The sequence below is a fragment of the Eretmochelys imbricata genome, chromosome 7 (assembly GCF_965152235.1).
Source record: "Eretmochelys imbricata isolate rEreImb1 chromosome 7, rEreImb1.hap1, whole genome shotgun sequence".
NCBI classification, from domain to species: domain Eukaryota; kingdom Metazoa; phylum Chordata; order Testudines; family Cheloniidae; genus Eretmochelys; species Eretmochelys imbricata.
In genome coordinates this window covers 84,403,599-84,525,494 of record NC_135578.1, presented here as the reverse complement: position 1 = coordinate 84,525,494, position 121,896 = coordinate 84,403,599, and the positions used below count along the sequence as shown (strand labels likewise).

The 121,896-nt window shown below is 42.9% G+C and overlaps 1 protein-coding gene across 1 annotated transcript; it reads left to right on the top strand.

Moving 5' to 3' along the window:
* The first annotated feature begins 19,030 nt into the window (after positions 1–19,030).
* ADAMTS14 (ADAM metallopeptidase with thrombospondin type 1 motif 14) lies at positions 19,031–117,964 on the top strand. Its single transcript, XM_077822848.1, has 22 exons — positions 19,031–19,361; positions 20,712–21,133; positions 39,731–39,887; positions 45,074–45,270; positions 76,339–76,422; positions 79,529–79,676; positions 89,682–89,787; positions 91,726–91,869; positions 93,331–93,463; positions 94,157–94,270; positions 98,128–98,276; positions 99,372–99,547; positions 100,952–101,085; positions 101,954–102,077; positions 104,284–104,367; positions 106,895–107,058; positions 108,110–108,275; positions 111,006–111,138; positions 111,834–112,041; positions 113,062–113,191; positions 114,093–114,203; positions 117,336–117,964. The coding sequence occupies exons 1-22, from the start codon at positions 19,031–19,033 to the stop codon at positions 117,962–117,964; spliced, it is 4,044 nt and encodes a 1,347-aa protein (XP_077678974.1).
* The last annotated feature ends 3,932 nt before the right edge of the window (positions 117,965–121,896 follow it).

The window sequence follows — 121,896 nt, the reverse complement described above, 5'->3', positions numbered from 1 at the left end:
GTGTGACTTCCTAGTGGTTGGTTGCTTTTTCTAAAGCAGAGAAGAACTTTTCGTTGACATGTGTCATGGTAAACGTTTATCTGTGAAACTCTGCTTTCTTCTGAAACTATTAGTTATTCCTGCTTCAGATAAATGGTTCGGGATCCATTTTAACTCTATCCTTTTTCACTAGCTCCCTCGTTAGCCAGTTACAGAGGAGGTTGGAAAGCATCCAAGCTTGTCAGTATAAATCCTAATGACCCTGTTTCATCAGCTCTGACCTTGCAATCAAGTTTCTGAGATTAGCTGGGGTTGCACTTGTTTCCATACCATGATTTAAGTCTCTGGCACATTTTACCTGTTTTTCAGCTCTACAGTTTCATTTACCAGCTTTCCTATTTATCATTGTCTCTCCCCATCCCCACCCAAATCTGGGAGGTTTTAGGCCAGGAAGTTGGCCAAAAGTTGCATGTCAGCCCATGCCCTCAAACTGTTGAGGGCATGGGCTGACATGCAATAGTTTGAGGGTATGGGCCAACATGCAACTTTTGGCCTACTTCCTGGCCTAAAACCTCCCAGGTTTGATCACGCAATATCACCAAAGAAAATATCTTCCAGGAACTCTGAGGCACAAAGGTAGTTGGAGCTTTGCAAAGAAAGACTTTTGTTAATTAATCTAAAAAAAGATAACAATATTGGTGAAAGGCAGGCTGTTTAAGTGCTGCTTTGGCTCCTGGTTCCTTTCTGCAGGACTCAGGTGAAGTTTAATGGAATGATGCTAGATCACAAAGCCCAAGCACTCAAGGAGCTAAGAGCCGTATTCAACAAGTGTGTCTTAAACAAAATAAAAAAAGACACTGTAATGAAGCTTAAGCTCAGACTTTGTCTTCTCCTTTGTATTACATTAGCACTTTTTTGCCCAGAAATTAAAGAGTAGGGAAAATCAAATGACCAGTGGCCAAAATCATCCCCCCGTCTCTCTATACTAAAATCTTGGGGGAAGCCACAGATGGAGAATTGCTGACTCTGACATACTTTCCACCAGAACCTCCAGCTGACCTTTCATGAGGTCCCAAATCTCTGGCTAGCAAGAGGGCAGACCAAGGTCAGGAGGGGGCAGAGACAGGGACCCATCCACTATTAATGCATCACCATTCTCATCTCAACAGTGCGGTGATTGAGCTAGAATGTTAATAAAGATGGAGCCAGTATTAATTCATTTGCACGCATGCTCTGTGCTGTTGAGCAGCACCACGAATCAGGTGTGGTCTGGGGCCAGATGGGGAGTGAGAGCTGAGTTGCCATTGAGCCAGAGGTCGAGGGAAGGAGAGTAGAGGCAAAGGGCCTCTGCTTGTCCTGGCCCTTCCTGCTCCCCCAAGATTTATGTAGATCTTTGGAGTGCAGAGGCTGAACCCTCTGATCATTCCACAAGGGTGTCAGGACAAGCACTATTCTGGAGACAATCCAGAATGAACTCTGTGAGGGAGCTCACTGATTTTTCCAGTGTCTGCACAGGGAACTGTATGGGCCACTGTATTTATAGGGCTCACATAAACCCAATGTATCACGCTTCCTTTGCAGAAACATACAATTAGTAACTTCTGTGATGGCTTGGACACAGAAACCCCCTTGGGAGCTGCCAACTGATGTGGCGAGACTACTTCTGCCCCTGCTTTCCTGCCCTGGCAGCTTGGGACTTCAGTGCCCTGCCTGGTTTGAGCCAGATGCACTAGCCTGCTGCAAACCCAGACCCAGGCCTGAACCACGTCCCCTAACAGCTGTAGGCTTAAGTGAAAGCAGGTTAAGAAGTGTTCCTGTCTTTAACACTCAGATGCTCAACTCCCAATGGGGTCCAAACCCCAAATAAATCTGTTTTACCCTGTATAAAACATATACAGGGTAAACTCATAAATTGTTTGCCCTCTATAACAATGATAGAGAGATTTGCACAGCTGTTTGACCCCCCAGGTATTAATACATACTCTGGGTTAATTAATAAATAAAAAGTGATTTTATTAAATACAGAAAGTAGGATTTAAGTGGTTCCAAGTAGTAACAGACAGAACAAAGTGAATTACCAAGTGAAATAAAATAAAACCCGCAAATCTATGCCTAATACAGTAAGAAAACTGAATACAGAAAAAACTTCACCCTCAGAGGAGGTCCAGTAAGCTTCCTTTTATGGACTAGTCTCCTTCTAGTCTGGGTCCAGCAATCACTCACACCCCCTGTAGTTATTGTCCTTTGTTCCAGTTTCTTTCAGGTATCCTTGGGATGGAGAGGCTATCTCTTGAGCCAGCTGAAGACAAAATGGAGGGGTCTCCCACAGGCTTAAATAGATTTTCTCTTGTGGGTGGAGACCTCTTCCTCTCTCCTATGCAAAGTCCAGCTCCAAGGTGGACTTTTGGAGTCACGTGGGCAAGTCACATGTCCATGCATGACTCAGAACTTACAGGTAATAGCCATGGTTCACATGCTACCTTGAATGTCCTCATGTAGACTTCTTATGTGGATTGGAGTCTTCCAAGATCCATTGTCCATTAAGTGGTTCTTGATTGGGCACTTAATTTGCACATTCCTTTCTCAAGAAGCTGACCAAATGCTTTACTAAGGCTACTTAAAAATCAAGCAAGTACAACCAGTATTCATAACTTTGAATAGAAAAATGATACATGCATACAAATAGGATGAATAGATTCAATAGATCATAACCTTTTCAGAGATATGTTGCATGGCATATGTAGCATAAAACATATTCCAGTTATGTCATATATACATTCATAAGCATATTTCCATAAAGCCTTATGGGGTGCACCGTCACAACTTCTTTTACCAGAGGGGCATTGACATCACTGATGATTTGACAAAGGACAAAATCCATTGAGAAATAAATTGCATTTTGAGCTTCTAATCAAGTTACTGTAAGATCTGCAAATGGCTCCTTTCAGCTCAACACCACGGCACCAAGTCAGCTAAAAAAGGAGCAGATGCTGTGCTGAGCCTCCCAGACAGAAGACAGGTTTTAAAATCATAGAAACATGGGTTGGGTGAAGGTCACAAAGGGAAATAACAGGGGTAAATGAGTGCTAGAACAACAATCCCAAGGACCAATCTGGAGCACCTGCAGTTCAGAGTTATAAGAAAGAGAGAACTCTTCCCTAGGAAAGAGCAGCACTGATTTCTATCAACCAGCACAAGAAGGAAATTTACCTCTGTAGGGTAACATGCATTCCATTCCATGGCAAGCCATTTGGTCCCCGTGCCATATAAATGTCTGGAAAGAAGGATACTGGATTGGAGAAATGCCACTCAGATGACAGACTATGGTTTTAGACTGCTGCTGTTGGGAGGCCAAAACTCCAAAAGAAAGGAAAAAGAAGAAAATATCTTCAGTATATTTTCACAGCCCATTTGAGTCTTTGCTCCTGCAGGTTAGTGTGGAGATGCTGGCAGTTCAGTGTGTGGCCTCAGGCCTGAAGGAGCAAGGTTACTGCAGGCGAACCAGGTGCTAAATCATGGTAAAACGGGAAACTCAGGACTCCAGCAAGCATTTGGAGATCACCTCAGGGGGAGGAGCGGATGAAAATCTTTCAGTAATTGTAGTTCAGCAGAAAAGTCTCGTAATCATGGATCCAGTTATAGAAACCCATGTGGTTAATAAATGATGGACATCCTCATAACCCCATTTAGTGGAAGATTTACTATTATCAGGAAGGAGTTTCCCTTCATTTGCATATATTTCCTCAAGATCTCCCTGTAATAACTTGATTTCAGAGTTTTTGGTTTATTGTTTCTAGTAAGCACCATAGAATCTTTTACCAAAGTGAAATGGCTTAATATAACGATGGCTAAGAGCATCTCTATGACTTCATGGAAACCTAGAGGGCAGTCTCCCTTGCAAAAGCAAGCCATAAAATGTGTTTGTGTTTTACTAGTGTTCTTGGAAGGGAAGAGGTTAGGGCTCTGTTCTTATATGACATAACTGTAGTTTCCATATCTGGATGGCCTTGACTTCCCAGGGGAAATGAAGATTTTCACTTAGGCGTTTTGTGAAATGTATCAAAGTGACTTAGTCCCACTGAAAAGCAATAGGACGTAAAAGTGGAATTTCACATGAGTGGTCACTAGTTAAGTGCAGAGTCTTCATTAATAATTCACATAGTATATACTGTATTAATTATCTTTCAATTTCTAACCGTGTCTTGAATAAAAGATGCAGCAACGCAGAGGCATTTAAGATGCTTTTGAAAAAATTTGCAAGACGTTTGAAACTCTCATTAATGTTCCCAGTAGCCCACAATAGTTTTGGAGCCTCAAAATAGGAACTTGGCCAGATTTTCAGAAGTGCATACATATTTTTACAAGTGTCCTTATTCACATGCTTGCAAAATTGTCAGTGTTGGCACGCAGCTCCTGATTTGTGCACACAGATTGATATGTACCTCTATACGTTAGGAACACACTGGAATTTGTGAGTAAACAAGTCAGGCATGTGCATTTTTGAAGAAAAAAGCCTTTAAATCTTTACTACCATTTTTTTTGCCAGGGATCCGTACAACCCTCTTGAAATTTGCTCAGTGTATCCCCACATTCTGCCTCTAAAACCCATATACCACTTGAAAATGCTCATTTCTTTCATCTTAGTAAGTGTTGCCCTTTTCAAAATCTTGGAGATCTGTTGGAAGCAACTTTTTAATATGACTCTTAGAATCCTTCTTCACAGAACTCGAATGCTGGCCATGGCATGTATGGTGACCATGATGTCTTTGCAGTGAGCCTCAGGTAAGCCTGCCCCTCATCTCACTATTTTTCATCTCCACCCTAAGTTGTGTAATGGCAATTTGCAGGATTGTCTTTGCCCTGCAGTGCTGAGGCCTAAATGTCATTATATTGCACGGTGATGAGACAAGACAGGATGACAGAGCTTCACAACATTTTAGTTATTTGTCCTATGGGGCTCCAGAAAAGGTGATCAGCCCACTGTGCAGGTGTGCTCTTCCCCAGAAAGGCATTTATTTTACTTGCCCTCTCTCCTTATTTTGGTACCACTTCTGCAAAAGTCTAGCTGTGTACCTGTCATTTACCTAAACCTTCAAACCGTTTCAGTGACTCCCACTTTTTTGCTGCAACCCCCAGATGCTTTTGATGTTAGACTCAACTCCGTATCCTGGCAGACAGCAAGCCTTTTTAATGGGCTTGGGAGGGGTAGGTATGAAGACTACAAATGACAGGGGAGGGAAGAGTGGGATCTGGATTTTACCAGTATTTTAAGACAACTTGACAAGAATGTAATGTGCATTATAGAGATTAAAATTGCTTCGTCCAGGATGTGGCTCTGGAATTCTCTGGGGAGCTGTTTTCCTGGCTTGCTCTGTCCCTGTAAGGACTTTTCCATGACACAGATGGGTTTCTCTGCTCATAGTTAACATGCTTTTTGTACTTGCTGTGGGGTGGGGTGGGGGGGTCTGATGTTTTTTCTTGCATCAGGGATGCTTCCCTCTCAGCACTCATGGTGCAGCAGTAAATATTTTCCATTTTAATCTAATCACAGCTCTGCACGTCTGAGGGATGAGGTCATGCTCATTCATGGAGAGACTGTCAGCCGCTTCTCTTCAGTCCTTTGAGGGGGAGGCTGTCACTATCTCTGTAAAGTCAGTAGGACCATGGACACCACACTACGCTCAGTAGCGTATACGGGTGTTGAATGTTGTCGTAACAACTTGTGCAACAATGCAGAGCTTAGGAACAAACTAAAATCATGTGGACTCCACCTTAATCAACCACATCAAACTTCCTCTCATATTCATTCTCTCTCTCTCTCTCTCTCTCTGTATATATGTAATGTCACATATGGTGGCAATCCACCGAGCAGCTTCAGTCATGTTCAAGAGAACATAAAACAAAACAACCTGCCGGAGACATGTCCTCTTTTTCCATTCCCAAATTTAAAATTTTCTGCCCAAATCCCCCTGCACTGAGGTGCAGGATGGTCAATATTAAGCCTTGGAGCCGCTGACCGGTTGAATGTCCAATATCTTTTACCACATCAGGTCTGTAAAGTGGGATCTTTATATCCCTGGAAAGAGAAAACGTGCAGCTTTCCAGTGGGAAATTAAGCTCTCATTTCTAGCCCTGGTAGGTCCCAAGATATTGGATTTTAAAATCATGATATTATGGGTAGACAAGCTATTTTAGGTAATGTGTAGAGATTTCTCACATTTTATTAGTTATAACTCTCCTCTCCCTATGAGGCCTGCACAGTTGGACTCATGGTAACTAAGGCACATGGAGGCAAAAAATAACCCCAATTAATTTTCTTTTGAACTCCCTCCAGTGTGACTAAAATAGATCTTCTGTAACATGTGGCATGTACAGAATGCATTATAGTATGGTATAAAAGTTATACTGGCCCTTGTTTCAGATTAGCTGTCTTCACCACTTCTTAGTAATTCAGACGTTCCAAACACAGGCCAAGTAAACCCTTAGAGCGCACCACACGATCACATGCAGCATGTAAGTCTGTGAGTGCATGTGCATATGATATGATTTTATAGTTATATGTTTATTCATGGTTTTGACTAGAAAGGTGTTCATTACAAAGAACAAATGTAATCCTGGGAACAAGAGCAGTGCTCAAAATGAGCGGGAACCAAGCGTTGATGCTTTTTTTGCCAACGGAAGCAGACGAAAAGAGAGCTGCATAGTTTTTCACTTGGACAAATGAAAATAATGTAAATATTGAAAGGACCAAATAAACAGCTACGGCAAATAAAATGAAAATGAGAGGGGAGAGAAATTGAATCTATTCTCCAATACTTAGTTCTGCTTTTCCTTGCCCACGCAGCACTGCAGAATTACAGGAGTTCTCCACTTCTTTTTCCCCAAGCACTGAAACTCCACACTCCAGATTCTTCCTGCCACAATCCTTGTATGTTACTGTGGGTATTTACAGGGGCTGTAAAGGCCTCTTAGCTGGATGAAGGACAATTCCCACCTGATGTAGGACCTGCAGAGGCCAGTCATAGGTGGTTTCACACAGGCCCCTTGCAAATCCCAGGGTAGGAGGGGTGCTATGCTGCAGAGTAGCCCATAGCCAGCCTGGAGGAGGGTTTGTGGCTGTGTCCCATAATTAGAGCAACTCCTGGTAGCTCCAAATTACACCATAGGCTGCACTGGTCCCTGGAGCAGCACTGAATAGGGAGGAGGTCTTAAAGCCAGCTTTGTTCCCCTTCCCCAAAGGCTGTACCTCTGGTGGTGGAGGGCAGACGCAGGCGTCAGCAAGCTAGAGGAAAGACTTCTGGTGCAGATTTGTTGAAACTGGGGACATATCACTGCCGCAGCATGTTGACTAGAGAATACCTCTTAGCACCTGAATTATGAGAAGTCCTTGGGGAGGCTAGGCTCTCTATAATTATAATTAGTGTGGCCTCTTAATTTTGTACAAGAAAGGAGCAATATGCAGGAGCCCGGGCCCAGGCTGGTGCTGGTACTAAGTCTCCCAGAAAAATATCAATCTCCAAGAGCTATAGAGATGTCATTGACATATCTGATGCAGAAGGGGAAGGCCTGTTCTGTCAAGAAATGTGAGTTCTGACATAGCCCTGCTGTTAGAGGAAGTGGAAACCAAGGAAAAGAGAGAGAAAAAATAAAAAAATCAAAGGAGAGGGGGTGGCTGGGGGAAAAGACCAGAAAAAGGCCCACTCTTAAAGTCAAAGACAAAAAAAAAAAAAAAAAAAATTAAGCCTAAAAGTCAAAGAGAAGGTCAAACCAGAAAAGGAGGAGGGAAAAGGCCAAGCATAAAGCCAAAGAGATAAATAGAAAGGCCAAGCCAAAAAGAAGGCCAAGCTTCAAGTCAAGAAGGAGGAAAAGAGCAAGCAAAAAGTGAAAGGAGGAAGCATAGAAAGCCAAGAGAGCCAGTGGAATAAGACGCATACACCCAGCAAGTCCAGAAGTTCAGGTAGTATACCTCAGGGGTTCTCAAACTTCATTGCACCACAACCCCCTTCTGACAACAAAAATTACTACACCACCCCAGGATGGGGGACTGAAACCTGAACCTGAACCTGCCCAAGCCCAGTTACCTGGGACAGGAGGCCAGAGCTTAAGGGCTTCAGCACTGGGTGGAAGACTCAGATTACAGGTCCCCCAACTAGGGCTGAAGCCCTCGGGCTTTGGCTTTGGCCCTGGGTGGTGGGGCTCAGGCTTTGACTTTGGTCTCTGGCCCCAGCAAGTTTGATACCAGCCTGGCAACCCCACTAAAATGGGGATGCAACCCACTTTGGAGTCCCAACCCACAGTTTGAGAACTGCTGGTCTACCTTGTCCTCCTGCTACAGTTTCTAGTTAGGCCTTGTTGGACTTTCCAATATTAATAAGTGTTTCTGAAGCTAAAAAGAGGGGAGATGTTCTGTAAGGCACTGAAGAAGCTGAGTGAAGGGGCCACAGCACCTGGATGTAATGCTGATTGCTGACTATCTTTATCACTTCCAGGTTATTGGCAATCAACACTTGTTTCTGTTGGAAGCACAGGTGCTTCTCTGTGCCCCTGGCTCCTGCCTGCACTACAGCATTGCATATTCAATTAAGGTATCTCACTTTTTTAGCAACTTTCTGCAAGGAAAGTATTATGACACTGTACTAGTTATGGAAGAAAATTGTTAAATTCTCCCACTCCACTGCTACAGATCTTTCTCCATATAACAAACAAAGGCAGATATAGGCAATCCTGTACAGGTGATGTGAAAACATGTTTTCAGAGCAAATTGCAATAATGCTGCAAGAAAGTAAAGAGGCATTGAGGAAAAAGTGAATAAGCAAAGGGTAGAATTATTCACCACCCCATTGCTTTCTTTCCAATCCTTATAAAACGTTAAAAGCAATTTTAAAAGAAAACAATTTGTTTTGTATTTTTAATGTTAATGATGTATATTTCTATGTAGAAGTATATCTTATCTTCCAATTAAATGTTTCCTTGCTGGATTATTTGGTTGTATCTGTAGAATGACTGTGTGACAATGTTATCTTACTGTATTCTTCATTTCAAGAAGAATTCTATTGTCGTTGTTTTTGGATCACAAACCTGTACACTAGACCCTTCCTACCTCAGGCTGGAGGTTTTAGAACATTTCTAGTCTAGTGTTTTGTCCTTCTTTTTGAGAGGGTTAGCTGAGAGAGGAGATATAAGGCTCCATAAAATACCTATGATCTTATCTTTGATTGTAACTGAATGAAAAGCCCTACAGAATTTAATAGGGAATGATAACTCTTTCATAGATTTTTTTTTTAACCATACTCTAGAATTTAATAAAGAATTATATTCCTGCTCTATAATTCTCCGGGGTGGTTTTAAAAAAAAAACCCAGAGAAAGGATATTGTACTCCATTAAAATATATAGGTTTTTAGAGTAATTTTTTAGACTCATTTCCAGTTTATATAGATCTCTATTTGCTTAATACTACAGCTGGTCAAAACATTTTCCCTTTTGCTGACAAATGGCTTTTCTACAAAAATGAAGATTCTTATAGAAAAGTTTTGTTTTTGACAACATTTTTCATTTTATGAAGAAAATTTCTAAACGAAAATGTTCAAATTTAAAAAAAAATTAATTTTGTTGTGGTAGGAAAAATCTGACTCCTTTCTCACTTTTCTCCCCCATTTTTAAAGGGGGAAGGAAGCTAAATATGAGTGTTTTTTCTCTCCAAAAGAAGGGGGTTTCCTTCTATTTTTTGGCTGTTGTCACTAGTAGGATTGATTGGTCCTTTCCCTTGTAAAGATATCATCATATACTTTAGGGAACAGCAACGTCCATTTTTAATATTAGTACTTTTAATATTTAAGGTGGAGTGGGATTGCTACCTGAGTACTTGAGTAATATTATTGGTGGGGTGGGATTGCTACCTGAGTATCTGTGGGTGGAGGGGATTCTGTGCACAGATCTTCAACATGAGTTCCATGTAAGTGCAGCAATCTGCCCATGCCATCAGATTGGGCCAAATTGCATGTATTTCCTGAGTTATCTCTGTAACTCGGGTGTGCAGACAAAAATTATTAATATGAGACTTGAATTTAAATGTGTAGCCATTACTGCTTCAGCCACATTTAGATTAATTGTTGACCAGTAATGCTGTTATTTGGTTATGGTGAAGCCAGCACTTTTGAGAGGAGGGTAGTTGGATGGTTCTCTTGGTAAAAAACAAATTATAGTGAACTCTGCAAAACACAAATCAAACAAATACTTTATTTAGAAAAAAAACCATTGTTTTCTCAATTTATTGAATTTAAATAAATTGGTCTGTCTCTTTTCTGAAGGTGGTTCGTTGCTTTTCCTTTTGCTTCATTTTTGCTTTAATTTTCGTAACTGCAAGAAAGAAAAGTCAAAGCCTCTCCCACCAAATGTGACATAGCTCTTCCTTTTCATCTAATACTCCACAGTGACACTTCAGCAACATCTCTTCTGCATACTGTGATTCATGAGCACTGAAGTGCAGCTGCCATAAGAACTTAAGCAGAAAAAATGGCTGTATCACAGACATCTCTGGTGTCGGGGGAGGTCCCTGGTACATGTGAATCCTCCCTCACCCCATCAGCCCTGGACAGAGTGGAACCTTCACACTGTTAGAGGCCAGTGTCAGAGGGGCTTCCTTAACACAGCTTTTTTGTGCGTGTGAATGGTCCCTTCCCACTTCACAGTTTCCTTTGCACACAGCACAGCATATCTTGCGTGGAAACTGGAAAAGCCGTACTGTTCTCCAGGAGGCTGAGAGAGTCAGTTGTTCGGTGTTTGTAGTTTCCACCTCCTGAAATGTTTTTGAGGTCCTAGTTTACACCAGCTTGAGTGTATCTGAGGTCTAATCTCACCGTGTCTTCACCTCATTCCTCTTGGTCTCTATGGTCCCCTCCTCCCGTGCTTCTTCTCCCACCCTCTATGCCTTTCCCCTCCCCTACATGCAGTCTTTCCCTTCCTTGGTCTCTCTGGTTTGCTAATCTCCCCCCAACAAAACTCCACCACTCAGATATAATTTAAAAGAAAGGAAATAAAAAAGTTGAACTACATGAAGTTTGCAGACCATCACGTTATTCACTCTGTTTGCATGATTTCACCCTTTCCACCACACTCTGCCTCATTTCTTTGAAGTTCTTTGAAGTGGGGACTGTCTCTTATTCTGTGTTTGTGCAGTGCTCAGCACAATGGGGCCCTGATTTACACTGGGGGCCCCAAGTACTATCATACTACAAATAATAATAATAATAATTATTATTAATAATAATAATAATAATAGCTGCTTCCAGAAAACATAAATTGTTCTGAAAGGCATAAGCTCAGAAACATGCTAACATGTTCTTATTCCTTTTTTTAATGTTAGGATTTCTACCCCAACTTAAAAAAAAAGCATAGTAATAGGACCAAAAAAAGTGCCACCATAGCTAAACAGGAAAGTAAAAGAAGCAGAGGCAAAAAAAGTTAAATCCTACCAAGGAAAATAGAAAGGAGCATAAACTCTGGCAAGTCATGTGTAAAAGTATAATTAGACAGGTCAAAAAAAGAATTTGAAGACCACCTAGCAAAAAGACTCTGAAACTAACAGCAATTTTTGTTAAAATACATCAGAAGCAGGACGCCTGCCAAACAATCAGTGAGGCCACTGGGATGATTGAGGTGCTAAAGCAGCACTCAAGGAAGATAAGAGAGAAGCTAAATGAATTGCGGGGAAGCTAAAGGAATTCTTTGCATTGGTCTTCACTGCAGATGATGTGAGGGAGATTCCCACACTTGAGACATTCTTCTGACAAATCTGAGGAACTGTCCCAGACTGAGTGTCAATAGAGGAGATTTTGGAACAAATTCATAAATTAATCAGTTATAAGTCACCAGGGCCATATGGAATTCACCCAAGAGTTCTGAAAGACCTCAGATAGGAAATTGCAGAACTACTAACTGCGATATGTAACCTATCACTTAAATCAGCTCCTGTACCAGATGACTGGAGGATAGCTAATGTAACCCCCATTTTTAAAAAAGGCTTGAGAAGTGATCTTGGCAATTAGTCTGCTAAGCCTAACTTCAGTACCAGGCAAATTGATTGAAACTATAGTAAAGAACAGAATTATCAGACACATAGATGAACACGATTTGTTAGGGAAGAATCAATATGGCTTTTGTAAAGGGAAATCATGCCTCACTAATCTATCAGAATTCTTTGAGGGGGTCAACAAATGTGGAAAGGGTGATCCAGTGGATATAGTATACTTGGACTTTCAGAAGGCCTTTGACAAGGTCCCTCACCAAAGTTCTCTTAAGCAAAGTAAGCAGTCATGGGATGAGAGGAAAGATCCTCTGATGGATCAGTAACTGGTTAAAAGACAGGAAATAAGGGTAGGAATAAATGGTCAGTTTTTAGAATGGAGAGAGGTAAACATTGGTGTCCCACAGGTATCTGTGCTGGGCCCAGTGCTGTTCAACATGTTCATAAATGATCTGGGAAAAAGGGTAAACAGTGACTTGGAAATAGGGTGACCAGAGAGCAAGTGTGAAAAATCAGGACAGGGAGTGGGGGGTAATAGGAGCCTATTTAAGAAAAAAACCCAAATATTGGGACTGTCCCTATAAAATCGGGACATCTGGTCACCCTACTTGGAAAAGTTTGCAGATGATACAAAATTACCCAAGATAGTTAAGTCCAAAACAGACTGTGAAGCGTAACAAAGGGATCTCACAAAACTGGATGACTGGTCAAGAAAATTGCAGATGAAATTCAGTGTTGATAAATGCAAGGTAATGCACAGTTGAAAACATAATTCTAACTTTACATACAAAATGATGGGACCTAAATTAGCTGTTACTACTCAAGAAAGAGATTTGGAGTCGTGGATAATTCTTTGAAAACATATGCTCAATGTGCAGCGGCAGCTAAAAAAGCGAACAGAATGGCAGGAACAATTAGGAAAGGTGTATATAGTAAGACCGTATATAAATCCCTGGTATGCCCACACTTAAAGACTGGGACTTTTCATCTTGGAAAAGAGATGAATAAGGGGCGATATGACAGAGGTCTATACAATCATAAATGGTGTGGAGAAAGTGAATAAGGAAGTATTATTTACTCCTTCACATAACACAAGAACCAGGGTCACCCAATGAAATTAATAGCCAGCAGGTTTAAACCAAACAAAGGAAGTACTTCTTCACACAACACACAGTCAACCTGTGGAACTCATTGGCAGGGAAATGCTGTGAAGGCCAAAAGTATAACTAGGTTCAAAAACAAATTAGAGAAGTTCCTGGAGGAGAGGTCCATCAATGGCTATTAGCCAAGCTGGTCAGGGATGCAACCCCATGCTCTGGGTGTCCTAAGCCTCTAACTGCCAGAAGCTCAGAGTGGCCGACAGGGAATGAATAACTTGATAATTGCCTGTTTGTTCATTCCCTCTGAAGTATCTGGCATTGGATACTGCTGGAAGACAGGATGCTGGGCTAGATGGACCATTATTCTGACCCAGCATGGCCATTCTTACATTCTTACATTTTTTCACCTAGGGCGTTGCGCAAGATCACGGCACTATTTGTTGTACTCCTGTATTTTGTAAGATCTAAAGTTTTCGGATGTTGTAAATATTAGGGCTGTCAAGCAATTAAAAATATTATTTGCGATAAATCGTGCAATTAAAAAAATAGTTGTGATTAATTGCATGATTAAAAAACTAATCATGATTAATCATGCTGTTAATAATAGAATACCATTTATATAAATATTTTTGATGTTTTCCACATTTTCAAATATATTGATTTCAGTTACAACACAGAATACAAAGTGTACAGTGCTCACTTTATGTTTACTTTTATTATAAATATTTGCATTGTAAAAATGATAAAAGAAATAGTATTTTTCAATTAACTTAATAGAAGTACTGTAGTGCAATCTCTTTATCATGAAAGTTGCATTTACAAATGTGGACTTATGTACAAAAAATAACTGTATTCAAAAATAAAACAATGTAAAACTTTAGATCCTACAAGTCCACTCAGTCCTACTTCTTGTTCAGCCAATGTTTGCTCAGCCAAACAAGTTTGTTTACGTTTGCAGGAGATAATGTTGTTCGCTTCTTGTTTACAATGTCACCTGAAAGTGAGAACAGGTGTTCACATGGCACTGTCGTAGCTGGCGTCGCAAGATATTTACTTGCCAGATATGCTAAAGATTCATATGTCCCTTCATGCTTCAACCACCATTCCAGAGGACATGTGTCCATGCTGATGACGGGTTCTGCTCAATAACAATCCAAAGCAGTGTGGACCAATGCATGTTCATTTTCATCATCTGAGTCGGATGTCATCAGCAGAAGGTTGATTTTCTTTTTTGGTGGTTTGGGATCTGTAGTTTCCGCATCTCAGTGTTGCTCTTTTAAGACTTCTGAAACCATGCTCCACACCCCATCCCTCTCAGATTTTGGACGGCACATGAATATTTAGCATATCTGGCACATAAGTACCTTGCAATGCTGGCTACAAAAGTGCCATGTGAACACCTGTTCTAACTTTCAGGTGACATTGTAAATAAGTGGGCAGCATTATCTCCTGTAAATGTAAACAAACTTGTTTCTCTTTGCGATTGGCTGAACAAGAAGTAGGACTGAGTTGACTTGTAGGCTCTAAAGTTTTACATGGTTTTGTTTTTGAGTGCAGTTATGTAACAAAAAAAAATCAACATTTGTAAGTTGCGCTTTCACAATAAAGAGATTGCACTCCGTTAGTTGTATGAGGTGAATTGAAAAATACAATTTCTTTTATCATTTTTATAGTGCAAAAATTAGTAATAAAAATAATATAAAGTGAGCACTGTACACTTTGCATTCTGTGTTGTAATTGAAATCAATATATTTGAAAATGTAGAAAAACATACAAAATATTTAAAACATTTCAATTGGTATTCTATTGTTTAACAGTGCGATTAAAACTGCGATTAATCATGATTAATTTTTTTGAGTTAATTGCATGAGTTAACTGTGACTAATCGACAGTCCTAGTAAATATTCATGACAACCCTTATGAATAGGATTATAATATCTTTTGTATTTATTTATTTGTTGTAGGTCTCTAATACATGGAACAACAATTGAGGTTCACTAGCAGGACTGTAAGTCATTAGTGGGCCTGTGTTCTAGATGGATCTAGACATCACCTGTGCTGTAATCATATGGTGCCAGTTTCCTGATGGGGATCTTTACAGTGAACATACATGCTGAGTATTGTATTAGAATTTGTTGAAATGCTGTTTAACGTTAAGGAGAATATTTGTTCTGGGTTAGTCTGAAAAGATTCAGTGGAAGTAATGCACTTACTACTTCTCTAGGATCTCTGTTACGCTACTTCTTTCCCCTTTTTTTCCTACTTTCTCTTCTTGCCCAGAAGAGTGTGTGAATAAGCCCTGAGAAAGGCTAGGTCTGATTGTCTGATAGTTTCTGCTAGTTCATGATGTTTATATTTCTAAGCTCTTTGTCATTCTCGTTCTTGTTTGGCAAGGAATATTGGAACTTTTTTTCCCTGTTTCTACCCACACTAGACTGATAAGAATGACAACTTATCTTAAAGTTCTAATCACAACTTAAAGTTTATAAAGCAAAAGAAAGCAAAAAGCTATCTCCATAACTCTTATTCTTAAAGAGCTACTGATGCCTCTTGGGCAATTTACTGATGTACAGATGTAGTTAAAAAGCCATTCTGCTAGTGTTGTTTGTATTTCTCTTCACTCATTTTTATCACTAGTGATAAGGTTAGGTATATGGGAACTGAAGTCCTTAGGATAACTTCCATTCCTGCTGCATACCTCTCACCTGCAGACAGAATTCTCCATTCAATGGATGTGGAAATAATGAGATGAAAGAAGTCTTATGGCTTCAGGTGAGGAATATGCAGCAGGACATGTAATTTTAAGAAACAAGATCCTAGTCTTATTCAAATGTCCCTAATAATAAAAAAGAGGGAATTATGAAAAGTAAACACCACTGTTCCTAAACAAAATCTTTTTCAAAGTTTCTCTTGAGGCATAAGATGCTCTTTAAGGGATTAAAATAATTTGGTTTGTCCTAGCCCATCGGGCTTATTTGATCAGGATCCACCTTTGGTATGACACAATTTTGCCAGAATGGATTAATGTGCACAGACCAGTATTGAAATGAAATTAAAATTGTAAATGATTTTAAAAGGCAGTTGTGAAGAATCACAATGATGGGGCTTTGATTTCTGTGTCTTTGTTTAGAGTGTTATGCATTCTTTTAGTTTGCGGCATTCTCTCTCTGCACCATATATAGGTATATCAATAATATTTGCATTTCTGAACCTCCTTTCATACAGGCTGAATCAAAAGCACTTCACAAAGTAAAGAGTTAGATGCTGGCAAACCACCGGCTGAATAGGGAAACAGATCAGTCCTTATGCACTTCACCTACACACTTTTCTGTTGTTATCCAAATGGTGCCAATGCTCACAAAGCTTCTGTGATTTTTTTTTCTGTAAAAGATCCATTGAACTCAATGGGGCTGCTCACATGCTTAAAGTTAAGCATGTGCTTAAGTGCATTGCTGTATTGGGACCTTAATTTTTTCTTTGCATTTTTCTAATGCTTTTATCAATTTTGCTATTTTTCTTTGGGTTCTCATTCAATTTTCAAGCATAATGTAATGACTAGTGCAAAAGGCAGCTGCACCAATAGATGGTGCTATATCTTAGCGTTAAATTGTGTTATGTTGTTGTATTTGATTCGGGGGGGCTGGGATGGGGCTGGGGGTTAGCAGGAAGTTCCATCCTCTCTGTGTGTGCTTGAGATGGTACTTGCAGTGTTTCAACAAATCGCTTTGATTGTATAAGCAAGTGTTACACTATCACATCAGCAAAACTTCTTTTTGGCTAAAACTTTGGACTGGCAACCATAGGAAAGAAAAAATACTTTTGTCCCAGGTGGGAGGTCTGTTTTGTGTTAAAGTGAGTGCGGGAGTGATTTGCAAAGCGGACGTCCAATTAGTGGCTATTTAATGAAATGTGGCTTCCAGAACTCAGTGCATCAGATGAGGGATTTTCCTTGCTGGCCTCAGTGCATCCCTCTACAGAGCCTCCTGGTGGAGAAGAAAAAGGGAAACAGTTGTCATTGCCTAGCTTCAGTATAGATGAAGACCCAAAGTCAGGGTGGAAAACCAGAAGTAGCTCACTAGATCCACTCCTCGAGCTTCCAGATGGAAACCCCTTTTTCTCAATCCCTCACAGAATTATAGAAATGTAGGGTTGGAAGGGACCTCGAGAAGTCACTGAGTCTAACCTCCTTTGCTGAGGTGGGACCAAGTAAACCTATACCATCCCTGACAGATGTTTGTCCAACTGGTTCTTAAAATCCTCCAATGATGAGGATTCCGCAACCTCTCTTGGAAGCCTATTCCAGAGTTTAACTATCCCTATAGTCAGAAAGTTTTTACTAATATTTAACCTCAGTCTCCCTTGCTGCAGATTAAACCCATGGCTTGTTGTCCTATCCTCAGTGGACATGGAAAACAATTGATCACCCTCCTCTTTGTAACAGCCCTTAACAGATTTGAAGATTGTTATGAGGCTCCCCCTCAGTCGTCTTTTCTCAAGACTAAACATGTCGAGTTTTCTAAAGTTTTTATCACTGTTGCTCTCCTCTGGATTGTCTCCAGTTTGTCCACATCTTTCTGAAAGTGCGGTGCCCAGAACTGTACACAGCACTCCAGCGGAGGCCTCCCCAGTTCTCAATAGAGTGGGACAATAACCTCCCGTATCTTACCTATGACACTGGTCTTAATACATCCTAAAATGACATTAGCCCTTTTCTGCAACTGCATCACATTGTTGACTCACCACCTAGCCAATTATTCCCCATTTTCTAGTTGTGCGTTTGGTTTTGCTTTGCTAAGTGTAGCACTTTGCACTTGTCTTTATCGAATTTTATTTGGTTGATTTCTGTCCAATTCTCCAATTTGTCAAGGTCATGTTAAATTCTAATCCAGTCTTCCAAAATGCTTGCAGCCCTTCCCTGCTTGGTATCATTTGCAAATTTTATAAGCATGCTCTTCACTCCGATCATCCAAGTACGTAATAAAAACAGTTTATAGTACCAGATCCAGGTCTGTGGAACCCACTAAAAATGCCCTCCCAGTTTCACAGGGAACCACTGATAATTACTTCTAAATTGAGTATGATCTTTCTTTCAGGCAGTTGCGTAGGCTTCTTCTAGCAATTTAATCTAGACCACATTTTCCCTACTTTGCTTATGAGAATACGATGTGGGACTGCGTCCAAAGCATTACTAAAATCAAGATATATCATGTCTACTGCCTTCGCCTAGCCCAGTAACCCGGTCATGGGCTGGAGGTGCCTGTAGATGCATAATACTGGTTGGCTAGCGGGATCTGAACGTCCCTGCCTATACCTCCGGTGCTTATAACGGGCCCCAAGATTTACTGGGTTGTTTGTGCCGGTATCATGGACTTTCCTTAGACTGTAACAAAGCTGTGGGACTAGCACCGCATTTACAGGTACACTGAGAAAGCCAGGGACCAGCCTCCCAGCCGCTGGTGTTCGCTGAAGACCTTGCACCTTTGGCCGCCCCGGTAACAGGCCCCACTAACCAGGCCGCTGGGTTTCAGGGCTGCAAAATGCGGTCCCGATCCATGCCGTGGAGCAGAGGGGCAGGTCTTGGCTCGCAAGAGAAGGAGAGCAGCCGCCTGCTAGCAGCCCTAACGTGGGGCTCCCCAGGGTCTGCATCTGCACTCCGCTTGCTAATGGCAGCTGTAGCAATGCTGAAAGCGCCACGTGCAAGGGGCCTCCCCTCCGCGCCTGTCTGGGCCTCCCCCAGGAGAGGCCCTCGCTGCCCCCCACCTCCCCAGGACTCTGCAGCCGGCCTGACACTCACACGCCGGCGTCACTGCGCGGACCCCCCAGCTGGCACCAGCCTCGCATCGAGCAGCGGCGGCGGCGGCAGGAGCCTCCCGGGCTCCCTCCCAGCCAGCGCCTCCTCCCTCCTCCCCACTTTGCATTGCCAGCTGCATGGGGGCTTGTCCAACTTGTGCACCGTGCGGCGGGGACCAGCAGCACCGGCTCCTGCTCTGCGTGCGCCTCTGCCTCTGCCAGTCTGCAGCGCTCCAAGAGGAGGGCGCCTTGCTGAGCTCACCAGAGCCCGTTTCGCCGCCCGGCTTCCCGGAGGAGCAGCAGGAAGCCGAGGGGAAGAAACTCCACTCCATCTGCCTCTGGAGAGCTGCTCCCTGGAGCCGCCAGAAAACGCTTCGCCAGCGCCAAATGGATTATCTCTGTGTGATGCTGTCTTGCTTGTTTCCTCTCAGCTACTGGTTTGCTACAGCGAAGGCAGCAAAACCCGAAGGTAGGAGAGTTCCCTTCGCTCACGGATGGAGCTGGTTTTTCTTTTTAACCTAAAGCAGTCAGACATCACTTAAATCCGTGAGATCAGAACGAGAAAGGGAGATTCACGGGAGCAATGCCAACAGGGCTGCAGTGGGCGCTCACAGAAGGGAGTTGGACAGAGGGGAAAACGAATGTAATGTTAAGAGTTTAATTTCCTTTCCTTTTCTCCTGGCTCCAGTGTGAATCTCTCTATCTGTGTGTTCATCCGTCCATCCATCCATCTTCCCTTCCTTTGAACTGTTTTTAGGCTTTCAGTTATTTAAACTGGTGGGAATTTAGCTTTTTTCCATATTGCCAGTAAGTGCAGAAAAATACTTTCTTTGCATAACCCCCACTCCTTACCTAAGTCTTATTTACACTCTCAAGATGGGATGGGGGCAGGGAGTGGCAATCAAAGGCTCAAACTGAAATCACCACGCTTGCTATTACAAGTGCCGGGCCTTCTGTCAGATTTGCAAAGCAATTTTAGTTGGCGTTTAAGTGTGCACGGGAAAATACAATTGCCTAAAAAGTTAGAGTGCAGGATGGAATTCAGTCATCAGTCTCATTGAAAGCACAGGTTACCTTTCTGTGTCCCATGTTATTTTTGTCATACTAAATTTACTTAGTGTGGGTGTGTGGTGTATCAAATCTGTGCAATAACATGCCAATTAAAAAGATACATTTCTATATTTGACTTGAAAATGTTAGACTCCTATGCTTGTAATTCCTATTTGTCTGCATGTCCCACGGGTTATTTTTTGCCTTCTCTGATTTAGGCAATAGGGGTGTTTTAGGCTGTTTTGACAGGTGTATTTTTATGTAACTGGCTGGAACTGTGCTATGCTGATTGTGATAGGAAATTGCAATAAGGAGGTATGTATCCTACTGGGGGTCCATAGCAAACACTTCTAAATTGATGCTGATATAGTTTTATTTTAATGGGAGTCCTTGTTTTTGAGAAGTAATGTTAGATGGAAGCTGAACAATAAATAGTTTGGATGCTTGGTGTTAGTTAGGTATGCAAGAGGCATAAGTGTATGTCAGGATGACTTTATTCTGCTACATTTGATATGCCTGCTAATTTAAAAATACAAAGTAGACACGGAATAAACTGGAGTTTATAGGAGTGGGAGAAAGTTTATTGGCTTAAACATGTTTATCTAATTTAACAAGAAAATCCAGTGTTGAAATGGCTATGAAATTCCTGATGCATATGGAAATTAACATACAGTACCATGGAGGAAACACTTTTCATAACACATTTACAAAGGATTGCTCTTTGCTTTGAATGTATTGAAGTCTTTCTATCTGTATTTATTTCCACTAGAGCACCTCCTGTCTGGAAAGCTAAGTGAGTATGGTGTGATTGTGCCCTTCAGTACAGATTGCCAGGGACGATTCCTCTCGCACATGGTATCTGGCTTAGTGGCAGCAGGCAGTCCTGAAGCCAGCCATCCTTCCACCCCACCCTCTGCTCGGCACAGGGTGGCCCGCAGCACCCTGGATGAGCCACTGCACCAAGGCAGAGCTGGAAATCGCTTGTTATACTTCAATGTCACGGTCTTTGGGAAAGAACTGCATCTCCGCCTGAAGCCCAACCGTCGACTTGTGCGACCTGGAGCCTCTGCTGAATGGCAGGAAGATTTTCAAGAGCTATTCCGAGAGCCCCTCCAGCAGGAGTGTCTCTTCACTGGGGACGTCTCAGGCATGCCGGGTGCCACTGTCGTTATCAGCAACTGTGATGGACTGGTAAGCAGAAGGCAGATCACCCTTTTTCAGGACAAATGTTCCCCCTTTCTCTTCTGCCTCATTATTTAACCTTTGCTGTCTTTCTATGATTGGTTATTTAATTTTGGCTTTGTATCGAAGCAACTAGCATCAGAGCTTCTAGTACCTCTTTGCTGGTGATCCAAGGAATGAGCAAAGAGGCCTATGACAAGTTTGACGATATTGGTTTGTTGCTAAAATTAAACTTTCCATCTAAAAGTATAACAGGAAGATGCTGGTTGCTTATTTGCAATGCCCTTCTCCTGCCCTGGAGATCCTGTCTGCTCTCAACGTGCCCTCAGTGCTCCTCCTGCTGCCAAAAATACATGACCAGCTCTATAATGTGAGGTTATTTCTAGTACAGAAGGAAACGTACAAGCCAAGAAGACATTTTTCCATGTATGTTAACCCCGCTGGTTCTTCTCTTCCAGCACACAGCAGTGCCAGGCTTTCCTAGAAACTTGCTCTCCACTTGAAAATGTTGAGGGCAGGAACCTTCTGGCCAACTCTGTGTGTCTCATTAGATTTTGAATTGTAGTGCCCTGTGTGTGGTACTTTTGAGAGATGAACTACAGATCCAATTAACTATGTTATCTGGTAGTAGGCTGACCACGGCATCATGCAGCAGGTTGTCATTCATTGGCTCATTGCCATGGATTAGCTTTCCCTTAGTTGGCCTACAGTATATTGTCTATTATTTCCCTCAAAAGGGTTCTGCCCTGAAGATATCTGTTTCCTCTGCCTTTCATGTCCATCTCTCACTGCCTATAGGTCCTCTTATTTTTGCTTTCCTGCATCAATCTTCTGGGTAAGGAGCATAGGATTGGAGCCTCTTTAGAAACAATCAGCTTTGTTTAATTGACTGAGAGGTCAATGTTGGTGGTGCAACATGTCTCTTCTCCTATATTATGCCCTGAAGCATGAGGTTTGTCAGACAGCCTTTGTCATTGTTGTCCTAGTCAGTGTAACTGCAGGCACCATTTTTGTTCATATAACTTTAGACCCTTACAAAGTTAATGTAATAATTATGTCTTACATTGAGGTAATGTAAGTGTAAGCCCCCATAGTGGTTTACAAAATATATATGTATATCTGTGTATTTAAACAATGTAAAATCATCTCACCTACTACTAGTTTACAACTAAGTCAGGAATGGAGGAGTTTTGCTGTCTCGTATCAGGGAGTTTCACAGCTTGATGGTAAATTGCATATTAAACATGTTCTTTGAGTTTTGTTTTCTTCTGTTAACTTTTAATTTTATTGACTGACCCCTTTCCTTTAATAATAGGAATTGGGCAAAAAACACCACTTACAAAACATTCTCCACTACCTGTTATTTTCTATACCTCTATGATATTTCCTCATACTATTCTTTTCCCAAATGAAGTACTGCTAAATGTTTAGATAATTTCTTACTCTGAATCATCCATATGTCTTTAATAGTTTTAGTTGCTCTTCTCTTTGGATGAGCATTAGCTTTGTCTAGGAAATCCACTCCAAATCCAGTGGATGTCCCAGGGGTGTTTGCCTTGTCGGATTGCTGCTCCCCAGCTCTGCTGCAGTTATGGTTGACAGCATTGCTGGATTAGTATAAGGAGATGTCTTCTGCACGTTGTTAGTAAGAAGAGACTTCTGTGAGCTTGGGGGCAGGAGAGCATGTTGTGTTGCCCCAGTCTGCTTCCAGGCCCAAGCTGTGGTCCCTTCTCATTATGATGTGCAATGGAGGGGGAGCAATCTTCTCTCAAAATGGTCTCTAATCTTGAGTAACCTTAATTGTGTTCATTCTGTTTATAGCAAACTCTGCCACCTGAACATTCACCCCCTTTTCCAGATTTCTAATAAATGGTGTATATCGAACCATGCCAGTCTTGATTCTTATCCCGAGGGCAGCCTAGGAGTAATTACTTTCCACATTCAGAACGGGCCATTAATTTTACTCTAGTTTTTAATCCATAAGAGGACTTTTCACTTTCTTCCTGTGGTGATGGTGATGATCACTACAAATGCTTTTTGTATTGCACCAACAGTATATGTTAGGCACTTTAGAGACAGGTATAAAGACAAAGTCCCTGAGCTTTTAATAAGTAAAAGTAATACAGTAATAAGGCCTCAGGTCTGTAGTGAGCTCTGTGCAGGCTCATGAGACCACCCACATGGAGCCCATTGTGGGATCAAGGCTTAGGTGGAGACTTCCCAGTCGAAGGGCTGAGCACATGCTGGAGCATTTGTAATTCCCACTGAGCCCTAAATGGCTACCAAGTTGCCTCAATAAGCTTTTGTGAGGAGCTTCATTTATAAAAATGTGAAAAGTGTAAATGCTTTGTATTAACTGGTTCCATTTTAGACACTATTTTGTTAACTCCTTTGAAAAGGTCTAATGGGTTATAGCGGTGTGACTTGTTCTTTCAAGAGCTGTGCTGGTTCATATCAAATTATACTCATTTGGCTTTATGATTTTATTTCCAAGGAATTTCTCTGCTATGTTTCCTGATACTGAAGTAAGGTTCAGTGATCTACAGAATTCCTGAGATCACACTAAGCACCTTTTGAAATATAGGTATTCTATTGCTGCCCTCCTTTTCTCTAGCAAACTATAGTAACTTTTTTCACTGATAACTTACATGTTTTTGTTAATAGCTCAGTCTTAATATTTCAAGACTTTAATTTCTTTAGAACTGATGGGTGAACTACATCTAGTATTGCTAATTTATTGCTACAGTATTTAAGTTTTTGAGTTATTGCATCACTTCTTTGTACAACTGATATTCCCACAGGCTTCTTTTGATACACTTGGGAAATTCCTTATTATTTATTACATCTTTGGATATTTGCCCTTCATATTCTGTCTGACTCCATTTATTCCTTATTCCACATGCCAATATTCGTTATTTTGTCACAGTATCACTTGAGCTATATTCAGGAACATCCCTTCTGAGCAAATGGATTTTAATTTTTTAACCTGACATCAAGTGCAACGATCCAATCAGATCCCATGACAATGTCAAACAGTTATGTTATGGGTTACTGCTTTTGGTGGCTCAGCCACACTCACTGCCACTCCTTAATCAACTCTTGTGTTTTACTCAGGCCCAAATCAAGAGTAACGTCTGCTCCAAATGAGCTGCTCCAAGAAACAGTTGTTTATGGCACTAGGTCTTGATGGGATGTTCAGTCAGTTTCTCTTTGGGTACCTGAAGGCACTATTTATAGTTATTCTAGTGATGCTACCACACTGCTTCCTTGAGCTGCCTGATTTCACCATCACTGTGCTATCCCTTAGACTAGCTGAGCTCTGCCTGGGTCACAAGAATGCAAGTCGAAGATTCTCCAATTTTCTGCAAGATTTCCTGTGTGCAGAATGATGGATTCCACTAGAAATGGTAGACACTTTCAAAACACTCACACATTTTTCTTCAGAAGTGCACATTTTTAAGGTTGCCCTTTGTGCTGTTTGATATCTGTATTCTCTTAGCCTGGGATTTGTATCCACCTGCAATCTGGGATGCAGATCCTCTTTTCTTTACATTTTAATGAATCTAGTTCTTAAGGATGCCCGGCTGACAGCTCTGGAGACTGAAATCCTCTGCTCCAAAGAAAGGAAAAGCCTGGGTAGGTGGAGTTGAAACCAATATACCTCACCTCTGACCTGGAGAGTTCACTGCAGGAGGTCAGAGGTGTTCCCTCTCTCGCCCCATTCAGTCCTCAGGCTCCCTGCTCAGTCTAATGACAATAGCCTCAATTGTGGAGGTAGCATGTGATGTGGATGCTCCTATACTTCGGGCTTGTCTACCCACAAAAATTGTACTGTTTGAACTACACTGGTATAGTTAAAGTAGTACAATCCCCCCTTGTCTGGATGTAGTTATACTGATATAAAGATGCTTTATACTGGGATAACTGTTCCTGTATGGGAAAGGTAATAAGTTAAACTAGTATAAGTTACCTGTATCATTCTGTATCTGCATCCAAACTAGGGCTTCTACTGGTATAACTATATTGGTAAAAAAAACCACACCCGAACCAAATTAGTTAAATCAGTACAAAATCTGTGTATAGGCCAAGCATAAGAAATGGACGAAAATGGACGAAAATTCATTTCACATTGGCAGGGATTTGTGTATTGTGCTGGAATTTGCAACAAATTCAAAATTTCGGAGCAGCATGGAGAAACCATTTTTGAACGGAAGTCTTTGTATTGAATTAAATATTAAAATAAATTTCAGAAAAGGTCTTTGCTGCATTGAATTCAATAACAAATTGTTTGCGGATGTTTCCCTTGCGTTACAGTTTGCTGCAGAATGCAGTGTGCTGTAGAAGTTGGAGAGGTTTGACATAACGTTTAGGAAGCAGTGGTTGGTGTAGTGATCAAAGCTCTGGTTCACCTGGAGGAAAGGAATGGTGGCTGGTAGGGTAGAATTAAGATTTTAAGAGGAGGACAGCTCTGCTTTGTTAATGGGTAGGCATGCAGAGACTCCCCCGTTCCTGGCTCCTGAGAGTGGAGATCAATGTCTCTTTCCTGTTTGACTTTCAGGAGTTTTTCTTCTGCCTCTTGTCATGGTCCACTGATAGTTATGCTCCTTCTTTTCCCCTTTACCCCTGTAACAGCTTATTCTCTCATTCTTCACATAGTCAATGACCCAGTGAGTAAAACAATTCTCAGCCTTGTCAGAGGTCTATGAATGCCTCTTTCCATTGGCTAATTTACCACATACCACTAATTGGACCCCATGCTTTTGGTAGCCCAAAGACATACTAAACTGTCCAGAAATTTTCTTGTAGTAGATGGATAAAGGGTTTTGTATCTTCAACCATACATTCAAAAATGGTCAGTAAACAGTATTTCTGTAGGACCTGCTGATTTGCAGAGCAGGATTCATTGGATTTTGCTGATTTGCAGAGCGAGATTAGTAGAATTGCAGTATGCTGCTTTTCAGAGCTTCAGTAACCATATACTCCAATGGCTGCAACTCACTTTTCGGTGTCTCCCGTCATCCAAGCTAAATCAATACAAAATGTTAAATCTTTTAAAAAATAAATATGTTGCCTTTCGGTGTTTTCTTTCTTTCTTTATAGCTCAAGTAGAATCATGGGGAAGAAAAGGGCTGCTAATTTTCCCTACATTGCATTTCTTGTTCCTTGCCCCAAGCAGCAAGTTCCTTCCCATCATTAGTCCAAGTACCTGGAATGGGAGTGGGATCTCCAAGTGGGAGAGGAGGGGTCAGAAGGACAGGACCTAAGTGCAGACTGTGATTTCAGGGTGTCAAATGACATTTTTGTCCAAAGTACTATCTAGTTTTGCTCTTCTGCATGCAGGGACAAATCCTCAGCGGGTGTAAATTGTCCTAGCTCCATTCCCTTCACTGGAGCTATGACAATTTACACTAGCTGAGGATCTGGCCCCCATAGTGGACCTATAAGTGAATGGAATAAAAGCTTGGTTTTACTAAATAAAACTCAGAAATTCAGCAGACACTCAGGGAACAGATATGGGCAGAATTTTCAAGGTAATATTTATAGTTGCTTTTCTGATCATAACCACACTGTATTTGCAGATGTGATTAAGCCTAGAAAAGGTGGGTGTGTTGATTTACAAGGTAGGCAGTACGATAATTGGGAAATATAGAAGAATATGTACATAATCACATAGTGGAGCTGTACAAACCTGCCCCTTTAATAGGGGAGAATCTGGCCAAAGAGTTGTTGCATTTCCCTTTGTTATGCACATGTCCTGTAATTGTTAACTTTACTAGCAGTTATCCATGAACTTCAAAAAGAGAGTATAGCTCCTATATTCCAGTATAGCTTGTGTGGGCCACTAAGGGTACATTTACACTGCTATAAAAAACCTGTGGCCCAGAGATTCCGAGCCCAGATCAATTGTCTCTGGATCACGGGGCTCAGTCCATAGGACTGAAAATAGCAATGTAGATGTTGGGCTGGAGCCTGGGCTCTGAGATCCATCATCCTCGCGGGATTTCAGAGCCGGGGCTCCAGCCTGAGCCAGCATGTCTACACTGCAATTGTTAGCTCAACAGCCCAAGCCCCGCAAACCCGAGTCAGCTGACCCAGGCCAGCCGTAGCCATGTTGTGTGCCTTTTATTGCAGTGTAGATGTACCACACAGTGTTGATAAAGTCAAATGAAGAACATGTACAGATAAATTATGTTGTGTCAAAACTGGGAACTGGGACCATGATTATTTAGAAAGTGCTTAAAATTATTGTCCGAAATCCATATTTACACATGTAAATAGGTAGCCTGATTTGATTTCAAAGGTGTTGAGCCCACAGCATCTCCCATTTTTATGCCTAGCTATAGGCACCTGTGTTGGAAAATTTTGTCATGGGTAGCTCCGGTACTTTTGTAATAGGCTGTTGAGTCCTTGTCTTCCATATTCGTTTCAAAGGCGGCCCTGAGTTCAGAAACAGTGAGAGTGGAATAGCTATAATCTTTTGACTTGCCATCACACGTTCCCCTCCAGACACAGTCCTCTGCAGGCTCCTTAGTTTTCTTGGAAGTTAAGGAATCTCATTTTTTTGCAGTGTTTTACTATATATATATATATATACACACACACATGAAAGTGAGCTAAGATTCCAAGTATTTTTATGGGAACAGTAATTAGAGCAACTGAGTATTGCACAGACCCAGATCAGCAGCAGAGCCCTTGTTGGTTTTTCTGCGTGTCTTTGCGTATCTTGCTGTCACGGTGTTTTGTTAATTGCAGAGGTCCTTTGCTGGTGAGGAGAGAGCATATCCTGCTGTTATATGAGACACTGGATTCAGGTGTGAATATGGACTCCCATTTTGGGGAGAAATGCTAAAATAGTATACTTGACCACTAGTTAGTGTGATCAATGCCTGCGTCTTTCATAATTTTCTTTGCTAATAATCAAGGATATTTTTTTAGAAGCAAAGGTTTATTCTCCTTTAAATCACTTCTCTTTCTTCTTTTTGGTGCTGCAGTAACAAGATAATGCTGAATTTGTGACATCACAATCAATTCCAGGGAAACAGACTTGGGGTGAAATCCAGGCCCCATTAAAGGCAATGGGAGTTTTGCCATTTTTTGATGTTTGCCAGTTTTGACGCTTTGAACACAAGATTGTGTCTTCACAGCAGGGACCATTAGAAGAAGAATTTAGGTTGTTGTGCAAATGTATTCATTTATACATCAGTGAGTCTTATTCTCTGTTATCCTGCAACTAGTCATTTACTCTCGGGCAAAGTAAGAGTAAAATGCTACCACATCAGACTGCTAGCATTTTAACAACAGAAAATCAGGTCCCATTGTCTTTAAGAAGCAGCAATAAAAAAAGTGAAGGGATAAATAAATTGCTTTTTGAATCTTTTTTCCCAAGAGTTGTGCACTATGTAAGTTCCTCCACAAGGGGTACTCCTGCTTTCATTGAATATAAAGATTGTTTTGCCATGGATCTCAATAGGAGAAGGGTTGAACCCCAAAATGTAGATGTTGGTCTTTTAGGACTATGCTTGTAATTTCTGGAACATGGGCTTAGTGTTAGGAGGGAGACAGGTCACTTATTTAAAGGTTCATAGGAGGTGTATCTAATTGCTTACTATAGGCCTTATACCAATCTCATTGAGACTGATTTTACCGGGGTGTAACGCTATCACTTGAATGGAGTTACTCCTAATTTGCAGTGGTGTAAGTGAGATCAAAATGAGGCCCTATTTTGGTTGAAGAGCTAATTAGTGGTGTGATTCTCTCCCCTTGACTTTGACCTCTGCAAGACCTAGATTAAAATTCCAATTTAGGGCACAAGTAACAGTTCAGAATAGTCCCTGTTCGTAGACATCACAAAACCATGGCTCATTTTGGCACACTTTTGCACTGTTGGCAATCTCTGGTAAGGAGAGGTCCATAACTAGAACAGGAACGTTATTGCAGGTCAGGATTGATGTGCATAGACAGGGTCGCGTGGAAGCCCAGAACTAAAGCAGTAGGAGATGCTGAAGATCAAGACTGAGGTGTGCTGTCTAAGATTTGCAGGAAAAACTTGCACAGTTCTTGCCTTTACTGTGCCAGGCTCAACCCAGTTCTGTTTTCTAATTTTTCCTGAGCATTAAATCTGCTAAAAAAAAATAGCTACCTAGCTTTCATTTGATTGGTTGCAGGGTCATGGGTTCATTATATAGCCTGTTATTCTTTGTGGAAGATTGAGCAAGTCAAAGGAGGAAGCTGGGAAATTTAGTCTGCAGGGGAGTCACGTTTCTCAGACATAGCTGTGCACTAATTCTGTACATATGGGTCCCATTTCAATAATTCTCTTCACATTTGAAGCTAATCTTTTTGATTCCTGATCATTCAGCTTCAACCAAAGTGCTGTAGGACTAAATTTTACCCTCAGGATAAATGAGCGTCCCACTCACATTGACTTTAATGGAAACGAGGCAAACATATTTGAGGGGAGAATTTGGCTCCCACTTTAAAGTCTGAGGGAAGAACATTTAGACACATCCCACATCACCACTCAGCATGTTCCTGAGTTTGTGACGCAGGACCAACAGGGTAAATAGGGCAGATAGAGACCTCAATTCCCAGTAACTTCATTGAGCAGAACTGTGCTGGATCAAGCCATATTCATTTGCAAGTAATGTACTGGTCTAGAGTTATCCAAGTGGCTAAAAAGGCCTCTAATTTAGTTTCAGTATATTTGTTCCATACTTTGCTGTGTTTTATACAATTTATTCCACATGTAACAATGTATAAAATATACTGGAAGTGTGTTACACTGCTGCCCAGATTATGACATATGGGATCTGTTTAAGGTGCAGAGTACTATGCCATAACATATTCAAAAAGGCTATTAATTTTGTAATATTTTTAATACATTGTCTCATTTGAAACATACCATCTGTGCAATAAATTTTATTATTGAACAGAATTTGGTTTTGAGTAGTGCCTTTCATATTTAGGGAATTGTACACTACTTTCCAATGTGATGGGTCATATACAGAGTTCTCCAGCTAAATGCCACAGCCGTCATGCACTCATGACAACAATTGTCAAACATCAGAACCTGTTTATCAGAGGAGGGAATGTAGGTCAGGGCGACAGGTTTATCCTTTACCCTTTTTAGGGCCAGATTCTGTTGCCCCTTCTTTAATGGAATAGCACCATTGACTTCAGGCAGACTACTCCTGGAGTAAGCACCTACCCAGCATGAGTATAGATATCAGACTCTGGACCTTAGAAATATGTCAAGAGATCAGCTCCCCAGGACAGACAGCTTCTGTGCTTATATACCAGTAATGTGGGCCAACGCAGTTGCCAGCTTAACACAGTGCTGCCTTCTACTGGAACGGACCACAGAAGGGATGAATCCTTACTGATGGGTTTCCAGGTGAAAGAGAGCTCAGTTTAATGTCTAAACTGAAGGAAGGCACCTCTGCTCAGGTATCACTTCTTCTCAGTACTGTTTATCCAGATGAAATGGTAATTTTATATTTTTGTGGGTGTTTGAGCCTCTTTTACCCACTGATTATAGAGGAAACACTAATGGGGGGAGAGATTTACCCTTGGCTCTGTGGGCCATCTCTGAGCCCAACAGTCTGGCTTCCGTTCGGAAGGCTGGCATCTCTCCAGCTCTGTGAATTCCGCTGTCCCTCAGTGTACATTGACAATCAGTGAAGAACTAACATTCCCCCTCCCAAACCCCGCTCATCCTCCAACCTTCTTCCCCAGTACTCTTTGTAAAGATTGAGCCTAGATAGAAATAAGTTTACTGTAATGTTTTAAATATATTTGCTAGTGTTTATGGTGGAATCCTGTCACAAAGACTGATTAGGGCAAGCCCTGCTTTGATAATTATCTTTGACTGAGAACTACAGCCAGCTCCATAAAACAGTGAGTTTCTTAAGTTAGCAACAATATTTCCATCTTGCCAAGACAGATTTAGTTCTAGTTAGTATTTAAAAAATGTACAAGTCAGGTCAATCAGGTTATAATTAGCTCTAATTTGCACCCCTGTAAGTTGTGCCATTTTTACAATGTGATTTGTTTTAACACACACTTGAGGATTGGGCCCTTTGTGATAAAAAGGTTTTCATGCATTTATCATGGAACTACCTCATGATGCCCTAACCATAGCGTTAGGGAGGAGGCTTGTGTGCAGAATGCCCATGTAATCTAAGAATATGAGGAGCAGAGAGAATAACAGACGATGACTGATGCTGACAGGCACCCTCACGCTGCATTTGCAGAGGGTGGGGGAAGAATGGAGCCCCTGTTTTCTGATGTCCACGAGGACAGGTGTGGTACTTAAAATGGTGTGTTACTATTGGATCTCCTGATGTAAGTGGATGGAGTCGAGATGTGGGGGCAAGACCAGAAGTGGTAAACTCATTGCATAACTGATGACCCAATAAACCTCTTGTAAAGATTCAGGCTAAGGATTTTGAACCAGGGTTGTTGCATCTGAGAGCTTTTTGCTGTGTCACTCTAATTCTTACACAGATGAAATATTTAAATAAAGCAATACTCGTTTTAGAATGCGGAAACTTGTACCAAGCGCCTTCCTTCTCTTTCAAGAACCCAAAAGACCACTGTGATTTGTGCTTTTTATTTATTAGAATACTTTGATTATAGATTAAGTGTGCACATTAGTCATTAGTGTTTCACTTGCCTTGCAGTGGGAATTCTGCACGTTGATAAATGGATTGGAAGCTTACACTCAGCATCACTGTAGACTTTACAAATGACTCTGTGTCTCCTGCTGGTAAAAATGCTCCTTTGTAATTTCCTTAGGTAATACTCAATCTACTGCAATTTATATCCCCGTGCCTCCCACAACAGAAGTACGCTAAGGGGGCTATTTATTGTTTTTTCCTCTTTTTTCCAGTGGTAGAAGAACACCAGTATTGCAAAAAGCCAGTGGAATTTTTGTGTACTGAAACTGTTAGTGTTTCTACACTGATATGGGAAGCTCTGAAGTTTGTGATTTTTCAAATTTATAATTAATGAAATCTTCAGTATCTTAAGATGTAATCACCTCCCCCTCTTCACCCTAATTGCTGAAGCTCTAACCCGTACCAGGCGTCTGGCAGTGGTCACAGGCAGCTGGCAGTGGTTGCAGACGTTGGCAGTGATTGCTGAAGCATTGCCTGCTGTCGTCTTGTCCTGGGGCTACCAGGATTTTGTGCCAAGCAATCTCACTTGGCTCTGAGCTGCTTAAACTCTGGAGCTGCTCTGCAGAGAAGATTCCTGAGAGAAACACGTGATTTAGTTCACTGAAATGGTTGGTCCTGGGTCCGTCAGGAGAGGTAAAATTATGACATTAGGCTCCTGTTTTGGTTTGATTTGGGATATGTCACTAGCAGATGTACAGCTGTGACTTAGTTCCAAAAGAAAATTCAAAATCACCCAGGTATATTCAGGCAATAGGATTGCTTGAATTGCTAAACACACCATTGTCTCTTTTCTGAAGGAAAGATGTTCCTGTATGCAACATGACTAACATTCAAACTGCTCAGTGACTACTTGGGGATTCTATCTCTTCTCTTGACTAAGGCTGGATGCTTCAGAACAAGGCAAACTCCCCCGCTATAATGCACTACTAAAAATGTATGACACTATCGTGTATGAAGGTGGGGATTATTTCTTCCTGTTGCCAGTTTAAATTCTAAAACATAAGGATTGAAAGCCCTTGAAGTTTAATTGTTCTTAGTGTAAATTCATAGTGTATTCTCATATAGGACCAGATTTTCAAAAATGAAGCAGCCAAAATTATTGCACTTGTCTAACATATACATGGGAGTCTTCTATGTGCATGCCATAATCAACTATTTATAATGCATTGGCAGCTAAGCATCACAAGCAGTTGATTTACACACATGCATCAAAGATTTGCAAACATAAATTAGGCAAGCACAGTAATTTGGATATGTCTGACTTTGAAAATCTGGCTCACAATGTCTAATCCTCTTTTGAATTTTACTGAGTTATTTGCCTCAATATTGTTCCACAGCAGTTAGCTTCACAGGAATGTAAAAAACCACAGGCGAGTAATTTTTGTCCAAGGCCATCATGGATTTTGTATCTAACTGACAAGAAAATATGACTTTTTTTCGGACCATACATAATTAGCTGTGTGCGCAATTTCAAAACTGCAGAAATGCTCTGGGAACCAGGTACTCCCATATTCTAACCCTATCTCCGCCACTGATTAACTATGTGGCTTTGCTCAAGTCACTAAGGATGAGATTTTAAAGAGACGTAGGCACTTAGGGATTTAGGATCCTAAACACCTAGATCCCTTTTGAAAATGAGAGATAGGCTCCTAAATCAGGTAGGCGTTGCAATACTGAGCACAGCAATGCCTAAATATCTTTAAAAATCTGGGGCTAAATGCCTGATTCAGTGATTTCCTTAAGCACATGCTTAATGTAGTATTCCCATTGACTTCATGGAGTCTCACTGACATCAGTGGAACTACTCATGTGAGTTAAGTGAAGCATATGTGTAAGAGTTCACAGGGTCAGGGCTCAAACCTCTGTGCTTTATTACCCCATCTTTAAAAAATGGAAAATAATAAATACTTACCTTTTATGGATATTGTAAATAGAATTGGTTCAAACACCAACAGAAATTTCACAGAGGTTTCTAAAACTTAAGCAAACCTCTTTTGTTTTTGGAAACTAAACTAAACTAACCTAAAAAATTCAGTGGAATTTGTTTCCTTTTTCAAATCAGCAATTTTTTTAAATTAAGTTTTTCTGTTTTTAAATTGAAAACCTTCAAAATCAAAATGATCTGTTTGGAAATGATTGCATCGTTTGGCTTATCAAAATTGGCAATGGAAAATAAATTTTAAAAAATAAACAAGAAAACTGAAAATGTCAAATGAAAGGTGAAAAATGACAAACTAAATATGATAACCACATCAAAGAATAATTAACGTTACACTTTTTGTCAAAAAAAATCTCAGAAAAACTTTGAAAAAGGAAAACTCAGACTTGTTTTGTGAAAGTTTTCAATTTTGAAAAACAGTCAATTATTGTTATTATTTTTAAATTTTGTTCAAAAATTTTCAACCAATTTAGTTTTGAGCATTATGAAGTGAATTAGCACTTTGTAAATATGAAAAAAATGACAGACAAGAGTATTATTATTTATTAATCAGTACTGTTATTAGTAAGTGGCTAAGGGAAGCAGAAAAGAATTTAGCAAAGCGATGGGTAGGACAGACAAAACATGCGTTCCTTTTGTCAGTTTGTGGCATTTGTAGGAAATGGAAACAGGAGACTAATTTTCATTTGATACTCAACTCTGATACCCCATTCAAGCAACATATCCAGCCTTTTTAAGTACAGGTCCAGAAGGTAGTAAGGCCCAGATCCTCAAATTATTTAGACTCCCAACTCCCACTGATTTCAATAGGAGTTACCTTGTGACTACAACAGCCTCTTATTACAAGGGATGTCCCTTATTTTTTCATCTCTGTACAACAAGATCGGGAGTAGCTGAGTGCTTCAAAAAGCAGCAAGAAGTACCCCGGTGAATGTAGGTGAGTACTGATTGTTATTATTATTATTGATTAATAATATTGGGGGGAGTGGTGGGGCAAGGGTGCCAAGAAAATAGTCCCTTATTTTTGAAATGCAAAGTTGGCAACTCTGTGGTGTTTTGTTCCCTGTATTAGCTAATGAGCTTTCTCCATATCTTGAACACTTGACAATGGTGGGAAAAGATCTTAATACAGTGAAAGAGACAGCTATAGCTAAAATTCAGGGTATGCAATAGCACCTTGTTAAGCACATTCCATTTATAGGACAAAATTGATTTCAGTAGGAGTTAGGCACCTAATTACCTTTGGGGATCTGGGCCTAGGTAACTAAATGTCACTCGTCTGGACTAAGTTTATGGTTGTCCCAGTATGCTGATTCATAGGATTTTTCCCAGGTGATGTGTTGCATAAGGTATTTTATCCATGTTACATTTGTTGCCTTTAAATGTCACCAAGTGTCTTCAAGTATTTTTCAAATTTGGAGAGTTTTTAAAAAGTATAACATCTGTGAGTGCATAATAATGTTGTTAGGAATCTGAAGGAAAAATGGAGTAAGATGGCTTTGCATTTTTTGACAGTGTAATTCTCTGGTGCCATTGTAATTGGGTTTATGAGAACTAGGGTGAAGAGCTGAGATGGTTGGCACCAACAGGACACACAAATTGATGCCCTAGTACTACCCAGAAACGTGGAAGGGCCTGTGATGCTGAAGGTTGCATGATATCTGCAACATACCATATGGCTCTGCAGTTATCACATAGTTATGCAACTATCTCCTGTGTATCCCTTTCACATACGTGTATGTGTATGGCCTAAATTTTCTAGGTAGCGTACTCGTGGTAGACTTACTAGGTAGATCCTAGTTGGTGACCAGTGATTTTGGGTGCTCAAGTGGACATCTTAAAGGGGTCTGGTTTTCAGAAAGTACTGAGCACACACCCTCAGAAAATGAGGTCCCTTTAAGGTGTCTCAGGTTCGGCACCCAGAAACTGAGGCACCCAGAATCACTAGTGACTTTTGAAAATTTAGGCCTACATCTATAAAATAATAGAATCCTCCTGGGATATATCTTCCTTCAAAGAGTGGTACATTTGGGGTCTAACTTGGTTGACTGTCCCCTTAATGAGTGGCTTCAGCACTCCTTGGCCAATAGGACGGTTAGAAAGTCATGAGTTCACACTACATGATCAAACAGGCGGAGCTGGCTTGCAAAGGTGAGAAGCCCATGTCCAAACATAGCCTTCTTCAATAATAGCGTAGGGAGTACAGGAGACTATAGGGAAGGCAAAGATCTCTGTGTTAAATGTTCTATTTTTAAAGTAGTGAAGTAAGGAAAAGCCCAAGAAACGATACTTGTGTAACAGGTGGGTTGTGTCATTAAATCAATCCTATATAATGTTGAATGGTCAGTGGATGTTTCCATGAGCAGTAAACTACTGCTGTGGTCCTGTTCCACTTTGGAAAGCACAATTTTCATAGCCAGGAAGAATATTTAAAGTTTTAATAATAAGATTCAAGACTGTTAAGGCATTTTGGTTCAGAGGATTGTAATATGCAAATAGATTAAGGAGTGGAGGTGGAGAATAGTAAGAGTTGAAGGAAGGAGAAAGGAAAGGAGTTGTGGGGAACAAAGAGATGTGAAAAGGAGGAGAGAAGAAGAGGAGAATAATGACTGGCTGACAACACTGATTCTACCATCCCACTTGTTAACAATAAGATGTTCAGTGGGAGGAAGACAATGAATGGAAAACATTTAGATGCTATGCTGATGGAAGCTAAAGAAAAGCCCAAGGAATCCAGGTAGAAAGCTACCTCTGTCAGAACTGCACCACCCAATGATGAGCTAGCTTCTCATAAGATTACATCACAGGGGGAGAGCAGAACAGAAAAGGGGAATCTGAAGAGAAGGAAGAAAAAAGGCAGGTGTAGAGGAAAGGAGGGATTGGAGTCAGAGCAGCATTGATCAAGTCTATCCTGGGCTGTGCCACCAACTAGTAACGGAGTCTGCAGTTGTAATCAAGCTAATCGGAGCTATGGGAAGCAGCCAGAAAGAAGACCTTCATAAGGCTATAGTAAAATGGGAAGGGCCTGAGAAATGGTATTTTAGGCCATTGTTACGATCCTAGAACAACTAAATATACCTATTTTCCCTGGGAAAAACTTGTTTCCAAAAGCATTAAGCAGCTAACAAAACTGAAGTGGGGCAGGAAATTTGGTGGAGTACAAGCAAGTCAGGTTGGCTAATGCCATGATGAATACAACTGTACACAAATATGAAGGGAATCAAATGACACAGGCAGCTTAGAAGGGCCCCTGATTTGTCTTTCCTATCCCTTCTAAATATGTCTCCCAAGTCCAGTCATTTGTTTGTACTTCTTGTAAAACACAGTGCTTTTCAATGCACTTAAAAAAATTTCCAGTAGCCTAGTACTGATGTGTAATCCAGTATGTACAGCCCCAGCGCTCATAGGCAATATTATAGAAACAAACCAGCATGGTACTCACAGGCATTCATAAAATAATAAGCCAGTGTGGACAGCCCATCATTCATGGGCAAGCCTGCAGGAACAAATTAGCATACATGTGCATGATGGAGGCCAACAACTTTCATAACATGACAGTGTTCAGTTTCAAACTCCTGAAGGAGCCTGTTGATTAATAATGAGGGGAAAAAACTTTTAAAACCGTGAAAGATATTTAGTCCTGCCGCTGAGTCTCCAAGGGCACTGTGATGTGTGTGTTGTGAAAGAACTTGCTTTTTGGATGCTGGATGAAGTAAAAGTGATATGATGTAAGGACTTGGTGACCGCTAGACCCTTGTACTTGTTTTTGCTAAAACTAGACATCCCTCAGTGTGTGATTTCCTTTTGATTGCCTAAGGTCCTAGCCAGCTGGAGTTTCAGTGCATAACTGATTTGGTCAATTTCAAGGTAAATGTAATGGAAGCTTAATGCTAATTAAGAACAGGTGGTTGCCAGAAAACATTTCTAATAACATTTGTTAGTTCATACATCTTTTCCTTGTCTGGGAGGTATTACTAGTCATAATACTTTGTATTTATAAAGTCAATTTTCATTCAATGTTCTCAAAAGGCTTCATGGCCAAGGATGATGATCCTCTTGTAGCTGTGAGTGGAGTTAATATGTTTGGTAGAATGGCTGATTTCCCTCTCTGTCCTCACCATCTCCTCTTTGGGGAGGGCCCTGGAGGGTTGCTAGAGTTTGAAAGCAGGGTTGCATGATAGATGATGGATCCCAGGGTGTGGATGAGTTAAATAGAAACACTTGTAACTGATCAAAAGAAAAGGGATTTTGTAACCGTATAAGGAGCTTAGTTTGAAATTGTTTTTTCATTCATTCCTCTTTTCCATCAAGAAGGGGAAGTTGAGGGACCTTTTATTACAGCCGGTGGTCAAGAGTCAAAGGAAATTAAACAGCTAAAAGATGCCCACTCAGTCTATCTTTGCTGATAGATTGTCAATCAGTTTTGCAAAACAAATTTGATTTGAATAGATACCTCTCTTGAGTCTCCCAAAGAAAATACTGCTACTTGGACTGATGGAAGGGTTGCAAAAGAAGGCCCTTTGTGGAAAGTGATGAGTTATTCCATGTTACTGTAAGGGGAATAGTGGGGTATGGAAAACAAAGGGAAATTATTATTTGTATTGCAGTGGCACCTAAGGGCACCAGTCAAGGATTGGGGGTGCATTATACTAGGCACCCTACAGACACATAGTAGGGCAGTCCCTGCCCCAAAGAACTTGCGATTTAGGTTATGACAAGATGCAAAACGTGAATGATACAAGGATGCTGTCCAAGACAAGACAGCAGTAATGTGAGTACGTCATTGTACGATAGGAAGAGGGCTGAACTAATCAGCTGTATTGTAGACATGACAGTAAAGGTACTTTTAAGGAGATATTTGAAGGAGGATAAGGTAGAGGCTTTGTGGATCTTTTCAGAGTGTTTTTCCCACTCATAAGGCGTGGCATCGGAGGAAACATGGAGGTGTTTGAGAAAGCAACATACTGGCAGATGACAAAGGCTAGTATGTTGGTAAAGAACAGGTGGAAGTTGACATTATGGTAAAATGCATCAAATGGATAGGGCAGGGCTTAATTGTAAAGGGCTACAGATGGAGATAGCAAGCTTGTGGTGGAGAAGGGGGAGTCAATGGAGGATACAAGGAGGGGAAATCTGCCCCATTGGGGCTGAAATGGGAATTTCTGCACAGTTTTGAGTGAATAACTAAATATTGCAAAAGTGTTTAAAATGCTTTTGAGAAGTGTCTAAAGGGATCTAAGGCAGTATCATAAGGATTATTCCAATCTTTAGGGGTTAGTATGTGGGTATTGTTTTTGTAAATTATCATGGAACATAAGACAGTGTTTTGGAGTAGAAACAGCTGAACATGTCACTAACGTTCTGTCTTTGTTGATGTGCATTTTATTTTATTTTATAGCGCACACAGGTGTACTAGGCTCTTCAGAGAAAATTCACGGAAGACAGGTCCCAGCTCTAAAGAGCTTATGCCATAAGGGACCGAAACTGCCACACTCCTGGTTGAGTAGTACCTTTCTGTGCAAGTAGTTGCATCAGTTAATTTCCAAATTCTATGGATATTGGCAAAAATGTCTCTGGCAATAACGTGAGGTCTGAGAAGGGTGGGCTAATGAATGTGCAAGTGTGTCTCTTCCAATTTAAGGTCATAAGTAAAGTGAATTTGCTGACTTCAGATTATCCTGATTTCCATCACCAGCTGTCATTGTCGGTAGTTTATTGATTAAATACAGTATCCAAGTTTACTCTAGGAGTTGGCTGTTGAACATGAGACTTTTATATTTTCTTCCTTTCTCTTTTTTTGCAGCGAGCAGTGATGCTCTAGTGTTAAAGAGTTTAATGCAAATTGCCTTTGTCCACACTGTTATGGGGGTGGTCTTGTACTCTGGTGTTCCTTTTCACTCCATGTTCCCTTTAATGCACTCTTTTAGCAGTACTGTGAATGTATATGTATTTTCTTTCCTTTTCCCATTTTTGTTTTGTGCATTCTAGGCTGGCCTGATTCGGACGGACAGTAGTGAGTTTTTCATTGAGCCTTTGGAGAAGGGGCAGCAGGAGAAGGAAGAGAATGGGAGGGCACATGTGGTCTACCGCAGATCCGCTGTCAGACAGGAAAGAGCAGAATCACACAAGGATCTTCATAATGAAGGTAGGACTGTGTGTGTGAGTGCGTGAGTTTACTACATGCTGCATGCACATGCTTCATTAGCTCTGGCTGAGCTGCGCTAGGGCACGAAATCCGATTGATGAGGGGTGCTTTCAGCAACCTTTTTGTTTCCCTGAACCAGGTGTATATTTGTTCATGGTGCTTCTTAGAGTACCTGGGCTGCTCTAGATTGTGCTTGGCTACCCACAGCTCCCAGGGAGCTTTTTGGTAGTTGGCAATCACTGCTAGCCACGCTGTTTGCTCAGCCATGATACCTGTGCTGGGAAGTGGGAGGAATCCTGGTGAAAATCCTTTGGAGCTCTGTTAAGCTTAATGGCTTCTTTATGCCCTAAAGCACCAGAGAATTTGGCAGCTAGAGTTTCCTAAATCCAGTGAAAGTACCTCGGGATGAATCGGCTCCATAATTTTGTTCCAATGAATGGAAATGATTTGTGTTTTATCTGTAGAAAAATAAAAATGCAGGTGACTGGGTGCAGAGAAAACCCCAAGTCTCCTCTCCCTGGATAAATATTGAAATGGAGAAGTCTGCTGTCACTGAGTTCATTTATTCTCTTCAGTATCATAAGGCATGTTTTTGAATTCCGTACTGGTTTCAGTGCAATTAAAGATCTTGTTCTTGGTCATAATACTGTAAGGATGCCTTCATGGGAAGGCCAGTTTTAAGAAACCAGTAATGATAATAGTAATACTTTGCATTTCTATAACACCTTCCACCTGAAACTCTCAAAGTGCTTCATGAACAGTAACTGATTAAGCCTCACAGTACTCCTGTAAAGTAGGTTTTGTTACAAAGGCAGTTAAGTGACTTTCTCAAGGACACATTGTCAGAGATGGGATTAGAAATCAGGTCTTCTGATGTCCAGTCTTTGTTCTAAGCACTACTCCCCCTGGATCTCTCTTTCTCAGTGTGTCAGAGGGAGCTGGTGTCTAGGGATAACAAAGCTTATCTGGTTGATGGGTGTAATCAGTCTCACTTTCATCTAGTTATATTTGAAAAACTGGTGAGAGCTCCCTGTAACTGCCTGGAGCCCAGACTAGATCACTCTAGCCTCCAATATCCATAGATCACCATTTGCCCTCAGGGAGAGTCATCATTTCCAGGGTGTGGGGAACTAAGGACCATGAGCATTTCCCGTCCATGCTTTGCTGTGGAGAAAGGGGTGAAGGGCTAGGGAATCAGGAGGGGGGAGTCAGCTTTGTTCAATCGATTTTGAGATGCCCCCATCCAATGTTTCTGCACCTGCTTTTCTAGAACCTTAAGTGTCATGACAATATATGTAAATGATGCTGTCTAGTTCATAGGCCTACATCATGCCTGTTTAATTTTTTTCCTACTATTTACTTAGAGGGTGTCTGTCTTTATGATTTAACTTTTCACAGAGAAGTCTGCTCTTTTTCCTTAAAAAAAAAAAATAAGAGTGAGAAAAAAAGAGAAACAAATAATCAGTGCCAGCAGCCCAGCCACATCTGAGAAACCCTACAGTAACAAGCCAGCCTGGGCAAATGTGTTGGAGGAAACAGAATTGTCAGAAAGGAGCCAGTTTCAGTTTTAACTCCCCCAAATGGATTGTTATCAACAACAGTGAACAAAAAAAAGTCTTAAAAATGATGAAAAATCGCTTGAGTGATCACTTAAACAGAGGCAACTATCTTCTTGGCAGATTTACATTCAGCATTGATGAGTGTTTGGGGGTCCAATGAGAGTTAATACCTTAGGCTTTGAAGTGAGGCTAAGGTACTAGTTAGGTTTAGTGTTTTCTGTAGGCTTTTCCTTTAAGTAAAATAATTGGATGGTTTGGTCTGTTGTACCGAGAATCCATAATTGCAACATTTGGAACTGAGTTCTGATTCAAATTTCAAATTTTTCTCCCCCTTCCCTCCTAGCAGCAACAGGAAAAGGTGAGATTTATCTTTAAAATAAATTGATTTTGCTGTCAGCCACTTGTTCCCCTAGCACTGACATAAAGAGACGAGGCGAAGAAGAAAGGAGAAAATAGACAATCTCACATGTTATGAGCTAAAGCACCAGGGCAAAATGGAGTTGGGATAAGGGTGAATTGAAGTTAAAATGGCTGTAATGGTTTGTAATTTTTCAACTTTTTTGATTTGAAGACAGATGTGTAGATTGTTTTAATTGAATATACTTAGTGAAAGTAGGTGTTGATTTTTTCTGGATGTAAATAACAATCCCTAAATCTTCCTTTTCTTGAACTTTTGTCCTGTGTCTTGTCTTCTGCGTGTTTGTCTTCTCTTTTTTAGATTGTTAGGTCTTTTGGGCATGAGGTGTGACTTATTTATAGCCCTGAGGCTGTAAACACTTGAGCATGTGCTTAACTTGACACACATGAATAGTCCTGCTGACTTCTTTACTTGCATGCATAAGGTTAAGTGCATGGAGAAGTGTTTTTAGGATCAGGACCACAGTTTGTAAAGCACTGACACTTTGTATATGTTTGAGTAAGAATTAACTTTCTTTAGCATTGTTTCCTTCTTGTAACATTGTACTCATTTCCACAGCTACAAGTTGTGTTGTTGCAAACACAGCATGGAACGGAGGCAGGAGCAAATAAATCTTAACAAAGAAAAGATTCTATTAGCAAGCCTATGTACTTCAGTAGTAAAGAAGGAGGTGAAGAGAGACACCAAAAATGCAGCATGTTTTGGGAGCAGAATTACCTCTGAAGAGAATGGGATTTTAAAAGTCTCCCATGTGATGTCAGCTGCCCTTTAAGATTAAGTATAGCTGATAAAAAAAATTTGCAAATGGTCATGAAGCAATAGGGGCAAAGAAAAGGTGATGAATGACTTATAGGGACTGTTGGTTGGAGGTGGAGCCTTTCATGTTTGTTACTAGTTCTTGTTTAGAGGAGGCTGGAGGATTGGAGTGCTCAGGTGATGATGATGCCATCCAGAAATCACTGTTTCCTGTGTGGATCCAATTGGTCTGATTCTGTTACCCTGCATCTTGTCTCATCATTTACACTACTGTAAAGTGGATGTAAATCACTACCCCATTAGAATGGTAAGTAAGTTACCCCCACTTTGCACGAGTAATAGTGCAGGGTACAGAGGAAAGGGGAATCAGGCCCTGCAAGTCACCATCACTTGTTGGCTATGTGGTGGGTAATCAGAGCTGCCTTGAGGCACCTTTCATGAGCACTAAATTCACTTTAAAAAGAAAGGCTTTACCATAGGAAGAGTGAATACATCACCTGAGGCAAAGCCCCCTGGCTGTGTTTTCTTACTTGCGTTCTTGTTGGGTCTTTCCCATCTGTCTGCACATTCTATGCTGTGACCAGGCCCCTGGCCAATGAGGACATCATGTAAGAGTGGATCGACAACTCTGGCGCAAATGTGTGATGTGTCTGTCAAAGCTTGCTCTGTAGAAAGGAGAGAGGGTAAAAATAGAGAAGGAATTTCTTGAAACATTGTAACTGGCTAAGTTATTTTAAAGGTGGTAGGATGGAGGTTTGGGGCCAAAGTCTGAGTTGTGGTGAGAGCTTAGCTTTTTGCTTTGCTATATTTAATGTTCTTGATCAATGTTAAACACAGTTTCACAGCTTGAGCCTCACAGTCTTCATCCGTCTGCTTGAAAACGAACCCCTCATTGGCAAATACAGAAATTCCTGCAAGATGTGCTGTGCGGAGGTCCGAGCTCTTACACCAGAAGAGAGATGCTTTATGTGACTCACTGTTTGGAGCAATGGAATTCTCTTAATGTCATGCAGCTTTATTTAACTAGATGACATGCTCCCAATAGGGCACAATTATCAAAGAATCACGTGGCTATCAAGAGGCCTGGGGGTGGAGAGGTTTCCCAGCTGCCCCTATAAGTTGTTGTCTTCAGAGAACGCTTATAACTCATTTTGGGGACACTTACTCAGATTTTTGGCTTGGGTGGTGAATTTAGGTTGAATTCAGTGAGGAGTGGGATTGATAATGTTCCTGCTTCCCATGCTGTTAGTATCCTTGGACGTCATCTCCCTTTGATGTCTAATCTTGTACCTTTCACCACTATGATAGTCACTTTTAAAATAAAACATGCTCCAAGTCCTTAACTCATCCTTTCTGGTGTTGGCAATGCCTGCTCTCAGTGGCCACTAAGAGGTGCTGCTTCCAGAAATGACATCTGATGGATTTTGGCCCAGCTCCTCAAAGGTATTTAGCTGCCTGTTTCCAATGCCTTTGTGGGTCTGGGCCTTAACTTTCTGTTTCCTTTTGTCTCCCTTTGATCACTCTTCCCATCCCCTTTCGCTTTCCTGCATTCTCCTGTCTATCTTGCTGGTCTATGGTCCTTCTTATGTGTATTGTACAACTCCTAGCACAATGGGGCCCCAATCCTGGATACAAACCCTGAACAGTTATAGTGAAAGTAAAGGTGCATTCTTATTGCTGTCATTAGAGATTTTAAGCAAGACAGTAGCCAAAAAATGTTCAGAATGGTGGACTTGCTGTTTTTCCTGTCAGGGAGATGATAACATTTCACTGCAGAAATAAAAAGCATCTGAAATAGCCACTTGTTCCATGGTTATTGGCAGAGGCGCGGAGAGGGTAGGCACAGCGTGGGGTCTCAAGGTGTATGCAGACGTGGGGAGTGACCTTTCTTTTGGCACCCAGGATGAGGAGTCCTTTGGGCTTGGAGATGTCGTGACTGCCAGAGAAAGCTGACATTAGAAACGGCTGGTTCTGGGCCTTGGAGCTAAAACTGCATTCCAGTTCCCCAGTGAATAAAAACTGGAGCACACATGCACCTTCTCCTTAAATGGAATAAAAGACCAGACACTGTAGCTCTGTTGCTAAACAGCCACCAGGCACGTCTTTATTCCTCATGCTGACAAAACCGTGTTTTCCCTTCCAGAACCTTCAGGAGGAGGGGCAGGGAACTGGAACAAACACAGGGCTCTCTGTCCACAGACTCCTCCCCTATAGTCAATATACTGGCAGCTTCTCCTTCACTGGGCACTGCAGGGCTGGGGGTAGAGGGGCATGAATCAATACAGGGAGCAGGCAGGTATTTTATAGGCATTCATACAGACAGATGACACATGCATATAAGAAAATAGACAAGTAACTGTATTAGAGCCAGGAAACATTGTTAAAGCCACGTTGTTCTGCATGCAGCAGCCTTGAAATCTCTCACCATTTCCTCTTTCCTCTCACCCCTACAGTTCCAAGCTTCAGTGTGGGTGAGCTCCCAAACTCACTGGACCTGATTGAAGACCGGCTTGGTGAAGTGGACCGGAAGAGACGCCACGCCAAGAAGGATGACTACAACATTGAGGTCTTGCTGGCAGTGGACGATTCAGTTGTGCGGTTCCATGGGAAGGAACACGTCCAGAATTATGTCCTCACACTCATGAACATAGTGAGGTTTTCTTTTCTTTTGTTGTTTATAAAGCACTGCTCCTAGAAGTGATGTGGGAGGTTGTGGAGATTGAGTGGATGCAAATAGAAATTGGTAGTGATAATTACTATGCAAAGCATTGCTTTTTTTACATATGCAGTGTGTATGATTTCATATAGTGGCAATTCTATAGCCAGTTTATTCACTAGCAGTTTGGCTGAGTTCTGAATAACAATAAGTCAAGTAATCCAGGTATATTTCGGGGTGCCTTTGGAAGAGAGATGGATTTGCCTGATGAAGGCTGTTGGTTCTCCTTTCTGGACTTCGAAGAGGAATTTTCACACTGGGGTCAGACAGGAGGCAGAAGGGGCCTGTGTACAAAAGACAGTTTTATTTTTAGTGTAATTTCCCCCTCTTTCTTGGATATTTGGATCAGAGTTGAGGGTGCCCTCCTAGTTTGGTCCTGTAGTGAAGCCCTTACCCTCTGTTTTGCCATCACAGTCTTCTGACACAAAACTTATTGTGATGTCCCAAATCTATTGTTCTGAAAAATAAGCCTTGAGAAGGGTTGTCTTTAACAGTTAACAAATATAGTAGTTGAAATGATGAAAAGTGGATATGCGGTACAAATGGTTTTCTACTCATCTCTGTGACTGTCTCAGCCACGGCAAAATGACATACTACTGGGGCATGGATCAGTGTTCATGTCGCACTCCCTGTCAGTACCCAGCCTGGGCCGGGGAAGCCATAGATTCAACCAGCAGACCAAACTCAGTGATGAATCCTGGTCACGTTCCAGCTGTGGCATGTTGCACGTATGCTAAAAAGACTGTTTAGTGTCCTCCATAATATTACTGGTCTGTATTGGTTGGTGGTGGATTTTTTATTTCATCGAACCCAGTTGTGCTATTGCACCATCAAGCTGTATGTGCATTGTTACTGCAGAGTGTCTCAAAACGGCTTCCTAATCTGTGCCTCTTTTGTTCCTGGGAGTCCCAAGAAGGGGAAGTAGGCAGTGTTTGTTGCTATCTGGCTGGTGTTTAAGTGGCTCACTCAGTTGTTTTATTTAAGGGGTGAAAATTTTTTCTTCTCTTCCCCATATGTGAGCCTAGATCTGGAAGACAGCTTCGGAGCTGCAGTATATGAGAGAGGGAGCTAAGCAAGCCTGTTAAATACCATCAGCAGTAAAAGAGGGAAAGGGATGGAGTGCAGATAAGGCATAGTTATGGGAGAGAACTCAAGTGAACTGTCCCTTTGCTGCAGTAGTTCCCAACCTTTCCTCTGCCACGGCACGTCGTGATACCTTTAATTATTTTGAGGCACACCGCGATATTGTCTCCAAATGAACCCACCCTCTTATCGCCTTGGTTTAAGTTGTTTACCACCCTTGCCATTCACAGTGTGTACAGTACAGTTAATGATGTTAATAATAATTAACAAATAATACAAAAGTTGTACCAATCAAGAGACATCAACTAATGATATTATGTATCAAGACTTGCGGTATTACCTTTTCATCTTTGATCCACTTCTTCTTTTGTATGGCTTTGGAAGTGAGCAACATCAAAAGCCAAACTCCAGAGATTGCAAGTCTCGCATTCCACCTGACAGAATGGAACTCTGAAATGCTCCCCTGATTTCGATGCACACTGTGATTCACAGTCTGTGATGAATGACAACAAATTATATACGAAAATTAAAAATAAATAATGAAAAACTTTGAACGAGACACCTGAGCTTGTCTTGAGGCGCAGAGTCATTTAACCCTGGGAGGAAATGTTATCAGTGCCACTTGGAGCTCGTGCTTCACTGAGCTCAACTGCTCTCTTTGGTTGTTCTTGATGTAAGTCAGGCTTGAAAAACATAACTTGCACAGGTTGAAAAAGGCAACAGAATGGAGATACTATGGTCAGAGATTACAAGATATTCACCTCCCACCTTCAACCAGAAAGAGTCCCAGGGCGTATCATCAAGCTTTGTTTTCAAAATGTGGTCCTTCCTTAATTCAGCAAGCTGACCTTGAGCTGTTATGATAACATTCTTAGCACTTTGCATTGCAGAGGAACTGTAAGGATCTCAGACCAGTCAAAACTTCTCTATTAATTGAAGGAAAATATGAACTGAATTTTAATTCCAAACTTTCCAAATGACATTGACCAAAATAGTGCCAGCAGGATCTGCTGCATTTGCCAAGGGGAACACTTCTATTGTTCCTCTGAAACCTGTCATTGTTCCTTTTGCTACTTTTTCATGCCAGAGGGCCAACTTAGACCTAAACGCATGCAGTTTATCCATGTTGGAGGGAAGATGCTCATATCTACCTACATTTTCCTGTTCAGCTCATTGAGGTGGCAGAATACATCAGCCAGCTAGGCAAGCTTTGCACACCATGGCACATAAGCGATCAAGTCCATGTACCATGATTTCTCCGAAGTTAGGACCATTATGATCTCCTCTCTCAGCTCAGACAAGCGTGAGAGAACTTTTCCATGGGAAAGCCAGTGTACTTCAGTGTAGAAAAGTAAACTCTGATACTCTGTTTCTGTTTCCTTACACAGCAAGGAGAAAATGCATGATATTAAGGCCTGCAGTTTTATGAAGTTCATTATTTTTACTGCTCCATCTAAAACTGAAGACAGTTCTTCTGGCAGTGTTTTGGTGACGAGTGCTTCATGGTGCAGGAAACAGTGCGTCATCAACACATCTGGGTTTTGTTCCCTGACCTTGCTTACAAACCCCTTCACTTTGCCAGTCATGCAGGTTGCCCCGCTGGAGCAAACACTGATAAAATTTTTCCAGTGAAGTTCTCCTTCATCAAGGTAGGCTGTTATCACGCTGAATGTATCCTCTCCAGTCATGTGACCTGGCAGTTCTTTGCAAAATAAATTTTTTTTTTTATACTATCTCTGTCAACGTACCTTACGTTAGCCAAGAGTTGAGCATGGCCACTGATACCTGTTGATTCGTCAAGCTGCAATGCAAATTTTCCACTTGTATTTTTCTTCGAACACCATCTCAATATCACCTGATGGCATCAATGCGGCGACTTACATTGTTATCTGAAAGGGGAACTTTTTCCATTTCCTTGACTGCATGTGCACCTAACATTACTCTCACAATTTCTTTGCATGCTGGTAAAATTAATGTCTCTGTGATTGTATGTGGCTTTTTGGCCTTTGCTACAAGCTTAGCAGCCACGTAGCTTGCTTCCAGTGCTTTGTCAGAAACAGTTGCATAGTCTATCATCAGTCGTGCTTGCTTCTCATTCTGGTCCCTCAAATGTGTAAAACAAAGTATGTCCTTCTTGGCAAGAGATGAATGTTTGCTTGTAAGGTGTCATTTTAACTTATTTGTCCCCGTGGCTTTGTTTGAGAGTTTCTCCCTGCATATGAGACAATGTGGAAGAGTGCAAGGTGGTTCCCTATATTGAGGTTCGCTCTCGCAGAAGTGTTGGTTCAACACTTTCACTTTCTTAGTTTTAGGTTCAGCTTTATCACGGCAAGTAGATGTGAAATTGCTAAAATCTTTTTTCTTTAAATATTTGTCCATTTTGGGGTCATAAATTCAAAATTCACCACTGTAACTTTTGAGCTTTGTAAGATTTGAAAAATGCATTCGCCTCCCGTTACGTCAGGTTCATATAAGCATAGCGTAATGTGGCATATATCATAGGCCACTGTAAATTTTGTCTCATGAGTATTTATGAGCCAATCCAGAATGAGGCTAGTAGGGTTAAAATCAAAACCACCATAGCGGCTAATGGTAGATTGCGACCTGTCTTTTGTGCCAGAATTAACATTTTCAACAGTGGAAACTAACATTAAAGCTAAATATAAGAATTCTGGACAAATGCATGCTCAGTGGAAAAAGTGATACGTACTTGAGAATAATAATTTGGGATGACAAACAATTAATAATTAGTCATTTCTTCTCATTCCCAAAATAGTCTTCCCAAGTGTGTGTAACTTTCTCCACCATTTTAAAATGCAATGTAATTAATTATCATGCAATCCCAGGTCCGGCTCATTCTGGCTTTTACCTCGAGTCAAATATAAATATAAAACTTAGGCTTGACTTACATGTTTTTTTGTGTGCATCATCATCAAAGGCTCATTGCAGTGCATTGCATTCATGAGGGCATGTCATCTTTGTTTACTGTTTGTCCCTCTTAACCTCACTTTGGGGAATGGAACGTGATGCATGCATAATATTTGAAAGGGGCCTTGTCCCGCAGAGGAAAAGTACAGAATGCGATCTGGCTCCGACACCAATTAAAATAAAAGGGTAGGGGTTTTTTTGTTCTCACATGTAGTTTTTCAGAAAATTCTGCTGCATACCTGTTTGAGTCTGATGGCACACTGGTTGGGAAACACTGCTCTACTGACACTGTCCTCATTGAAGGGAGATATTAGCAAGAATGGCGTTGCTTTCTCTGCAAGTATATAAACAATTCATGGTTTTGCAGAACTCTTGACAGGCTAGAGCTGGGCGTTTATGATCTAAACAAAAAACTCTGTATGAAAATCTCTGCAGAGGCCTTGTGGATGATGGCTGCTGTCCAGAACACCTGTTTGAGTGAGAGGCACTGAAGTTGGGTGGGCGGGTTGGGAGAAAGGGAGAGAACAAAAGTGTGGAGTTCATTCGCATTGCCTTCTTCAGCAAAGACAGACCAAGAATGTCCAGTTTGTTTTGGATGTTCCCAAGAGGGATGGAGAGAGAGAAATGTCACCTCCTTCTGCACCTCTCTGAAAACTGTCCCCCAAAGTCCAGGAAATGCTGTGAAAGCTGTTCTTCCAGAGTGAACAGAGAAGGGTCTATTGCATTTAGTTTATTTAATTGTTGCTTCATGTTGACAAAGGATAAAATTTTCAGAGGCTCCTATGTCACTTAGGTGCTTTCGAAAATTGTGCTCAAAGAGCAGCTATTCATGATGAAAGTCAGGAGCTTCTCCCTCATTTCGAAGCTCCCCTTTGGCAATCCTCAGCTCCTCTCTATCAGTTCTGAGTAGCCTCTCCTGGTTTCCCCAGAACCCTATTCCAGACCTTCTCTCCTACTGACCTGTAGGAGTTTTCCTTTAACCATTTATTAACAAAAAAGAAAGCAAAATGTGCATATTCCCAAAGAGCTGGTTGACCTGGAAGACCAGTATTTATTTTACTGCTAATCGTTCAAAGCATTTGCACTGTTGAGCATTTGACACCGAAATAGCTGCAAATATGAACAGTCTTCACAAAGGTCTTTCTCTTTCTCTCCCTCCTCCTCCCTCAGTCTTCATTTCCCTTCCTCGTTGGCTCAATGTCTCATGCCAGGACAGAGTAGATGCAGTGTCTGTGCACCAGATGGGGCCTGAAGAGAAATTCCTTCTAACCCTGTTGTCTTTCCTGCTTTTTTGTTCGCTGCTTTGGTGTCTGGAAGCTAGAGATGTGGATTAGTTGGGGATTGGTCCTGCTTTGAGTGGGGGGTTGGACTAGATAACCTCCTGAGGTCCCTTCCAACCCTGATATTCTATGATTCTATGATTCTGTGCTCAAAGCCCTATTTCTCATAACTGAGATGTTTCCACGTGATGTCAGGTGGACCAGCTGAGATATACTGAGTGGTAACTTCTGTACAGTTGGAAACTGGAGAATGAAAACAGCTATTCTTTTTTTCATGCATTTTCCTCTCCTCCCTGTTTCAGTTCTTTTCTGCAGCGTCATGGGAAGTGTTATGCAGGCATGACCAGCTCTGAAGTGACAAATCTCTGAAGACTTTTTAAAATGTAGAAACCAAAACAGCATTAACTCGCATGCAGCCGCTATGGTGCCAATCAGGCTGGGGGTACATTATCAGTGTGAGATGTAAGGATTTACTTGTATGTCTCCCATTAATGTCAGTGTGAGTCAATCAGCTAGCTAAATTCTTAACACACCTGCTAGCTATTTACCTCCTGAAGTCTGAATTTTAAGGCATATCAGTGTAAGAATAAAGAAATAGTAATGCTTCATGGTAATTCTTTTCTGTTCATTGCAATAAACATAGTTCTGACATTGAGAGATTACCGTGAGCCTGCTGTACTGTGCAGTTCCTTAAGCATGCCTAAATGGCATTATCATCCTCCATTGCTATCTTGCATTAGTGTTTAACACTGTTGCCATCCCCAAATATACAAGTGGGTTTAAAATTACAGGGAGATTTACATTTTAAAACAAAGTATGTGAAAATTTTTATTCTTGTGCATTCTCCTGATTTATTTATTAACCACCAAGGGTTTGTTCAATGCTGCACAAGGCACAAAGAAATATGAGGCTCCTGCCCCCAGAGTTTAGAGGGTAAATAGTCAGACAAAGATAAACTCAAAAATTCACTAAGAGCCCTTCAGCATGGTAGTAATTTAGGCCCTGATCCTGCAAATCCTTATGTACTTATTTAGCTTTACGCATGTGAGTAATCCCATTGAGTTCAGTTTAGACTACTTGCATATGCAAAGAATGCGGGTAGATATTTGCAGGATCAGGGCCATGGAGTGTTCACTATTATATCATTTTACTGTGTGTTTGTTTTTCTTTCAGTAAAGGTTTGGGGCTATGTTTTACAGGTATGGTGTAGCATTATTAGCTTTATAGAGGAAATGAGTTTTCAGAAAGAGACTTGAATAAAAAGAAGGCTAAGTATGAGGTGTACTGGACTAGAAAGGGTATTCCAGGCATGTGGGGAAGGAGAATATGGAAGAAGGTAGAAGATGAGAGTGAGAGAGAGAAGGAAGCTAACAAAGCGGTGAAGCAGAGTGGTGAAAATCCAGTTCCTTTGTTACTTACCTGCCAGAACCTAAGTTTGGGATTCCATCTCTCCCCAGTAGCAGTTGATGACAGAGCTGGGAATTGCTTGAGAAGGCTGGGTATCTGTTTTGCCTTCAGCTGTTGCAGAGGAAATCTTGAATCTTGATCATGGAAATTGATAGATTCAGCATATGTGGGAAGATCCGATTTCCAGATAATTCATGTAAGGTGTAATTGCCCATTCAAAGATCCTGTAAGTGACCAGGGACTTTACATTGCTTACTACACTTTTATGAGAGCTCTGCATTTCAACTTTAAGCTAACAACATCCAGGTTTGCCTGAAAGTCCACATGCGTCTCACTGGATTTAAAGTGAGGATTCTATCATGAGATCTTCTTAAGCAACTCCCAAAGAGACCAGCAGAAGATGTTTACTTGTTCTTTAACAAAAGGTCAGATGGCTTTTAACTACTGCACACATTGGAGCCTCTTTAAAGTGGTGTCTTGAGAGGTTTGCTTAGTGGAGATGGAGTCCTCAGGGCAGCTTTCACGATTTTTTAAAATAACATTTTCAGTTAAAATGATCATTGTAGTTGGCTGAGTGCGCTTCTCTTCCTGAAAGACATCAATGAATGTCAGAGCCTGGATGAGACTAAAATATTTTTAATATTTCCCTGAAATCTTAAAAGCCAGTTTATCAGGGGGCCCTTGACTTTGGCTCCATTTGTGTGCTCAGTCATGGTAACAATTCTTTTGCTCTGTCACATCTGTAAACCACAGTTTGCCTGTGCAAATGGGTTTCATGTGCCTAAATCCTGTCATTTGCATGCACAAGAATTGTAAATGCAAGTAAGTCTCTTATCTGTTCATGAACAGAGGTTGGGGTGAGGCCCCTTCGAAAATTTGCCCCATTGATTTGTTTGTTAAATTGCTCTGAAATCAGGCAGGGAAGGGGTTACATGCTCTGACACTGGTCTCTCCCCACACTGCTGGTGTCACAGATGATGTCATTTTTTCAGCTTGGGGGACAGCATGGGAAGCTCAGAATTGTCAGTTTTAATCAAAAGCTTTATTTTCAAACACATTTCATGGTTTATACGCAGCAGGGAGTGCTTTTCACTGTGTGAATGTTCAGGATGCTATGCAGAGTGAAAGAGGGACAGCTGTCTTTTCAAATAAAGGGCCCGTTTGTGAGTTTAATGAGTTTAAAAGAAAAGATCAATAAAAGGGGAAAACATGACCCCATTGGGTAATACGCAAAATGAATAGTTTACCAAAGCATTTCCCTCCAAGGAGGCCTTTTTCTTTCCTTTCTTGCTTCTGGCTCTGACGCATCTCTTGCACTCAATGGGCAATACTCACAGTTTAATGGACTCACCTGCTAGTTATCCATCATTGTCTGGGACCCCTCTGAGCCTTCTCTTCAAGCCAGTCCCCTGCCATGTCATGATGTCACAAAGGGCTACAGGATGTCTATGGGGAGGAGGGGGGGAAGGTGTCTTGGTGTGGAGTTTTCCACATCACCCCCACTTCAGATGGACAGACTTGCTTCCCTTTTACCTACTGTTGGAGTAATTCCCTAAAGTACCGAATTCAGCAGAGAAAGGTTTTAAAATGCACTTGGTGAGCCAAAAGTGTGCCGTGAGAATTACACAGTATAGCCATAGTGAGAAGACAGGTTACAGCACTGACAAGACTGTCCTGGCACTGCGGAGGGAACACAAGAGTGTGCTGGATGGTAACATTCCTCTATAATAGTTCTCTGTTTTTCCTTTTTTTAACTGAAAACATGTTAGTGGAATGTGCAGTTCAGCCGCATAGCCTGTGCTTTGTGGTCTGGAGGACACAGGGGATAGGAGGATGCTTGGGGGTTCATTGGGAAGGAGTGCACAAGAGGACGATGCCAGCGTCTATAAATCACAGCCTGACCGAGACCACACAACTGAGTACTAATCCCATTAGTTCAAGGCAAGGCTAAAGAGGAGCGGCTTGGCTGGTGTGCCATCAGGACTGTAACAAGGGAGGATTTAACGAGCTGGTAGCTCAGCCATGGCAAGGCTGGAGTGCGGTATGACTAACTAGAAAGAGTGAAGCAGGCTCAAATGAGAGCCAAGACTCCTGGAGTTTTAAAATCTAAATATATCCTAAGTAAAAGGGTTGGATGAGCAATGAATTCAGAAGCTCATCAAGAGATGTTTGCAAACTTTAGAATCATCACAGCTCTTGCGAGGGTGTAACCCCAAGAATCTCAAGGTATTTTATGCCAGTGGAGGACTGGGCCATTTATTCTGGGTGTTTGTTAGTGATTTCTACCCACTGGTGCTTGTAAACTGAGATGCAGGGGCTAACTTGCCACAAATATTTTGAAAAATCTATTGCCAGATGTCTACTCAACCCTTGTGTAATGGAGGTGTATTCAGATGTAAACCATCTTTTGTTTTTGCCCAGGTTCTGATTCTGAAAGTTCATAGGCTAAGAAGTACTTCTTGTAACATAAACAGAATTACATTTATTTATACCAGCAATTCGCAGCTCAGGATAAGGGCTCTTTCAGCCCACTGCAGGGTCAAAGGCCTCTCCACCACTGCTTTTGCCCCTTCACAGTAGTTAGCTGTTCTCAGCCACTGAAGAGCACCCCTCCCCTCTGTGCTTCTGTCCCTTATGCAGAGTCTTTGGGCCAGTGCAATTTGTCAGGCGCTTGACACTGTAGTGTTAACCGTGTTCATCTCCTTTACTGACGGACATTACCGTGGCTGAATGCATCAGGGAACTGTCACCCCAAATGCCATCATTCACAGATTGCTAATTTGTTGCCACTGATCTGTGACTCTGAGATAACATCCATGACCTCTGGGCGAGCTCAGTTCCATATTGCAACCCAGTCAGGTCTTTGAGGCACCAGTGGTCTGACCAACAAGAGAAATGCCCCTAAGACCTTTCCCATCAGAGGTCACGCTTGGTTAACAACCTGCACTATGAAGAAAGAGGCACTACCCTTTTAACTCACTGTCAGAAGGCTAATTGAGCTGTTGCTGTGAACAACTGAGTACTGTAGGAAAGATGGGACTTCTGCCCTGAGGAGCTCACACTAGGGGAACTTGAGGTTTGTATTTGGATGCTGCAGTCAGGAGCATGGCATGGGAGTTTCTGCAGGGCTTTGTGAGAGCTGTGTGGTTGTATCCTTCTGTGGCAGTGCATCAGAAGTATGTGTGGGGAGGGTGGAATTGCTAACCTCTGCAGCTGTGCTTGGAAACAAATACTTTCTCTTTTCTGAGAACACTGTTGTACAAATGCTTGTTGAACTATAGTTTCATCTGGTGAACAAGTTGTTCATTGCTGTATATAAACACCGGTTTAACTCGTTCCTCACCCGTTTGGAAGTACATTGAGCTTGCAAAGGTAAACAAAAATTATGTGTCAGTATTCATATATATGAAGTTTGTGTTTAAATATCAGGCATCCTGTGCCTTCCCCTCCTGATCCCCTTGCCCTGGAAAAGCTGGTGGTTCATACTGTATACAATAACTCCTCACTTAACGTTGTCCCGGTTAACGTTGTTTCATTGTTACGTTGCTGATCAATTAGGGAACATGCTCGTTTAAAGTTGCACAATACTCCCTTATAATGTTGTTTGGCAGCCGCCTGCTTTGTCTACTGGTTGCAGGAAGAGCAGCCCGTTGCAGATAGCTGGTGGGGGCTTGGAACCAGGGTGGACCAGCAGCTCACCTATCAGCTCCCCCTAGTTCGCTGTGCGGCAACTGCCCAGCAGGCTATCAAGTGCTGGGCAGTTCAGCTGTCCCTCCCCCCCACTGCCCTATGCTGCTCCTGCCCTCTGCCTTGGAGCTGCTCCTGGGAGCCTCCTGCTTGCTGTGCAGAGGGGCAGGGAAGAGGAGTGCTAATGTCAGGGTGTCCTCTTCCCCATGATCTTGTACCTCATCTCCACAGAGCCGGGGGTGGGGAAACACGACAGGGCTCAGGAAGGAGGGAGCTTGCTGGCAGCAGCTGCTGTCTCAACTTGCTGATCTACTTAAAAAGGCAGTGTACTTAGAATGGGGTCAGAGTACTTAAAAGGGCAGAGCCTGTCTCTGTCTCTCTCTCACACACACGGTGTGTATCTATGTCCCCCCCCTCCCCCCCCCCCCACACACAATGTGTGTCTCTGTCTCTCTCTGCCATGCTGTGTCTCCTCCCTCCATTTGTGCTGCGTTGTAGAGTGTGAGGCTACATTAACAACGTGTTAACCCTTGAGGGCTCAGCCGAGTGCTAGTTCATCATTGAGCAGTAAGTCAGTCCCTGGGAAATATCCCACCCTCTTCCACCGTCTGACTTCACCACCTCAACCAAGCTTTACAATCATCACTATTGTGTACAGTATTAAATTGTTTGTTTAAAACTTATACTGTGTATATATATAAAATATAGCCTTTTGTTTGGAAGAAAAAAATTCCCTGGAACCTAACCCCCCCACTTTACCTTAATTCTTATGGGAAATTGGATTCACTTAACATCGTTTAGCTTAAAGTAGCATTTTTCAGGAACATAACTACAATGTTAAGTGAGGAGTTACTGTACCTTTGCACAATTGGACTGTAATGATAATGGCACTTAACCAGTGCAAAATAGAAAGCCAACCAGGTTGCAGTAGTATGTCTAATGCGACTACCCCTGGCAAAAGAGTACAATAGAGGAAGCATAGCTCCAGCAGCCAGGCTGCATTGGGCCATTAGCCCATCAGCTGTGTTAAGTAGAATGGAACTATATTTTTAGAGGAAGATGAAGGTAGGAAGCTGCTGTGATTTGTGTTGTAACAGTTCCACAGTCCCCACAAGGCTGTGGACGTGTCATTTTCTATCCAGCTTGGTTTGTCAGGGAACCTTTAGAAGAAGTTTTGTTTTGTTTTTAATTGGTAGTCTCACATTGGCAATGTGAGCAGTGTCTCTTTAGGAAAACTGTTCCCAAATCCATTTTTCTTCTGGTTTGCAGTGTGCGTCTTGGTTTCTCTACTCAAAAAATATCTTTCCTAGTCTTGTGCTGGGGGAGAGATGGGTGATATATAAAAAGCCTCTCTATAAGGTAGCGGTGCATAAACATGCCAGTGCTTTATTCCTGCCGGCTTTAACAGCATAAAGCTCTCCTCTTCCAACAGCTACTAATTCTGGACGTTGTAATGGTGGTAAGGTGCCATTCTCCTTTCCTGTGATGCACCTGTTAGCAGTTACTATTTGGAGCCTCATTGTGGAAGTGAGTGACCTAATTTTACTGCAGGGCTTGTAGGTGTCAGTCTAAAAAGGGTTGGTGTCCGGATGCAGTACAGCTTTTTGTGACAGTGATAGATACATCCATTGCTGATGCCTTCATGTCCTATTGCTCTGGTAAATATGTTTCACCAAGAAGGAATCATATTAGAAGTTCCAAACGCTGTCTCAGCACAGGACCCAGAAGCACTTACCAAAGAAACAGTGAAAGTAGATGTGACGGGTTGGATCACAGAAAACCCCTTGGGAACTGCCAACTAATGTGCTGAGACTACCCCTGAGCCTGTTTCCCCTGGCAGCTTGGGACTTCAGTGCCCTGCCTGGTTTGAACCAGACACGCTTGCCTGCTGCAAACCCAGACGCAGGTCTGAACCACGTCCCCTAAAAGCTGCAGGCTTAAGTGAAAACAGCTTAAGAAGTGTTCCTGTTTCTAACACTCAGATGCCCAACTCCCAATGGGGTCCAAACCCCAAATAAATCCATTTTACCCTGCATAAAGCTTATACAGGGTAAACTCATAAGTTTTTCACCCTCTGTAACACCGATAGAGAGCTATGCACAGCTGTTCCCCCCCCCACCCCCCGGTATTAATGCATACTCTGGGTTAATTAATAAGTAAAAAGTGATTTTATTAAATACAAAAAGTAGGATTTAGGTGGTTCCAAGTAATAAGAGACAGAACAAAGTAAATTACCAAACAAAATAAAATAAAACTCGCAAGTTGAAACCTAATACAATAAGAAAACTGAATACAGATAAAACCTCACCCTCAAATGTTTCAATAAGCTTCTATCACAGACTGGACACCTTCCTAGTCTGGGCACAATCCTTCCCCTGGTACAGCCCTTGTTCCAGCTCAGTTGGTAGCTAGGGGGTTTCTCATGATTGCAGCCTCCTTTGTTCTGTTCTACCCTCTTATATATCTTTTGCACAAAGTGGGAATCCTTTGTCCCTCTCTGGGTTCCCACCCTTCCTTCTAAATGGAAAAGCACCAGCTTAAAGGTGTATTCCAGTTCAGGTGACATGATCACATGTCACTGTAAGACTCCAAGCCCTCATTTGTCCTGACTCACAGGAAGGCCTGCAAGCAAACAGAGCCATCCGCAGTCAATTATCCTGGTTGATGGGAGCCATAAAGATTCCAAACCACCATTAATGGCCCACACTTCGCAATACTACAATAGGACCTCAGAGTTATATTTCATATTTCTAGTTTCAGATACAAGAGTGATACATCTATACAAATAGGATGACCACACTCACTAGATTATAAACTTTGTAATGATACCTTACAAGAGACCTTTTGCATGAAGCATATTCCAGTTATATTATATTCACACTCATTAGCATATTTTAATAAAATCATATAGAGTGCAACGTCACAGTAGACAACCTTCCAGTCCATTTCTCAAAGTACCCAGAGGTCCTGTTTCAAGGCCGATGAAGCTGTGATAATTATTCAGCAAGGAAAATTAAGATTAAACCATGATCTTATGGCCAACTGGGGGGCCACTCTGGGCTGCTTTGAATTGCACCAGGCAGCCAACAGTCCAGGAGGGCCATTGCAGTCGCTGGGGATTGCTGGAGTACCGAGGCACCGTCTCACCCTGGCCACACTTCCTTTTGGCCAGCCATGCTGCCTATGCTGCGAGGGTGTAACACAGTATCAGCAATGCTGGCTTTATGCCAGCAAGGGTTTTCTTCAGGTTAGGGGAATCCTCAGCTGGCAGGTTAAGCTGGCTCCTGACCAGAGCAGTTTTGAGAATCAGGACCATATTAGCCAGACCTGAGAATCAGGTCCAATATATTTGCTATGACTCGTTGAATGAGTGTGTCATGCATTCCAATACAAACAGGCTGGAGGCTCTGAAACCGCACTACAGAAATCCAGACAGAGTGAGAGAGAGAAGGCTCTCAGAACCTTCACCAAATAAACTCCCCAGCATTGGGCTTTCCAGACCTTTGAAAGAAAAAAGCTATTTTCCCACATGATCCTCTGCTTAAGGAATTTAGGCTGCTCTCTGTGAGCCTGTTGGCTTTTCATTAGGAGGGTCCACTAGTTCCTGCCACCTTAATCTGATTAGAAGGGGAAAATCCTTCCCATCAGATTCTCACACTGAGCCAGGTTCAATCTGTAACAGTTACCATTTGGCTTTTAATGAGGTGTCCTGATTATCCAGTGTCCCAAATGCTGATTTTGGAAGTAAATGGAGCCATAAGAGGGAGGAGTTGGGAGAGTGTCACGTATTGTACATAGGCTTTATTGTCAGCTTGGCATTTGCTGAGCTTAGTACAACACTGCTGCACTTAAGGTTCTATCAGTGTCACCTTTATCATGATCCAGTGGCCAACTGGGGGCCACTTCAGGCAGCTCTAAATTACACCAGGCAGACCCTTTATTATGAATTCACTCCCAGATCAAACTTACTGATAAATTGGTAGTCACTTGCTTATTTACTTTATTTAGTTGCAGATAATGGGAAAAAGTAGAGGGGCAGATTTTTGTTTGGCTTTGGGAGTTCGATGAAACACCATACCTCCCCTGATTTGGTTGCCTCTTTGTGCTGTTCTGATGGATTCCTCTTTGTGTGCGTGTGTGTGCACGCAAGCATGCATGTGTTTTTTTGGGGAGTGTGGATCATTTTCTTTTTAACCACTGAAAAGCTAAAATTGCCAAAGATGACCACCATGGTACATCTGTGGAAAATTTGGAAAACAAGAATTTCAAGCCACAAATGGATTTTGAAAACTGATCTGTGGTGGAAGAAAAGTTGGACTTCTGAAATTTTGAGAAAAACCAGATGATTTGGAGGGAAAAAGTGAATTTTTTTCTACCTGTTTGACACTGCACTAGGGACTCCATGGGAGCAAGTAGTAAATGGATGAGGAACAACTACTGACACGTAGAAATCCAGGATGTTTTGTAGCTCATGGAGAAATTAGGATAGACAGGAGGTCAGATTAGATGATCTAATGGTCCCTTTTGGCCTTAAACTGTATCGGACTGCAAAATAGTTATGAATATTGACTATGACCTCTGATAATATGAACTTAGCCCTAGAAATGCCTCTTGCAACAGGAGCACAGATTTGTGAGACTGTCATAGGTCATGCTCATCTTCCATGGGTTTATACAGGAGTCAGTCATATTTTCAAAAGAGCTCAGTACCTCATGAAGCCCATTGTTCTCAATGCTCCCATAATGTCCCTGAAAAGTTGTGCAGTGCTGAATACGAGGGGAAAAGTCCTCTCTGAGCCCCAAAGATGATTGACCAACTTACATGCAGATAGGGTGACCGGAGAGCAAGTGTGAAAAATCGGGATGGGGGTGAGGGGTAATAGGTGCCTATATAAGAAAAAGCCCCAAATATCGGGACTGTCACTATAAAGTAGGGACATCTGGTCACCCTAGACGCAGAAGCTTGAGATTTGATCAACCGCAGCATCTTTGCCAGTACTGTATAGCTACAAATTTAAATTTTCCGTGCATGCACGTATTACACAATTAGAGCTAGATTTACAATAGAGCACCCAGCAGCTCCATTGCTCACTTATCTTATAGCATGATCCTCCAAGAAAAATAGTGTGGAATATCTGGTAGTACGTATCCCTCTTTCTCATCTTCGTTCCATTTCCTTCTTCTCCCACAATTGTCTTCCTCTTACCATCCTCTTTTTTAAAGCATTTTCTCCAACAAAGAACTTAGTATAAACTTAATTATATAACTGAGATAAATTAGCTAAGTATACATCCCTATATATGTCCGGAATGTTGTCATCTAGAGATAAATATTTGATTATCTGTATTGTTTTAAAGCTCCTACTTTGTAAAGTTTGTTGCCTGTGGGAAAAATAATATTAGAATTCATGTTATTAAAACATGAGCATTTTCGGTGACTATACAGCTTCTGTGAGAGAGGCACTGTATGGGTGTGGGGTTCCTGGGGTGGGAATTAAGACTATATCTAACATTGTTTCAGGGACAGAGGAGAGGAAATGTTTTGTACCCAGCTTTGCTTTTCAATCTGTTGTCATTCCGTTGAGCTCATGAAGAGGGAATTAACCAATTAAGCCTGGGACTCTGAGATTCTAAAGCCGAGACATGGGAAATGTGATTTTAGGATTAAAGAATAATGCAAAGGAGTTGTTTCCTCCTTTTACCCCAGCATCACCATTCCATTCACTGACTGCTGCTGCTACCGGAGTTCATATCATAGCAGCGGGATTTGGCCATACCTCTAAATCCTTCTGAATTTCTGAAAGGTGGTGGGATGAGAATGGCCCATGCTGGGAGGTGAAAGGATGGAAGGTTGTCAGCTTTTTCCCCCTTCATACCCTTCCCCCAGTGGGGCAGGAACTTCATCCTGTTCATTATATGGGGATTTTTTGTTATATGTATGCGTGCATCTTTAATCCCTTTAAGGAGATTTCATGGGGAACATTGTCACATAAAGGGTGTCATTTTGCTTTCTCCTCTGGAGTTCCCACCAGCATTTGTCCACTCACGCTTATATTTTTAATGATCAGGCTGGGCCCCACTCTGACAAAAGAAGAAAGGGGATTGCACTCAATACAGAAAATTGTTGGCTATGGCTCCATAAATGGATATTAGCGTATATGGGCTGGAGCATGATTGCTTAATAAGCTGCTCTTGAAGAAGCTTGAATAGCAGGGAAGAGTTATTGGGGGGAGGATTTGGGGTTTGCATTCAGGTTCTGATTTGGAGGGAAGGTTCTGATAAAACAAGAACCTACAGAGAAATCAAACAGATAAAACTATATTCTAAAAATACGACCTAACTCAAAGCAACCAGCCATGTTCAGGCAGAGGAGCCTAAGTGTGCTATGTGGCACAAGACCATAATGGCTAGGAGCAAATATTGGCAGCAGGGGAGCTACAGTATCTGCAGCCAAAGGGAATAGGAAAAATAAAGAGCAAGGAGTGTGAATTTATAACAGACAAAACAGAGGGACATGGTAAAAAGCTTGATTCTGTTACTGTTTTGAACAAGCGTAGAGCAGGAGCCCTGTGGGACTCCCCAGCGTTAATCCCTGGTCTGTTATCAGATTTCAGACTCCTGCTCCCTTTTGATTGGCGCAAAGAGTTATAAGGAACACAGCCAGAATCCTTCAGTGGAATTGGAATTTCCACTCACCCCTAATCTGGAGAAGGTCCCATCTGTCCCAATTTTCAGGCCACACTGGTTCCCTGTAAGTGCCCTTCAATTAGATTTTGGGGAGTCATCACTCAGTTTGGTTCTGATTTTTGAAGTTAAGCACTGTTTTCATTTGTGTTTTTAATGTTCATTGCAGCATTTGATTTGACAGGTGATTAGAGGATTTACCCAGAGAGGAATCGATACCATATTTCTCAACTCAGCACGGGAATGAATTGAAGATGAGGTGCAAAGTCATCAACTCAGGGGGCTGGATTTCGTTCTTATTCTACGTTCTGAAAGCTGCCTGCAGAGCTAGTCCTGGGCATTCTCTCTCTCCCTGCATAGCCAATTCTGGACATGCTTTGTGCTCACAGAACTAATTCTGGGCATGTTATCCACCTGCAGAACTGAGACAGTAGGCAGAGTAGAACCAATATCATTAGATACCAAGATGGCGTAGCTATAACAGGAATTCTGCCTTCTGCAGAGGGAAACTCACTGAGTTGCTGGAAGAAGGATTTTCATTTTCTACTTCTGTGTAGTGGGGTGGGCAGGTGGACAAAGATTTCTTTCACTGGAACCAGACTGCAGCCTAGGAAATTTCCTATTGGTGTTTTCTCACCAATGCTCTGCATCTACCTATTAAGAAAACCTGGGTGATAAAATATTTCCAATGAATTTGCTTGACAATACAAAGTTACTTCGTATTTTCCTATTGTTTTGGGTTACTAAGGAAACCTCCTGATTCAGAGTTCTGCTAGAAGAGTGACTTACATCCTACATTCTGTCAAGCATTTCATTGTTTGTAAGTTCTCAGCAAAACAGAACTTTAGTGAAGCCTTATTAAGAGATTTTAGAAAAATCAAACTACTTTTAGATGGCAATTATGTTCAAGAGAAAAGATTTTCCTCTGGAAGAATCTTGCTGGAGAAACAACTTCCTGTGGATTGTAGGTTTCTAACTCTGGAAAAGGAGATTGCCGCATTGGGGAAAATCTTTAGAACAACAGACTTGCACTTATCCTTTCATGTATTACAATTTTCCTTGACAGTCTTATCCAAGATATTGGTGTTTTAATGAGGAATGTTACCCTTCTCAGGCCATTTTTATTTTTTGCCTAGATCTTGCAGTCCAGTCACAGTGATGCATTTCTGAGATCACAGTCACTTCCATGATTGGGATATCAAAAATTAAGTATTATCCTGAATACTTTGAAGGGCTAACTAGCTGAATGTGGTGCTATATTGGGGAGGGGGGGGAGAAGAAGGAGAGAAAGCTCTTATTCAAACACACATCTTCAGCCATGACAGGGTGAATACAGAAAATAACTGTCAAAGCATTATGATTTAGGCAAACTGGTTTACAAGTTTGGTTCAGCGTGAAAAGTCCCTTTTTAAAGCTGACATTGGGGCAAGGAGGGACAACTTGGTACAGTAACTAAGCAGGGGCAGTGTTAATCACCAGCTATATGTGAAGGGCTCCAAGGTATGAGCTACCCTTTTTATTTCAAAGTTCATATGTAGAGAAACTTGTCTTAAGTGGCCATCAAAAGGGACCAGCAAAAATCATTTAGCCAGTTCTGTCCCACACGGGGAAATCATTTACATTCTGTGGTGGGCAAATCCAGCAGGGTTGTAGCCACTTGCAGCTTAAAAGGGTCATAACATAACTTTCATCAGGCTTCTTTTGTATGTTGTAAAGTGGTTAACAGAGAGGGTTGCCTGTTTGGATATGAGGCTCTTCACACATTTGTTATTGTTTTGTTGAGAAGCCATATTGTGTAGTGGGTGAAGATTGGTGCTAGAAGCTAGGAAGTCCTGACTTGCAGTGCAATTGTGGACAAATCAATTGCTCCGTGCCTCAGTTTCCCAATATGTAAAATCTGGATAATAACACTTACCTAACTTACAGAAATGTTTGGAGAGCAACTTAGTTTGTGTGTCACCCAAAAATGTAAGGTGCTGTCTAGTATTAGCTCTGAGTATACTTAGTATAGTAAGTCATGCTTTTGCCCCCCCCCCACCCCCCTTAGAGCTCCAGAAAAGATTCTTCACAAGTTCATATTGGCATGGAAATTGGGGCGGAAGTTAGTTTGAGATGAACTTGCCAAACTCAATCTGAGATCTGAGATTTTGAAATGTCATTGATTTTGCTCATTTGGAAAATTCTATTTTTTTTGTCAAGTCATTGCTCAAAGACAGTGAAGTCTAGTAATTGCAAATGTGTTTTGTTGTCATGCAGACTTCTAATGCCTCTTGCATGATTACATATTAGTGATATGCGCTGTATTTGGGCAAGTACTCACTGTGAATTAGGAGCATCAGAACGCTCCCACGGTATGTGGCAGAATTGTAAAGTTCACCTCCAGAACTAGCCGGATTCAGAAAGGACCTGATGGAACTGGCAAGGTTATCAAGTGACTGACAGGAGAGATGGTATGCAGTATTTTAATGTTCACTTTCTTGTTTTACTGTACCAGCATCATCCACCGTGTCAGCACAGTCCTAGGAGCTTTGATGTTACCTACTGTTATACAGCCAGACAGGGTCATACAGATTGACTTTTCTTGCTATTGGGCACCTAAATCATAGGTAGACTCTAGGAATTAGCAATAATGTTGGTGCTAAATTTGTTTATTAAATAGATATGTTGGGTTTGGAGGGTATTCCTCATCACAGCATTATGGGGGCTGGGTATATAATCTATTTGATGAGTCTGATAATAAGAGTTTTAAAATGCCAGCTGTTTTCATGTAGTCTGGTCCCTTTAATTTGCTGAGAAGGTATTTGCACAGAGGGATTTTTCTTTTAAGACATTGACCAGCTAATGGTATCAGCAGGGGGCATGAAGAGTCATGCCATTCACTTAATGCTCCTCACATGGCAATGAAAATATTCTCTGGGGCTTGCTCCTAGAAACAAGTGCACAGAAGGTTTCCATCAGCAGTAGCCACTCTGCTTTTCTACTCAGTGCAGGCTTGAGTGTGTTCCAGGATATTCCAGTGCCTGTGTAACTGTATCTTTCCCATTGATTAGAAAGGAAAGCATAACAGCATCTCCTGCAAAGGAAGAGTGGCCAAGGATTCCCTCCGTGCCCCCACCTCCTGTCCACTTCAGCTTCAGTCCAACTTGAAATCATAAGTGTATATGGCAAAGGATTAATCATCTTTGAGTTGTGGAGACAAGGGAAGGGATTTATTTCACATGGTGGAGAGAAACAAACTGCTACCAGTTGGCAGATTTAACCTAAAGTTTTTCTTGATGTCGAGTTGCAGTTTTCTCCCTTCTTCCCTTCTCTTCTCCCCTTCCCCTCCCAAATTCTTGCTGCCCATCCTCTCTCCTTGCCCTCATTCTTACCTCCTCTCCACTCCCGCCAAGTCCAACCCAGTTGAGGGGGTGGCATAAGCTGCCAAAATGCTTCTTAAGGCGCTTCAGGTCAGAGCTGTCAGGTTCAGAAAGGAGCTGGCGTTTGGTGTGCTTTTGAAGCTCTGCCAGTTTTACTCTAACTCAACAGGCACTTTAGCCCGAGGGCAGGAGGAGCTGGCCGTGCTGGCGTTCCTCCTAGAAACTCTTCCTGATTGGGGTCGGGCTCATCACACTGGAAAGCAGTGCACCCCGGTGCGTCTTGCCAGTGCAGAAACTTTTGATTTTGTTCAATCAATTATATAAGCTGGATATAAAAAATATGCTGTGCAGTTTACCCCTTGGGCAGTGCAGATCCACGTGTGTTTTTTTTTAAAAATTAAGCTGTAAAAGTCACATTCGTTTCTATCAGATATGTATCCATTACTTTCCTAAAGTGTTGTAGAAACCACCCTGATTTCTATCTGGTGGTAGAGAATTAGATTTCTGCTTCAGCACCTATGTACATAAAAGGTAGGAGCTACTAGCTGTTGCTCGTTAGAGCAACAGTCATCTGGGGGAGACTTTAGGCTGAGGTTCTTTCTGCATATAGCTGTCCAGGTGGAAGTTAAAGATCCCAAGACATTCCTTTAAAAAAAGAGTAGGGATGGAATTCCCTCTCTCAGTAAAATAGTTTCCAGTGTCCTGCTTTTACGTAATCTATTTTTGAGCCCGTAATGGCTACAACCATTCCCATAAGCATTGTGCTACTCTAGATCAAGTTTGAATTCATTGCTTTGGGAAACACGTTTGAGATATATATGAACTTAGTATGAAATGTGTCATACTAATTCCAGTTCTCTTCTACTTCCCAGTGCCAGAATATTTTTCTGGTCTGTAAGTAGCTAGTGCAGTTTGGATCACTATGTTGCACATGGATAGAACTGTTCTCAAAGAGACTCTCAGATCTTGGTGCTGAGATATGATGATGATGAATATGCTAGAAATTCCAAGATGGATAGATAACTGCTTATGACTCTCAGAGAACCAAGCTTTCTTTTTCCAATAAGAAAGAATAATCAAGTAATTACTACAAATATTTCATTATTTTTACAAAATATACTTCAAAAGGCTTACTAATGTGCTATGAAATATTATCACAGCTCCACTGAGCTGCATTTGCTGAATACATTATCAGAGAACATTTTGTGGTGTATTATCCTTGCTGTTTTGTTGGGCTTGTTTGCTTGCTTACTGCACTTGCTGAATAAGTGCCCATTTGTGCAAACTTTGCTTGCATGTGTATAGTCAGTCTCACAGGAAGCACTGAGACAAATCGTGTGAGTAAGGGCTGCAGGACCAGGCCCTAAATGTCTAAGGCTATTTGCAGCTTGTTGCATGTGACGAGACTGTATAAATGCACAGGCAGTCCTGCTTACTTTAATTGTGTCTGCCTGTGCACAACAAGTTGCAGGATCAGGGCTTAAATTACTCCTTTGCAAACATCAGTAATTCTTAGTAGCTGTATTAATCCCTAGAGAAATTTAGCAAGGTTGTACTGTATTCAAATTGACTTACACTCCAGATTTTAATTACTGATGCCATTTCAAATACAAAATAAGTATATACATTCTAGGTTCCATACATTAAAAAGTATTAATGTAGTTTGGAAAATTGCAATTCTGGCTTCATACAACGTCTGTATGAATTTTTAAAGAATCCACAATTTTAGCCATCAAAACAGAAAAGTCCCATAAATATGGATGACATATTTAAAATATTCTTATAGTCTGCAAATTTATGAAAGAGTAAAGGAAAAATATTTCTCTCTGGGATGAAATAAGGAAACTATTTAAAGTAACTTACCATTTTTACTGACATACTATACATTTTTTTATAGACTGTAACTGACAGTTTTAAATGTATTTCCTGATAGTTGGCAATCCAGTTCACCTTTTGCTTAAATCTGTGACGACTCCGATGAAGTGAGCTGTAGCTCACGAAAGCTTATGCTTAAATAAATTGGTTAGTCTCTAAGGTGCCACAAGTACTCCTGTTCTTTCTGGCTTTTGTATTTCCAGTGGTTTAGTTGGGAGACTGAGGAACTAGCAAACAACTCTGATAGCTTTGGAACCCTTCCTACCCCCACTCCAGCTGTGTGCCCCCAATTACAGTGCTAACCTGACCAGCATTTGAAAAAGGCAAGTCTGATGTTATAAAAATCAAAATATTTTACAGACCAGTTTTTCTGCCAAATTCACATCTGTTTTGTGGGTGGCTGAGGGCCACGGATGTCTCTCTCGCTTTTGTATATATTTTGTCACTGGAGCTGCACGCACAGACTAGCTTTCTTGGCATCTGTGCAAGTGTTTTGCTTAGTGGCTGACTTCATCAACAAAACCATTTTAAAGAGCATTTTCAGTATTTCAGGCTTTATTCCTTCCACTTTTCAGACAGCCCCCTTTGTGTTTCCACCGGGATATAGTTGGTTTGAATGGACTACATTTCCCAAAAGGCATTATTAGTGTGTTAAGGAAGTTGTACTGGGATGCAAGTTATCACTTTTGGCAGATATGGTTCATTAGTCTAAAATTTTATTCTGGGCAGCTGTTTACTGTAGGACTCTCCAATAGCTTCCAAAAGAAAGGACAGAGTAGGCTATTGAGGAGAATAGCAGTAGCAAGGTTTTAAAAAAAAAATTTCAGACTCAGCCCTGTGAGGTCTATAAGATTCGAGCTTCATGATAATTTTTGTTGGGCCAGATGATAAATTGACACATTCTATCACGCAGAGATTATTTCATGAGATAATTAGGCACAAAGAGTACCTGCACATGTTAGTGCTCCTTTCTGCTGCAATGACCTATTTCCTGTGCCCCTAAAGCTGTCCCATATCCTCCCTCTTGGTGAAATACTGCAAGAAAACCCTTTCTTGAGTTATGGAAGGCAAGGACCAATGGGAATAGCAGTAAGAATTCAGACCTTGGATTTGTCTCTCTTAAAGGTGACCTGCAAAGAATAAACCTTGGCTTTGTCCCTTTTCTCCATGATGTATAATGAAGGTTTGGGGGCCAAGATCTCTAAAAGTGACTAGTGATTTTTTGGTGCCCAACCTGAGACAATTCACAGGGACCTGATTATCAGAGAGGGGGAGGGGCACTGCTCAGCACTTTCTGAATAGCGAGGTCTTTTAATGTGCCTGAAGTTGGGCGTCCAAAAAACGAGATGCCCAAAATCACTCTTGACTTTTGGAAATCTTGGCTGATTTTTTAAATTATTTTTCCCCGCTTGTATTTACCTAAGAAATTTAAAGAATGTCAAATCTTTTCCTCTCTGTTTTTGTTGGAGGTATCCGTTATGTTTTAAGACTTTTATTAAAAACTTTAACTGTAAGGTGCTCGGTGTTAAATCTTAAGAAACAGATATTTTCTTCTTCTTACAGCACATGATGCATGAAATAGGTGTTAACAGAAAAAACAAACAAACAAAACCTGTAAATAAATATTGTAAACAGTCTGAATAAAAATAACTTCCCCTCACTCAATCAGGTTTTACCTGTTTGTTATATGTGATGTCATGATCCTACTAGTTCTCAAGCTGTCCAGAGGGTCTTCCAGGAAAAGCAGGGTAGACAAGACCTGAATTTCTGCTTTTAAACATATGTGGAAGAAAAGTTTTTTTGAAGCTGATGGGAAAGACCCTTGCAGGCCTCCTTTTGCCATGGGAAATCTAGCTGTTCTGGACTCAGTTGATGATAACAGGGATATCATCAGACAGCAAAGCGTCCGATCATTTGGAAATTTTGTTTTTTAAAAACGGATCATTTATTAAAAAAAGAAAGACACTAATTCTGCACCCAGCCATGTATGACTTTGTATATCAAAATCAGAGTGAGGAAAGGAGCGGGAGTGGGGCAAGGCTTTGGGACTTTGTTTAAGTGTCACTATGGAGACTGTTCAAACAGACTATGTGTAGGTGTATGTGTATGTGTTTAAATATTTATTTGGTGTTACATCTTTTGAAGGGAGTCTGTCTCTTGCCCTGTCTGGAGACAAACAGCCCACTATGTTCCAGAAATGAAAGGCGTTTTCATGTGGGTTATGTGATAGGCGCCCCGGAAAGGAAGGATATTCTACCCTTGTCATCCTGCTGTCCGTTTTGCTTTACAGTGTTTTTCTTCAAATGAAGCAAGGGAAGATTATTTTAACCATTTCCTGCTCCGGAGAGGCATGTGAGTTAGGACTTCATAAGATGAATGCATAGCAAACATGAGAAAGGAAGGGAGGGGCGAAGAGCTGGGAGGAGAGAGAAGGTGAAGTGGTCTGGAGAGACCTCACAGAGTGAGTGGGAACAGATTGAATTCAGTCTGCTTTGAGAGGGTGAGGAAAGGGCTTGTGTACTGAAGGGAGCGGTGAGAGAGAGAAGAGAGTTGAATCACATCTAGCAAGTTTCCTTTGTCTCTGTATTATCCTCTGGTGTCCCTGGGACATTTCTGTCAGCTGCCCCTCAAAAAGAACCGCTGGTAGGATCTCTTGGCAGTGGCAGAAAGACAATTTCTCCAGCAAAGCCCAAAACAGCATAGCTGGAAGAGAGACTCTGAAAGCTTTTTATCAGAGGCTTTTCCTGGTGTTTTTTTTTGGTATGGGGGTGGGTGTGAAGTGCTTTTGGAGGGCTGGGGGTTGGGCAGTGATGTATCAAAGCAATAACGCACATTTTAAAGCATTGAATGGATGTCCACCGAGCTGAATTGCGGTTTGCAAAACTTTCCACACCCTGCATAGCCATTGATGGTCCATGGTGTGGACAAGGACCTGCATCCAGCATGCTTTTGTCTCCTTCAATTGAGAGTGATCTGGGGTGTCCCCTTTCTGGGACTACACCCCCAGTAGTGGGCTAGTGTCACTTGCTTCTTATCCAGTACAATGCCTTTTTCTTCAAAGAGTTAGCAACAAGACCCTTGTGGAGAGGGAACCACCACAGTGCGGGATGATTGCATTGTATTCCCCAAGAGAGTTTTAAAATGGATGTAATGAAAGCCACGTGTAGAAATACCTGCTTCATAAGGACTGTTGCACTGCATCCCCAGAGCTGGGATACTACGTAAGTCCTTCCCCCAAACCAGAACTACTACAGCAAATAGCAATCTCTTATATGTAGGTACAGGAGCAGCTCGGAAGAAAGATCTAGCTAATACAGCTGGCACTGCTGCGTTCAGTATCTGGAAATTAAAGAACATGCTACTCTACCACACAAGGGTGGAGTAAATCCTTGAGGTATCACTCAGCAGGGAATCTCTTGACTGTGACCAGAGACTCCCATGGGATAAAAGAGATTAACAAGCTGAAATAGGGTTTGAACCTTCAGAGAGATACTGCTTATACCAGCCCTACCTGGAAAGGGATCAGCAGTTACTGTAAGTGTTATTTTCAAGTTTTGAAGAAGCAATTGCAAGAGAGACAAAATATTAAACTGCTTTTTAAGGATGTTGTCCAACAGTGTCTCCTCTAAAGCCTGGTCTACACTACGAGTTTAGGTCGAATTTAGCAGCGTTATCTCGATTTAACCCTGTATCCGTCCACACGACGAAGCCCTTTTTTCGACTTAAAGGGCTCTTAAAATTGATTTCTTTACTCCACCCCCGACGAGGGGATTAGTGCTGAAATCAGCCTTGCTGGGTCGAATTTGGGGTACTGTGTACGCAATTCGCCGGTATTGGGCTCTGTGAGCTATCCCAGAGTGCTCAGTTGTGACCGCTCTGGACAGCACTCTCACCTTGGATGCACTGGCCAGGTATACAGGAAAAGGCCCGCGAACTTTTGAATTTCATTTCCTCTTTGGCCAGCATGGCGAGCTCACCTGCATAGGTCACCCTGAAGAGCCCATCATCACAGGAGACCATGCAGTCCCAGAATTGCCGAAGAGCTCCGGCATGGACCGAACGGGAGGTACAGGATCTGATCGCTGTAAGGGGAGATGAATCTGTGCTGGCAGAACTCCGGCTGAAAAGACGAAATGCCAAAATATTTGAAAAAATCTCCAATGGCATGAAGGTCAGAGGCTATAACAGGGACCTGCAGCAGTGCCGCATGAAAATTAAGGAGCTCAGGCAAGCCTACCAAAAAAACAGGCAAATGGCCGCTCTGGTTCAGAGCCCCGGACATGCCATATCTATGATGAGCTGCATGCTATTCTAGGGAATGCAGCCACCACTACCCCAACCCTGTGCTTTGACTCCGTCCAAGGAGTGGGAGGCAACATGGAAGCGGGTTTTGGGGGCGAGGAAATGATGATGAGGAGGAGGTTGTAGATAGCTCACAGCAAGGAAGCGGAGAAACCGGTTTCCCCAACAGCCAGGATCTGTTTATCACCCTAGACCTGGAGCCAGTACCCCCCGAACCCACCCAAGGCAGGCTCCCGGACCCTCAAGGCGGAGAAGCGACCTCTGGTGAGTGTACCTTGTAAATATTATACATGGTTTAAAAGTAAGCATGTTTAATTATTAATTTGTCCTGGAATTTGCGGCCAGTACAGCTACTGGAAAAGTCTGTTAACATGTCTGGGGATGGAGTGGCAATCCTCCAGGGACATCCCCATAAACCTCTCCTGGATATACTCCCAAAGCCTTTGCAAAAGGTTTCTGGGGAGGGCAGCCTTATTCTGTCCTTCATGGTAGGACACTTTACCATGCCAGGCCAGTAGCACGTAGCTGGGAATCATTGCAGAACAAAGCATTGTAGCGTATGGTACCAGTGTTTGCTGGCATTCAAACAACATCTGTTCTTTATCTCACTGTGTTACCCTCAGGAGAGTGATATCATTCATGGTCACCTGGTTGAAATAGGGTGGTTTTAGTAAGCGGACATTCAGAGGTGGCCATTCCTGCTGGGCTGTTTGCCTGTGGCTGAACAGAAATCTTCCCCGCTGTTAGCCACGTGGTGGGGGGAGGGGTGAAACCATCACCCCAGAGAATTGGGTGTGTGTGTGTGTGGGGGGGAGGGTTAATTGGGTTTCTGCTGCATGTGAACCCGGAAACCGCAGCCCCTCCTTTTAAATTGCCAACCCATGTTAAATGACCAACCCAATGGCTACTTCATATGGGAAATGAGGGCTCTGCTGTTTGAAACCATTCCCACATGTTATGAAGGTTAAAGAAGCCAAAAGACTGTGGCTTACCATGGCTGCCTGCAAGCTGAATTCTGTTGCCCGGCCCTGCGTGAGTGATCTCTCACACCAAACCGGCAGACCCTCAATAAGAGGCAAAATGTGACCTTGTAATGAAAGCACATGTGCTATGTAATGTTAATAGCAAGGTTTACCGTGAAAGAGTGTACCCATTGTTCTATAAAATGTGTCTTTTTAACTACCACTCTCTCCCTTTTTTTCCCCTCCACCAGCTGCATATGTTTCTCCTTCCCAGAGCCTAGCGAAGATTAGAAGGTGAAAAAAACACACTCGCGATGAAATGTTCTCTGACCTCATGCGGTCCTCCCACACTGACAGAGCACAGCAAAATATGTGGAGGCAGACAATCTCAGAGTGCAGGAAAACACAATATGACCACGAGGAGAGGTGGTGGGCTGAAGATGGTAGGTGGCGTCAGCTTGCTGAAAGAAGGCAGGAGTCAATGCTCAGGCTGCTGGAGGATCAAACTCATATGCTCCAGTGTATGGTTGAGCTGCAGGAAAGGCAGCAGGAGCACAGACCGCCACTACAGCCCCTGTGTAACCAATCGCCCTCCTCCCCAAGTTCCATAGCCTCCTCACCCAGATGCCCAAGAACGCAGTGGGGAGGCCTCCGGCCACCCAGCCACTCCACCCCAGAGGATTGCCCAAGCAACAGAAGGCTGGCATTCAATAAGTTTTAAACTTTTAAAGTGCTGTGTGGCCTTGTCCTTCCCTCCTCCACCACCCCACCTGGTGCTTCCTTCCTCCACTACCCCTCCCGGGCTACCTTGGCAGTTATCCCCCTATTTGTGTGATGAATAAATAAAGAATGCATGAATGTGAAGCAACAATTACTTTATTGGCTCTGCAAGCGGTGATCGAAGGGGGGAGGGGAGGGTGCTTAGCTCAATGGAAAGTAGAGTGAACCGGGGGAGAGGGGGTTCAATCTTGGAGAAACAAACAGAACTTTCACACCATAGCCTGGCCATTCCTGAAACTGGTTTTCAAAGCTTCTCTGATGTGCACCGTACCCTCCTGTGCTCTTCTAACCGCCCTGGTGTCTGGCTGCACATAATCAGAGGCCAGGCGATTTGCCTCAACCTCTCACCCCACCATAAACGTCTCCCCCTTACTCTCACAGATATTGTGGAGCGCACAGCAAGCAGTAATAGCAATGAGAATATTGGTTTCGCTGCGGTCTAAACAACTCCGTAAACTGCGCCAGCGTGCTTTTAAATGCCCAAATGCACATTCTACCACCATTCTGCACTTGCTCAGCCTGTAGTTGAACAGCTCCTGACTACTGTCCAGGCTGCCTGTGTACGGCTTCATGAGCCAGGGCATTAAGGGGTAGGCTGGGTCCCCAAGGATAACTATAGGCATTTCAACATCCCCAACGGTTATTTTCTGGTCTGGAAAGTAAGTCCGTTGCTGCAGCTGTTCATACAGACCAGAGTTCCTGAAGATGCGAGCGTCAAGTACCTTTCCCGGCCATCCCACGTTGATGTTGGTGAAACGTCCCTTGTGATCCACCAGTGCGTGCAGCACCACTGAAAAGTACCCCTTTCGGTTTATGTACTTGCTGCCTTGGTGCTCCGGTGCCAAGATAGGGATGTGGGTTCCATCTATTGCCCCACTACAGTTAGGGAATCCCATTGTAGCAAAGCCATCCACTATGACCTGCACATTTCCCAGAGTCACTACCCTTGATATCAGCAGCTCAGTGATTGCATTGGCTACTTGCATCACAGCAGCCCCCACAGTAGATTTGCCCACTCCAAATTGATTCCCGACTGACCGGTAGCTGTCTGGCGTTGCAAGCTTCCACAGGGCTATTGCCACTCGCTTCTCAACTGTGAGGGCTGCTCTCATCTTGGTATTCTTGAGCTTCAGGGCAGGGGAAAGCAAGTCACAAAGTTCCATGAAAGTGCCCTTACGCATGTGAAAGTTTCTCAGCCACTGGGAATCGTCCCAGACCTGCAACACTATTCGGTCCCACCAGTCTGTGCTTGTTTCCCGGGCCCAGAATTGGCGTTCCACGCCATGAACCTGCCCAATTGACACCATGATGTGCACATTGCAGGGGAAACCTCCTCCTCGCTTGGTTTCGCTTTTCTTGCAGGTTATGGTTCTGCATATCCTTCTGGATAATGCGTGTGGTGTTTATAGTGCTCATTATTGCTGCAGTGATCTGAGCGGGCTCCATGTTCCCAGTACTATGGCGTCTGCGCTGAAAAAAATTGTTTGCCGTTGCTCTGACGGAGGGAGGGGCAACTGACAACATGGCTTACAGGGTTGGCTTACAGGGAATTAAAATCAACAAAGGGGGTGGCTTTGCATCAAGGAGAAACAGAATGGCCCCCTCAAGGATAGAACTCAAAACCCTGGGTTTAGCAGGCCGTTGATTTCACGGAGGGAGGGAGAGTTGGGGGAGAAAATGAATACAAAAGAAATCTGGTCTTTTTCTTGTTTTGAACGACTTCATCTATCTTTATACATCTTGCTGGCAGCAGACAGTGCAGTACGACTGCTGGCCATCGTCATCTCCTGGGTGCTCAGCAGAAGACGATGCGGTACGACTGCTGGCAGGACTGAATCGCCATGAGACAAAACTTAAAAGGGAAATGACCTGGCTGAGTCACTCCCATGTCTGCCCAGGTGCCCCTGACCAACCTCACCGAGGTCGGCTAAAAGAGCACCCTGGAGTACGGTGACGATGGCTACCAGTCATACTGCACTGTCTGCTGCCACAAGGCAATGAGCTGCTGCTGTGTAGCAATGCAGTACCGCATCTGCCAGCACCCAGGAGATGTACGGTGACTGTGAACTGAGCGGGCTTCATGCTTGCTGTGGTATGGCGTCTGCACGGGTAACTCAGGAAAAAAGGTGCGAAACAATTGTCTGCCAGTGCTTTCACGGAGGGAAGGACGGAAGGGGGGGCCTGATGATATGTATCTAGAACCACCCACGACGATGTTTTTGCCCCATCAGGCATTGGGATTTCTACCCAGAATTCCAATGGGCGGCGGAGACTGCGGGAACTGTGGGATAGCTACCCACAGTGCAACGCTCCGGAAGTTGATGGTTGGCTCGGTACTGTGGATGCACTCTGCCAACTAACTGCACTTAGAGCATTTGTGTGGGGACACATACAATCGACTGTAAAAACACACTTTCTGCAAAACCAACTTCTATAAATTTGACCTAATTTCATAGTGTAGACATACCCTTAGTGTTCCACTGCACCTGTTTAGATCAATAGTCACATGAAGAAAGCTAACAGATCCTTTGAACTGTCATAGGATCTGGAGAGGTTTGCCTATTGTTGAAGGCATGAGGACGTTTCAAAAGCCAGTTTTTTTTTAAAAATAGTAGGGTTATTTTTAACTTTATTTTCTATTTTGTTTTTTTTCTTAGGTGGATGAAATTTACCACGACGAGTCCTTGGGAGTTCACATTAACATTGTCTTGGTCAGAATGATCATGGTGGGATACAGACAGGTAAATACAGGGGTGGAGTGAGCAGAAGATGCTCTCTAGGGGAAGGGGACAGTCACAATATACAGCATGCTTAGGCTTGGGCTGAGGGATGCAATGAGCTTCCAGACTGGGTTATGTCTATAAAAACAACACCTTCAGCTAACTTCCCTGTCTGTCTGCACCCTCTCCTTTCAGATTGGTGTGTATGTTTGGGGAGATGACTCAGGATTCATTCTAGTTCTATATTAGTGTTTGCATTAGAGATCCTCTTCCTCACAGCCAAGCTTCTCCTTGAGCTAATCCTCTGTGCATATGTCTGTGGTATCAAAATCCGTTACTGTAGAAATGATTGGGATCTCACAAGGTCAGCAGTCAGCATTGTAACTTCAGCACAGGACCTGCTAGGATGGAAAAACAAAGGAGCAAATGCTTTACTTTAAATGCAGATACAATTATTGTTGTTAAAAATAACTTGTGCAGTGCGGTAAATTTGCACAATGCTTTACAAACAGTAAGGCAAGTTTCCTGCTCTGATGAGCTATTTTTGATCTTTTGCTAAAGTGTGAAAGGCGAATAGATTTCTGTTTAAATATGAAATATTAGTTCCATTCCCTCTGTAAGCAGCTGTCACATGCTGTGGCTTTGCCAGACTGAAACGAAACTATCTTGAATCGCTCTCAGTTTCACGTGAGACTTGCTGAAATTCCTAGACTCCAAAGATTTTCCTTCTATAGAAGGCAGACATGAGGACATCTGTGCCTTACAGTACCCCTGTGTTTTTGATTGAGAGCTCTTACCCTTCCCCCACTGCTGCTGCTGACTACAGCTCTGAGCTGGCTTGGGAAGGGGTAGGGCAGGAGGGTTAATCTCTCAGTAATTAACATCTTATTTGGTTAACTGAGGTTAATTTTTGGTTGCAGGGATTTTCTGTCACACCACAGTGCAGCGAGAAGAAGCTTTTTGGACTGGTTCTGTGGCCTTTGGTTTTTGTTTTGCTATAGCCGCACTCATTTTGAGCTCTTCACCAAGACAAAGAGCAATGTGGAGGGCGCGTGTAGTATGTAGTAAGAGTCAAGGCACAATACTCCCCGTTGCCTTTCAAAAGGGAATTAAGTGCACAGCAACCGTGTGGTTTAATGTCTACTAGCAGTGATAATTAGCACTTACATAAACCCCAATTCAGGAAAATGTTGCTACTCAGGACAGGATTTACGCACATGCTCAAGTCCCATTGAATTCCAGTGAAGCATAGGCTTAAGTGCTATCCTGAATATTGATATACACTTAATGAAATGCTTTCCCAAACTGGGGCCCTCATGATTCACCTCTTCAAAGCAGGGGACAGGTGTTAACTAATCCTCACAACAGTCCATCAGGTAACTATTTGAATTCCTATTTTACAAATGGAGAAACCAGAGCACAGAAAGGTTAGGTGAACTGCCCTAGGTCACACAGTGAATCAGTGTCAGGGCCAGGATTGGAGTCAGGCTTAGTTTGCTTCTCAGTCCACTAGACAACATTGCCTCTCAGTGAGTGGGAGTCAAGTATCATGGGTTCAAATTCTGATTTTGTCACTTACTAGAATATTTAAATCACAGGGCTGGTCAGCTGAGGTGGAACACTGAGATCCTCTCATTAAATGTGCTATAATGTACAGCACAAGCCCAAAGTGTTGTGGTGCTGCTAGCAAAATGGCATAAAGAGCTTTCTCTGAGGTCTTGAACACCCTTAACACCTTTAAGGAGTCAAAGGGTATGTCTGCCCTACCAGCATAGCTGTACTGCCATAACCCTGTAATGTAGACACAACCTATACTGATGGAAGGGTTTTTCTGTCTGGTAACTGCTGAACTGGAGCAAATAGACATTTTATGAGCTGCTGGAGATACAGAACACCAGCATTTCCTGGAAGATATTTGATTATGAGAGAAATATTCCTGGTGAGCAGAAACTGCATGCATCCTGATGGTAGTGATCAAAGACTTGAGACAGCCCACACTGTGGCAGGCACCCCCCAGGCAGGTGACAATAGAATATCATTTCCATCTGAGGAAGGAGATAGGGTGTCTGGCCTTTCAGCTAAGGTGTTAATGCTGGCATCTAATTGATGATGATATACTGAAGATGCAAGGGAGTCAAGAGCAGAACGTCTCAGCATTGAGAGGTGAACTAGAAGCCACAGGTTGCAATCCTGACAGGGCCAACTCAGCCTTTCATCCTTCTACAGTAATTGAGTTCCATGCAGTTTACTATGTATGGGTTATCTGAACAAGACTTAACAATCAAGATCCTCTCTGCTGTGCTTGAAGATCTTACCTAGGTTTTCATCAGATTAGGCACTTACTTTGGGATCTTTGTCCAGCATTAGCCCTCCCCATACTGCTATTCTGTTTACTGTGTGCCAGACAGCCTCCACTCCTGGGGGTGCTGCATGTCTGTAATTTCTGGGAGGAGCCAAGGAAGGATTTTTTTTTGTCCCAAATATATTCTGTTTTTGGTTTTTTTGGTCTCCTTCCTCTGAAGCATCAGAGATGGCCGTGGCTGGAGAGGAGTGGGCCAGGACTCTGAGGTGGCACGAAGCATTTTCTCTCTCTGCTTGGTTGCCTGGTTCTTGCTCATGTGCTCAGGGACTAACTGATCGCCATACATGGAGTCGGGAAGGAGTGTTCCCCCCGATCAGATTGGCAGTGACCTGGGGGTTTTTCCCCTTCCTCTGCAGCACAGGATGCAGGTCACTTGCTGGGATCATCTGGGTATATCTCAATCAGTTCCCTGCCATCGGAGGGGCACTGGGCACCGGTGCACCTTGGCCCCTCCTGTTCTCTCCCTGTGGGACACAAGAGCTTAGTCTCTTGAGGGCAGTAATTCATCTGTCTGATTTTGGCTTTTGGGTTTAGAGCGTGGGGCTGGGTGGTGTTTAGTGGCCTCTGACATACTGGAGGTCAGACTAGATGATCCTGTGGTCCTTGCTGGCTTTAAGCTATGATCTATGAAATTTAAAACACTATTTTTTCATTTTTAATGTTGTGGAAACTCTATCTGGGGATCTTCCATACCCTCTACCTCAAAACTCTGGACAGGTTCATTGTCACCCAGTAATGCCCCCTCCTTTCTTTTCACCCCCCCAGTCAGTCAGCCTGATAGAGCGGGGGAACCCATCTCGGAGCTTGGAACAGGTCTGCCGCTGGGCCCATTCTCAGCAGCGCTCAGACCCAGACCATGCTGAATACCATGACCATGCCGTATTCCTCACCAGGCAAGATTTTGGTCCTGCAGGTATGCAAGGTACTGTATTCATCTCGATCATGTATGTGCAGTTTGCTGGGCTTGGGGGAAAGCCAGTAATTGGAAGGGGTTTCCTGCTGACACAGTCTGTGTGCCTACAGGCTGAGGTTACTGTCCAGAAAGGTTTTGGAAAAAGTTATACAGATGAGAACTTAATAAAAGGAATGGAGAAAAGACAAAATTGCACCCCAGTGGGGGGTCTTATTATTTTGACCTTTCCTTATGGTTCCTTACATTTTGTTAGGTTTTTTTACTGCCATTGTACATTGAGTAGATGTTTTCAGAGAACAATCCACAATGACTGCAAAATAAATTAGCTGTTACCACTCAAGAAAGATAGACCTCATCATTTTATATGTATAGTTGGGATTATGTTTTTGAATGTTCATTACTTTACATGTATCACCATTGAATTTCATCTGCCATTTTCTTGCCCAGTCACCCAGTTTTGTGAGTTCCCTTTGTAACTTTTTGCAGTATGCTTTGACTTAACTGTCTTGAGTAATTTTATATCATCTGCAAACTTTGCCACACCACTGTTTACTCTTTTGCCCAGATCATTTATGAATATTTTGAACAGCACTGATCCCAGTACTGATACACGAGGGTCCCCGCTATTTATCTTTCTCCATTCTGAAAACTGACCTTTATTCCTACCCTTTGTTTCCAGTCTTTTAACCAGTTACTGATCTATGAGTTGAAATCTGCCATTATTACTGAGTTTTCTGTTTTTATAGCCTCTTTTAATCTCCTTCAGCATTTCACAGTCACAGTCACCATCCTGGGCAGGTGGTTGGTAGTATATTCCTACTCCTATACTCTTATTATTCAAGCATGGAATTTCTATGCATAGAGATTCTGTAGTACAGTTTGATTCATTTAAGATTTGTACTATATTTGACTCTATGTTTTCTTTCACAAAAAGTGTCACTTCTCCACCAGCATGACCTACTTTGTCATTTCTGTATATTTTTTACTCTGATATTACTGTGTCTCGTTGATTATTATGGTCCCACCAAGTTTCTGTGATGCCTATTATATCAATATCCTCATTTAATACCAGGTACTGAAATTCACCCATTTTAGACTCCTAGCATTTGTACACAAGCAGTTATAAAATTTGTCGATATTTAGTTGTCCACCTTCATGTGATGTAATTGAATGGTACTTCTTTTCATTTGACTGTTTCTCTTCAGCTCCTACCTGTATTTATCAACTTCTATCATCTCTTCTTTACTAGAATATAGATAATCCCTGTTATAGATCCTCCCCTAAGGGATGTCCCTGTCCAAAACATGTGCTCCTCCTCATCTGTCAGCTTTCCCCTAACCCTTAGTTTAACAACTGCTATACAAAGTTTTTAATTCTACATGCCAGCAATCTGGTACCATTTTGGTTTAGGTAGAGTCAATCCTTCCTGTAAAGACTTTGTCTTTCCCAAAAGGTTCTCCAGTTCCTAAAAAAACTGAAACCTCTCCTCCCGTACTCCGTCATTTCATCCATGCAGTGAGACCCTGCAGTTCTGCCTGTTTAACTGGCCTGTGCATGGAACTGGAAGCATTTCAGGGAAAGCTACCATGGAGGTCCTGGATTTTAATCTCTTACCCAGTAGCCTAAATTTGCCCTCCAGGATCTCTCTCCTACCTTTCCCTTTGTCATTGGTACCTACATGTACCAGAACCACCAGCTCCTCCCCAGCACTGCACATAAGTCTTGCTATGTGTCTCGAGAGATCCGAAATCTTTACACCTGGCTGTCAGTTCACCATGTGCCTCTCCTGGTCATCACAAACCCAACTAGGACTATGTTGGACATTAGACACTTACCTATCAATAATGTCCCAGGTACTGCAAAAAAACCCAAACCAAACCAAAACAACAACAATGTAAAGAAAGCATAAAACTTCAGCTTTGCTCATTGTGCCCAGTGGGAGGACCTCTGCACACAAAATATTTTAAAACCTGGTTTTAAAAGGGCCAGTTCCTTGGTCACCATAGAGCTGAGAATGGGAACATTCCATGAACCCAAAAAAGCCTTCTTCCCTTGCACTTCCTGTGCTTCTGTTGGCCCTCTGACCTTAGAGGCTGAGATTATACTGTGCATAGGAACGCAAAAGCTCAGATATCAGTGAATTTGATGAAGTGCCTTCCAGCATTTCGTTTTCATTTTGAAAAATGAGTGTCTGTGGCAGGGTTTCTGTGGCCATATGAGGGTTAATTCCTTTCTTTGTCTTAGCAGGTTCCATTTTTTTGAATACCATCATTTTCAAAGGACTAGTTCCAGACTTCCTTCTACTCATTCCCTCTGTGGTGACAATGTCTGAGATTTTTGATGAAGATAATGAAACACATCAGTAACTGGAACATTGCATAAAAACACATTCATTTTTGGTTTGAGTCATTCTGGTATGTGTGGGAAGGATGAGGAATAGGAAAAGAATCCTGAGCTAGCCTCTGTTAGCTCTTCCAAGAATCAGTCTTTAGCTGATCACAGGTCCACCCTTGCTCTTCATCCACACAAGAAACTGCAGAACCTGCCAAGCCCATAGAACTCTATTCCAAAGCAGAGTGCTTTAGTCTAGTACATAGTGCAAACTAACAAACAATAGGATCTGTGTGCTTAACTGACAGACTTCATATTGGAATAGCTCCTCTTAATTTCCTAGGACCAGTGAATTCAAAGATTAATTGCAGTAGACATCCATAGTCATTCAGTTCTTCACACAGTATTTTTGAGTGAGCGGATGGGTGCCAGAATGCAGCAGCATAGCTGGCTCAAATTGCAGGGAACAGCACTGAGCCACCGACCTCAGAGTCTAGAACCATAGCATGGGGAAGTCCAACCCAATAAAACAAATTACAGGTGTCTGAATTAGCCTAAATATGTGGACTACGTGGCCATCCAACATCTTGAGAGATGAAAGGAAAGATGGCAAAGTCAGTTAGTCAATAGTGCTTGACAGTAGTGTGGGAGAAGAGTGCACTGCATGAACGGCACACCTTCCCACAGTGGCTACAGATCCATTCACCAGTTGGAGGTTGGAGCACACTCTGCTTCCCGGCATGCCTGCAGGCCTCAGGCTGGGATTTCTTATGGCTCTCCATGATGACTGCATGAGCCTTGACCTGGCTTCTCTAGACTGAGCAGTAGGCAGGGTTCTCCCAGTTGTCAGTGGGAATGCTGAATTTCTTGAGGCCTTGCTTGACCTTGTCGCTATATCAAAGTTTTGGCCTTCCTCTGCATTGTGAGTAGTTCTTGAGTTGGCCATAGAGCACAGATTTTGGCAGATGATCTTGAGGCATATGTTCCACGTGTCCCAGCCAGTGAAGTCTGTGAGTGTCCAGCGTAGTCTGCATAGACTGTAGGCCGGTTCTCTCAAGGATCTCGTAGTTAGTGATCTGTTGGTCCCAAGTGACTTCAAGGATTTTTCTGAGACAGCGAAGGTGGAAGCTGTTCAATCTCTGCTCCTGTTCAGAGTATGTGATCCAGTTTTCACAGCCGTAAAGGAAGGTACTGAGGACACAACCCTGATAAACAGAGAAGTTGTTCTTGCCTGTCTGTCAGCATGGTTACCATCTTTCGCTTTCAGGTTTGCAGTCTTTTTACAAATTGAACCAAGTGCCTCTTTGATTCCATCATAGGTACCACAAATGTCCCCTCTTTCTAAGCAGGTCTGAATTTTTTTGCACAGGTCTTGCTAATACTTCTGGGCACATTCTCTGATGGCTTTCTGGACCACAGCTGTAGCCTCTTTAAGCGTAAGAGTTCTGGACCTAGTAGAGTTGAAGTAAAGTTAAGCGATCTTGCTTCTTCTTTTCCATGAGTGGGAGCAGCAGATGTTCAGGCACGGTGAACCAGTCAGGTTGTTTTTCCTTTGTTATTCCAAAGACATCCTTGGCAGTAGCTAGTGTCTTATTCTTGAAATTGTCCCACAAGGTGTCAGAATCAGGGGAATCAAGTTGATCATATTCAGAAACACACTCAAGCGCACATTGAAACTGAAGAAAAAAATGAATGTTTAAACTGAAGCAAAATAAGATTCCCTCCCTCCCCCTATAGCATGTACACAGTGAAGCCACTATAGTTAAGGTTGCAAACTGTGTCCATTATAGCATTCTGTTTTCCTACGCCCAAAATTTTCCAAAACATTAATCTGTTGGTTTGAAATTTTCCGTGCCTGGTCTTTGCCTGAACATAGGAATTATAATAATGGGTTAGACTAATGGTTCATCTGGCTGGTAGCTTCCTCTGCAGTGACCAGCACCAGATATGCCACAGGAAGGAGTAAACCCTCAATAATGGGCAATAATTTGATAACAGGCAGTTGCTGGAGGAAGTTTCTTGCTAAATCCAGTTAGTGGTTAGCAAGTGTTTGGAAACACGAACATTTATGTTACTGAATATTTTGTAATGCTAGCTGTGATAACTTAGGACATTTTTATTATCCATATAAATATCTCCTCATCTTTTGCATCCTACTGTGCTTTTTGCCTCAGTAAAACCTTTTGCCAGTGAGGCTCACAGGTTAAGTATTTTTTGAGTAATTTTTTTATCATTTTCAAATGGATTGTCCTTTTAATTCATTGGGTACCGTCCTTCATTGGTGGTCTTCTGTTTTGAGAGAGTAAATTGACCTTCCTTATACCATTCAGTATTGGACTCTAAACAAAATCTATTCAATCTCTCCTCAAATAGAAAAACTTTCCATAGATCTAATCATTTTTGTTGCACCCTCTCGGGACCATTTCAATATATTTATTTAAAAGGTTTGGCCAGAACTGAACACAGTATTTAAGGTGTGGCCCATACAATGAGATTCTTGTACTCTCAGCATTTCTCTCTGTCTTTTTCTTGATTCAGCCTGTTACATCTTGCTTGCCATTTTGACCACCACCTTACCTAGAGCAGATGATTTCGTTAAGCTCTCAAAAATTGTGCATCGGTCTTTTTTTGAAGATAATATTTTTTTGTCTGAAAGTTTGAGTTTGAATAAAGTCCCTTTAGCCATGTGAGTTTGGAGAGGGTGAACGCAGATTTTCCATGTTAAAAATTTCTCACCATACTTGTTCAAAGAGAAGGCTACGTTTTTAAGAACTTGACTTGGGTTGGTTTGAAAAAAAAGAAAAATGGTATTTTAAGAAACTTATGATCCTTTGAAAATTCCAGAGTAAGCAGGCTCTATAGAAAATATACATTCTGTTTCTAAGGACAATTGGCTGAATGTCAGAAAAAATATTCAAACAAATTAGTCACTTAAAATTGCTGGGATTTTTAGCAAACAATTTAATTGATAAGTAGTATTTCACCGGTTATTGAGCTGGTTGAATATCATTAAAAATTATTTGTTGAAAACTGACAAAATTGCCAAATAACATATTCACCAAATAGTACTCAATCCAGTCTCTCAATAAACATACACATAACATGGCACATACTGTGTGTGCGCACGCATCTCAGAAGGTCCACACTATTGAGCTCGAGTCAGAGGCAGCTACCAGAGTTGGCCGTTGCACCCTGAGGGCGCATAAATAGGAATGATTGAAAGTCAGGAGTAGTCATTTGATTGACTGGTGCCTATTTGTACCATTATTGAACTCTCCTTAAGGAATTATTAGGAATCAGCTGTTTGGGAGACTGCTGCATACTTGCTAGCTATATGCCCCCCTTGTTGTCCTCCTGAAGTGTATTTGTGTTGTTTGCACCAGTCAAAGCCCCAATAGCTCCTGTCCTGCTCCCCATCTTCCACTATTTGATTTCTCTTTAATGGCCTGGGGATTGTATTGCAGTAATGCTAGTGTGCCCAGCAGTATGGTCATAACTGGCTGTATCTGACCCAGCACAGCCCAATAAGACAACATGGTCTCTTGTCGTTCCTCCCTCCTCTCCTCTTCCCTAGTCTCTTCTGGGATCCATGTGGCTCAGTCTTTGAGCTGCCTCCTTCAGACTATTTCAGGGAGGCTTCTTTTTTCCCTGTCCCAAATCCCTGTTTAACAGTGGCGGCTGCTAGGATACCAACCATGGAGCACCTAGAGGTGTATTACACCGTTGGCCCTTGCCCCAAATATGTAGCTTCTATGACTCTCTCAGTGCATTTCCAGAAGGTCCCTGGAAGGGCCTGTTTATTTACCTCCTTACGATCCCTATTTACAAACATGACTCTCATGGCCAGAACCCCAATCCATTGTCTCTGTAGAAGCCTAGAAGTCATGTCTTGTCCAGTTCCGTGTTTGCCCAGTTGACTACCTTACTTGTGACGGACCATTACTATGGGAACACTGGAACATAGCTGCTGGTCTTGGAAACTCCTTGTAGCATGAGGTAAACACACAGACAGAGAGCACAAGTGTAAAGAATTACACAACGATTTAACTGAACTCCTTTTTTCTTAACAACTGCCTTTACTGCAGGCATTCAGTCCTATCAGGGTGGCCATGGAGTCAACTACTAAAGTCTTCCGGACCTTCATTTGGGAGGAGTCCTCAGGAAACTATTCACTTTTGCGTTATTTTATCATCCTTGGCCAGCTGTACAAAGTGCCGATCCACTAATCCATTGTTTATGAATTAGATTCAGTTCCACTCACATCCTTCCCACTCCACCTTGTTCCAGAGTAATTAATATTGGTTGTTCCACCACTACTGGGTTTCTGGGAAACAAATGGCCTGGAAGATACATAGTACAGAGAAGTCACTGCAGTCACGAGCTTCCTGGAAAAATGGCAGCATAGTGTCAATGTTCAAAATAGGGATTCCAGCCAGGGGAGGGAGTCAGTCAGGCTGAAACAGTCGTTAGAGCACAGCGCCACTCCTGTTAAGGTCAGCTGCATTGATTTATTTGCTAGCACTGATCATTGATTGATTTTAGTGGGAACAAATTTGGGCCAAAAATGACTAAACATGGAAGCTACAGTAACTTAGAGATCACAGTAATAAATCTGGCACTGAGAGTTTTGACAGTGCGTCTGTGCACATTTCCGGACATTTCAGTGCCACTGCAGCAAGCTCATGTGCTTTAAAATGCCAACTTTTCAGGATAGACCAAGCATCAGTTTCCAGAGCGTGGGAATGAGATGGGCAGCGGCATGGAAAGCAGACATAGGGACAGGCTCCCAGAGTTCAGGGGCGTTCTTAGCTGACTGCTTGCCCATGCACAGAGACCTTCCCTGTGCCCGTCCTCTGGAATGCAGACTCTTCTGTGCTGACAGATCACTGTGAGGCAAGCAGCATCAGGCTATGACGTTATGCCAAGGGCGTTGAACCCAGACTTTCATATGTTTGAGTTCCTTTGTCACATGTGAATGGGATTGATTCTGATGGGTTCAGATTTCCACCTGAACTATTCTTACAGTTCTAATTATCCTCTCCTCTATCCTAATTATCCCAGAGAACATGGATGTTTGTGAGAATATGGTCACCAAACTCCCATCTCCTGCTGATTAGTAGCAGCTCAGCTCCATAAATAATTCATTTAGACTTCCTTTAATATCTTTACTATCCAAAAATGCCTGGTGACAAAGTGGCACAGCATGATCTGGCCCCACTTTTACTAAACCTCTGTAGAACTTATAAGCCTTTCCTTCATTAGCTGCCTTTCCCTGGATCCCAAAAAGGGTCTTTTAAAAGCCATATATTTCAGAGTTCATTCGAGAAGCTTGAATTTGAATTTGGCAGAAATGAAGTATGAAACCACCCCTCCCCACAAGATTGAAAAATGGGACATCACTGAATCTGCTATGCCATGCACAGCTGACCCACTGCACACGACTTGATCGAAGGATAGTGTACTGGGTAAATGCATATCCTTCCCTGCTCTCTGATCCTATCTCAGTTCCTTGTGAACATTTGTCCACGTCCTATCAGCCACATAATTCTTCATTTTTGTAATCTCTGGTCTGGAGAGCACCGGGATGTGTACAGTAGAGATCTGCAGGTCAGGATGGAAGTGCAGCATTCACACAGCTATAGGAGAGTTGAGGGGTGTTGCAGATTAGCACAGAGGTGCATTGACAAGGCTGCTTGTGTAACCTTGCACATTAGTACACATTATGCTTACCTCTCATCCATTCCCTTTCATTAGTACCCAAATTCACCCTCTAAAGGAACTGCTGCCCTGGCTGGGGTGCTTTTTCTATGGCCTGTTTTATATCGAATTTCTTCAGAGCAATGAGAATCATCAGCTGTATTGGGTGCTCATGGCCCGTGGCGCAGAAGGTGGCAGCCACCAATATTGACATAGAATCTGTACATTCGTCTGCTGCCTGTAGGAGGAGATGGGGTTAAATTGAACAGTGGTGCCATTCTGCACATGCAGTCTGGTTAGGCAAGATGCATTACCATTATGGAATGGAAAATATTAGGAATGTTTGGGTATGTAAGTGTAATATTAGCCTGTTCTTGGCACAGGCAACCAAGATGACCTCACTAGAAACCATGTCCATGTCCCAGTGGGTACTCACCAGTTGAGGTATTTGGTCAACTCCTTGGCTTAGGTTTCTTTCTTGGTAGTGTTTGTTTTCCCCTCTTGCCACCTACCTGACACGTTGCCCTCTTAGTTTTGCCTGCTGTGGCACTGCTCCAGATACTGTCACTCACTGCTGAATAACTAGTGCAAATTAAATCAACTTGTGAGAGGGACGGGGGAGAACTTCCCGCACATCCTTGATCAGTTCTCTCCATTTGCTCATTGCCCCAAAAGAGCCTGAAATGCCAGGGAGCATTCCAGGGTCAGAGGGATTTTGTTTTGTATTTAGTGCTGATGAAAGTTGCCACAGAGACTATCCCTTGTATATCCATTGCGCTGGCAGCTGCAGCGTACAGGCTGCTCCACACCACCCATCTCCTTGACCTGGAAAACTGTGAAGGTAGATTGGCTTCCAGGCTGATTAAGTTTTTGTCTGATGAGATTGTCAGTTGGTGTCCACCTCTCTATTATAAACTGGGCTGAGACTGCCAGTCCGTTTCACATAGGCCAGTGGTTCTCAACCAGGGCTACACATACTCCTGGGGGTATGCAGAGGTCCTCCAGGGGATATATCAACTCATCTAGATATTTGCCTAGTTTTACAATAGGCTACATAAAATGCACTAGTGAAGTCAGTACAAACTAAATGACTTGTTTATACTGATCTATATACTATACACCGAAATGTAAGTACAATATTTATATTCCAATTGATTTATTTTATAATTATATGGTAAAAATGAGAAAGTACGCCATTCTTCAGTAACAGTGTGCTGTGACCCTTTTGTATTTTTATGTCTGATTTTGTAAGCAAGTCGTTTTTAAGTGAGGTGAAACTTGGGGGTACGCAAGACAAATCAGACTCCTGAAAGGGGTACAGTAGTTTGCAAAGGTTGAGAGCCACTGACATAGGCTATCAAACAGCCATCAGATGATTACAGTTTTCGGGACTGTGGATTGGACCAGAGTCGAAACAGCAATCTCAGGGTAAAAGACTCTGTAACCCATGAGCAATCCCTTCTGCCACCTAGTGCAACAAGCTTCTGAGGAAAATTACAGAGGAAACTACTATGAGATTAATCTGAGAAGGAGCTGGCAAGTCAGATGTGCAGTCAGAGATGCGAATAGGTGCAGAAAGGGGCGAGGAGGCTGTCAAATATGTTTTCAATCCATCTGAACAGGTGGCCATTGGATTATAGCAGTTGCTGGTGCATTTGTTTAAGATATGGACAATGTTTCTGTTCCCTTAGGGTGAGAATGAGCCAGGAATGAATGCAACACAGTTATTGCAGGTGGCAAGGCAAGGTTCAAACAGTGTGTAATTCTAATACCCTTCAGGCCCGTTTCCCTCCGTGAGATATGAGCCGGTGGAACATCTGATAGGCTTCATTTATATTCCCAGGCAGCTGCGGATTCCGTGTCCCTCAGCAGGGAGCTGGGCATGAAATACATTTGGAATGGCTCTAGCTTGTGGTTTTTCCCTTCTCTTGAACCATCCACCTCCTTTCTCTTGCTTTGTCTTCTGTCTTGCTCCAGGTTATGCTCCCGTCACTGGTATGTGCCACCCTCTACGCAGTTGTACTCTCAACCACGAAGATGGATTCTCCTCAGCATTCGTGGTTGCCCACGAGACCGGCCATGTGTAAGTCATTGGAAGAGACAGTTGGACATTTTATCTTTTTTTTTCTTCATCGTTGCATGGTAGTTCAGCAGGGTGTTTAGTCCCCCAGGCTCAGCATTGCTGTATGCAGTGGACTTGCTGACGTATGAGAAGTTGTGATGTGATGAAATAATGGCCCTCCAAGTTACTGACATGGCTGCCAAAACGGGCAAATACAGGAGTGAATAAATCTCTTTGTAGTATAGTAAGTCTAGTGAGCAACTCAAAGGCAATCTCTGCCTTAGAGTTTACAGTCTACATATCTGCACATCTTAAAATCTGTCACCTTGGTACCAGAATGCATCTGGAAATTGAATGTCCTTGGATGTTGTGTTTTGTTTCTAAATGTGAATTGTAGGTGGAGGTGCTGTAAAGTGGGCAGAAACATAAAATTTCACCTACTACTCATGTATAGATATAAACTATAACCTCCAAAGTCCTTTAATTACCAGACACATTCTGGTATGTACAAGTGCCCCCAGGTTGTCTGCCTGCTTCTCTTGTGAGTACAACAGCCTCTCAGTCGAGAACAGAGTGATTCAAGGGGCTGTAAGAGGGAATAATGGGATGGAATCAAGAATAGCAATATTTGGTGTATACAGAAAGAAATATTTCCAAAAGTGAGAAACAGTAGGCTCTGAACAAAGTGATAGAAAGCCCTATTGCTTGAATAATTTCAAACTAGACTGGACAAACATTCTGAAAATAATATTGTAGTGAGCGATCTTGATATGAATAGACCTCTTCCATCTTGTTTCCGTTATTCTGTTCTCCTCAGCAATGCTAATGGGAGTATGTATATGTATTCAGTGGCAAAAAAAACCCCAACCTACATTAATGCAGAGTTAAGGTTGCTTGGTGGTATGTCATCTTGCAGAATGCTAACTTGAGCAAAACTCAAAACTTCTGAAAACCAGGAAATGCAGAGTTAAGGTTGCCTATGCAACCTTGACTCTGCCGTCTTTCAGCAATGCGCCAGTGTGCCCTGTTAACACACATATCTTTACTTTATCAACCCCAGAAATGTACAATCTCTTCACCTCCTTTTATATATCCATTCAGTGTCTCTCACGGGATTCCATCTAGCACTATTAGAGAATAAAATTAAAAAAAAAAAAAAAAGAATATCCGTGCCACTTACCCTCTGTTCCCCTGGACATGGCAGTAGCCAATGGGAATTGTTTACATACACTCCAGCTGCAGTCAATGTGTTAAGTTTCATGGGCAATCTTAACTTTGCATTTTCTGGTTTTCAGACATTTGAGTTTTTCTCAAGTCAGCATTCTGAAGTTCCTCTAAAGAAAAAATGCCCAAACTGAAGCCCACAGGCCAAATGTGACCAATAAAGTTCTGCAACAAGGTCTGTGCCTGTGCCCACGTTTAGAATTGGTGTGCAGCAGGCAGACAGTACATGTTCCATCAAAAAAGGCTCCTTATTTAACTCAGAAGGGACTGTTAGGATCAAAATGGAGCATTATCTGCTAGGACCTGTAGTGTCTGCAATCCTTGAATTTCTAGTACATCACTACTCAGGATCTTAGCTGTGAAAAATTTAGAAGCCTCTTCTGTAAGTTCCTGTCTTGGACAAAGACTTTTCTTATGCCCCTGAGTTGAGCCTGAGCCATATCCTAGAGGCCAGCTCTTAGTTCTAATAACCATAGCTGGTAAGTTCAGTTCCTTGCATTTTATTCCTGCTCTGTCTCTGTGCAGACCAGCACTCTTACTGGTGCAGGAATCGCATGGAATGCTGGAAAAGTCGCAACTATTGGTTCAACCAGTGGAAGAGATGCAGTGAATATGCCTCCTTCCTCATCCAGTTAAATAGAGGCTTTTACAGGAAATGTCCTTATCCAAAATGCTACTGATAACTGTCTATCTGGCATGTCCCTTTGGAACACAACTCACCAGCTTTTTTAACAGGTTAGGTATGGAACATGATGGCCAGGGGAACCGGTGTGCAGATGAGACCAGCATGGGGAGCATTATGGCACCACTAGTGCAAGCTGCATTCCACCGTTACCATTGGTCCCGATGCAGCAAGCAGGAGTTGAACCGATACATACAGTAGGTCAATTTCAACAACTATGATTTAGACTAGCTAGTCTATGTTTTTATTGTACAAATGAATGATTGCATGCATTTGTATGAACTAGTGTAGACATGGAAGAATGAGAGTGGAAGCATTCTTATTGCAAAGATACATTTGAATAAGGAAAGCAAAACCAAAAAGAATCTTGTGCAGCAGACACAATATAAACTTTCTCTTAGGGCCTTAACTCTGGTCTCTGAACCCCAACCTTGAAAGATAGTGCTTACTTTAGCTTCCCTGTTAATTCTCCCCTTCTTTTAGTGATATAATGAATTGCATTTATTTTGCATTTATTGTATTTATTGATCTGTTAATTTTGTGCTATGGACTGATGATCATTGCTGAATAGGCTCAGAACATACCATACTCAACACATGAAAAAACGTACTGGAGGGAGAGCCCCTGGGTCTCTCCAAAGATCATGTTCATATCTTCATTAAAAAATGTTTATGTGAAAGTGACTTTTGCTGAACTGACACTTCTGATCACCTGGGATAGGTCTAGCCATTCAGAAACACAGTAGAAAAATATGTGACCTCCTCCCGTGACTTGCCTTAACAAATCAGGTTCTTACTCAACGGACTGTGCAAATAGTAGCCTGAAAAAAGATGCAGATATCGCTGAAGCTGAGGTTCACAAAAAGTTATATACACACACACAGAGTCTCTCTCACACACACACTCTCACACAAAATTCAAGTGAATCATTGCTATTTTGAGGACACATCAAAGTTGATGTTAAGTAATTTTGCAGCTTGAGTTGAGCAGTTCACGTGTTTCTACCTGCAATGCCCCTGCCTAGCCTTTAGACTGGCCAGTGTTTGCATCTTGCAGAAAGTGTAACACCCCAGTAAGTTGGGCGTTTGTTTGAAGTAAAATTTGAAAAGAATTACAGGAGGAACAGCTTTATAACCAGCTGAATCTAGCCAGGATTTGGTTTCATTTCAACCTTTTTATTTTGGGAAGGAGAAGTAGCAATAAATCCTGGACTGGAATCTTCTGACCACCTTGCATGTGTTGTGACTACAGCACCTATTGCTAACGTAGAGTTTTTCCTTGATGGTGACAGTTAGGCACCTGGTAGTGAACTTGCCAGTTCTTCACCCCAAGGGAGGAGTTGTCAGTGAGTGATGATGGACACCGCCAGAGCTGTTGTAGCAGAGACAAATTTTTTCTCAGAGGGTGCTGCTCCCAGCCTGTGAAGTGGCTATGGTGGAGGCCATGCATCATCTTCTCCTAGCTGATGGAAAAATGCACATGGTGGTGGTGGCTATTGTAAGGGTTGTGGGGGAGGGTCAAGAAAGTAAAGATGTCTTAATACGGGAGGTCAGGGGAATAGATAGGTAAAATCACAAAACAATAAAAAAGAAAGGTGTGGGGAAAGAGTAGATTTTGCAACATTCAATGCAACTTTGTCTTTGCCTGATGTCATTGCAGTTCCTATGACTGCCTGCTAGACGATCCCTTTGAGCATGAATGGCCCAAGTTACCAGAGCTCCCGGGAATCAATTACTCTATGGATGAACAGTGCCGCTTTGACTTCGGTGTGGGTTACAAAACATGCACAGCTGTGAGTATTGCTCCTATTAATAGGGTCTGGATTTTTTCCCGTTCTCTGGCTGTAGAATGAAAGGAAGTCCCACTCAGTGACAGAGTGCACTAAGGAGGCAGTGGCGGGGGGGTTGTTGCGTAGCGGTTCTGTGGGCCAAGTGTGAAGTAGCCCTGGGTTTGGTAGCATCTTGCGATGTCTCTGCGATGTCAATGTCACGTCATTGTCTGGTGTGGTTTATTAGGCTTATTTAGCCTCCAAGAGGATTAGGCTGGAGGGACTGGCTCCAGTCTTTTCTGTTCCCTCCCGTTCACCAGATTGGATCAGAAGTGAGAGCACCCTGGAGGATGATTGCATCTTCTGTTGGCCCGATGGAAGAGCTGCAACAAATTTCTGGACGGGGGGTTAGAAAAGCGACTTCAAAACGAAGGAGCTAGGATTGTCCACATTCAGACTGTAGGAGAGGGAAGGGGTCCAAGTGGGTTGAAAACAGTTGTTTGAAACAAGAGGCACTCTCAGCTTCACTTCAAAACTAATTTCATGATGTTGCTTCTGCCTCCCTGGGGTCTGAATCTCTGCAATGGGAAAGGTTCAGAGTTCTTGACTCTACCTGCTCTCTCTCTTACATGCTCATAATTTCAGGGTTGGGAGTGGATGAGGTGGTTAGACTATCTACCCATTACAATAACAGAAGGGCTCTTGTTTACTTCACAGTTCAGAACCTTTGACCCTTGCAAGCAGCTGTGGTGCAGCCATCCAGATAACCCTTACTTCTGCAAAACGAAGAAAGGGCCCCCCTTGGATGGGACCGAATGTTCATCAGGCAAGGTACCTGCGGTAGTGGGCAGGATACAGACTGGATTCACTATTACTGGGAAATAGACATGACCCTCATCATAATGGTACATTCAAAAATGTACATGCACATACATGCTGAGGCATGCGAACGCACTGATACATGCACTGATATTTATTTATGTGTGCACAGACTGACTCATGCAGATCCAGGCACGTGCACACACTGAATGTACGCTGTACTCCGTAAGAAAAGTGTTTGTAAGTCATATTTAAATTACAGGCCTGGGGAAAAGAGGAACTATAGTCTCATGCATCTTGAAAAGCACATCTCTTTTTACATCTGCTCTGTACCATATGTTTTATTCAGAAAGATTGGAAGGGCCCATTCCTTTAGAGACAACAGTGCGCCTTTGAGAGAAGTGTCCATGCTAAGCATTACTTTATAATAACTCACTCATAATCATTTCCACTTATGTGGCTTTCAACATTTTCCTCACTTAAAGGAGTACAGTTATTGTTGTTTTTTTCCCTAATTATCCAGTACATCTATGTTCAGACAAGGGATTTTCTTCCTTACAAACCATTTGCTCCTGCTACTCTGTTCTAAAGTGAAGCCACACTGCTTGCTAACTTTGTGATGTTACAGTTAATGCCATGGTAACAGACTGTGATGTCATAAATTCAGGATTATGACTTGATCACAGGATCTGTCTACTTCAGGGTTTCCTATAATGTTCGTTACCACAGTATGCAAGTGCCAATGAGTCAGAAAAGCAACTGGAGCGTTGGACTCGATTTTTATTCAGCCATGAAGTCCCAGAGGCAATGACAGCAGAAAACTTTGCATTTTGAAGAAGCTGCCCCCAAAATAGACTTATTTGAAGGGGAAATCTGGATATAAAATGCTTAGATGTTGTGGTATGAAACTTCCTATTCCATATCATGCCAACATTTGAGAATGAAATCTTGTCATAGTGGATGGACATGTTTAAAATAATGAACAATTTCTAATAACTTTAAAATAAGTCACAGTGATCTCACACAAGATGTTGCCTTATTGAACAGCTTGTCCTTAAATGAGCCCTGTCTAGAACTTCTAAAATTAGGTTGTAAATGTGTGTGTGCACATTACATATAATGGTGGTGAAAGGTGCCGAGATTGAAACATCTGGAGACTGAAATCTGTGGTTTATCCACACAGCAGGCATAGCATGGGCAGCAGTGGCATCATCCTGCCAGTGTTTCTCAGCCCTGATCACGAGCTGTCGCTTCTAGAGGTGAAAGATAGTTCAGTCTGCAGCCCTGTTCATTTCCCTTCCTCTCTCCTGTGGCTGCCAAAAAGGGGCTAGTTAATGCCAGTTGTGGTGGTGGTTTGGGGCTATGAATTCTTGTCTTGATCTGGACTGAGAAGACCAACCCATTTCAAAAAAGGACCTTGTAGAGACAGCTCCATATCTCTGCCTGGGTTGGATTTGAATTGGCTGACTAGATGTGAAAGCCTATGCAGTGTATCAAATTATTTGTTGTTATTACAGTAGCATCTACTGATCAGGGACCCATTGTGCGAGGTGCTATACAGACACAGACTAAGAGACAGTCCCTGAGGAACTTAACAGTCTAAATAGAGAGGAAAGACAAAGGATTGCAGAGGAAACTGAGATGAAGTGACTCACCTAAGGTCATACAACTGTTTAGTGGCAGAGCTAGGAATATAGCCAAACCTGCTAAAATGCTTATTTGTTTTATTATCCATATTTTATTGCCTCCTAATATTCCTTTTCCTAATGGTTGGGACCTTTTCAGTTTGGCAAATATTTTTGGACATGATTTGTCAAGAAGCAAGCTAACTTTTTTAGAAGTTACCAAATGCTTTCGAGATAAGGCAAGTCATAGAATCATAGAAGATTAGGATTGGAAGAGACCTCAGGAGGTCATCTAGTCCAACCCCCTGCTCAAAGCAGGACCAATCTCAATTAAATCATTCCAGCCAGTCATTTTTTATTCAAAATAACATTTTCCCCTTAAAGGATCAGATCCTGAAATTTATACTCAGTTTTTACTGTAGCAAAATTCCCACTGATTTCAACAAGAGTTTTGCCTGCAGAAGGACCAAGGAAATGCTTTGGCTGAATATTCTTATTTGATATCCTATAGAACTCAAATGTAAAAATCCAGAAAATGTAGAAAGCCGCTGAATATTGAATGCAAACAGACTTATCCTGCCTCATATGCAGACTGCAGCGCTAATGACAGGGGTTATTGACATCATCAATGCAGTGCATGCTGGAGTGTCTGAACAGACAGAAAGTTAACGGGTTGAGGGAAAGACAAGCCACGAACCCAAAAAAACAGTTTACATAAAAAAGGATCTTAAAGGGCATCTCTTGCAGATGAATCATCTAATGATGTGTGTTTGTGCATTCAACAGCTTCTAGCAAGGTTTGTGCATTCACAGGTAACAAACTTGAACTTGTCCTCATGCACTTTCTGCCTCTGTCTCTACAGCAATGGGGCAAACATACGATATTGTCAAGAATAAACAGTGACCATTGTGTTTTTCAGTTTCTCAGATATGAAGAGATGATTTAAAACAAAAACAAAACAAAAAAACCCAAAATAAACCAGGTGCAAGACCCTCAGCTAGTATAAAGCATTATATTGACTTCAGTAGAATTATGCTGTTTTACTCCAGCTGAGGATCTGGCCCTATATATTTACTAACTAGAGGATATTCTTCATCAGTTTGTAACAGTTCTAAGGAAAGTCAAATTTTGAGCCTCAACTGCTTGACAATGTTCCTCTGAAGTAGTATAGACTATTAGTCCCGGCCGCAGAGTAATTCTATGCTCTTGTGGCAAAGCCACTGGATTTGGATTGCTTCACTGTCTGTTTAAATGCGAAGCTGAGGGACACGTGCCATTCACGCTGTGGGATCCATGGGATACACCCTGCGGTCCGCAATAATTAGATGCAGTGTATCAAGCCCAAAACCAAAGTCAACCAAAACTATGGCTCAGGTCCTGGAGTGTCGTGCTGCTACTTCACTATTGTAATCTGGGCACGTAGCTAGCAGAACCAGCTACAGGGTGCCAGCATAATGGGTGTGGCTGAGAGAAAGGAGGCATGGCTAGGACATCTCTATATTCCTCCAGTGCCTCTGGTGCTGTATGTGCCCCTTAGAACCGTTGGCAACTGTTGACTTAGAGCAGCCTTCACACCCCTTTCTGAACTGAGCTGTGTGCTCTCTGGCTGTAGCTGAGGTTCTGGAGCCAGGCAGTTTTCATGGAGACAAATCTCTGGTTTATGGGAGATTTTGTTATAACTTTTGTTACTGAATTTTGTGTTTGTGAAAGTGAGAAGTTTGTTGCACATGGTGAGAACCAAGCATAATAGAGGCAAATGCTGTGCAAGCTCTGCCAATGCACCTCAGTTCTGATCTGTGATGTCCTTTGATATATTGGTCCTGGGACCCAGAGAACTGTACCTGTGCAGTGAACCCTGCCAACCATTCCTAGCCTTCTGAGCAGAAGTTTTACCTAATGTGATGTGAACAAATGGGAACTAGGATGAAACCACCAAACCCAGCTCACTTTCACTGGTGACCTATGTCAGGATTTGAATTTGGCTCTCCGGAGGGGATAGGCTAGTTCATTAGTCCACTCCTCCACTCAGGCCCCTGAGATCTTTCTTTATTACTTTAAGGTTTCATGACTTCACAGTCGCCACTGTCTGTCATGTCCATCTGACCGATAGGAGAGGGAGACCCAGATTCCAAACCATGTTGTTAAGCCGGGTGCCCCTGTGGCTATAGAATCTCTCTCCTCACTAACACTAGACAGTTATGAAGAGGCAGGTGTTCCAGTAACCCGTTTCTTCTCCTGTTCCAGTGGTGTTTCAAGGGTCACTGCATCTGGAAGACCTCAGAGCAGCCTTACAGCCAGGATGGCAGCTGGAGTTCCTGGTCCAAATTTGGCTCCTGCTCCAGGACATGTGGCGGTGGGGTGCGCTCCCGCAGCAGGAACTGCAACAACCCACCGTAAGTTTGGCTTTCTGCTAATTCTCTTAGTCCTGGCCGTATTGGAAGTGGCAGAGAACCAGGGCCACCTCCTCCTTCCTCCAGTAGGTCAGTCATAAGGAAGGCGAAGTTCTGGACAATTGAATAAACTGGAGAGAGGAAGGGCCATGCCTAGGTACCACAGCACGGAGTGTCAGAGCATTAAAGGGAACTCTCCTTCACAGAGCCTAGCAAACTTTAGGGATATACTTGTCCATCCTTTCTTCGTTTGGGTTGCTATAAATCATGGGCATCTCTTATGGTCAGATATGTAAGATGGGATTGTCAAAGAGCCTGAGGGAATTAGGCTCTTAACTCCCATAGGATTTGTTTATCCTACTCCCTTAGGCTCCTTTGAAAATCCCAGCTGTAATCCCTAAATTTAAACGCTGAGCTACAATTTGTTTAACTCCTTCTCTCCACATGCACCTAATAGGATTGAAGCTTGACGTAATCAAACTGAGCTGGTCACCTTCCTTTAGCCCAGAGGAGCAGTAACAATAAGGAAGCACTGTTAAGGCAGATGGGCTCCGAAAGGATCAAACCCAGCTTCTCGGCTCAGTGACCTGGTGATAGCAGTTCGCAGTTATGGAAATACACGTGCACTTTGTACCACTTCATTGCTCTTACATGCTGGCAGGGGACAAGAATCCTAACCTGTGAGCCAAGTGTGCTCACATGGACTGTCAAAGTAGCACGAAGTTGGTAGTGATAGGTATGAATTGTGGGCTCACCAGATTTCACTGTTACTTTGGTGCTTTTAATGACTAACCTAATATAAATAAGTCTTTCTGTGTACACGTTTGCCCTTTAACATGATGGTCGTCTGGACTGGATTGTGGGGAAAGTCAGTCAAGTGAAGAGAAAAAAAGATTTCACGGAGACCTGTGGACGGTGTTTCTAGAGTTAAAGTTTTCATGAGACCTTATGCTATTGTATTAGAACCTCCATGCTTCAGAGAGGCAGTCATGAAAGCCTCCCTCACACACAATCCCAAGTAGAGCTGTGCTGCGTCAGGTCTCAGTACCCCTTTCTGAAATAGTTTCAAAATTCTTTATCCCCCTATTTATTTTCTAGTCCAGCCTATGGTGGGCGCCATTGCCCAGGTGCCATTTATGAGTACCAGGTCTGCAATACTGAAGAGTGTCGTGGACCCTATGAAGATTTCCGTGCCCAGCAGTGTTCTAAGCGTAACTCTTATTATACCCACCAGAACTCCAAACACACGTGGCTTCCTTATGAGCACCATGATGGTGAGTGGAGACAGCCCATTCGTCCAGGCAGTGCTAGTGTAGCCATCGACCGGACTTCTGTTTGCTTTGTGGGCTGCATACATTCCCTGGGGACCATTCAGAAGAGGTTGGATAGGCTACAGTATGGCAATGGGGATAGCTCTTTCTTTGGACAGTTCTGGGATTGGTCCTGAGTTACCACAACTTATGACCTGTATATATTTTTTTCCTTGCTATTGGAATGACACTGCTGCCACTGTTTACCTACTGTAGTGGCTCCTGCAGGTGTATGTGATTATGCCTTTCACACTGGTAGGACACTATCAAAGACCCCCCCCACTGAGCTGTCATTTAAAGAGAAAAAATTGAATTGGGTTTTATGTGATATCTTTCATGCTTGTATTATCTCAGTGCTCTTTAAAGACCAGGGGTGAAAAGCTCCATATTCCATCACCAGCCCTTCAGGTTCCCAAAACTCACTTTCCCTTACCTACAGAAGCTGAGGGTTTCCGTTGTGAGCACTAAGGACATCACAAGTACCTGAAATACAGCAGGAAAATGCTCTTTGCATTATCTGTGATATTGTCAGTAATTGCAGGGGAAATAAAACCCCTGCACCTAGATCCAGGCAAGCGAGAGGAGCAAAACTGATTTTCCTGTGCCACGGATATTCGTTAGTGCGGCCCATAGGTAGTTGCTCTGACCTACATCAGGGCTGGGGACAGTGAAGAAAAGCCAACAGAATCGGGGAGCCATAATCAGTGCTCTGATATCTCCCCCACTGTCTTTCACCAATAGGATCTGTGATACAGGAGAGAATCTGCTGCTTGTTTTAAACATAAATTTATCTGTCTGCACCTTTTTAGGTTGGATTTTTGTCACTGTTTTACAGTCTTTTCATAATGCTGTGTTGCTTTACAGTGCTGGACGATATGTTGTATTTGTAGCTGTTGTGGGACAAATTCTGTCCTCAGATATGCACAACTCTCATTGAATTAAAGGAATCAAGTGATTTTGTAGTACCAGCTGACTCAACGTGTTTGCAGTTGCGAGGATGTCAAAGGGACTTGACGTGCATATCTGCAGGCAGAATTTGGTGTTTCACTACATAAACAATCATTTCAGATTTCAACAAAGTCTGAAAATTGTTTGCCCAATCATGTACTTCTTAGATCATTTCATTTGCTCTGCCAGAGTCAAATCTTAATATGTTGTGGTGAACATCCACCTCCCTAAGTTTGTTGTAAGAGAATATAGAGTACCGAATGGCAAATGTAGGAGGGACTTAGAGACAAGAAGGGAATGGCTCTTGAGAACATTCTAATTCAAGATAGCGAGTTCCTCTTATTAAGATAGTTTTGTATTTTGTATTGACTCCATTTTGTTTCCATGAACATGGGTTTTTCAATATGTATTTTGCTGCAGATGCTCAGAAGTGTGAACTGATTTGTCAGTCAGAGGAAACAGGAGATGTGGTGTTCATGAACCAGGTGGTTCATGATGGTACCAGATGCAGCTACAGAGACCACTACAGTGCCTGTGTTCGGGGGGAGTGTGTGGTACGTATGTAACTAATCATTGGGTCTGGCAGTTTTTGCCTGTCCTCTATTCAAATGAGAGGAAGAGAGAGGGAACAAGCATGAACATTTCTGGAGTCAGTGGAATCTTAAACATTTTACATTTTTCATAGACTTTTTCATAGGAATCTAAAATTCCTTTCTAAACTGGAGCACTGTGTGAAGAGTAAGTAAAGCTTTAGGTGCACTATTATTTACCCAGGCTTCCCTGGCACTCACAATGGTAAAGAAGCTGTGTGTGTGTAGGAGGCAATTCATATGCATTCAACTAGCAATGTGGGGAAGCCCGTTAAATACTTTCCTCTAGGTTCTGTTTATTTACTTCACACTGTTTTTGTAAACAGAGAATCAAGTGTGCCTGTAGAGGAGTGGCTGATTATAGTGGTGGATGGGCTAAGACTTCCATCCAAAGTTGGCACCCAAGTCTGCACAGTTCACCCCTATAGACTCTTCCTGAGGGAAGTAGGGGGACTTGGAGCTACCAGGTGGTGGTCAAGTGTAGCAGAGGATTGAAGCAGGACCACCCTGAAGGCTTACATCAGCCTAAAAGCTCCCTAGCACCATAAAAGAAGTAGGGCACATGATATCAGATCCATCTTCCCGTTTGTCATGGGGAGCAACTGCTAGTGAGAATGATTCACCAGCTGGCAGAGTTTTTTGTGAGGGTTTGCGCCGGAAAGTAATTACCATCTTCCCCTGCCATACACATCTGCACTGCTGTCATACTGCTGTAAGATTGGAGGGTGGCTAAAGCCCATGATGAGCTATGAGGTGTAATGCCTGCCTTGCATTTTGAGGCTCTACATATGTGACCTTTTTAAAATCTCTTTCTCTCCCTCTTTGGTGACAGCATGTTGGATGTGACAAGGAAATTGGTTCTTTGAAGCAGGATGACAAGTGTGGTGTTTGTGGGGGTGACAATTCGCACTGCCGGACGGTGAAAGGGACCTTCATCAAATCCCCGAAGCAGCCAGGTGAGAGTCTGGCCCAGGAGTAGGGGAAGAGTGTTCATATTTTGGAAGTGATTGCTTTAATATACCTTTGCACGTAACAAATATAATTCATCTGTGGGCTAAAACCTCCTCTTAGTTCTGCCTGTGTAAACCTATTCTAGAGTATCTCTGTTGAAGTCCATTGGAATTACTACAGATTTACACGGGTGTCGCTGAAATGAGAAGTTGGCCCTACACATAGAAGTACAACTACATCTCGTAGTTTATCATCAGAAGTAGTAGTAGTATTTATTTGTATTATTGTAATGCCTAGGAGCCCTAGTCATTGACGAGGACCCCATTGTGAGAAGCACAGCACAAACAGAACAGAAAGACCATTACAGAGCGATACTGCTGCTGAAATGAAGGCCATGTCTTTCTAGCCAGAAGTGTATCTACAGGCTCGGAGTGCTTGCTTATGTTGCCTGTGGACAACTGCACATTAGTCAATGGGCTTTTACATCCAGGTTTTGCATTTTGAAATGAAAAATAAATACCGAGAAAGAAGACTAGACCTTTGCCTTACTCTGCAGACCTTTGGCAAACAAAATGAAAGCCCAGAAATTTGATGTCCAGGTGCTGGTTCTGTGCTCAGATACGATGGTCGTCAGGTAGCGTATCTTTGCTGACTTCATTGGTGCTCTGCCGGTTGACATTTCCTGAGGATGTGCCCTCTATAACTGCCAAAGTGATAGCTCCGAACTGTGCTTGGTCTTCTGTTGATTGAGCAAGGACCGAATCATTTATTCAGTTAATTACAACAGCTTATTTATGGTATCTATTTCTTTCTGCCTATCTATTATCTGTCAATTTATATGATTCAAGCTATTGCATCACCAGGCTAGACCGATGCAATGTACTGAAGGAGAAGACTACCCAGAAGTTACAGTTCTTACAGCACACGGTGGATTACCTGCTAAACCACACAAACTGGCACAACTGTATCATACCACTGCTTCCCCCCTTGTGCCAGGGGCCTGATCAAAAGCCAATTGAAATCAGTGGAAGACGTCCCATTGACGTCAGTGGGGCTTGGATCAGGTCCTGGTTGCCTATTGAGTTCAAGGTTGTGGTCCTCATCTACAAAGCCCTTGGTGCGCTGGGGCCAGGCTATCTCAGCTACTGCTTCCCTGTCTGTGCCCATGTGTGGCAGCTTCATTTAGCTGACAGAATCCAGGGCGTACCTTGTGAAGGTTATGGAGCTTGCTTCTGTTGTAGATCAGCCTGAGCCCCCAACCTTACCAACTTCAGTGCATGTTTCAAGACATACATCCTCATGTAGGTGTTTTGCTAACAGATGGGTGGGATCACACTGATGCCACTTGGAGTCTGACCCTTCAAGACACTATGAAGGAAGTGAGAAAGGATAGAGAGCTTTGCTGGGGGCACCACTTTGCATAAGAGTAGTCAAGATACTACAGTATCTTTAGCAATCCATGTGAAAATGTCTGTCTATTTAGCTGATATCTCACAGGGGTTAGGAGTAGGACAAAGTAGTGGAAAGGCAAGAGCCTTTCTATAGAAACATGGTGTTGCAAGAAGGGAGAGATGTGATAGGAGCAAGGAAGAGTGCAGGGGGTAGCCACAGAATGCTGGGAACCTGACCAGGAGATGAGAAGGATAATGCAATACTTTTGCAGGGGTGGGGTCATCAGAAAGAGAAAGATAGGAAGCTGCAAGGCTCTCATTGAAGTAAGATTTAGGGAGAAGAAGGGGAGCTAGGAGGCTGTTAGGCAAATCTTGGGGAGGTTTCAGGAGAGAAAACAGAGTTATGAGAGAACTGCAGAATGGGAGGACAAACGACTCATGTTCATATACATTCTAGATAAGAATCCATATTTTTGGATGATTATCTGAATTGAATCACTGGATCTTTTGAATTTGACCCATAGTTAATAAAAACACACATTTCCTGTTAGCTCAGTAAACTGCCTCCTAGTGCTTTACTGTATTTATTATCTGCATAATTGGATTGGGGCTGATCTTGTGAACACAGTTATATAAAACCAGTCTTTTACCATTAGCAAAAACCTAAGGTAAATGCACCAACCAAAATGCTCTTCTCCATTTCCTTTCTCTCACTGAAGAATCCTGTGGTTTCAAAACCTAGTGGGAGTGTTCCACAGAATTTAAACTTGCCTGCTTTGCTATCAGTTTTGAGAATGCTTTACTTTTGTTTGATTTTCAGTGGGTGTTTTGAAAATGTTTGAGATTCCGGCTGGGGCCAGATACATTCAGATAGAAGAGATGGAGCCGGCCTCCCATAGCATTGGTGAGTACTGAACAACCAGAGAGCACAGACAGACTCAGAGGCAGGTGTTAGCCAGTTTGGCCTAGTGTTGTTTAATCAAAGAAACCTTAAGACTTGGGTTCTCTAAAATAGATGTGGTAGTCACACTTTCAAAATGTGTATGGAAGTGCAAAGGGGCAGTTGCACACACAAAATATTTAGGTGCATGGATAAAATGGGGAACTGAGTGCAAAAGGCTGATCACAGTAAAATGAGTAGCTCTCAGCCCACTTTCTTGCACAAACGTCAGAGAAGACTAACATTTGTTCTTATCACAGAACTACCAGACAATTTAGCCCAGTTCTGTCTGACTATCAGTTGCTGCTTAGGAGGAGCCTTGGAATGGAATAACAGAGGGTGGTGAAGAATTGAACTGTTTGGGCAGAATTGGATGTGTGTCCTCAGGAGTGGAATAGCAAGGTGTGGTCCATGTCAGAATTGAGGTATGTTGGCAGGGCTGGCAGCAGAGGGCCAAAGAATTAGTACAACATTTGCCTTTGGTCATGGCTGGCGCTAGCCACTGGTTCCATTCCTTCACTTCCATGAGCACTAACAGTCAGCTGAAAAAAAAGAAAGTGTAGAGTCCTGGGGCCAAATCTTTGGGACGGGGCCTTCTGTGCCTGGCACAGTTTCAGAAGGGGAAGGATGTTAAGGGGCAACCTTAATACCCATCCTACCCCACCCAGTCCTATGGCTGCTGGGTGCCAAGCCTGTCCTGCGGTGCATCTAAGAACATCCTTATGGCTGTTCTAAGCTGCACTGGCTGCTAATGGCTCCCAAGGGACCTTACAGCAACTGGGGATTGGCTAGATAGAGCAGCTCCCCAGCCACATCTTCCTATACCAGGAGCATAGGGGATAGTGTAGGAGCTGCTGGGCTGGCCCGAGGCCACTTGAGGATTTCTCCACACTAGGGGAAGCTCATGTATCTGGTTAAGCCAGGGAGGCACAGTGGGGCAACATCCTGGCCTTTAAGGTCTTCTATAGAGTGACCCTTCTGTTTCTCTTATTCCGCTCTGTTTAAAAGCACATTAGAGTGAGTGAGTATTTGTGTGTGTGCGTACGATTGAGAGAGAAAGTTACTTGAAAATGACCAAGGAGTTAAGCTGGAGTAGCTGTTCCCCAGCCTCTCGCATTTCAATTTGCAGCTTTCCTTTTCTGCTGTCTCCAAAATCCTTCTTAGTGAACCTTCCAGTGAAGCTGGCAAGTCGAGCTCTGCCTGTGTGATCCTGTAGTGAGAAATCACACAATATGCCTCTGTGTGAGGTATATTCTCAGAGGGCTGGGTCTTGAAGCCAAATCTCTTTCAGACATAGGAAGGGTGTGTATGTGTATGTGTGTTTTCTTTCTGCTCAGAAGACCATTAATTCAAAGGATGAGTTGGAATGTCAGGGGGATTGGTATGTCAGCAACACGGTCAAACCAGACTGACTGTTTAGAGAAGATGAAGAGAGTTAATGTTAGGAAAGCAGGGGGACCCTGGAACAACTGGGAGGTGGGATGGAGGGAGTGTGATTCTCTTAAAGGGTGGGGAAATAAGAGATTCAGGCTGGAGAGGCATGGTGTGGAGCGTGGTCACTAGATTTTACACATTTAAAGGGTTATTCCCTGCCAAGGCCCCTTTCTTGATCACCAGCCCTACATGCACATGCCTGTTCATTCAATGGAATGTATCCAGGCTCTTCCATGAGCAGCTGCTCACAGCCTTGTTCTCTGCACCGCGGAGACAAGTGACACAAGGGCTGAAAAGGGACACTTTCATCTGCCTGTGTGTCCCCTTGAATTCTGGGCCTGAGGTCTCTGCCAGTGCCCCTCAGTTCCAACTGGCAGTACACTTTGCTATTCCAGTCCTGGGCCTTACACAGCTCTGCCAGTGCATCTCACTCTTGACCCACAGCTCCTCTGCTATCTCCTTTTTGGGCCTCCTTGTACGTAGATTCCTAGGGGTGTTATCTTAAATGGTCGGTTTGTGATGTGGGCAAACCCATTTGACTTGCCATTTAAGCTACTATTTGAGCCCAGATGTTTTTCTGTAAAGATCTAGTGCATTAACCCATGGCACAGTCCAGACCTGCAGTCTCATCCTTTGAATAACATTACATTAACCTTTCTGATGTTTAGGCCACAATCGAAAGACTAATAGGACTTGCTTTGCTTACAGTCAATAGTATACAATTGCTAATATATAGGACTAGAGTTGCAGGTGCTGAGCGCTCATTTTGGCACCTAAACAAGAGCCAGATTTTCCCGTTTGCTCAGCTTCCAGCTGCTCCCACTGTGATACTTATGGCCAGATTTTCAAAAGACCAACCAGCTGAGCCTGAATTCTTTTTATGAATATCTGGTCTGTTATGAGGAATATTTTCACCATGAAGGTCTATCCATACAATTCCCATCTTTAGGGATTTCTTCTGATCAGTTAAATTCCCATGCATTATGCTCACAATTCATTTTTCTGTCCCTAAAAGTCTTTGACAGGGGAAAATTACTTTGTGAACTTCTTTTCCCAGCTGTTAAGAATCAAGCTACTGGAAACTTCATCCTTAATGCCAAAGCCAAGGAAGCCAAAAGCAAAACCTTCATTGAGATGGGCTTGGAGTGGGAATACACAATTGAGAATGGCAAGGAGAGCCTGAAAACCAGCGGCCCCCTGCATGAAGCAATCAGTGTGCTGGTGAGTCACACTGGCTTCTCCTCTGGAGAATCATTCAGTCATTCACTGAAGCAGAGCACACAGTGCAATCACTGTTACAAATGCTAGAAGAGACTGATATACAGTGTAGAATGGAGTGGCCGAATTTCATAGTGGAAGGACATAGGGCGTAAATCCTACAAAACTCTTAAAAGTTATTTTAAAAAGTGAAAGTAACTAGCCATAATCTAATATGATTAAGATACTTCAGGATGTGCAGAAATACACTATGAATGCACTTCTTAGAAGCCTGAATGTTTTTGACCTTGCATCTGACAATGTATAAAGGCATACGACCATAGCCTACCAATACACACCCTGTTCTGGCTTATCCCAGCATTAATGGGATCTAGATTCCCCATGCCTCCCTGGAAGAAAAGCTCATCCTCCCTGCCCCCCAATGTCTTGGAATACATGTTCACTTATTGATATTGAGTGTTACAAACAATGCTTCTATGCCTCTTCATTTGTCTAAAGTTATAGTACAGGTTCCTATTTATGTAGATAAGGTAGAAAGTTCTGTGTATGAAGTCTAGAGTTTGAGCATATATTTTGATATGTCATGGGCATCTTCTGTACGTGTGCAGTGGTCCAATACAGAGTATGTTCTGTGAGTATTTTAGAATCCTTCCACTCAGGCTTGACAAAGCCCTAGCTGGGATCATTTAGTTGGGGATTGATCCTGCTTTGAGCAGGGGGTTGGACTAGATGACCTCCTGAGGTCCCTTCCAACCTCGATATTCTATGATTCATTTTAGATTAATTGAAATATTTTGAATGGATCAAGAGTTCTTCTTGTTAACTAAATGTTTTCTCTTTTCTACCTGTGGTACTTGTTTAATTTCTTCCTTGTTACTTTCTTCTTCTTTCTTTTCTTCTACTTTTCATGTTATGTGTCTATATGCTACATTGTCATTGTTTGCGTCCTCTTTAATTCCTCTCCTCCTTCCACTCTCACCCTTTCCCACAATTGCATTCTCTTTCTCTCTTCCTTGCTGCCTCTACACTGCCTTTGTTGTTTCTCTGATCACAGGTTATCCCAGAGGAAGATGAGTCCAAGAGCAGCCTGATGTATAAGTACATTATCCATGAAGACCTGCTGCCAGTGATTGGAAACAATAATGTCCTTCTTGAAGAGATGGATTCCTATGAGTGGGCCCTCAAGAGCTGGTCTCAGTGCTCAAAGGCTTGCGGAGGAGGTCTGTTTCTCTTTTATATGTCTGTTAAGTTGTAATACTCGGTCACATGTATGTTGCGGTCAGATTTCTTGGACCTGTAGGGCAGTATGAGTCAAAATACCTCTGGTTTTTAGATATCCATATACTTTAATTACCTAATTCTCTATTCTTTAGCAATTCCAAGCCTTAAATTCCAGCATGCTTGGGGAGCCAATCTAACTTCCTTTGGCAGTACTCTGATATACTGCTTTATTTCTGAGTCTGGTTTGATGCATCATCTGATGCTCCCATTTGCTTAAGATTTCTGTGGCTTCTTAGAACCTGGGATTTACAAGATGATAATTTGAGTGTCACAGGGAGGTTGGCCTCTTTAGGAAGTTTTGGGGTGGTCCAATGCACTTGTGACATGTCAGCTGCTTCCCAATTGGATTTTAAGAGATGGGACCGGGGCCATATAAGTGGGAGAGCCTGACAACAGACCGGGTCAGTCAGGGGATTGGAAGGTGATAGCTGTCAGAGATCAGGAATCTGGAGGAGGTCTCCAGGGAAAGCTGAAAAGAGGGAGGGCTAGTTTGCTGACTTTCCTGAGCCAGAGAGCCAGTGCTGGGAGTCTGAAAAGGGCTGAGGGCCAAGAAGCCAATGGAGGGGCTAGCTTGCTGACCTTCCTGGGCCAGAGAGTTTCCATCTTTGCCAGAAAAGGCTGGAAACGGCTGAAGGCTGAAAGCAGTAGAGAGAGATACCTGCTGGCTCTCTGAGCCGGAGAGCTGAGCTGGAGAGCCAGGAGAGGACTTAAGACTGGGGGAGGTGCGGTGAGAGACACTGGAGCCATACTAGAAAGGTGAGCATGATGAGAGATGTTGGAGCTGTACTGGAGAGCCTGAGTATGGTGAGAGATGATGGTACCATACTTGGTGTGTTCATAGACTATTGGGACTTGGAGACTGACTGTACTATTTGGACTGTGCTGGGGAATTCTGGATTATGGTTGTGGGGCTGTTGTTATGGTTTATGTGCACAGAGCTTTATTTGGTAATAAACTAACCCTGCAAAGGCTAGGTATCCTTGGAAAGTCTTTGTGCACTATTTCTGGGATGATCCACTGAAGGGGAAACAGGCATGTGCATGGGATGTGCTGCAGCATGATGCTGGAGGGCACCAAAGGGGCTGCCCCATGACAGTTATAAAGACCTTTGCAATTATTGCAGAGCATTCTCTGATGTAGCTCCACTCCAAATGCATGTCATATTTTTCAATATTTTTTTTTAATTACACCTGCAGAAGTTTGAGTGGATATCTTTTGTGCACACAGAACAGGTAATTGTGCACACAGGTGCCATTTTTTATGTGTGAATGTTGGTTTTGCACAATCACAAGATGCACTAGCAATTTTTGTAATCTCACTTAAGGAGGATCTCTGAAAATGTAACCAGGTCTTTAAGTCAGGTTTCTGAAGCTTTGCTTAAAAGTACAGACCCAGGCTCTATACAAATGAAAATCATCTCACTGTTATTCTTACAGATTTGGGGAAGGGCCTAATCATAGCAAATTACAGAAATGGAAAGACCTGTAAGACCCAGTAACACTTCCACCTGTCATTGCTGGTTTGTTCCCTCCAGTACCTGGGTCATTCCCTACACTGAGAGACAGGAAGTGTGTGTGTCTGTGTGCAGGTTCTGGGGTGCTTGTTACCCAAATGAATGGATAAGACGCCACACTTACACAAGTTACCAAATCCTTATAGCTCCCGTTTCAAGGCAGGTGAAATCATAATAATTATGGATCAAATAAATGTAAACTCTATCCAGAGCATTGAAATAAATCAGTTTTTAAAAGTCAATGGAGATCTGATGGCTCCAGCTTGTCCGCATTTCCTTGTAACTGTGATTTTTAAAAAATAAATATTGGCATTTGGGAAGGTTTAGGGACTGGCAAAGATGGAACCGAAGTCCTTGTTTTAGCTACAAGCGGCTGCAATATGACCTTCTCTTATATGTACTCCACCAATGAACATAATCCTGAGATGGAGGGACCACCCTCTTGAAGAGTGAATGGAAGCTCATGCTTCAGGCTAGCTTAGCCCAGACCTGGTCTTTTTGCAAGCAAATGTGACCAGTATGCCAAATTCTAACATTTTGGGTCTCTCTTGTGATGTGGATTCTTTTCTTTTCCATCAGGGGAAGTAAGCTCCAAACTAAGGCCCATCAAACTCTTTTCAATAGTCAAAAATTCACCAGAGCTCAGGGGCTCGTCCGCTATGTCCGCTTTGTGATCCCTGAGGGACCTTATGGCAGTGGCCTAAATTAGAGCTACTCTCTTGCACACTCACACTGTGAGCAGAATTGGATTGCAGTCAGGAATCTGGTCCTAGTTTTGCAGAGGTGAAATGGCATTTCCCATTGCTACATAGCAGCCAGCAACCATATGGGTCAGGCAGGAATATGGGAATGACTGGGGTATTCCAGACTGAGTAGCATTATCTCACCACCACCTCCTTGTTGACTGCAAATATATTTGGTGCCTTTGTGTGTTTGTGTGTGTACAGCCTAGAGGAAGTATTATCTGGCTGCATTATGGCCCCTTGTATGACATGCTGAACTCCAAAGTTGGAGTGCAAAGTCATAGCAGAAAAGCAAGACGAGCTAATTAGGGGGATCCAACTAATGGTTATCAAGATGGAGTTCCAAACCAAGTTGTGTGTATACCTGTGATTCCCTTACTCCCTGTGTATTTTTCTTTCTGTGGTTCCTTCAGGCATCCAGTACACCAAGTATGGCTGTCGGAGGAAAAGCGATAACCGGATGGTGCATCGGAACTTCTGTGATAATGGCAAGAAACCCAAGCCAATCCGGAGGCGATGCAACCCGCAGGAGTGCTCCCAGCCAGCGTGAGTTATACCCCCTACGATCATGACACTGTGCTGTGCCTGCATGAAGGTTCTCAGGGTTAAGGCAGGAGGCTCTGGTCATTTTCATTATTGGCGTTGATGTAAGAGCTAGCATGAGCAGCCTTTCTCCCTCCTCCTCCCAAGTCAAAGAGGTGGAGGGATCCAAATATTGCAAAGAGTAAGTTGTTTTCTTTTAAATCCCCCCCGATCCCACCCCCATCCTGAAAAGTACAAAAGGATAAAATCTTGGTGACCCAGTACTGTCCAAATAAGGCAGGGGCACGTGCGAGGGAACTGACAATGACTTTAAGTCATGGAAGGCATAACTGTTCCTAATGGGTTATGCAGGCTGTCATAGAGGGACCAAGACAAACTTGCCATTGTTTGGCCTACTGGAGTCCAACACATTAGATCAGCAGAAAACCCAACTGTAAGGCTCAGAGAGACAGGTTCTCAGCTTCTGTAAATCAAGTAGCTCTACTGAGTTCAGTGGAATGATCCTGGTTGACACCTGAGGAGGATTTGCTCCTTAATCTGAAGACTGTGCTACAGCTAGGAATATGAGCTTCCAGATCTCTTCTGAGGACTCTCAATCTGTGATCTCAAAGCTCCAGAAAGATAAGCCAATCAGAATCTGAAAAATCCAAATATTCTCCCCCTCAACCTGTTGACAGTGCTGTATTTTAATGATTCAGCTGGATGGCAGAGGAATGGGGAGCCTGCAGCAAGTCCTGTGGCAAGCTAGGAGTTCAGATAAGGGTGGTGCAGTGTGTCCAGCACCTCCTGAATGGCACGAACCGGACGGTACACACCAAATACTGCACAGGAGATCGACCGGACACACGCAGGGCCTGCAGCCGCTTGCCCTGTCCAGCCCAATGGAGGACAGGGGCCTGGTCCCAGGTGCGTGAGCCCAGGTTCTGCAATGCATACAATGTTGTATAGTAAAGCTTTTATTCCAAAGATCTGCAGATTACAATTCCAGTGTAATTGGTTGTTACCTGATTCAAAAACTCCAGAAAGCATGATCATCATACATCTCGAGAGCCTGCTGACTTGCAAAAGAACCTGCTTCACTACCATGGAAAACCCACCAATCTTTGGTGATTGGTGGCCAGTGGCCATGCTAAGTAGCTGGGGGTTAGCACTGAAACCTCCCTTATTCTGGTGGGAGCTGAGAGGGTTTTCACAGTCAGGAGGATATTTTTATACAGCACACACAGTGTAACATTATCTGGAGATATGTTTCACTCTTAAGTGCCTGATCCAAGAGAACAAGGTGTGTGGAGGAACACATTTGCTATGGGTTAATATAAATCACCTAGATAGCAAATGAATTCTATAGTGAACTAGATAATGACATAGACGGCAGGTGATATTATTGTTTGGGTTTGTAGGAAGACAAGAGAAAAGTAGCTTTCCATGTAGTCCCTTTTTAGAGGCAGACAGGGGTGTGTATATGTGGGCATGGTAATGCCTCTGTCCAGCCCAGAAGAAAGCTAAGTCATTGGTGGCAGAGTAGGGATGGGGGGCGGGGGGCGCTTATAATGGGTGACCAGTGGTATCAAAGCTAGGGGGAAATACTTGGTATTTAATTCACTTCAGTGCATTTGAGAAGCCAAACATTTCATCTCCAGAGGTACCTTCATGATATAGAGATGAAAGTCATTCTGGCTTGGAAGGTTAAGCAGTATCCAGCCAAGGGGACAAATTTCACCAGAGCCGGGAAGATCTCTATCCATTGGTCTGAATACTAATTTGTGTGTGTTTATATATATAGTCTTGCACATGTGCGCACACACACACACAGAGTTCTTTTTGAAGCTCCTGGTAGCATGAGGTGCATTTCGATGTCTCCATCCCTGCTTTTTTCCCCCGGCACTGATAGGTGTATTTTTTCCCCTCCTTGGTGATTTGACACAGTGCTCAGTCAGCTGTGGAGAAGGCATCCAGCAGCGCCAGGTGGTGTGCAAGGCCAGTGACAATAGCATTGGGCAATGTGAAGATGAGAAACCAGAGACTGTCCATGTCTGCAAAATGGCAGCATGCCCAGGTGAGAGGAGCTGAAATGTCACTGGAGCAGACTCTCCTAGAGTCAGTCATGGAATCAAACTGAGAAACGGTCAGTGATGTGGTACAGGTTGGACTCCTTTGCATGTAGATCTATTCTACTGATGTGTAAGGCTATGGAGGGTGATATAGCTTACATGCCGAGGAGCAGAAGAAGGTATTACAAGATATAAGTTAGGGATTCAGGTTGTTCCTGAAAATCCACTTCCCTAGATACCGGTATTCACATATTCCCATTCGCTTCAATTTAAAACAGCCACTGTTACTGTCTTGGTAGAGTACCTGTGCTGTGCTGCTAACTGTACTAGTCAGTAAGCCCTGATGTTCCATCAGCTTCAGGGGAATGCTGATGAAACACTGGCAACACAGCTGAAGTGACCTTGAGGACCAGCAGGGAAAAATGTTAACAGACCAGACTGACATTACCAAAATGTATAGCACTCCTGGCCTTTCCAGTCTTCGTCCTTTCTTTAGGACCAAAGACCGTGTAAAATTTTCTGAGGATGTTGTGATGTATGAATAATTGATGGTTACGGTGAGACCATCAAATTTATTTTAATCCTTGGCCAAGATTTTTAACAGTGGTTTTGGATGCCTCAGTTTTGGGTGCCCAATCTAAGTTTCCTTACGAGGCCTAATTTTCAGAAAGCTGAGCACGGGCTCTCAGAAAATCAGGTCCCTTTTTAAGGTGGCTCAGGTTGCACACCCAAAAATTGAGGCACCCCACAACCGATGTTACTTTAAAAAATCTTGAGGTGGGTCTCTAGAAGACAAGGGCTAGTGCAAGTAACCCTCCCCACCACACCTAGTCTCAAATTTTTTTGGAAATGCCTTTGTTGGGCTAATGTTTATGACTAAACTTTTTGGCCGTGATCTACCTACAGGAAAGCTACCAAGTATTGCAGCAAACACAGACACCAGTGATCATGTGACTCCGAAAGTACAGTGGGTACCCCAGGATGGGCCCAAAAATCCTGTTAATAAGATATCTTCAAGTAAGTTTCCACTTTTCCTAAGTTTGTCTCTTGGAGCAGAAGTTTCTTTACCTGCATTACATAGGAAGGGATTCTGCTATTAAATGTTTACAAGCCGCCCTCTTTCTCTTCCGTGACTGAAGTGGAAATAACTTAATGGAGGACACCATTTTTTGAAGGCTAGTGGAGACCTTTCTCAAATGGAGATCAAAAGGTTAATGCTCCATAATGGACACCAGAAGAGAATACAAGATTAGTTTGGTTGCAGTCTGAAGTTGTCAAATGCTACCGTGCTAAGATGGGTGTGCTGGAAAATGTCCCACCATCTCCCTATTTCATGCTTAGTGAGATTGAAGTTAGACCACGTAGCAGGGTCTCAGTTGGTCCGCCCAGCCGCTGGGGGGTGGTGGAGAGCTACTGCCTCACCGAAAGGCCTTGGTCACACCTTTCTGTCGATGGGGAGTTAGCGGAGGGAGGTGTGCCGGCACGAGTCCGTGGCGCGCCCCTCAGGCAGGGGAGCGCCGGCACGCGTCCGTGGTCTTTATCGGGATTCTGCTACCTGAGGTGGGGTGGCCAGGGTAGGGGAACGCAGGCCCACCTGACTCCACTGCGTTCCAGCCCAGGGCCCTGAGAGTGGCGGGAGGAGAGGGTCCCACCACTGGGTCAGCGGGGATCCGTCCGCAACATGCTGACCAAATACTGACTCACCACACTGTCCAGTTCTGCCCCTGGGCTACTTCCTACCCGGTCTCTTGAGTGGGTCCCTCTGGTTCCTCCAACTCGTCGGGATATTCAGCCACCAGTAGCCCCGGTAGCTCCTGCTAACCCTCAGTGTCGGGCTCCCTCTGGCTCAGGTCGCTGCCCAGCTCCTCCAGTTCTTTGAGGCACTCTGCGGCTGGCAGTCCTGGTAGCCCGAGTCCTTCCTCAAGGTCAGGTTTCCCCTGGTCCAGGGCCTCCCCTGGCTCGGCAGCAGGGTCTGCAGGGAACAGCCAGCAGTCTGTGTCTGTGTCTGTCTCCCTCCCTGGTGCTGCCCTCACTGGGCTAAGGGCCCCACCTTTTGTACTTCCGGTTCCACCCCTCCCCTTCTGGGGGGGTGGAGTAAGCTTGGCCTGGCCCCGCCCACTCAGGCTGAGAGAGTGGCTCTTTACCCTCTGGTTTGGAAGGAGGCCACCCTGGCTCCCTACAGACCACTAACACTGTTCTTTGTCCTTCCCTAAAGTCAGCATTCAGCATTCACCTGAGCTGCTTGTTCAGAAACCTGACCTTTGCGGCATTCTGTTCAAGTGTTAGAGGTTCCCTTCCCCATTTCTTCTCTTGCCACCCTCCCTGCTCCCTTCTGTGGGTTTTACAGTTGGAGGATGACCCAAACTCTCTTCTGAGTCTTTCCCTTGACAATTAAACAAGTCACTGAGGGTTCACTTTTGTATCTAACCCTGAAATTAGGGTGCCATCTAGTGGCCCTTGATATACAGTTGTAAGGATTTTCCTAGTATCAGAGGGGTAGCCGTGTTAGTCTGTATCCACAAAAACGAGGAGTCTGGTGGCACCTTAAAGACTTAACAGATTTATTTGAGCATAAGGTTTCTGTCCCTTGCCTCACCAATACTACCATTATGGATAAGAAATGTCATTTGCTAACTTTTGGAGTTTGCATTTAAAAGGATCCCTTGCGTTACGTTTCTCTTTCACACAAACGTGGCCAAATGCCAGTATCGGTTTTGCCCGTGAATTCCCTTGTAAATATTGTCATTATTTTTTAAAGTCCTTGTGGTGATACAGAGAGCAGTGACACGTTGGGTCAGGTGGCCTTTTCCTAATCTTAGACATCTTGTGTTGTGGTAGGAAACTGGATAGCTACATGGACAGGGAATTAGTAACTTTTAAGTTATTTCAAATCTGATAGGGAGGTAGTCACAGGAAGTTATCATTTAATGGCCTCTCTGGGTTAAGCTGATAGTCCCATTCTATTAGTGGGCAAATGTCAACATCAGAAGATGATTCTAACAAATGACTTTCTTGTCATTTTTATCTGTTACTGCCAAAAGTTTGCTAGATTCTTGTCTAGATGTGAAGAAGACAAAGTCCCTGTCCCAGGCCCCAGTTCAGCAAGGCATGTTAACACATGCATACAGAGTAATTCCATTCAATTCAATGGGATTTATGCTAAAAATTATGCATGTTCTTAAGTACTTTGCTATATCAGTACTCCAAAGAAGTAGACATGAGAAGGATTAAGGGCCTGATCCAAAGCCCTTGGAATGCCTTCCATTGATTTCACTGGGCTTTGCATCAGGCCCTAAATGAGCCTGGAGTCTTTAATTCACTGGGCTTTGCATCAGGCCCTAAATGAGCCTGGAGTCTTTAATTAGCTTCTCATCCCTTAAGATGATTGTTCCTCAGAAGCATTGAGGCCTATTGGCGTGGGGGAGCTTCCACTGCTGTTGATTTTACTTCTGTCCTGTCGGTGGGTGGATGTCTCCAGCAGCAATGTGACTCCAGCACCCACCACTCAACGCTAACGTCATCTAGTAAAGTTAAAACAATGGAGTCATTCGATTATCTTGGTTTGTAGTGACAATTGTAGCTGAAATGCCTGCCTTATTTGAACTGGTCTCTTAAAGGGGAAAGGTCCTACGTCCTATTACTAATCCCTTCAGCCAAACATTTCACCATTTTGGTTCATTTAAGAAAACATTTGTGCATCTTTGCACATCTTGATTTTATTAGGAAGTGGGAGTACCAAAGTACTGCAGAGAAGCAAGCTGTACCTTTGGTATGCACAGTCTTTCTAATAATAATAATAATAATAATAATAATAATAATTAATAATATTTTGTTACTTCTGTTACACCTTTCCTCTGAGGAGCTGAGTGCTTCCAACATGCCTGAAACCAGAAAGTCAAGATCTACAGATCAGAGAGGGCCACAGGAGAGTTCACAGTTTTCCATGCTTAAACCAAACCTTGAATTTGAAATTTGACCAATGCTAAACATGATGTAACACCAAGTGTAATATGGCATTTTACTCTGAGAGCAGCTTTATGGGATAATTTTAAACCCATGTATGCAGTGATTTTGGATCGTATTTTGTGCACATTATTATTGTATGTCTGGTTATACTCACTAGCTTCTTTATAAATGTCTTTGTCACAGAAGAGCCTTGCCTTGGGGACAAGTCCATATTCTGTCAGATGGAAGTTCTGGCTCGCTACTGCTCCATCCCTGGCTACAACAAACTCTGTTGTGAGTCCTGTGGCAAAAAGGCCTCCACCACCAGCATGCCGCCCAGTGTAGACCAAAGTGCTTCAGAGACTGAAAGTCATGAGGGTGCTTTCTTTCCCAGCCCAGTCACACCACTGCCCTTTCATCCCACTGCCCGGCACCGCCCACATAGGATACAAAGCACAGCTGCCAAAGAGACAGATGCATCCCAAGCTGCTCACGTCCAGCTGTCCAGCACAGAAGGTTCAGCTTCCCATGGAACCTCTTGGGCTAATGCTGCGACCCAGTCTCGGGGCACTCCAGTCGATGATACTTCAAAAGTTGACACCTCAAGACCACTACCTCCTAGCCGGCAGGCTGCAGCAGGGCAGAGTTCTGGGGAACTCTGGGGCAGAACTGCCTTTCAGTGGTTCTCTCCAGCCTTGAACAAACCTGCCGGTGCACACAGCGAAAGTGATTCCTCTGTCCCCTCCCAGGGCATAGCACGACGGAGAAGGCATAATACTGGAACCAAGCAGCTGGGGAACAGTCTCAGGATCTCCTCCCCTGTTGTGACATGAAGTATTTTCCCAAAGTCTCTCTTGTCGACGGTTTACATGGGCAGAGCAGCTGAGTTTCCGAGCCACTTTCGGAAACGGATGAGACACAGAATTAAAAACCGAATGGAAGGCTACCGAAAAAATGGATTCATTTTTATGACTTTTCGGCAGTGGCACTTTTTCATTCTTTATTGGAATAATGAAAAAAGATCAGATCAAAGGAAGAAACAAAAGGAAGAAACAGCACAGGCCACTGGGTTGCAAATGAACCCCAAGCAGTGGCTGAGCCTGCATGGCTTGTGCAGCCCACCCCTGGTTACCTCAGAGAGTGGCTTGAATCAATCGGGCATTTCCTTCCAAGGTGCTACAAAGAGATTTTTCGAGCAATAAAACAAAAGGCAACAGAAAGGACCTTTTGACCCTCAGCTCAGTCCTCACTCACCTGCTGCTGTTATCCATGTGGCAAGGATCACAGTGGACTCTGAAATCCTGTTGGAAATGGTGCTGCAAATAGATTTTCTATTCTTAACCTCAGTGAAGAGCAGAGCAGGGGGCAAGGGAACAGCAGGCCAGATGGACTTGTACTCCATACATGTGGATAGGGAGACCCAGTTTCAAAAGCAGGGTCAGGGGAGGGGCTGTCAGCATCCTGACCCAGCTGGCAGAGGGATGGTACATGGCAGGGGTGTTTGGCTTCTTTGGGAGGGGGTGTGGTGGTCCTTGGACTGCACTTCGCTCACAACCTGTCTCCAGCTGCGTAGGGTGTCCTTTCAAGGTGGGCAGCCTGTGTTTGTGTCTGGAGGCCCTACGTAGTGAGGCAATGGCAAGGTCAGTCACCAGAGAAGGAGGCAGAAGTGGGGGAAGGAGGGTGGCGTTAACCACAGAGAAAATGAGGGAATTCAGTACATAAATATGTTGCAGATTCCTGTGTTTGTGACAGAAGTGTGTTGCCTGAAGGTCCTGAGGAGAGCAGCCCCTGCGTAGAACAGTTTGGTTAGCGACGTGTGGCTCCCACAATGCACTTCTCTTCATTTGAAATTTTGGCTGTGGGGGCGTGTGCTTGTCCTTTAAAACTGTTCTATAAGGTGCTGTTTTGATTCCTGCTGAGACCCCATGAGTGGGGAGGGTCCCAGAGCCCAGGTTCCAGCCTGAACACAAACATCTACACTGCAGTTAAACAGCCCTGTGGCCTGAGCCCTGTGAGCCCAAGTCAGCTGACATGGGCCAGCCACTGGTGTTCAATTGCAGTGTGGACATACCCATGTAGTCTGACTCTGTTCGTGCTCCCACTGAAGTCAATGGCAAAACTTCCACGAGCAGGATTGAGCCCAGTCAAGCAAGGTGCTGAACATCTCCTGAGAGGGCTGACTTCAGTGGGAGTTGAGGGCTCTCAGAAGATTGCAGCTGGCGTTCAGTGCTTTGCAGGAGCCAGGCCTAATCTGGACAAGATGGACACAAATAAGACAAGACAACAGTTCGGGCAAAGGCGGGTGAGGGACGATTGCAAATGAGAATAAGGTAGGCAAAATTGCTGGAATAGTAGGTGGGTTTGAAAGTGAGGCCATGCTCGGCAGACGGATGTTGAGACATTAGTCCAGCTGCAAATGCGTTCTCAAAAATACATTTTTCTGAAATTTGTGCTTACTGTGGGCTTACTTTTGCTCCCACGGAAATCAGTGACAAAATTCCCTGCTGTCTTCAGTGGGAGCAGGATTGTGCCCCTGTAGTTGTCACTAGTGCAGGAAAGAACGTGGGTCAGCTGATCTGCAGTATGCCCTCAGACTGTAGACTGCAAGCCTCATGGAGTGTTCACAGCTCAGTAAGTGTCAGATCCACCTCATGCCTCGTGTGAAGGGCTGAGTCCAGACCTCCTTTTGACTTGGCTGCTGAGGAAGTCCAGCCCTTTGTAGGAGATGCCCAGCATCCAGAAGGTGTGGGGCCTAGATAATCTTCCTCTTGTGTCAGAGACCAGGACGCTCACTTGCCTCAAAAGGATGCTGTAAAGAGAAAGATATTGTTACCCCTTTTTGACCCGAGCAGCTAGTCAAATTTCAGGGCCATGGGGATGTTCCAGCTGGAAGTAACAATTGATGGAGTCTGCTATTTTCTGTGCTGCAATCTTGTTTATTTACAAGGAATGTGCAAAGCCCTGTTTCTCTGATCGCAGGAGGAATCAAGAGCAAAGGGACATTTCCTTAGCTTACTGCCCCAAGCCTCTTTAGCCAACAGCCCAAAAGCTTTTTCTCACTAGCTTTGTCCAGGATCACACTGTGCTCACGGGCTGTTGCTTGGCTTTCTTGATTTTTGCGTGCCTCTCTCTCTGTTCTTGTCTGTCTTTAGTTTCTGTGTGTTCTCCCTCTCTCCCCCAACTCAACCCCTCCACCTACACAATCCAAAACTCCTGAGTGGGCTCTGTTTGGCCTTCTTTTAAGTGTGGTTCCTTAAATGTCTCACAGCGATTTTAAGTGGAGGTCACATTCATATGTCAGTTGCATTGAGGTTTTAACTCAGCCCATAACAAGGTGTAATCCAGTCCATACGCATATATTGTTGGTTAGTGCTTTTAAGGCTTTAATTTTAAATGATATGTTTGCAAGAAGAAGAGCTCTATAATATGAATGAAGTGTACATACACCAAAGTGACAAAAGGGGTAGAAATGCTCAAAAAAACAATAATTTGTTAAACTAATGAAATCCTTTGGGGCCTTGTGGAAGGAATGGGGAGTAGTGAAAAATGGTTTGTTCTTTCTTTACTGCCTCTTACATTTTTATGTTTTTTACCTTCTGCATTGGAAGGCTTGCTGTGACATTTTAACCAAGGGCAAAAAATGCTGAGTGTCTGGGTTGGTAGTGACTCTCTGCACCCTCACAGGTGGCTGACAAGATGGGTAGGGAACTCTCTCTCTGAATCTGAGACAGGGGAGGGATAGCTGGGCTGCCCATGTGTTTTGGGCCTGAGGTGAGGTCACTGGCAGGCTCGGAACTCAGAGTCCCAGCTATATGCTTCTGAAGGCTACATTAAGTATTTAAAGGCCAGTGTAGTGCGGGAGACTTAGCCCAAGAAAAGGAAGCCATGGACAGAGTGTCTAGTTGGTACACTGTGCATGCTGTATCAATAATACCAGCCTGGTCTGTTGCAGCTGGTTAGTTTCTGTTGTAAGGAATTTGAAGCTATTGGAGATCAGATCAATCAGTCCCTGAATGCAAACTGCTTGTGACCCGCTGTCCCTCAGAGACACTTTATACTGGTGTATAAAATGGGTTTAGTGAAAGCAGAAACCTGATTGGTTTACAAAGGTTCATTTAATTCAGGGAGCTAGTGCAATTTCATGTCAGACCATCGCAGACCCCTTACCAAAATGTAAGAAACAAGCATTCTTAAAACTAACAACACATGTAAGGAAATGCAGTAACAGGATGTCTGTGATAGAGGCATGCAGGTTTCTGGAACCATCATGGACCCTTTCATAGGTTTTCTGCAAACCTTGGGCCTAATTCTGGCAAGAGCTTCACCAATGTAAATCTGGAGTAACCTCACTGATTTTAATGGAGTCACTCCAGATTTACATTGGTGTAACAAATCAGAATCTGGCCCTTAGATAACTTCTTACTGCAAACTGCACACAACATTAGTGGCTTGTCCCTCTGATTGAAATATCATTATGAACTCTTTAAGGGAGTGCTTGAGTGTCAGTGTTTATTTATTATGCCAGAGATAATGCTTCATTTTGTGTGTTGTTTACTCTTTAAAGAGCATTCTTTTCTAAGACTTTCACCTGAAGCTTACAGCTCCCACCAAGGTACATTACCTAGATGGCAACACCCACTGGGACGAATGGGTTAGGAAATACCGCATCATGCTCCACAATTACTGTCTGTAGCCAGTGGTCATCCCTGATCAGTATTGTGAGCAGGTTTGAGTGCCAGAATGCCAGCAGCTCCACTGCAGCCCC

What these genes read in the sequence shown, in the direction of transcription:
- ADAMTS14 (XM_077822848.1), top strand. Translation starts at nt 19,031, where the DNA reads ATGGGGGCTTGTCCAACTTGTGCACCGTGCGGCGGGGACCAGCAGCAC. An exon ending in TCATGGTGGGATACAGACAG is followed by an intron (nt 76,423 to 79,528) that starts GTAAATACAGGG and finishes TCACCCCCCCAG; the next exon opens with TCAGTCAGCCTGATAGAGCG. An exon ending in GCAAGATTTTGGTCCTGCAG is followed by an intron (nt 79,677 to 89,681) that starts GTATGCAAGGTA and finishes GTCTTGCTCCAG; the next exon opens with GTTATGCTCCCGTCACTGGT.